The sequence below is a fragment of the Solenopsis invicta genome, unplaced genomic scaffold (genome assembly GCF_016802725.1).
Source record: "Solenopsis invicta isolate M01_SB unplaced genomic scaffold, UNIL_Sinv_3.0 scaffold_117, whole genome shotgun sequence".
Lineage (NCBI taxonomy): Eukaryota > Metazoa > Arthropoda > Insecta > Hymenoptera > Formicidae > Solenopsis > Solenopsis invicta.
Window position 1 is genome coordinate 9,999 of NW_024105245.1, and position 107,110 is coordinate 117,108.

The 107,110-nt window shown below is 30.5% G+C and overlaps 1 protein-coding gene across 2 annotated transcripts; it reads right to left on the reverse strand.

Moving 5' to 3' along the window:
- Positions 1-2,164: 2,164 nt before the first annotated feature.
- LOC120359854 (mitogen-activated protein kinase kinase kinase kinase 4-like) lies at positions 2,165-94,461 on the reverse strand. Of its 2 annotated transcripts, XM_039459251.1 has the most exons (10): positions 94,141-94,461; positions 77,606-77,671; positions 45,708-45,764; positions 27,983-28,027; positions 23,385-23,667; positions 22,893-23,104; positions 16,082-16,310; positions 15,744-16,004; positions 4,535-4,704; positions 2,165-2,481 (listed from the first exon to the last, which is right to left on the reverse strand). In XM_039459251.1, the coding sequence occupies exons 1-10, from the start codon at positions 94,204-94,206 to the stop codon at positions 2,452-2,454; spliced, it is 1,419 nt and encodes a 472-aa protein (XP_039315185.1). In that variant the 5' UTR covers positions 94,207-94,461; the 3' UTR covers positions 2,165-2,451. The 2 variants fall into 2 exon arrangements, with proteins under 2 accessions (XP_039315185.1, XP_039315184.1); XM_039459250.1 differs by lacking the exon at positions 2,165-2,481 and having other exon boundaries at positions 3,365-4,704.
- Between the last annotated feature and the right edge of the window lie 12,649 nt (positions 94,462-107,110).

Below are 107,110 nucleotides of genomic sequence, written 5' to 3' on the forward strand. Positions count from 1 at the left end.
CGAGGTATCAAGTACCAAAGTTGACGACTATTGAAGTTAGGATACATCTGTCATCGACGAGATGTAGCGACTTGAGAATGCGCTGTGATTATCATGTACGTGACCTTTAGCTTTAATAGCATGTCCCACTTCGCAACACAAAAAATGTCCCATTTCACCCCAAATCCAATGTTTCAAAATTATGACGTATCATCAAAAATATGTTAGCTTCGTATAAAAACTCTTTGCAACCAGAAAACTAAACAACAAACGAGAACTTTGCATATATTTACCTTCTTCAAATTGTAGGAAAGACTATTGGAAATAAAAACTTCATAAATGTCGGAAAAAACTTTTTCACAATAAAAATTGTAATTGTTATGAGAGCAGCAAAATATGCGTGCATGTTCACCAAAGACTAATCTAAAGTGGTTTGGCTTGACGCACAATAAATAACAGCTATTAGTTGCTCTCAAATTTCACTACGTATATCCTATAGTAGCATTGTCCCACTTCACCCCATGTGTCACTTCACCCCACATTCCCCTATACAATTAGTCATCAATATTATCAATGTTTATAGTTTAACGACATACGATAATAGAATCAATGACATCTCGAAACACCAACAAACGTGTTGTGTATGTAGATTCAAATATGTACAATCTAACAAAGAAAATACACTTAGACGATCAGAGTAAAAGCTTAATATAGTACAAGGCAAATGCTCAGGCAGAAGAACATTAAGAGGACATGTATTTATTACTAAAACAGCCAAACTTAAGAATGAATCAGTGCATTCTAGAATACAATCAATATTTATTTCTTTATTTAAGATTAACTAAATAACAAATTGCTCTACAAGATAGATGTTACAGTACACATCTATCACACGTTATTTATAAAATCAGCTTTTTCTATTACAATTCCCTTGATTAGTTTAATTTTGCTAATATTTATTTTAAAAGCTGTAAATTTATAAAATCGAACAATCATTATTCTTCATAAAATTATTAATAAACAAAATCACATCCTTATTTAAGATTCTCTAGGTTAAAAAAGTGTAGGAAAATCATCTGACTTTTTTATTCATATATTTTAACAAAAGAGCTTTTACCATCTTTAAAATAATCTGTAATAAACAAAATTTACGCAATAAAAACAATTTGTTATTTTAAAATATTTTCTTTACAACATTTATAAATAAAATGTAAAAAAAAATATAAAAAATCGTTATAATAATGATTTAAATATAACAACAAATGAAATTGTCACATTTTCATCACTAAAGTGACATCATATTTTTTTAAATAATATAATTTCCGAACATTTTATACTTTGATACAAAAATAATATAGTAAAACTTGATTTAATTCCAACAAAATTGTCTTTAAACTCCACGCATACATACAATCATGCAAATGTTATTTTTATTTATGTTTATATTTTGTTTGCGATTAAGTTAGTTAAGTCTCCTTTCTATGAAACTCAATGCTTTTGAAAAATTATATTTTAAGTTTAAAAAATATTCAAAACAACTTTTTAAACTCAGGAATGCATATACAGGGTGTCCGGGAACTAGGGAACTTACTGCTTTGACAACTTAAAGGAGATAAAAAGGGACAAAAAAGTCTTATACCATTTTGCGATATTCGTTATAACTATCGAATTATAAAATAAAACGTATGAGCCAATGTGCGGTGACGCCGCGCCATCGCGCCTAGCTCGTAGGCAAGAGCGCGCGGCGGGACAGATGACGCGTCGTTGTTTGAATTTGCACGGCGCGACGATTTGAATTTGCCGCAGCGCGTGTACATACGTTGCAAAAATCAAATGTGTTATTTATCAAATGTGTAAAAAGACGTTTTAGCTAAAATAACACATTTGTTTTTTGCAGTGTATGTACACGCGGTGCGGCAAATTCAGACCGTCGTGCCGTGCAAATTCAAACAACGACGCGTCATCTGTCCCGCCGCGCGCTCTTGCCTACGAGCTAGGCGCGGTGGCGCGGCGTCACCGCACATTGGCTCATACGTTTTATTTTATAATTCGATAATTATAGCGAATATCGCAAAATGGTATAAAACTTTTTTGTCCCTTTTTATCTCCTTTAAGTTGTCAAAGCAGTAAGTTCCCTAGTTCCCGGACACCCTGTATATTGATCATAAACTTTTTACATAAGTTTATTCTCAAAAAATTATTAAGTTCTTATATTATATAAAAATACTGGTGTACCTCTTTAACTTTCCTAATCTTTATTTTACAAAAAGTTATTAAAACAATCATTATTATTTGTTGCAAAATTATCAATAAGATTCAAGACCATGGCCTCGTGTGAATAAATCACAGTGAAACCAACATGATTTTTGCACTGATCGTCATTATTAAATCATCTGACCTACGCAAGCGTTAGCAGACAAGCAATTTGTTAATATACATATAAGAGAAAGAGAGCAATATAAAGTGTGCGTGTTATCTTACCTCTGGCTTCTTCGGTGGCAGCTACGGTAGGTGTGAACATAGAAAAAAAACAAAAACCGAATACATTCAAAGTTCGAGTGCTAGGAGCTTTTCTGTATACACGTTTGTCTATACGTAGAATGTATCAGTGTGTATATGCAACTGCGACAAAGACCGCGTGCAATGGATATGATAAAAATATATAATATATCGCAAGTGTATAAAAGAAAGAGAGAAAAAGAGAGAGAAATATAACAAAGTGAACCATGTGTTACATATACTTTAAAATATATGTATACTTGGATTGATAAGTACAAAATTTATAGGCAAAACTGCAACAAAAAGAAACTACAGCGTACGCCTTACTACAAATCTGGTCATCTATGCTTTGTTTATGTCTATTCATGATTGTCTTTATTAGCAAAATGTCATAGAGCGATTAAAGTAGGGTTGGCAAAATTTTATATTTTTTTAATAAAATCCATATCAGTGGTAAAAATCGGTATTTTCTGAAAAACCAGTAAAAACTGATCTTTTCTATTAAAAATAAAAAATTAGTAGAAAACAATTAGAATGTAGATTTATCGATTCAAAGAGATTTCCAATTTAAAATTTTATTCAAAATAAAATCCGTAATAGATTAGAAATCGTAATCGATTAGAAATCGATATAGCAAATAATTGAGTTCTTTGCAAATATAACACGAATTTATAAAATAAATGTTTCAGTGACCAGACATGTGCTTATATCCGAATACTTACAATAACAGAAAAACATTCAAAAATAATAATATGTTTTTGTGTAAAGATCAGAATATAAGTACTTGTCCGGTTACTAGGACATTTATATTATAGATAAAAATTTTTAATTCTATTATTATCGTTTTATTGATTAAAGTAAAAATTAATATAAAATTCAATAGAGGAGGTGGTATTATGGTGTTCGTTTACATTTTAATCAATAACACACTTTATTAATCATCAATATTTTATAAACTTAACGATTATATTCATCAAAATGTTTTTTAATATATTCTAGACTCAAAGTTATAAAATATTTATTACTTAGGACGTGATTTATGGAACAAAGAAGAACAAAAATAGTAATCACAAAAATAAATTTAAAACATTAATATTGTTTAAAAAGCACAATATTTTGTTACAAAATTATATATTTTTAGTTTTCCGTAATTTTTTCTACGTTCAGAAATATTAAAGATACCATTTTATAGTTGTTTAACGTTAAATAAGGATAAAATAATATCTCTAATGTTTCTGAACGCACCCTGTAGAATGGCAATCAATTTATTGAAGATTTATTTCGCTATAAAAATCTCGATAGTATCCATATTACCAGCACGTTTCTATGTTTACATAAACAAAGTGCTATTGAATAACCTTGCATAACTCGAAATGTATATAGCCAAATAAAAAATTAAATAAAAAAACACTTCAGCGTACATACATTCATGTGATAATGCGCTCAAATTTCAAAACAATAAAGAAGTATGTATAATTAAATGTAAATGTATCTGGAAAAAGTTCTAAAATACTAAAAATTAAAAATGTCCCATAACAATTGTAACTATTGTGTATTAGCATATTAGCGCTACATAATGATAGACGATGAACTACTAAACAAATGTTTTTATAAGAATTTATCACATAATAATAGAGATAATATGAATGTACATAATGCCACCTTCACCTCTAACATTGATATCTCTAAATGTTTTTGTTTAAAAGACATGTTTGAATTAAAATTAAAATTAATTAAAAATTTTTTTAAAATTATTATAAGATTCCATTATTATCGATTCATTATTATTAGTTAAATTTCTCTTTAAATTATAGTGTAATTTATTAATTAAAGCAAAAATATTTTTTTTACATAAAATTATATAAACTTATGTATTTTAGTGTTATAACTAGTCATTTCTATCGTTTTATCGCCAGTTTATTCCATTAAATAAAGTGCGGAACAGTAAAAACCAGAATTTTACCATAATTCTTTCCACCTACTAAACTTTACCAACCTTGTTCTAAACCTGGATTAAAGAGATACAAACAATGCAAGTCTGTTCGCAAAGACTCACCATAGGTTTGAAGACACTGTTTCTTTGAGACGCGGGCTGCCCGCCGGATCCTCCTCCTCCAGCAGGTGCCTGATGATTAGAAGGCGGTGTGGATACTTTGTGTGGTTGTCGAGGATCATCTCTGGGTGTCGGAGGTAATGGACGAGATGGTGGTTGCGGATCGGGCACCACTGTTTACATTTATTAATATTGTAGACATTTTCCAGTAAGCATAGTGTATAACACAATAAATCATTTTATCCTTGTTTGTCAATAATAAACAAAGATAAAATGGTTTACTGTGTTGCATTATATCCTTCCATGTCTCATGCTAGCAAACGCACAGTAGTGTGAAAACAATCGTAGAATATTTACTCAAATTTTAGAAAAATTACCTAAAAAATAATTCTCTAAGAATTTCTGAATTTTTCAAAAATTTTATTCAAAATTTCGGATAAAATTAGAGAATTTTTTAAGACTCCTAGCACCTTAGCCGACTCTGTTAAAAATTCCAGTAAGGATTCCAGTAAGAATCGTATCAGAGTTGAATGAAATCATATAAGAATACCAGATAAACCTGCATGACTATATAAGAATCTTATACAATTTGTACATAAATCTTACCAGCATATTAAGAGTCTAGCATGAATCGAATACAACGATTAATATCGCAATGAAAAAATCTTGTCTTAGCCTTGTAATAACTTATAAACCATGTATGATTACGGTGTGTTTCATCTAAGATCACATATAAGTCTTAAAAGACATAGTTATAAAATAATTTGTCTTGCAAAATAGTACAGGAATCTAGCATAAATCATATACGACGATTAATACCGCGAAGAAGAGATCAATCTTGTCACAATTAGCTTTGTAAAAAAAACTCCTAAGAAATAATAATTGTTTAAATTTACATCGCTTATATGATCAAGGTATTTGCAATCATATCCCAGTAAGCAAAATAGAATTATTAAATGAACATAAAAACGTGATTGGACATATAAAATCAAAAAGAATTAATTTTTAGCCAAAATAAATTTCTTTACGTCGTATTCAATTCCGTGTTTGTTCATTTAATTTCATTTCGTGAGATAAAATTTGTAAAATATGTATATTGTATGGCGCTCCAGAACTCATTTTTAACCGTAGGTTACGTAAACCTATACTCTATTTACTGAAAATCGGAACATATGTTTCTTTCTCCTTAAACGTAAATTGTAATTGGTTAGTTAAGATTTAAAAAAAAAAGCGTGTCGATAAAACTCACTCTATAAGCCGTAACATAAGGTCGATAAATATAGTTCTAATATATATGTAATTGTAAACAGGATTAGCAAAAACTGTTTTCTTTTTCATTTTAAGCAAAAACCATCGTTTTTATATTTAAAACAATTTATTTCTAGTTTATTTGTACTTTTTAAGTAACTAAAACAAAAAATATTAAAAAAAAACACGTTTCAAATAAGCGAAAACAATTTGGTACAGCAAAAACAATTAGGCATAGAAAACGCTTCAACATTGTAACAGTTTTGGAGGCACTTAACAAAAAAAGAGAAATTGATCTTTAACGTAAAACTGTATAATCTTATGTTTGAAAGTTTTGTTAAATAACAAAAAAAAGATACTATTCTTTATTAATAAAATTAATAGCTTTTTTATTTTAAGTTATTAAATTTGAAAGTAGATATTTAAAGAAAATACGCAATTACTACAATATAATGGCAATATGTTATTACTTATTTTTTTTTATAGCTTCATATTTTTAGTTAAAAGATTGACGCTATTTCACTCATTACGTGCAATTAATAATATCAGCAAAGTCTTCATCGTCTGATGATGATAATACGAGAGCGGCCTGATAAGTAACAGGATTTGAAATGGAAACGCAATATTTAGCGGAACCGGTTTTACCATCATATACTTCCATCTTTCTAACGCCTGTTAAAATTTCAGCCTATTCCGTCGATTAGTTTTATGTTGGCAGCCGATTAGAATCTTCGTCATTTTCGTAAATATGGAAAAAGAGCAATTTCTTCCCTGTGAGCCATTTTTTCATGTTGGAAAACATCGAAAAAGTCGCTGAGGGTCAAATTTGGAGAATACGGCAAATGGGGGAGCAGTTCGTACCCTAATTCGACCAAAAACTCCAGTTCGACTTGATTTTGTTTTTGGTCCATGGTGAACAACTGCGGCACCCAACAAACTTTCTCATGCCCAATAAATCATGTAAGATATATCCTGTGCGTTCTTTCAAGATATTTACCATGTCTGCTATCTCACGCACATTCACTCGATGGTCGGCCAATACAATATCGTGAACTTTTTCGACAAAGTCATCGGTAGTAACCTCTTTAGGTCGCCCGAGACGGCCATCATCAAAGACGGATATGCAACCACAACAAAACTCAGCATATCACCTATAAACGGTACTTTTCAAAGGAACAACATCCCCGTAAACGGCTTCCAATTTTTCTTGAACTTCTTCACACGTTTTCCCATCCAAATAAAGAAAACGAATAACCAAACAATATTGCTCTTTTCCCCTATTTATGAAAATGACGAGAACGGTCACTTTAATTGGCTGCCAACACAAAACAAATCGACGGAATAAGCTAAAATTTTAATTTAAGGCGTTGTTAGAAAGATGAAGGTATATGATGATGAAACCGGTTTCGCTAAATGTTGCGTTTTCATTTCAAGTCCTACTACTTATAAGGCCGCCTTCGTGCCTACATATGTGCATATATTGGATAAAAAATTTAAAATTTCAATAAATGAGAGTACTTTTAATTATATATACATATACAAGGTGTCAGGTAAATACCGCCCCTGGTTTTGTGGATTAATAAATCAAGTAAAACTGAACAGAAAAGTCCTCTACCATTTTTTAATACTCGCCATAGTTACCAAAATAAAAATTAATAAAGTCTGCGAATAAGCGCATATCACCGCGCGCAAAGACTGCCCGTCGATCGCCGAGACATAGACAGCCATGGTTGGCGGCGCGGCGCGGTAAGGAGAGAAAAGCAGCAGTAGCTACGGCCCGCAAGCGGCGCGGCAAGAAGGGAGAAGACTGCCCCGGCTGCCTACGTCTCGGCGACCGGTGGGCGGTTCTTGCGCGCGGTGATACGCGCTTATTCTCAAACTTTATTAATTCTTATCTCGTTAACTATGGCGAGTATTAAAAAATGGTAAAGGACTTTTCTGCTTAGTTTTACTTGATCTATCAATTCATAAAACCAGGGGCAGTATTTACCAGACACCCTGTACATACACACACACACACACGCACACGCGCACGCGCACGCGCACGCGCACACGCACACGCACACGCACGCGCGCGCGCACGCACGCACGCACGCACGCACGCACGCACGCACCACACACACACACACACACACACACACACACACACACACACACACACACACACACACACACACACATATGGTGTGCAAAAAGTGTGGAACCCCCTAAATATTTCCATTCCCTTGCATTTCACAAGAAAATGTTTGTAGTGTTTCAAAAAATCTATTTACTGATCTTATCAGTTTGACCTTAGATGACGTCGCCAAGGTCAGATCAAAATCACATTAACTTTTTTAAATAAAATACCCTATTTTTAATTCCAGAATTTAATAGCTGGTGTCAAGACCTTTCCAAAACACTACAAGAAAGTTGATTTTCGTTGAGTACTTTCCAAGTTGTGAGGCTTGAAAGCTATACTGTAACTTTCAAGCGTCACAACTCGGAAAGTATTTAACAAAAATAAACTTTCTTGTAGTGCTTTGGAAGTCTCGAAATAAACTACAAGAATATGCAATAAAAGATATAATATTAGAGTATCGATAGTTCCCTAATTAAAGAGTATTGGTAGTTCCCTAACATTGTATATTTCTTTATTGTATTTTCTTGTAGTCAATTTCAAGAAATTTCCAAAACACTATAAATAAGTTTATTTTCATTAAGAACTTTTCGAGTTATGACGCTTGAAAGTTGCAGTATATCGTAGCTTTCAAACCTCACAACTCGGCAAGTACTCAACAAAAATAAACTTTTTTGTAGTGTTTTGGAAAGATCTCAAAATAAGCTACAAGAATTTGTAATAAAAAGTGAACAGTCCCATTTAAAAAATTGAAGGATAGATCAACTGTAATATAAATTCTTTTACAAATACAATATTAAGGCTTCTGTCTACTCGCCGCGGCCATATTGAAGTTATAATGTCATAAGCATGAAATAACACGTAATTTTATCCGGCATGCCATTTGTAAATAAAGAGAATTTAAATAAAACAGACTAATGAAATGTCTTTAAAACAGTTGTAAAATTAGATAAAACAATAACAAAATCGCTTTAAAAACACTTGTAAAATTAGTGTTAACTATCCTTTTCTCCCCTAACAATCAGTAAACAGTCGTAAAATGCCCGTAAAATCAAGCCTATTCAGGCAAAAAAACAGTTAAGCAAAAGTTTCCAGTGTGCAATTTGTAAATAAATAAAATTTAGATAAAACAATAACAAAATCGCTTTAAAACACTTGGAAAATTGGGTGTCGACTATCCTTTTCTCCCCTAACAGTAAATAAATAGTCGTAGAAAGCACGTAAAGTGAAGCCTATTCAGACAGAAAAACATTAGGATTGCTACTAAAAAAAAGTGAAAAATGTGCTTTTATGTATAAAATTCAAAGAAACTTTACTTGCGGTCTATTCTTACAAATTCGGTAAATACGAAAAAAGTCACATTTTTTACAATAAAACACATAATAGCAAAATGACATGCACGACAACATTTCATCATCAATCTGTCAAGGTACACGCCTATTAGTCCTAATTTTGTCCGCAACGAAATGTCGCTACCGTCAATGCGGAGTTCTCAGCTAAGGCGCCAGAAGCCTTAAGGAAACAAAATGGGCAACAGAGAATCAACGCTATAATTAGTATTTAATTGTTTTACAATGGCCTGAAAATACGCTGAGAAAAGGATAAAGGAAAAGGATAAAGAACCTAATAAAACAAATATGGAAGGCAGGAACGATACCAAAAGATTGGAAGAAGAGCAGGCCAAAGGCGTGGTGCTTTTTGTACAAAAAAGAAGATAAGGAAAAAATAGGCAACTATAAAGAAATATCCTTACTGTGCACAGCATACAAAATATATGCAGAGGTAATTATAAGGTTGGAGATAGAGGTAGAAAAAAGAGGTATAGTGCCAACGAATCAAGCGGACTTCAGGAAAGAAAAATCAACAATGAATAATATATTCATGTTGAATCACGTGACACAAAGGGAAAGGAGAAAAGGAGAGAAAAGAAGGAAAAGTATATATGATATTCGCGGACTTGAAGGCGGCATTCGATAAAGTAGACAGAGAGACATTGTGGAGAATAATGAGAAAAAAAGGAATAAAAGAGCAGCTGGTGAAGAGAATAGCAAGAATATACCAGAAAACGGAAGTCATGGTGAGGACGGAGCAAAGATACACGGAAAGCTTTATCACAGAAAAAGGAGTAAGACAAGGCTGTGTGATAAGTCCACTTCTGTTCAATTTATGTTCAATATATAGCAAAATTGGGAGAAAGAATGGAAAATAGGAATATAGGCGGGATAGCAATAGGAAGGCTTAGGATATGGAACTCAGTGTATGCAAACGACATAGTTTTAATAGCGAATAATAGAGATGCGATGTTAGATATGATAGGTACGTTTAAACGTTTTCTGACAAAATTGGAGTTATGTCCAGAAAAAACGAAAATGCTAATAGTGAATAAAAAAAGAAAAGAAAACATCGAGAAATGGAAATGGGAAAATAAGATGATAGAAAAAGTAAAAAGTTTTAAATACTTAGGCTTTATGTTGAATGATAATAAAAATAGTAAGGAACATATTAAGGAATTATGCGGAAAAAAAATAGTTGCGAGAAAGGTATGGGGATTAGATAAGAGATACGTAGAAATTATTTTAAAAGGAGATGGATACTATTCAAGTATTTAGTACAAAGCGTAAAAGCATATGGAGTAGAATTATGAGAATGGGAAGAGACGAAAAATTTAGAAAAGGTAATGATGGACTATGTGAGATTTTTGGCTTGGATTTCTGCACACCAAGGTATATTATAAGAAGAGAATTAGTAATGGATAAGTTAAGAGTAGGATGGGGAATTAGAGCTAGAAGATACGAGAATAGGATCAAAGAAGGTAGGGCAGAGGATATAGTGAAAGAATGCTGATGGGAGAAAGAACAATACGGTTGGAAGGACAAATACGGCAAAGAAAAAAAGTTATAATAGAAATGGGTGGGGAATAAAAGCTAGGGACGTAAAAGAGATTAGAGAAAACGACTTAAAAGCAGGATTGATAAAAAGATAAAGAGAGGTGCAGAAACAATGGGAGGATGAAAAGATAGCTAAAGCAAGATATAATAAAAAGTACAGGAAAATAGACCTAAAGGGTAGAATGTCTAGGTATTTAGAAGTAAGGAATATCGCAAATACAAGTAGAGGTAACAAGGTAAGAGCGATGATAAAATTAAGGTGCGGAAACTTAGAGCAAGCAAACAAATATTAGATAGATAAGAGACAATGAACGTGTTTATTCTGTGATAAAAAAAGTAATGGCTTAGATCATTATGTGAAAGAATGCGAGGAAATTAGGGAATGGTTTGCAGACTTAGGAGGAGTTAGTGACAGAATTATAAAAGAAATATATAATGAAGATTTAGGTTGGTGTAAAGAAAAAATAATTCAGAAATTATGGAAAAAAAAGGGAAAACTAAAGAAAAAGAAAGAAGTAGAAGAGAGGGAGAGTAAAAAAGAGAGTAGGAATAAAGTGGATAAGAAATAGGAGATAGTAAATAAAGAGATAGGGAAGTAGATTGTAAGATAGTATCAGGTATTACAAGATAGCACGTAGGGTTATGTACTATAAAAACAAAGGTTGTGAATGGATGTGAATAGTGATATTATAGACAATAAGTAAGGAAATAAGATGTAAATGTAAAGGTAAAAAAAAATAAAAATGTAGGTGTGAGAAATAATAGAATGTTAAGGAGGAACATTAAATGATAGGAAACAAAAAGAAAATGTAAACGCATGATAGGGTACAGGTAAGGACAAGGGGAAGAGGCGGGGGAGGGCTGGTGTCCTTCTCCCCCGACCTTAGGCCGGCTTGGCCTCACGGCCCTGCCGGGGGACCCGCACCAGGGTGCCTCCCGGCGTGCTGAGTCGGCCTCGGCCGACCTGGTCCGGGGGGCTCCGGAAGCATGCTGTACGCGTTCCCGGAGTCCCCCCCAGTCAAGGACCTGAGCTGAACACCCGGAGAGGTTTTAGTGGGTATGTCCTCGCCGACACGTTGTCGGCGGGGAAGAGCCCCACATAACCGCCAGGCCTCCCCCGGGGCCTGGGGTATGCGGTAACGCATTTCCTCTCCGTAAAAAAAAAAAAAAAAAAAAAAAAAAAAAAAAAAAAAAAAGGTACAGGTAAGGAGAGCGTAGAACAGAAGATCAATATAGGGTATGGATAAACTAGTTAAAGAATTATTGTAAATCAAGTCCCCTTCTCAGCAATGTAAGCTGAAAGAGAAATAAATCATATATATATATATATATATATATATATATATATATATATATATATATGATTATAGTACACACAGTTTTACCGTGGCCGTATTACAACATATACTACTTGTATTGAAATCTATATATTTCATGTTAAATATACTATAATTTTCAGTGCTGGCATATCAGAACATAGCTTATATGATTTTTTTTTACCACTTGAATTTTGAGTTTTAATTCTTATTTCTATTTGTGGATTTTGTTTTTAAATTTTTACTTTTTAATTTTTAAATCATTTTTATAGAGGAAAAAAAGGTATTAAACTATTATAAGCATTATAGCTATCTCTATTATCTCCGTTATTAAGTGACAAATTCTAACAATTGCTTATGGAATCATTTGTTTAGTAGCTTGCTGGCATTATTACGCCAATACACAATAACGGATAATTATTACAAGCATTTTTATTTTTGAGTATTTCAAAACTTTTTCAAGATACATTTTAATAATTTCCTCATTGTTTTTAAACTTGAGCGCATTATCACACGAATGTACATATGTACAGTCAGTAGCAAAAAGTTGCAACACTTTTTTTCAATAAGTTTCGGAATTTAACCTAGCTCATAGATCAGATAAATATAACTAATTAGATCTATAAGTAAAAAGCAATTGCTCGGTGATTAAACTGCATTCCAAAACTCATCAAAAAAGTGTTGCAATCTTTTTGTTGTTGACCGTACACTCGAGTGTTTTTGTTATTTAATTCTATTCGGCTATATAAATTTCGAGTTACGCAAAATTATTCAATAGCATAGCATTTTATTTACGTACCAAGATTTTCATATCAAAATATTTTTTCAATAGATTGATTGTCACTTTAAAGGACTGCGTTCAGAAACAATGAAGATATCATTTTGTCCTTGTTGTTTAACCTTTAAGGGTAGAGATATCATTTTGCCCTTGTTGTTTAACGCTAATACCACCTTTAAAATTTGACCAATTTTTTTTTGCTTAAATCATTAGTTTATACTTATAAAAATATAAGTAGTTTTAGAAGTACGTAAGTAGTTTTAGAACAAAATTCCAACTGTTTTATAGTGTTTGAGCTGATTAAATAAATCGTCTCTATGCGCCTACCGAGCAGCTGCAAGCGATTTGAAGCGGCCCCGTCTTCTCCATGCTTCGTAGTTATTTGGGCCTTATTTATGTACCGAAAATAGACTAACACAATATAGATGTTATTACTTATACTATATCAGTAAATAGTTTTGAAAGCGTCGGTTTCTGTGTTTATGCGACGCCATTAGTTTTTCTGTGTTTATGCAACAAACTTGGCTGTTTATTATTATAATGATGGCTATAATAGTCTAATGAAAATTTTGCAAGTCTAAAACCTCATGGTGGGCACTACTTGTCATTATTATTGCCAAAAATTGAATGCGCGGTGCGTCGTACTTGCCAAACGCAGTCTCACCCAAAAAGCAAAAGAGACCAGAATATTATTAGCAACAAGAAAGGAATACAATGAAGCTGTTGAACTTGCGGAAGAATCGCTTTATGGGGCAGGCATCGCAGATTTGAGATAAATTAAAAATTTTCAACTTTATACACAAAAAATCAGTTACCAAAACTTTAAACGCGTTTTTCTCAAAACACAGTTTTTCAAATTTGCGTGCAACATTACTCTTACAATTTTTATCCAATTGACTTAAAATTTTAACACAATCTTCTTGTAACTATTCCACAGGGAAGTACGTACGCTTTTTGTAAAATGTTGAAAACTCTTTTTGTAATCAGCATTTTTTAAACAATTTTTTGGATAAAAAATCCACTTTTTTCTATAAATAGCTGCCATTTTGATAAAAATTACTATTTTTAAAATCCCTATGTACTTCCTTAGTTTTGAATATGTAGATAATGAAGATTTTTTTGTGTGGTTCCAACATAAACCATGTCGCAGAAAACTTGCACGCAAAAATTCATCTTTAAGAAAAGACGATTTCATAAATGGGCCAGTACGCCGCCATTTTGTGCATAAAAAAAAATTAAAAAATATTTTTTTACTCGTCAAGATATGTACAATAAAGCCCTCTAAGCTTTTTTTATATAAAGTTATTCATTTGCCGACAAACTTGCGTAAATTCCCAAATTTAGGTATCATTTTAGGGTCTCAAAGGTAGTGTTACCCCTTAAACACATTAGTGAGACTGGGAAACCACTTATAAAATTTCGATCGCTTGCTGTGTTAAAACAGAATGAGATAAGCTTGGACCAGGGTGTAAAAAAAGTTTGAAATCTCCCCTTAATATAATGAATCAACTTTTTTGGTCAATTAGACTTCGAAGGCACGGCAGCAAAGTGTTAGGTCAATGAAACCTATAAAGTGTCCGAGTGTAACGTTTTTGTAAGTAATCTCATATAAAAAAAAACCCGGACGAAACACGTTCGAAAAGATCCGTTTGTGTATGTTACTCGCATACTCTGTTTAAAGTTAAAATACTATTATAGTACTGTAAAGAAGGGGGTTTTTGCGCGAGATCTAAAATATATTATAAAACACATCAATTTTTAATTTGACTCCTCAAGTTAACCAAAAATACCTCATATTTGCCTTATTATACAATTATAGATTTTAATAAAAATGACAATGACATAATTTTTTTCAAAACTTATTGACTCTTTAGCTTTAAAACGTCGTATTTAAAAGTCCTTAAAAGTTCTTTTGTTGCAGAGATATAATTTCTTAAAGAAAAAGTAGACTTTTGATCAATTTTTCATTTTCGCTTAGTGGTTTTTCTTTTATAACTTCACAAATCATAAACTTCATAAATCATTTTTGGCAATACCGATTATACATTCACATCTCTGAGATTCTAAATTTTCATTTAAAAAAAAATTGTTGAAAAATATTAATTAGAACCGAAGTTATAGCTTCTCAAAGTGAAGTAGAGTCAACCAGGCGAGAAATGTGTTAACGTAATTCTCCGGATCAAATATGTTTAAGAGTTAATATTAAACAAGAATAAAATTCAAACAAAGATCTTTAATGATATCTCTACGATTCTGAAAGCAGGAAAATTCTAAATGAGGAAAATTATAAATGATGGAAAATTAAAAATATATATTTTCGTAAACAAAATACTGTGTTTTTCAAACAAAATCAATTTTTTAAATTTATTTTAAGATAGCAATATTACCACCTATTTTTCTCGTTGACTCATTAAGCAATGTCAATTTTTATAAATTACATCCTAAATAATATTTCATAACTTTAAGTGTAAAATTTGTTAAACAACATTTTGACGTATATAATTGTTCGCGTTTCAATATAAAATAGTAATTATTGACAAAATTATTCAATAAAATAAGCACTATATTATCATTTTTTTCCTCTATTCTTGTTTTTATTTTTGTTTCCTATTTTTTTTAATACTTTAATGATTTTTATTTTTTTAACTTTATCTTTGAAAAATATATAATCCTTTGTCACGTAATAATAATAAAAAAATTATTGAATTATTTTATATTAAAGAATTACATTCCTCATAAAATGGTAGACTAATTAAAGCACTGAAACCTAGTTGCCTTCTTAGTTTCCTTAATTTTTGAGTTTTTGTTAAATCCATATTAGTATCTTTTACTATTAGTATCTTTTACAAATCATTAAAAATACCGATGAGTCTGTGTGGTATAGCAGGTCTCGCAGGTGGTCCAGGTTCTGGCACCTCTCTCTGAGATCTGCTTCCCGGTTTTTCTTTAGCGGCGGGCGCTTGCGGGGGTACGTCCTGCATCAAAGTTCTGCCTTCTTGAATCTGTTGGAAATTACGACGCAATGTGTCACCTCCAGGTGCTTGAACTATAGACGATGGTTCGCCTGCTAATGCCGGTTCATCTTCTTCGTTCTCACTCCCGCTGTATCGATAATCATCTCTTTCTGTAATAAACATGTGCAGATAATAATATAACAAACGTAAAATAAGTTTCTAATAACTTTTGTCATTATCTTTGTACCTTTTTCCTGTTTGCGCTTTTTACAACGATCAATGTGATCCTTAAGTTGTATTCTGACTTGTCTCTCCGTAGGTTGGTCCCGTATAAACGGATGTTTAAGAAGCTGTTCCGTATAAGGTCTTTGATGATAATCCTTCACCAACACCGTTTCAATAAATCCGTGAAACTTTTTGGCCCACTTTTTAGACTTGAGCCGTGGCGGTGGATTACGCGGAATTAAAAACAAAGCCTGTTTGAACAAATAAAACAATATAAAAGAATTTCCTACAAAAATAAAACTTCCAAAAAATTAAATTTTCAGGAAACAAAAAGAACTTATTTTAAAATCGTCTCATAAATAAACATGACTATTTTTTTCGGACAATATTCTTCTGTTCAAAAAGTATCCGAAAGGCAATATTAACATTTTCTTTAATTGATAATATCACGGTGTATTCAAAATTCCTTGTGTATTCAAAATTCCTTCACAGCAGTCAATAAAAAATACTATTTAATTATGAGGCATTTGCATGAGGCAATCCACAAAAAAGCAGGTAAATTTATGGACAGATAATTCATTGATTTTGCACTACGGTACTATCTCACACATTGATATTGGTACGCAACAAAAAAACTCAACAAATATAATATTTCTTTTTACATTTAAAACAATTTAATTAAAGTAAATAAGGCCAATAAAAACGAGCAATGATTTGGATGTTAATATAAATAATATCACTTTAATTTAGAATTAAACACGCATAATTCAATTAATAAACACAAACTCGACTCTACGGAGTCTTATTCAATATGCGCATTATTATATTTACAGAGGGCTAAACACAACACAATATTCATTTTTTTATATAATACAATTTTAAAACGCAATAGAAGTCAACATTATAAAACAAGTGAATTTAAGTCATTAATCTAAAAATTTCTTGATTAATCCTTACATTTAATAATTCTTGTTACATAAATATGGTAATTTTTTTCCCGTATATAATAGGTATAAGAACAAAATTTTAAATTATGATTATTTTTTTTTTAAATCCACTTAAATAAAAAAACCCTCTAGATTTGATTCTTTCAGAAATATATTGAAAAAGTGTAAAAGTTCGTGTCCGATTTATTATTAAAACTTAAATAATAATTTGGTACAAAAATAAACGGGAGTCGTAAGACTATAATATAATATCTCTATTCTAAGAGCAACCATTAAAATTACATAGTTACAATTTAAACATTATAAAATGATTATGGGTCATTAGCGTTTATTGCGTTTTTATAAAAGCTAAACTTCCGTTTTGCAGGTAGCAGAGATTTTTATCGATGTATACTTTCTGTGTAATTTTAATAAGTATGTTAGATATTAATTTTTTAACTTTAGCTTGAAGGTCTTGAACTTTCAAATAATGTAATTGAATTTAATGTGCCGTAATGTGTGTATAAATTCGACATGTAAAAGTTACATCATGTAATAAACGGAATCGTAAAATAGAATTGAGCCATTTGCATTACGAGGATAAGATCGCTCTTGCAACTTTACAACCTTGTTGCATAATGCTTACTAGCTGTAAAAATATTTCAAAAAGTTATTTTTTAAAATAAAGAAATTATTTTAAAAAATTATTTCTTTTCCAATAAAAGATATTATATTTTATAAAATAGTCATAAAATCTTGTTTTGTGGCAAAAATTAGCAAGATCTATAAAGGATCATTAATTTGTAATTTTTTATAAAAGTGCCTTTTACATTAGTTGTTAGTTCGGACTTGGTTAAATGGCGCAATGGTGTATGGATGTGGATGGAGATAGAGTGAGGCTGAGTATAAGTGTTTGTAGTATATTAAGAAGTATTGGAAAGTAAAGAGGTACGAACTAGAGAAGTAAGAAGGTAGAAAAGACAGATAATTGAAGGCGAATGTAAGGGGAAAAGAATTGAGGAGATATTGTAAGACATAGGTGGAAGGAACAAGAATAAATTCGGGTGGACAATGAGGCGGGAAAATCCGGGAGGACCAGTAAGGTAGGAATTAAACATGGAAGGTAAGAAAAACAAAAAGGGCAAAGAAGAAGAGTGTTAGGAGAATAGGTTACAGGAATAAAATGGTAGAAATAAAGGCAGAAACAGCTATAGGAAAGAAAAGGCGAATAGGTAATACAAGAAATCAGGCAGAATGGTTTATGGAGAATGAGTGACATATTGTAAATGAGAGAAGGAATAAATGAAAGGAAAGGAGATTGGAAAGAATGTATAGAAGTACGGAGAAGGTGAGAAGAGTGATAGTATAAGAAAGAAAATTAGAAAGTAAGGTAGAAAATAAGACCAGGTATAGACATAAGTATAGATATAAATATTGTAAAAGTAAACGTAAAGAAAATAGAAATGTAAAGATATAGTTGAATGTGTAAGTGATTGATTAATTAAGAAACCTGGGTGGCTTAGTAAGGAAGAAGACCGAGGGAACTTAGTTCACCGGCCGTTGGAGATTGAGGTTATAAAGCATAAAGGATGGAGAAAGAGGTATAGGAGATTGAAGTTATGAAGCATAAAGAATGGAGGAAGAGGTACAAAAAAAAAAAAGAGAAATAGTATAAATGTACAGGACAAGGAGGCAACAGAAGTGTAAGCAGAAAAAAAAGAAGAACCGGAAGTAAGGTCTTACCTTTAGTAAGAATTGGAAGAAAAGGAGGCTGTTGCATTGCTAAAGAAAAAACAGAGCTAGGTCTTTTGCCTTTGGAGATTGTACTTACAGAGGTTGAAGAAAGATTGTATGAAACAAGAGGTGGATGCAAAAAGAACGGAAGTGCGCCATGGATTTCCTTTGCAGCAACAAGTTCACATTGTGGGTAATTCTTGTCACATTGTATTGGAACAATTCCATAAGATGCGTAATTTTTGCATTTCTGCGTGAGGATACTAAGTAATCTCTGGAAGGCTGGGTAAAAAGAAAGCTATAAGGGTTATTAAAGATAGTTGGAATAAGAAACAGAAAAGAAAAGAGAAAAAAGAAAAAAAAGATAAAAGAAAAATCGAGAAGGAAGAAAAGAACCTAGAAATAAAGGCACAAAGAAAGAAAGAAGAATGTGAAGATACGTGAAAAAAGAATGTAAATTAGGAGTTAAGCTGAAAAGAGAATTAGACATAGGCATAGGTATAGATATAGGCATGGATGTGATGTGGTACAGGGGTTTGTTCAGGTAGACAGACTTGCTGTATATGGTACAGTGTTTGTTTGACTGGGCGGACTGTTGCGCTATGCTGTACCAAGAATAAGTAAAAAAATAAGTGTAGGGAGATATAGTTAGCACCACAAGTGCGAGGAAAAAAGAGAGAAATGCGTATAAAGAGTAGGAACAGAGACAGGCTAATATGGAATAGAACAAGGTATGAATAGATGCGTGAGTTAAGGATAAAGTTTGTAAACCAAATCCCTTCATGGCTTCTTGTAAGCTGAAGTAAATAAATATCTATCTATCATTAGTTGTTAGTTCCTCTTTGTTATCTCACAAACACACTCTCTTTGCCCTCTTCAATCTTCTTTCTTCTTCAGTTAATTCTAAATTACGATCGTTCTATACCATATTCAGTAAGAGAAAACTCCACACGTCGGACAAAAACTCGTCTATTTCGCGCAAGCTCCACCCACAAAACGTTTGGGAAACCCTTTTCTCCATTGCTCATTCAGACCCGCATAGACTCGAAGTTATTAGCGAGTTCAAGTGGATCGCATCAAAACATTTCGTTATAATTATTGTTTCACTAAATAATACCATCAAATGATTTGGTTCAATATGATTAAAGAAAAAATGTAATTTAAATACATTACGATTTCGTTTTAATATCACATTGAAATGTAGAGATTATTTTATCTATTCAATTTTCTAACCTAGACCCAATCGTATTTACATATACGCTACGCGCTACACTCTCCTTACTATGCTAACCACAATCATGGAATTTTCTCGCAGTGAATAAGGTATATATACTCGATGAATCTATAAGATGATTGATAGAACTCTATTGCTAACAAATTGGTATTGATAAAAACTATATCGCGTTAATATTTTCAAAATTATTAAAAAAAAAAACAAATATCACACTCTTCTTTCCTCTGTGTAAAATTTTTTTAATAATCAATGATGTAACCGCCGTTTCCTACTATCTTTTCCTAACGTTCTGATAGCATAGTAATTTCAATCATAAAACGACCTCGGTTTGGCGTTGAAGAACAAAGAAACATGGTTTTTGATGGCTTCCAGAAATGCGAATTTTTTCCCATTTGAATCGTTTTACATTGATCAAAACAAACAATAATAATACGATATTTATATAATACGATGACATAATATCTCATTTAGGTTAGGTTAGGTTAGGTTAGGTTTCTTCAGTTTGCGCAAAATCTGTTTTGTAGTGTGTAGTTGTTATGGTAAAAAACTATTTCTTCTGATTGGTCAGAATTGGTCAGATACTTTTCATGGATCTTCCGCTATCTTTAAATTGTCTAATTATTGACAGTATTTATCAAAATTAATCGTTTAACCACTGTGCGCAACTAAAAATAAATTATTTCTTTGCAATCTTCCCAAACAAAAAATATTTCCTTTTCAGAATGTAAATTGGCTTTTGCCATGAATTCTACATACTCATTTATTAGTTTTTATGTGCTTATAAACATTATTGTAAAAGGCATTTCTTATTGCCAGTGACAAGTCGATCCAAAAACAACTCTTTATTTAGTTGACTAAGCAAAGAAATAGCTGCAAGAACTTGATTCAATTTGTTCACTTCTGTTAGCAAATACAGCACCCATATATAAAGCTTGAAAGTATTTAGTATATCTATCTTCTTTAAGTGCCGAAATGCGGTCGATCTGACAATGTTCAGTCCCAATAATTTTTTTCTGTTAAAGTTCGTGAACTATTTTACACTAAATTACGCACAATGTCAATCATCTATACCAGAAGAACAAAAAAACGCGTCTAGTCGTCAAAGTAAAACTTACAACATCTAAATGTTGTAAACTATTTCTTAACAGTTTAAATTACTGGTGTACAATCCTAATAAACGTCTTAAATAATTTTCAGCATTAAACAATCTATTAGCAATTTTCAACTGTTACACGTTTTCGAAACTCATAAAATCATAAATGCAACTTTATTCGCTCATTTTCAAAATTTATTCTCACAATATAAATTCAACCAAAACACATAAATCTTTCGCACAAATAAGAAAAAATTAAATATAACTTTTTTTATAGATGTGTAATAGATACACATAATAATCAATGGCGCTACCATACAACTCTCCTAATGACATCAATTGAAATTAAGCACAAATTTTTGCATTAATAATCTAATATATTTACTATTTATATTATAATACATTAGGTATACAAATAAATTCAACTTTTTTATTAACTTCAAGATTTATTTAAAAAATAAAATAAAATAATTTTAATCAAATTTGCCGTTACTTTTTATTACTTTAAGTCATCTTTCGAGCAGCTTATGGATTCCATATAAATTTTCATAAAAAATGCAATTATCTTTGAACGCAATAAAGTCGTCAAGCCTTTTTCGCATCTGTTGGATTGAAAATGCGCATTGGAAAATATTGCATTGACCAAAAAAAGTGATGTCCGGTAAATACGCCAGATGCTATAAGACGTTCCAGCCAAGATTCATCATGATATCTTTTACGTTAGTAACAACGTATGGTCTAGCATTATCATGCAGCAATTTCACAGAACGTTTTCCTTTACCAATAACTGGCATTTTCTAATTTCTGACAAGCAGATAGTTTAACTGATGTTAATATAAGTTCACAGTGTTTCATTCGCTTCTAACAGTTCATAATAAATAACGTTCTTGATATCCTACTAAATTCAGAACAGAACCTTCTTCCTAAAACGAGCAATGTTAATGATTCACCGAAATTTATTTATGACTTCTTACGTTTTGTTTGTCATAAGTATCCATTTTTTATCGCCCATAAGAATTTTGCGCAAAAAACATTTTTTACGTTGTTTATTGAGAAGAAAAAGACACGCAATCACGGCCAATTTTTGTTAGCATCAAAAATTTATGTCCCTGAATACATTTCCCTTCTTTTTTTAATTTTCCCAATTTCATGTATACATTTAGAAATAATTTGCGTTACCCTTAACTGCTTTACAAGCTCGTTTGTGCTGGCGAGCTGTTTAAATTATCATTGTCATATTTCTGTAAATCTTCAGGGCGTTGTTTGTCGTCCAAAAATTACCGCTTTTAAACTGCTTAAATAAAACGCGTACACATCGTACGATACAACAGCCAAGAAAAGAACAAATCAATCCGTACTTTTGCAGCATTTTTTCTTTGTTAGAATTCAAAGAAAATACCTACAGTATCAAATGTGTATCCTTACCTGTTGTCATTTTTACCGCTACTAAATTGATTACTTTTTAAGATTATGTTGAGCTTCTTGCCAAACTAAGTATCATTTTTAATAACTATATCAAGTATATGTACGCAATTACAACTGCAAAAAAGAGCAAAAATTAATTTTAAACTAATCTTTTAACTGGTTAAAAAATTTGGATTATTTATTTATACACCTAATGATTATATTTCCTATTTTCTATTTGATTCTTGCTGAAACAAAATTGTTCACAATGTAACGCTACTAATAAAAAATAATTCAATGCTATAACTAAGATTTTAAAAAAAGATGGACTTGTGTAGTTTTCATAGGAAACCGTTCAATTGTATAATAATATACAAGAACAAGAATATCACGTGTCATAAAAAGTACATATTAATCATCAAAATTATTGAAGAAGACTCACTCTCATGGGATGTAGATCACAGAGCGGTGGTTGTGATTCAGCCATTTCTAGAGCAGTAATTCCAAGCGACCAAAGATCGCTCCTATTGTCATAAGTAGCGTCGGGATTCTCGTCGCATGCAATAACTTCTGGTGCCATCCAGTAAGGTGTGCCGATAAAAGTGTTTCTTCTACCTATCGTCCTGTCTAGTTGTGCGCTAACACCGAAATCAACTGGGAATATCAACAAAATAATTAATACATAACAATTAATGCACAAAAATATATTGAAATAATAATGTATATTGTATAACTTGATGCAAAAATTAAAGCTCCAAATAAAGCTCCAAAATAAATCTATCAATTTCTATACAAAAAAAATAAGCAAATGATAAAATATTTATAAATATTGATGAATTATTTCAGAATAATATTATTTCAGAACTGTATAACATTTTGACAAATATATAACTATCGTTTTGTATTAAAGTAACAATATTTAAATTGACCTTACCAAGTTTGACTTCCGCGTTATCAGTCAATAAAACATTTTGTCCCTTGATATCCCTGTGGATAACTTTATTGCTATGAAGATAACTAAGTCCCCTCAGAATTTCTCGCGATATATAAGCTATCCACTCCTCTTTCAAGCTCTGGCCCTTGGTCGATTTGACAAGATCCGTGACGGAGCCAGCTCCGCAATATTCCATAACCAACCATAATTGATCGTCCTTGCCAGGTGATGACTTCTTTACGAAGGCACCGTAATACGTAGCTATATTCCTATGATTCGAGTACTAAAAGGCAAAAAAACAAATTGATTGCACACTGTTAATAGCCCAGCACTTTAAAATATTTATTCAATGTAAGAAAGTAACTCTAATCGCCACTGCTATTTTTAGTTGCCCTGCCACACCAGAGTGGAACACTTTTGTTATCTATATCTTTGAACACAATTTACCTACAATACATGTATAATACATGGAAAGTATATTTTTTAGCTCAAAATATGTGAAATCAAATAAGATATAAACAAAACCCAAATTTAAAAAAATATTATTTTCAAGTAATTACAATTGTTTGAAAAAATTATATTGTAAAAATTTGCTAAAATACTTTAAATAAAAAAATCTTAAATTTTTAAATTTAAACTTGAAGTAAAAAACAATGAGATTTCTCAGTTGTCCCTTTGGACTAATAAAAAAAATAATAGCGATATAAATTAAAAAGTTTATTTAAAGTATCGAAAATAGACATTTTTGAAAAAGCAACAAATCATAATTTTACTTCTAATAAGCAAAATTTTGTTATTTAAACAATCTAAAATGATAAATAAAAGTATAGTTAAAAAAAAACCGTTTGTTTTTTTCAAATTATTCGAAAAAAACAGAAAAATTCCATTTTTTTCTGAAAAATTACTTTTTTATGAAAAATTGCTGCTTTTACTATGTAATATGACAAGTTACCTAATTTTAAAGTATTATTAAAGTAAGGCACCTTGTATAAACGCAGGAATTAATATTGAGCTAATTTTTTTTTTCATATTTGGAATATTACATCACTTGAGGTTTAATAATTATTAATTATTAAACAAACTATTGTAAGAACAAATGTAATTAGAACAACTAGTTTAAAGACTAATTATAATTATTATTTATGTTAATTATTTTGTATTTTAAATACTATTAATTATCAAGAGGCATACGTTTATTTAATTTAAAAAATACATTAATTCTGTTTTTATTTATTTCTGTGGTTTGCTTCTTATTTCCCTCGTACTTACATTATCATAAATTAAAAGAAAAAACTTGACAAATAAAAACTTAAAGACAGGAGCTCACATTAATATAACTTTATACGAATCATTTTCTAGTTATTTCTCAATACAGATTTTTAACTCTAGTTCGCCATACCCTTCGGTGAACTCCTGAAGTGTAATCTCATTTTATAGTTTACTTTTTTCTGTATATTGTTATAAATTTAATTATTTCAAATCATTCTCTCGACCTACTATTATCTAATAAGCATGTTATTTAGACTATATATTTTTAATTTTTACAAGCTTTAAAATATTAATTAAAATGAAAGTGACAAGACAAAAAAATCAAGCTGTTTTACAAGTCAAAGTATGGCAAACTACGGACTTGAAAATGAGTGGCGAGCTAGTTGAAAAATCATATCGTAAAACAGGTAACTTTGATATTGAGGAGGTACCACCATAGTACAACACTTTTTAAACCTTTCCAATGAATTTTATTATCCCTTAGCAAAAAAAAAATCAAAAAAATCCGCAGAAAATTAAAAAAAAAACAATTTTTTCCCGAGCCTTTAAAACTATAGATACAGGTTCGTAATATATAAATATTATTATTGTTGTTGTTGTTATTATTTTATACATATATATATATATATATATATATATATATATATATATATATATATAAATATAAGGCATTCTACGTCCACCTAAAAATAAACTGTTTTAAATTTTAAATTTTTAAAATGATAATAAAAACATGTTAGTGGATGTATTGTATAAGGTTAATGATAAAAAAAAAGTAAGCATATGCCTTGCATCAAAAATATTAAAGGTTATCGTTTAAATTTAAAAAAAAATTTTTTCTTTTTTTGCTAAAATTAAAAAATTTTTAAAGACATGATTTTTTTAGGATTTTTTCTCGGATTTTTCCCGTACTTTCAGATAAAAATATTAATTTTAGTGACAAACATTTAATAGTATTAAAAAAAATAATTTTTTAATTTTAAATTTAAAAAATGAACAATTTTATCCATTTTTAAAAACCTGAAAAAATTCTCAAAAATACTTCAATACATGTAAAATATCGCACTATAAAGCAAATTTTGAGATCGCAATGGGATCCTCTCAAAAACAAATATTTTTTCTAATACAAAATTATAATTTCAGCCAAAAGCTAAATAATATCAATTTTTATTGGCCAATTATTTAGTACTACGTAAATAAAATATTTCTAACATATAAATATAAAATAAAAAATAGTTGTGACGTCTACATTATATATTATTTAGACGTATTTATTTTTTTCTTTATTTTTTTGGAAAAATCTCGTTGCTCATCAAAACTGAATTTTTTTTTAATTAAGACTCCTGAGTACTCACCGCGGCCATATTGAAGTCGTAACGTCAAAAGCGAAAAATTGCGTGAAATGACACGTAATTTTATCAAACATGCCATTTGTAAATAAAACCAATTTCGATAAAACAGACTACTATAAGCGGATGACTTTAAAATACTTCTAAATATCGGTCACGACTGCACTTTTTCCGCCTAACAGTCAGTAAATAGTCGTAAAAAGCATGTAAAGTGAAGCTATTGAAATAGGAAAACACACGGTCACATAATTTTGTTAAATTCAAAGAAACTTTACTCGTGGTCCATTTTTACGAATTTGATGAATACGAGACAAGTCATATTTTCACAATGAAACACATAATAACAAAATGATATGCACGACAACATCTCATTCTCAATCTGTCACGTTTCACGTGTATTAGTTCTAATTTTGTCCGCAACGGAATGTCGCTACCGTCAACGCGGAGTTCTCGAATAAAGAGTCAGGAGCCTTAATTGATCTTCTCTCGCAGGAATAATCGCATGATATTTTAATGTACCCGGAATCGTTTTCGCTAATGCAAATCTTGGTTCCAAAAACTTACTTAATTTGTCGTGATTTGTCTTCGAACTAAATATAATTATTGTCTCTTTCATATCAGTCTTAGCCAACGTGTACAATACCTCAACCTAAGAATTACACTTCCTTGCAAAGTAGCTTTCTTTCTAATCTTTTAAAATTTCTATCAATACCATAACAGAGAAGTTTCACAGTCCTTATGCACATTAGTATGCAAAAGGCAAAAGAATATTACAATGCACACACTAAAACATTTTTTTTAATTCTACAATTTAATGCACTTACTACTTATTACACTACCTGTAAACGTATTTAATAAAAAATAAAAGGGTATTCAGAACGTCAAAAACTTACTTTTGCAAACTAAAATGCCCCTGCAGGCTTATCGTATCTATAGATTACTCAAATATTTTGAACCATTATACAAATCTTGAAATTATATTATAAAAAAATTACTAAAAAACCGCATACAGTACGTCGTAGTGTACCCTGGTGTAGCAAACTAAGGGTTAAATAATAAACATGGCATAAAGAGTTGCGTATCTATTTTCTGTGGAAAAAATTTAGAATTTAAATCCTAAAACATTAGATTTTTAAAATTAATATAACAACCTCTCAAAAAAAGGCAATGGCGAACCGAAAATACCTTTGTCAAGATCACTTTACATATACACTACTTAACAAAAAATAGGGAACACTTTTTAAATGCTCAAAATTATACAATATTTAAGTCACTGTAACTCTATGAAAAATTATCGTAAAAAGAAAATTAAAACAGCATTTAAAACTTAAAAATTGTATGTGCTTGAGGCCGTTTTTAAAAATCTTTTCTCGTAGTTCTCTCTATATTAACAAAAAATTAAGTTATTTTGTTCCGTAAAAATTTGCACATTCAAGCTTCAAAATGCTTTTCTAGTTTTCTTTCTACGATAATTTTTCACAGAATTACAGCGGTCTTAATATTGTGTAATTTTTAACGTTTTAAAAGTGTTCCCTATTTTTTATTAAATAGTATATTTTTTGAAGGCTACATCAAAAAAACCTGGGACTATATCAAATTCAAGGAATTAAGATTATATTAAAATCTTAGAAGTTAATGCTATATAAGCTTGAAAATCAAGGATTATGTCGAGCCTAAAAGAATCCAAGGGCTGTGTTAAAGCCCGAACACAGACTCCTGAACATAATAGCGCATAAAAGAATCAATCAATCAGAATCTTCTATTTCTCTCCTCAGGATAGAAATAAAGAACACTGATTAATTAATTCTCTTATGTGTTATACATTATGTTCAGACCTTTAAGCTTAGAAACCAGAAAAAAAAGAGGTCTTAGCGGAAATCACAGAACTCTTTAGAAATCTAGGCGATTTAAAAATTAATACAGTCCCATCCGCTTCCATTATTACTACTATACTACTAAAAAAATAAATAAATCACTCACCCGCTTGAGTACATTTATTTCCAATTTGATTTCTTCCTCTTCATCCTGCAATAAGACAAACAGTTTATTAAAAAATATAATTTATCAAATGCTTAACAAATAAATAAATGTAGGTCAATAAAATAAAAAAATTCTACATATCAAATGTTTCTTTTAATTTCTTGTACTTATTTTCAATAAGTCCAGAAGTAACTAGATAAGCATTATTTATATAAAAATAAATAAAACTAAAGATAGAAATCTCAAAATCTATAGAAGAAAATCAATACTGGCATAGGCCTAAAGCGGTATCCCCTTATTTCTAGGATACCAGATATTAGACTGTATTAATACCGTAAATATACTCGCACGCACACACACACACACACACACACACACACACACACACACACACACACACACACACACACACACACACACACACACACACACACACACACACACACACACACACACACACACACACACACACACACACACACACACACACACACACACACACACACACACACACACACACACACACACACACACACACACACACACACACACACACACACACACACACACACACACACACACACACACACACACACACACACACACACACACACACACACACACACACACACACACACACACACACACACACACACACGACACACACACACGACACAGACACACAACACAGACACAACACACACACACACACACACACCACACACACACACACACACACACACACACACACACACACACACACACACACACACAATAGCTAATATATTTAATTTAGTATACCAATTTATAAATATATAAAATTTGTATACCAATGGCACCATGTTAAAGAAAAGGTGAAAAGTTATCATGTATGCTCATTAACTGTATTAATAGAAAAAGAAAAAGTACAGAGAAAAACTAAAATTATTTCTAGTAATTTGATAATTTAATTGTTTTTTAATTTGTTTATAGTAATTTATGTTATTAAAAATTCCTATGTTTAATTTGTGCTGAATACCGATATACACTAGCAGTACTAAAAATCTATAATTTACGTTACCCATATTATAGATTTTCAGTACTGGTAATAAATTTCGGGACACAACCTTGAAATAAAAATTTTGTGGTAAGGAATAATAGGACATCACCAATCCATTTAATATTTATATATCTGTGCTCCAACATGCATGCAGTTAATGCACATGCACAATAACTTTTCATCTAGGAATACTAGCTATCTATGATTAATAAGATCACCAGCTTCCTAGATATCTAATTAATATTGATAAAAATATGATTTGCTTAGATATCAAAGAAATAAAAACTCATATATTCGTTCATGACTTTTTTCTATACAAAATCAAAAACAAATTTTTTAAAAACGATAATAAAAGCAAAATAAAAATGATTTTCTTTTAAAAATTACATTTAAACAATAGTTGAGTATATCATTGACAATATCAAATCATTTTACATGTTTGTAGTTTCTTAAAACTGTTCCGTTTAAATTTTCTTTTATATTTTTCTCGTAATACAGTTTAAAACATAAAATCGCTGTGCAGTATAAACCGGTAAACTTCTGTCAACATTGTAGTTTTGTTATTATTGTTTATTTCTTCGTAGAAATAAACAATAATAACAAAACTACAATGTTGACAGAAGTTTATTGAATTTTCTCACATTTTCTTTAATATCTTAACCTTTTGCACAGTAGAGTTCTACGAGCTACACCTACCATCCAAATTTATTTTATTAATAAATTAATTGTTTCACGTATTTCTATAACCTGTTTGATATTGCTGGATAGCTAAGGATTTCGTCTAACTAATAAACTAAATTTTAGAATCTTATTTTAAATTAATAATTTATCGTTAATAAATATATAAAAATTATCGTTCTTAGAGATTAAATTTGTTTACATAAAATTTGATGCAATAGCCTATACTTCAAACGCACTATCTGGAGGTTATAGAGGTTGCTGATTACAAATCCCGTATCAAAAATTCAAAATTTAAAATAGCGGACAATATAGCAAACAAAATTATCAAATTCGATTAATTTGCTTGACATTTACTATTTAGGGGTTTTCGAGGTCGCTGATTACGAATCCAATGTCAAAAATTCAAAATGGTGAATTCAATTTGATGGACAAAATTATCAAAATTAACCGTATTCGCTTGAAACTTATTAATCAGATGTTTTCAAAATCTCTGATTACGAATCCGATGTCAAAAATACAAAATATGAAATGCCAGATATATAGTAATATGAGATATTTTTGGATGTCTAAAAATTCACTTTTCTTTAAAAAAAAACATATCTTTTGCAACAAAACACTTTTAAAGATTTTACAATACGACGTTTTAAAGCTAAAGAATCATATTTTCGAAAAAAATTATGTCATTGTAATTACTATTAAAAAATATAATTATGTAACAAAGCAAATGAGATATTTTTGATTAACTCAAGGTGTCTAAAATTGAAAATTGATGTGTTTCATAATATATTTCAGACCCTACGCAAAAGTCCTCTTTTTCACGGCACTATAGTATTTTAACTTTAGACAAAATAACATACGCAAACGGACCTATTAGAACATGTTTTGTCTAGTTCTTTTTTTTGTTTATATATATACATAAGATTACTCACAAAAATGTTTCACTCACACACTATATAGGTCGCATTGACCCTAACAAAACTTTGCTGCCATGTCGTTCAAATTCTAGTTGACCAAAAAAGTTAATCAACCATATCAATCGAAAAAAAAGATTTCAAACTTTTTTTACGTCCTGGTCCGAACCTCCTATCTCATTCTTCACACAGCAAGCGTTCAAAACTTCATAAGGGGTCTCTCAGACCCACTTATGTGTTTAAGGACTAAAATACCCCTTTGAAGAAAATCAGTATTTTTCTTTGGAAACAAATATCATCAAAACTATCAGAAATAGAAAAAAAATGTTCTAAATAAAAGTTGAATGGCTTGAAAAGTATTGTACAATAATAAAAAAATTTTTGACCCTTTTAAATTTTAAAACAAGTTTTAAAAAAAATTTGAAAAATTTTTATCACCGTTGTAAAATATTTTTCAAACTATTCAACTTTTATTTAGGACATTTTTTTCTCTCTTATAATGTCGACAATATTCGCTTAAAAAAAATACCGATTTTCTTCAAAGAAGTGTTTCCCTAAAAGTGAAAACAGATACGTATAAAAAAATACGTGTCCCTTATTTTGAAACGTACTACAGTATATTAAAGGCTCGTGAAAATCGGAGGACGACGCTTCCGTATCTTTCCTTGTTAATATAGTTTATCAATTTATTTTATAGTTAACTACTTCCCTAACGAGGCTGTGTCTAAATTCTGCTATTACTAGTGTACCAATTTTAGGGTCAAATTTCGTAGACGCTCTTTTTGAGTTATGTGAAAATATTAATTAATATAAAACATTAATTATACAATATTATAAAAACTGCTATACCATCTAATAAAAGATACTTTTTTGTTTATAAAGTTTTATATTTAATTACAAGACATTATGGAAAAACAAAATAATATATCAATACTGGTGACTTTTCTTTAGAAAAACTCGAGATTTCTATTTACAACTTCAATTTCATTTATTTTTAAATAAATATTGATACAGAAAAATTAATTAAAGTGTCTAATAACTTTGGACATCATTGTGTATTGTAAAATTCTGCAAGTAAATCATTGTCAAAAATTCGTAACTTTAATTAGCTATCTTAGAGGTAACATTAATAATTATTAAAAATATGTAAACTTGTTACATACGTGATATAATTGTGCAAAAATAAATTCTTATTAATACTACCGCTAAGGCAAACGGATCAGATATTTCACTACAAGTAAAATGTGAAAATTTCTTTTTCACATTTTACTTGTCTAGAAAAACAATCTGGCGCGTACGTTAAGTAGGTAAGTAGAGTCGAGGCTTTATTTGCGAGTTACATGAGAAAGAAAAGAAAAGAAAACACTCACAAAAAAAGATACAAAGAAAAAAACAGAAACGGAGAAATATAAAAAAAGAGAAAAAAAGATGCGCAATCATAATCGTAACGCTGAATTCCAATACATCTCTCGCTGATTTGGTTGATTTGGACGTGAGAAGAAACGGTTAAAAGTGCAGAATAACGGTAATATTAATGCCATGATCGCAGCTTTAAATATAAATGGAGAAATAAACGCATGAGGAAAATTTGTTTAGACCGGGAATATTCCATTAGATAAGTATCATCACAAGATGATTCATATCTGTGTAACTGTAAAATCGCTTCTTTATGAGCTAAACGTAACGATGATACAAAGAAAAAACGCTATTGCGCACATGTGCAAGTAATTTATTCCCAATGGCAATCTTCTAAGTACTTAAATAAAATATAAAAGTATTCAGTAACTATTAAGACTACACGGAGAAAATTTTCTCTTAAAATGTATTCGTTTAAAATCATGGTAACTAAAAGATAACATCAAAGAATTTTGCTATTATTTTAGTAAATTTTAGTAAAATATTTTGAGTAAAATTATAAAAAAATTTTACTATTTGAGTAAAATTATAATAAAATTATAATAAAATTCTTTGATGTTCATGTTGTCCTCCATAATTTTGAGAATAAATTCTAAAAGAAAATTCTCTGTGTACACTCAGAGAAAAATGCATAGTGGTGGCAACTATAAAAGTGACAACTATATATAATAAATTTTATATGTAAAATTACACAAATGTAAATTGCGTTTAATAAACTATCTTACAGTTATTGCAACTAAAAATACCTAAAGTTTTAGTTACAACTGTAAAATAGTTTGTACCTCCATGGTAACAATATTTATACAATTATTATTAATTTATAATAAAATAGCTCCTCAATTATAATTACATAGTTACATAAATTTTACTACAATTACATACTTCCAGTTTATGTACGGCCAATTATGATAAGAGTGGATAAAAATAGAAAACAAATTTATACAATCGCTGATACAAATTTTTTCTCTGAGTGTAATGTCAGCAGTCGCAATCAAAAACATTGATTTATAAATCAAACCGAATTTTCGCGATCATCTAACAAATTGAGAAAAGCACATCCATTATAAAAATATATGCCTTCCAATCCCACGACATTACTCATTCCGAATTCTAGAAGTCATCGAGTATCAAAAACGTATTACTCATAGATTCACAGAAACTCGTTCTTTGTCTTTTATTGGCGTCGATGATAATAAATTTAGACTCGCTTCATATGTCGCGTACACGTCTCTCGCTGATAAAAACTTATCTATCTGCAGTAACGGGAGAGGCATGTGTCATCTATTTTTTTCATATTCTATTCTAAAGAAAATTGTCTTTTCCCGGTGGCCATAAACCTCGTTCTACATAAAGCCGTACAAATAAGGCACCATATCTCATTATTTCACAAAATCTTTCGTACTTCCAAGAAAAAAGCCTCTAATCAGAGTGTTATCATATACTATCATGTGTTATCAATTATATTATTTTTTTTTAATTTAGTATTTATTTACCTATTTATTTAAAAGATAAAAAACGAGTAAATTAGAATGTATTCTTTAAAATAAAGATCCAAATATTAACCCTTACTAGCCAATGTAGAGTCACTTGCGTTCCAACAAAATTTCTTGCCTTGCGTACGACGATACAGTACATGCTACACGCGTTTATAGCCCACCTAAAAAAAAACTGTTGGAAAATATGGTGCCACAGTAGCACTTTATAATTGCTGTTATTTCAATAATTAGGTCGGTGTAAAAAATTCACAGTGCACGACTGACCCCAAGCTTGGCTGATGAAGGTACTAAAATTAAAAATTATTTATTTTTTATAATATTTTATTTTATCAATATATTTGCACAATATTTGTAGTTTTAACTTTTTATTAATAAAAGTATTCGATTTTTATGTTATTAAAAAAAATGTTGCATCATACATGTATCCATATATTGTATAGTTTAAAAAATATATATAAATATAAAGATGTAATTTTTACTTTTCAACATTAAATTCATATTAAAATTCATAGAACGCACAAAACTACAGCTATAATTACTGAAAATCCCACAGTATTCACTAATTTTATATCATAAAAATAAGTAGGGGAGTTTAGGGAGTTGTGAGCCAGCACTCAAAGTCGGCCATATTTAAAATTTTAACATGTTCCAACTACGATAAAATGTTTCTTTCCGTTCAATCTTACTTTTTGACTAGCACTCGTCGCGTCAACACAAAATCTAAGTGTCTCTCCAGATTTTGATTTTTAATTTTCTTCAAAAAGTTTTTTCGACCATTTGTATTTGTAATCTTGCTTATTTTTTCGAGCTGATTGCAAAAATAAATATATTACAAAATTATTACTGGTAAACTACCGTTTTGATGCACAACAGAAATTTTGTATAACATTCGATGTGTTAATTATTATGCAGCCATTTTAATAATGTAACATTTGGGGAATTGTGAGCCACCACTTTTGGGGAGTTGTAAGCCACTACATTTTTGCCATTTTTTCCAACTTAAGTTGGCATCTTTCGTGCGTATTTCGCAATATTCATGCATAATTTAGATGTTTCATGCAATTTTATAGTAAATTTAGCAGTTTTCGTGATTTTTTCGTCTTTTAATTGTAGATATAGTCATCATGCCGCGTTATAAGTATACAAGTAAATCTAGTAAGCCAGCAATCGATATTAATGCCACAGTGGCTGCCATCAAAGAGATGACAATTGAAAAGAAAGTGATGCGGTTCGTTGGTCGAGCATATAACATCGATAGGTGCAAATTGATTCGCTACATTTCAAAACTAAATGAGGCAAACGTAGATCCTTCAACTACTTCAAATAAAAAATTAGGCGATTTTGTTTCAGAAAAATTCTGCATCATCTGCAAAGGTACTATGCTGAAAAAATTGAACAAAAACAATTCCATATATTGCATATATTCCATAAATGCGATCGAGCTGTGCACTTGAAATGTGCCAATTTAAAAACCGGCTATTATACCAGTGCTCACTGCAAATCGGACTAATCAAATTATACGGACTTTATTTTTTTATCAGAATTATCTTAATTTTCTTTTTTCTACAACTTAAATAAAGAATAATCACTAAAATATGTCATTATCTTCCATTTTAAGTCGTGACTCACAACTTCCCAAAATTTTAAAAAATTTTAAAAATACACTTTTTTCAAGCATATCAAAATTTTACAACCGTTATACCTGAACTTCTTAAGCCAGTAGTTGCCTTTTAAAATATATTAGAGAATCCAACCTTTCAGATGCGTAAAATATCAATTTTTGTGGTAGTTATTGTTCAAAAACAAAACCCGACTCACAACTCCCCAAACTCTCCTATTATTCATGTTGTAAAATTAACATTAAATTATAAATCCAAACCAATAAAACATTTTATTAAATAAAGATATAATTTTTTACCTTTAATTTCTTTTTTGAATTAATTCTCTACGATAATTTTTAAGAATGTTATGATTTTTCAAAAATTACTCTACATTTGTCGTAACTTTGTTCACATATTTGCCAAAATTACATAGTTTCACAAAATATTATTGCCATTTCATTTTTTAATCACATATCAGAAGATTGAAACTAAGTAAAATTACGATTGAAAACCATCGCATTACGACGTACCTTTTAATAGAAGCATAAAACGCGAGTGACCCCACGAGGACTAGTGAGGAACAAAAAATTACAATAGCTAGTAAATGTTAAGTTAAAATACCAGTATCAATTTATTTATTTATAATTATATTTAATTTAACAATATTCTTGTCCTTAGTTATTTATTAATATTATTTATTACGGCTAAGCAAGATTAAGTAAGTCAAAACGTACCGTCAGTTTAACTTAATGTTTGATTTAAAATAAATTTACTTTTTAAAAGTATATCTTAATCTGCTCGATTCTTGACCTATTATTTCATTTATTACTTTGCAAATAGCTGCTACGCCTTATTGTTTTAGTATTTATATTAAAAAATGCTCAAATTAGAAAAATGATAAAAAATGAAAAAATGAGAATAAATCTTGTATATAAAATAATGTTAATTGTTCCACATTGTTTTATTTGCATTATATTTAAAGCGTAATTATTTTATCTAAAAAAAATTATAATTATCATAGATTTACAATATTTGCGATTGTAATAAAAGAATTATATAAACTAATATTACACATCCAACCATATTTCCATACAATAACTGTTTCATAATATATTTACATTAGCAATGGTAATGTAAACATATTGTATTAATTGAACATATTGTATATTGAAAAGTTAACCACATGTTCAATATGGCCGATAAGGACACTGTAATATAATCTATGTTTACACGTTTTGTAATTTCTAAGTATTATACTTGAAAAATGCATTTAATCATTAGACATTTTTATAGAATCTTCATCTTCGATATGTAACTTTATTGAAGGTAAAATATATTAAATTGTGATTATTTATTGGTATGTGATACAGCAAAACAAATCAAAAATTTTTTTAGTTTACTTATATTAGTTCTCCAAATTTCTAACATGAGACGCAACACATTAAATAAAAATTAATTTAAGTTCATACAAGAAAATATTATAAATATAGCCAAACGTACATGTATCCAATTAACTTCATTTTTGGCAAGAATATTCTTAGGAAGATTATCTATCATATAGCGTACGGATTTTTTTTTTCTTGAAAATTGTAGAAGAGATCGATTTGAAAAAAAGCAGTTTATTTTTCGCTTTAAAATGTCAAATTTCAAAAATTTATTAAAAACAAATCGATTAACATATCGAAAAATCCATAAGTTACACAATAGATAATCTTCCTAAGAATATTCCTGCCAAAAATGAAGTCAATCGGACTAGTAGTTTCTGAAAAAATTTATATCCGTAGCTGCAAAAGAGCTTTGTAAAAATTATTTGTGTAGCCTTTATTTTAAGTTCAATCACTTTGAAAATTTATAATTTTGCAGTATATATTGTATCTGTAAAATATCACTTAATTATATGTAGTAGTTAATTTTTTTTTTAATCTTGAATTTATATTTATTTTAGACCCGGTCAGAGTGATCTGACTGTTTAAACTTTAAATCACACACACATACACGCACGCATGCGGGCGCACGCACACACACATGTGAGGGACAAAAATTCCGAAACGACAAATTATCTCAGAAAGTATTGATTTAGTTGAAAAATGTTTCAAACAAAATTGTAGGGTTTAAAAAATCTATCACCTGGTGATATTTATTTGACCTTTAAATAAATAATGCACCTTATAATACTAATGCTAATGACGGCGATACTGTAACTTCCAAGTCTTATAAATCAAAAAATACTTAATGAAAAAATTCTTTGTTAATGTTTTGAAAAGGTCTCGAAAGATTAGCTAGAATAATGTGTAATTAAAAATAGTAGTTTCTATTTAAGATTTTTATATTGATCTTAATCGAGCTTTTATGATGTTGAAGCTAGCAGCGGATTCGCAGCAGCAGATTCGTCAAAGCAGGGATTCTCATTCAAAATAAAATACATAAGAAACTTTGACATATAAAGGCAAACTAGCAAGTAACTGCACAAAATACACTTATACGCTTCTAAATAGATCAGACTATCCAGAACAATTAACAAAAATGCGTAGGTCTACTAAATTGTTTAAATTATATAACGAGTTATTGCAGAAACAAGGGAAGGAAGCCTCGGTCGGGGCTGCAAATTTTTTTAGAACATCTTTATAGCCTTCTAAATCAATCTCGACTAGTAAGAAAAATTAAAAAAAATGCGCACGCTTACGAAAAATTATTTAAACAATATAAAATTTATTGCAAAAACAGGAAAACGAAGTCTCGGTCGGGGCTGCAAATTTTTTTAGAACATTATTGTAGGCTTCTAAATCAATCCCGACTAGCAAGAAAAATTAAAAAAAATGCGCACGCCTACGAAAAATTATTTAAACAATATAAAGTTTATTGCAAAAACAGGAAAACGAAGTCGCGGTCGGGGCTGCAAATTTTTTTAGAACATTATTGTAGGCTTCTAAATCAATCCCGACTAGCAAGAAAAATTAAAAAAAATGCGCACGCCACCGAAAAATTATTTAAACAATATAAAGTTTATTGCAAAAACAGGAAAACGAAGTCGCGGTCGGGACTGCAAATTTTTTTAGAACATTATTGTAGGCTTCTAAATCAATCCCGACTAGCAAGAAAAATTAAAAAAAATGCGCACGCCTACGAAAAATTATTTAAACAATATAAAGTTTATTGCAAAAACAGGAAAACGAAGTCGCGGTCGGGGCTGCAAATTTTTTTAGAACATTATTGTAGGCTTCTAAATCAATCCCGACTAGCAAGAAAAATTAAAAAAAATGCGCACGCCTACGAAAAATTATTTAAACAATATAAAGTTTATTGCAAAAACAGGAAAACGAAGTCGCGGTCGGGGATGCAAATTTTTTTAGAACATTATTGTAGGCTTCTAAATAAATCCCGACTAGCAAGAAAAATTAAAAAAAATGCGCACGCCTACGAAAAATTATTTAAACAATATAAAGTTTATTGCAAAAACAGGAAAACGAAGTCGCGGTCGGGGCTGCAAATTTTTTTAGAACATTATTGTAGGCTTCTAAATCAATCCCAACTAGCAAGAAAAATTAAAAAAAATGCGCACGCCTACGAAAAATTATTTAAACAATATAAAGTTTATTGCAAAAACAGGAAAACGAAGTCGCGGTCGGGGCTGCAATTTTTTTTAGAACATCATTATAACCTTCTAAATCAATCCCGACTAGCAAGAAAAATTAAAAAAAATGCGCACGCCTACGAAAAATTATTTAAACAATATAAAGTTTATTGCAAAAACAGGAAAACGAAGTCGCGGTCGGGGCTGCAAATTTTTTTAGAACATTATTGTAGGCTTCTAAATAAATCCCGACTAGCAAGAAAAATTAAAAAAAATGCGCACGCCTACGAAAAATTATTTAAACAATATAAAGTTTATTGCAAAAACAGGAAAACGAAGTCGCGGTCGGGGCTGCAAATTTTTTTAGAACATTATTGTAGGCTTCTAAATCAATCCCAACTAGCAAGAAAAATTAAAAAAAATGCGCACGCCTACGAAAAATTATTTAAACAATATAAAGTTTATTGCAAAAACAGGAAAACGAAGTCGCGGTCGGGGCTGCAATTTTTTTTAGAACATCATTATAACCTTCTAAATCAATCCCGACTAGCAAGAAAAATTAAAAAAAATGCGCACGCCTACGAAAAATTATTTAAACAATATAAAGTTTATTGCAAAAACAGGAAAACGAAGTCGCGGTCGGGGATGCAAATTTTTTTAGAACATTATTGTAGGCTTCTAAATAAATCCCGACTAGCAAGAAAAATTAAAAAAAATGCGCACGCCTACGAAAAATTATTTAAACAATATAAAGTTTATTGCAAAAACAGGAAAACGAAGTCGCGGTCGGGGCTGCAATTTTTTTTAGAACATCATTATAACCTTCTAAATCAATCCCGACTAGCAAGAAAAATTAAAAAAAATGCGCACGCCTACGAAAAATTATTTAAACAATATAAAGTTTATTGCAAAAACAGGAAAACGAAGTCGCGGTCGGGGATGCAAATTTTTTTAGAACATTATTGTAGGCTTCTAAATAAATCCCGACTAGCAAGAAAAATTAAAAAAAATGCGCACGCCTACGAAAAATTATTTAAACAATATAAAGTTTATTGCAAAAACAGGAAAACGAAGTCGCGGTCGGGGCTGCAAATTTTTTTAGAACATTATTGTAGGCTTCTAAATCAATCCCAACTAGCAAGAAAAATTAAAAAAAATGCGCACGCCTACGAAAAATTATTTAAACAATATAAAGTTTATTGCAAAAACAGGAAAACGAAGTCGCGGTCGGGGCTGCAAATTTTTTTAGAACATTATTGTAGGCTTCTAAATCAATCCCAACTAGCAAGAAAAATTAAAAAAAATGCGCACGCCTACGAAAAATTATTTAAACAATATAAAGTTTATTGCAAAAACAGGAAAACGAAGTCGCGGTCGGGGCTGCAATTTTTTTTAGAACATCATTATAACCTTCTAAATCAATCCCGACTAGCAAGAAAAATTAAAAAAAATGCGCACGCCTACGAAAAATTATTTAAACAATATAAAGTTTATTGCAAAAACAGGAAAACGAAGTCGCGGTCGGGGATGCAAATTTTTTTAGAACATTATTGTAGGCTTCTAAATAAATCCCGACTAGCAAGAAAAATTAAAAAAAATGCGCACGCCTACGAAAAATTATTTAAACAATATAAAGTTTATTGCAAAAACAGGAAAACGAAGTCGCGGTCGGGGCTGCAATTTTTTTTAGAACATCATTTAAGCTTCTAAATCAATCCCGACTAGCAAGAAAAATTAAAAAAAATGCGCACGCCTACGAAAAATTATTTAAACAATATAAAGTTTATTGCAAAAACAGGAAAACGAAGTCGCGGTCGGGGATGCAAATTTTTTTAGAACATTATTGTAGGCTTCTAAATAAATCCCGACTAGCAAGAAAAATTAAAAAAAATGCGCACGCCTACGAAAAATTATTTAAACAATATAAAGTTTATTGCAAAAACAGGAAAACGAAGTCGCGGTCGGGGCTGCAAATTTTTTTAGAACATTATTGTAGGCTTCTAAATCAATCCCAACTAGCAAGAAAAATTAAAAAAAATGCGCACGCCTACGAAAAATTATTTAAACAATATAAAGTTTATTGCAAAAACAGGAAAACGAAGTCGCGGTCGGGGCTGCAAATTTTTTTAGAACATTATTGTAGGCTTCTAAATCAATCCCAACTAGCAAGAAAAATTAAAAAAAATGCGCACGCCTACGAAAAATTATTTAAACAATATAAAGTTTATTGCAAAAACAGGAAAACGAAGTCGCGGTCGGGGCTGCAATTTTTTTTAGAACATCATTATAACCTTCTAAATCAATCCCGACTAGCAAGAAAAATTAAAAAAAATGCGCACGCCTAATAATTGTTTTAATTATATAACGAGTTATTGCAGAAACAAGGGCTTGGTCGGCGCTGGAAATTTATTAGCAATCATATTAAGGTTGCTTGCTTGCGCCGTATAGGAATATAATATTGTCATTATAGAAAAGAAATAATATGATTTCCCAATTTTCTACTTGAATGTAAATTATAGATCAGAAATATAATTTGACTGCTAAACATACATATTGTTCTCTCTCTTTGCGCTACCCAAGACCAACCAACGAGGGGGTGGCGAGAATATGGTCTCTTTTATTGTTTTGTTTTTACTGTTTGTAAATGTTAAAATTTTTTTGACTTTTTTATATTAAAATTTATTTGCGTTTTTGGTATTAGAATTTTTTTTCTTTTTTAGTTTTTGCAATAAATTTTATATTGTTTAAATAATTTTTCGTAGCCGTGCGCATTTTTTTTAATTTTTCTTGTTAGTCGGGACTGATTTAGAAGGTTATAATGATGTTCTAAAAAAATTTGCAGCCCCGACCGCGACTTCGTTTTCCTGTTTTTGCAATAAACTTTATATTGTTTAAATAATTTTTCGTAGGCGTGCGCATTTTTTTTAATTTTTCTTGCTAGTCGGGATTTATTTAGAAGCCTACAATAATGTTCTAAAAAAATTTGCAGCCCCGACCGCGACTTCGTTTTCCTGTTTTTGCAATAAACTTTATATTGTTTAAATAATTTTTCGTAGGCGTGCGCATTTTTTTTAATTTTTCTTGCTAGTCGGGATTGATTTAGAAGGTTATAATGATGTTCTAAAAAAATTTGCAGCCCCGACCGCGACTTCGTTTTCCTGTTTTTGCAATAAACTTTATATTGTTTAAATAATTTTTCGTAGGCGTGCGCATTTTTTTTAATTTTTCTTGCTGGTCGGCATTGATTTAGAAGCCTACAATAATGTTCTAAAAAAATTTGCTGTCCCGACCGCGACTTCGTTTTCCTGTTTTTGCAATAAACTTTATATTGTTTAAATAATTTTTCGTAGCGTGCGCATTTTTTTTAATTTTTCTTGCTAGTCGGGATTGATTTAGAAGGTTATAATGATGTTCTAAAAAAATTTGCAGCCCGACCGCGACTTCGTTTTCCTGTTTTTGCAATAAACTTTATATTGTTTAAATAATTTTTCGTAGGCGTGCGCATTTTTTTTTATTTTTCTTGCTAGTCGGATTTATTTAGAAGCCTACAATAATGTTCTAAAAAAATTTGCAGCCCCGACCGCGACTTCGTTTTCCTGTTTTTGCAATAAACTTTATATTGTTTAAATAATTTTTCGTAGGAGTGCGCATTTTTTTTAATTTTTCTTGCTAGTCGGGATTGATTTAGAAGGTTATAATGATGTTCTAAAAAAATTTGCAGCCCCGACCGCGACTTCGTTTTCCTGTTTTTGCAATAAACTTTATATTGTTTAAATAATTTTTCGTAGGCGTGCGCATTTTTTTTAATTTTTCTTGCTAGTCGGGATTGATTTAGAAGGTTATAATGATGTTCTAAAAAAATTTGCAGCCCCGACCGCGACTTCGTTTTCCTGTTTTTGCAATAAACTTTATATTGTTTAAATAATTTTTCGTAGGCGTGCGCATTTTTTTTAATTTTTCTTGCTAGTCGGGATTTATTTAGAAGCCTACAATAATGTTCTAAAAAAATTTGCAGCCCCGACCGCGACTTCGTTTTCCTGTTTTTGCAATAAACTTTATATTGTTTAAATAATTTTTCGTAGGAGTGCGCATTTTTTTTAATTTTTCTTGCTAGTCGGGATTGATTTAGAAGGCTATAAAGATGTTCTAAAAAAATTTGCAGCCCCGACCGAGGCTTCCTTCCCTTGTTTCTGCAATAACTCGTTATATAATTTAAACAATTTAGTAGACCTGCGCATTTTTGTTAATTGTTCTGGATAGTCTGATCTGTTTAGAAGCGTATAAGTGTATTTTGTGCAGTTACTTGCTAGTTTGCCTTTATATGTCAAAGTTTCTTATGTATTTTATTTTGAATGAGAATCCCTGCTTTGACGAATCTGCTGCTGCGAATCCGCTGCTAGCTTCAACATCATCGAGCTTTTCTGATTTATAAGAAGTTCAAATAAATATCACAGATAATAAATATCTTTAAACCCTATAACTTTTGCCTCTTACTGTATATATGCTTAAATAATTAAATACATACATATATAAAATATTTGATATAATTACTTATTCATTTAAATTTTATAAATTATATATGGATGGTACATAAATAATTATAATACATACATACATATATGTATATTGCTTACTAATCACAAAACAAGTACGTAGTACAATTATGTACTAGAGACCTTCTAATAAAAGTCGCGACACAAGGAAACCACTTTTGATTTGGTCTAAAATATTTGATCGAGAGATGTAAATATAGATAGAGATGTGTATATTAACAGAAAAATACAATATATTTCCCTCCTGGAGATCGACCATACTACCAAACCTACAAAAATCGGCTCGTGTCGCGACTCTTATTAGAAGGTCTCTATTATGTACACTACAATATACACTTACATCAACAATTAAGTCACTTTGTATATAGGGTGTCCCAAAATTAGCGGAGATCTTTTTATAAGCAGATTCTTCGAAGTATTCTAAATCAAAAATTCTAATACAAGAATACAGAGACTATAATACTTTTCAAATTATAAATTATTAAAATCATCCAATTGTAGCGCCTAGAATTTGCGCTCAGACATGGCACATAGCGCAGTAGTAAAGATACCCTTATAAATTGACTGATTTTCTACATATTAACTTAATTTTTCATATAATACATAATGGAGTCACTTTTAAATCTTGTCTTATTCATTAGCAATTATTTAATTTAAATTATTCATAAAAATTAATGTCAACCTAATGTTGCGAAATGTCAAGCCATACATAAATCGAATTATCAAAATTATCAAATAAAGTACGTCAACATACAGTCTGTTAAATAAGAGCGTGGTCAGCCTTATTCACAACTAGTAAAAGTATCGCTCTCAATTTTTTATAAGCCAAGTAGAAGAAACCTATGTCTTCGATGCACTTTGAGGAAAGATTAAGTTGCTGTTGGTCTTTTATAAGAAAAACAAATTAAGCGCCATGAGTACCAAATATACGACGCGCTACGAGCTGTGTTTCTGTGCAGCCATCCAAAAGGTCCAAAAATGTTGCAATCAGCGATTACTAAATATATGGGGAAGTCGAAACAATTCGTGCAAAAGTGAGTTCAGCGACATAAGGTGACAAAAATTGTTAACGATTTACCGGAACGTGGATCGATAGAAAAATTTAAAAAAAACAATAAAATAATCGCAAATTTGTTTTCACGGAATCCTGACTTAATGCGTCAAGAATAAGGAAAATTGAAGCAAAAAGGTTTAAATATATGGTATGTAACTATTCAAACTCATATCCGTACTCATGGCACAAAATGCCGCAGTACAATAAAGAAACATGTAAAAAAGTGACTCGGTTGGACACACAAACTAGAACATCAATCAAAATTTTAGTGACGTAATTTTTACTGACACATGTTCTATACGAGTATATAGTAGCTTCAAACAAATTTAGTCAATCTCAACAAGCATATAATATCTCGAGACATTTTCGGACTTTTCGAATGGCTGCACAGAAACAAAGCCTCGTAGCGCGTCGCATATTTGGCACTCATGGCGCTTGTGTTTTTCTTACAAAAGATCAACAACGAATTAAAATGCATCGAAAACAAAGGTTTCCATCGACTCACAAAAAATTGAGAGCGATACTTTTACCAGTTGTTAATAAGGCTGACCACGCTCTTATTTAACAGACTGTACCTCATTTGACAGATCATTACGGTGCTATGTGCCATCCTTAAGCGCGCGAATTCTAAACGCTTCCAATTGGACGACTTTAATCATTTATTATTTGAAAAGTAATATAGCCTCGACATTTTTGTATTAGGATATTGGACTTAAAATATTCCAAAGAATCTGCTATAAAGACCTCCGCTAACTTAGGATATCCCAACAAATAAGATGACATTAAATGATGTTTTAATAACATCTTATTGACGATAGACACGTCATTAAAATATTATTAAGATGTCATTTAACATCACCTTTGATGTTTGATGGTGTATAACTTCAACTAAATTTATTTCCCCGGTCACACTTAAATCTTTACTTGACTTGATGCAATAAATCTCTCATGTTAGATATTTGCAAACAGAAATCAAACAAATTAAAAAAAGCTTTTCTATTCTGTTACGTCACAAGAAATAATCACAATTTAATACATTTCCACTTTCAGTAATGCACAAAAATATTTTTAATGTTTAAATTTTAAACGCATTTACAAATATGTCTAATTATGGTCATCTCGATAAGAACATTGTAATATAAACCTATTGTGTTTACAAATATTAAATAATATTTGTAAACACAATAGGTTTATATTACAATGTCCTTGTTGAGATGACCATAATTAGACACGTGACGTCATAAATTTCCCAATAGTATATATTGATTTTCTTTAATTCAAAAGATCGACTACGATTTGTGCATAGTAAAACGAAGTAAAGCAAGGGCCCATATCATTGAACTCTCAAAACAAAGAGCGAATCAAACTATAACAGAACATCACCACTACAATTAAATACTTGCCTCCGTGACGTCCATAACCTTGATGGCTGCCAGCTGACCGGTCTTAGTGTGTCGACCCTGCGGAGTAAAAAAAAGCGCATTGTCATATCACTTTATTTAAACGTATAAACATTGAAAGAAACATCAAAATAATAACGGAATGATTGTCAATGGTTGCATTCAGCAGAAAAAGAATGTTTTAACATTGTAAGATTCTTTAATATAATTAGTTTATACATTCAGATCCAGTAGAAGCTAAAGCCAATTGTATTAAGGAATCTTACAACAATTGCAAAGCTGTTTTTTCTGTTGAACGCAATCATTTATTATCGTGTGCCATCTTATCTCCTAACGTTATTTTCTGCGATCTCGTTTATTAGCTTTTGAAGTTATCCTTTTTTTATTATCGTGGTTTGCCTAGACTTGCCTAAATTCGTCACAAGTTCAAATCATTAAGCCACGGTCCCACGGCGCATACAAACTCATCAACAAGCCATAACAGATCATGCTCGGTTCGCTGTAAAAATAGGATGGTTCGCTATCGCTTGCAATTCATAACTCGTCGTTTTTGCAGACTATAAATTAGTCTCAACTCAAAAGACTCACACCTTGACTAAACAAAACAATAAAGACTGCCGCGTTCAACTTTCCAAATAGCAAGCTGACATTATTAATGTCAAAATATCGTCAAAGACGTTATTTTGATATCAGTTTACTACCTGGGTTAGATCATGAAAGATCGTCACAAGTTCAATTCGCAAATTGATAATAATCCAACGAAGCAAAGTAACTTATCAGTTCACAGCTCCTTTATAGCTCCTAACAGCAATATCAACACTCTTTGAAAACGCTACGAGCCGCAAACTGCAAGCAATATAGTAACTAGTCCTGATTCTACAATGTTATCAAGACTCACCATAACCACGACAGGTTTCACAGTGTGTAGAAGCCCACCAATAATTCACTGTAACGAGCCATGCGTCATGGAATTCCGACTTAATATAACAACGTTCCTCGCGTAAGTAGAACTCTTGCCGCCCACTCTCGCCATTTACCCTTTCCATAAAATGTCCTCAACCATCCAATTTCTACTGTAGCGTGACCAGGTGTGAATCATTAAATAAATTATTAAAAGAACGTGCATACACATAGCTTAGCAAACCAAAGCTAAATATCCCGGTTCTCTCGTAGAAAAAAAATATTCACGTATTAAAAATATTCTTTATTTTCAAAATGTTAATATTGAAACAAGATTATATAACGTTAAACAGAGATAACTTATTCACGTAAAGAAATTTTGTATAGTTTATCAAGAAAAAATATTACTATTAAACAATAATGTGCAAGAGTTGAGACAAAAAATATTGGATAGAAAATAACATCTTTAAATAAAGAATTAGAACTTGATACTAATCTTACTTTACTATCATCATTATAATCATATTGTACTTTTTAGACTATTATAACATTGAAATATATTTCAAAAATATTTTGTTAAAAAATTTAAGATTATTATTTATTGCCATTATTTTCCATATAAAATTATATATAATTTCTTACACTAAATAAAATAATACATTATTAAATTAATACGTCAGTTTTAATTTAATATAAATATTTATTCTGCACTGTTTAAAAAATCTCATTTTTTTCGCAGTTGCATCAAAAGATGGCTGCAACAAGAAAAATGTTGTTCATTAATCAATTTCTAAGTACAGCAAGTACAAGAGCCAATTAAGTAACTCACATAAAAAAAAAAATTTGTATCAAATCAACAATTTATTATTTCATATATAAGCAAGAATATAAAATTTTAAAAAAATTTATAATCTTATAAAACAAACATATGCTTACATAAAAAAAAATTTTCTTCATGTAAATAAATTATGTCTGTTTAAGATTATAAATTCTTCCAAAATATATTCTTGCTTATATATAAAACAATGAATTGTTAATTTAATACTAATTTTTTTCTGTGCACTAAACCGATGGCAACGTCTGATTGGCTAAGATTGTTGTAATTCCTACATCTCCGAAGGACCAATTAATGAACAACAGTGTACTTAATGGAAAAAGCATCACCGAACGCATTTTTATATATTCTGCCTTTCTCAAGCGCATGCAGCAGACATTGTCTATGGATACACGTCGTCTCGATCATTCACATTTAACGTTCGATAATGATTCCTGCATTCAAATCTCGCGATATAAAAGATATTCCGTGACTCCGTCTTACCTCACTGCCCTGTCTTGCCTCACTTATAAAGGTTTTTGCTGATTACGAATATTACTATTTTTCAAACTTTACTATTTTGTGCTCAAACAGCACAAAATAGTAAAAGCACACTAAAAGATGTCTTTTTTTTTAATCTTAAAATTTCTTAAAAACAATGAAAAGGTATTTTTAAGTTGTTTTTTCGACAAAACAAAAAATGTGTGAAGTCTTAATTTTAAAAAACATTGAAATTATAACATAATTTCAATGTTTTTTAAAATTAAGACTTCATTTGAATTAGATTAAGATAAGAATTCACTAATACTAATGTAACACAAATGCTTATAACAATGGTTGCAAGCAAATTATCTTCACTTCTTTTATTTTTTCTAACTTCTAACGCATAAATTCTCGTACAGTAAATACCGAAATTAGCCTAATGCTTTTTTGAAATTTTCTTTACCACATTTCTTTTCACTTTTATCCTTTTTTTGTTAATCACATGAGAAGAATATTTGTTTTTTTAAATAAATTGGAAAAACACATTAATTGCGAAGAACTTCCTACAAAGAGAAAGGAGCTACAATCGAAAAATAACCTGATCCAACCCAATTTTATAGCGAACTCGATTACTTGAATTATACCATAGTACATATCATGAATGGAATCTATCCAAAATTCAAAATAATGAATAGATCAGTCCATATTTCAATTTATTTAAATCTAAAAATAATATAATTGAGACATGAAATCATCCGAATTCAAAATGATGAATAGCGCATTTTGTATTTCAATCCATTTGAGTCTATTTGAATCTCAAAATATTCTAAAGCAAGCAAAAATGTTCTAAAACTCATATAAATTAAAAGAAACTAAAATTTTTAATTTATTTAAATTTATTTTGGGTAGTAATTCAGTGCAAGTGACCAAATTTATCATCAGTTTGAAATCAGAAATCGCAACTTAATCAATCGATGCTTAAGATCAACATGGTTAATTGAGAGGATTCATTGAAAACAATTGAAAACCCATGTGGAACAGTACAATTATATACCTCGTTTCGCTCCGTAAGCAGGGGGAAAAGGTAAACCTCGCTTCGCGTAGAAAGTCGAAAACTCATGGAATAGTACAATTAGAGACCTCGTTTCGCCCCGTAAGCAGGGAGGAATGTGGGGTAAACCTCGCTTTGCACAGAAAGTCAAAACTTACATTCTATTTATGAAAATTGTTTTGTTAAACTTTTTTGTTTAACTCTTTAATAAACCAGCACCGAAGAAAATCAATGATCTTGATCTCCTTAAAGGTCAAGGTTAACGTCAAGATAAATCAGAAAAGTTATTTTTGACCGACTATATTAAGATAAATATTTACTATTTTTATTGTAATCATTTTCACAAGCTAAAGAAATAAAAATACCAAATAGAAAATATCTTCAAAGAATTAGAATTTTTTAATCCTATTATTATAAAAACAATTGTGTCCTTTAAATGACGAGAAAAAGAGAGAGAGAAAAAGAGATTATAATATTAAAATAAAAATATTATATATTTTTTAAATTAAAATTCTTTAAAAAAATTATATACGTTATTATATTTTTATTATAACTTATTATACAAATTAGTTATCAAGTTGGCTAAGACACCCGTATTAGAGATTCGAGAGGTCCCAGGTTCGAAGTCTGGCTCGGGTGTAATTTTTCGCAACAAATTTTTTACAGTTTTTTCAGAGGGAAAAGAGTTTTAATATTTAAATGCAAGTTAGCATCATGTATTATCAAATTAATTTCCATTTAATAAATGTGATATTAATAATTCTTATTCAAGTTAAAGCTGTATTATGACCAAAAAAATAATTCGGCGCGCAGTATAGTAAATTTGAAGTATATAAAATCATATAAATAAATATAAGTACTAAGATCTAATTACCACCGTAGGCGTTCTCGTTTAATTTGTGTTTTCACATTATCGGTCGAACATTAGTCTATTTTATTATACAAGTTAGTTTTATAATTTTTTCATCAATTACATATTTTTCCTATTTCTTTTTGTATACAAATTTATAATCAGTTATCAACATATATACTTTTCGCTTGTTTCTCCATTTCAACGACATCCATTTATCTGTATGAGCAATTTGTTGCTCTTCATGGTCCAGTTTAGCATCCAATAAAGGAATACATGTTTAATATTTATTTTTATTGTACCACAGACTCTTGTGCCTTAATTATATAAAAAAATTGCTATTTATGAAAGCACATATATATACACATACACAAATACCAATTATTCAAAAAAATTATATGATCTTTGTTGAAACATGGTTGTATAAAATGTATTATAGTACAGTTATTTCGAGATTTGTAAAATTGTGTTATAATAATACTTACTACACTCACATTTTCATCAATACATAGTTTTATCAAACTTAATGCAATTTAAAAATTCCTGTTTCAAGTTATCTATAATTGGTTTTATTTTCATCAAAAAGAGCATTTCATTTTTTCGAAACAAGACGAGATTTTGGTTAATCTCGATCTCGTCTCGGAAAAGTCTCGATAATCAAATCTCAGTCTCGTTTGAATTGAGCTCAATCTCGTCTCGTCACGTGATTTTAATGCATCAAACGATACCGGTAGGAGGGGAGCTGTGGGAGCAAGCTTTAACTTGTCACTCGCCAGAATGCCATTTTTTCATTTGTTTATTTCGTCATTTGTTTGTGTTAAGAAAATGTTTAAGATCGACTACCCCAAGTCACGATGTATAATATGACAATTGTGTAAGACTCAGACACTACAGTGACTTTTAACGGAATGAGAGCAAGAAGGCTTTCCGCCTGTCTCATTTATAGACTTCGGCTTTCTGGGGGTCGATCGTAATTTTTTCCCTACGACAAAAACATGAAAACAAAAAATTTTTCTATTAACTTTATTGTAAATAATATAAAAATTTTCACTTTTCACGTTTCTGCACTAAGGAAAAAGTTATATGATCAATTCCCTGAGCATGTGTCCCGCATCTTGATTTTCAAAATCCTTGTCTCTATTGGACAATATGGATTCTTCAGATCCCAAACGTGGCAAATAAATTCCAGGCAACTAAGACTAACGGTTGCTACGAGCTCATGATTAAAGACACCAATATTCTTTTAATAATAGCCGTTTACAACTTACAAGTGTTGGTGTTTTGTTGGTGTTTTTTTGACAATTGCGACATCGGCGCCACAGTGTCCAAATAATGTGCTTAAGAGAATGTGTCAAGAGGAAATGAGTGTCCAATGCCTTTCCAATGTCTGAGATTTCCCTTTTTTTTATGTGTTTGCTCTTGACCGTACTGTGCCATCCAATTGCATTCTATTCTTTTATATAAATGCATATGTGAATGCATGTGTGTCGTGCACGACTATCGTATGTACGGACCGTGTGTATAACAATTTGTGCTACATTATTGGTTAGTGTCACTCTCTGCTTCCTACGTGATTTCTCGGATTTTCAATTTGATGCAAAAAGTTATGTAATTTTCGGTGATTCAATAATAGATTATTGATAATATTTTCTCTTGTAAACATTTACATATTGACACATGAGAAGTCATATATAGCAAGAAATCATAAATAAATAGAGACAAGAGTCTCAATTCGAAACCGAGAATCTCAATGCCTTCATCTCGATCTCGGTCTCGCCATCGAAACTTAGTCTCAATCTCGGTCTCGTCTCGTAAAATGAGACAAGAGTCTCGATTTTCGAAAGTCTCGGTGAAACAGTAAGCATTATGTTTTCATTACTAGCAAAATATATATCAACGCATTTATAAATATCGGTTTCAAATAAATGTTATAAAATAAATAAAAATAAAATAAAATAAATAATAAAGAATCAATACTCCAGTAATCCTTTGTCATTTTTTCGTAAACTAAATAACATAAGTACTATGATTCCAAACAATAAATAAAATTCATTGGTTATCACATTTTTTTCAATTTTTTTTGTGAAAGCTTACATGTAATAGACTTTGAAATGGTACGATTCGTTTCATTTACAATCCGTTGTATAAGCATTTGGTTAAAAAATATTTGAAAAACTTCTAATCAAATATTTCTTCCCAAAATTATCTTTTTCATTCTAATTTCACTTATAAAATTTTAAATAGCGTAAAATCTGCCTCATAATATATAAAGAAGATATTATGAGCACCCATTTATATTTTAATAACTTTGTTAATAATCAATTTTATATAAAAATTAACTATTACATTCATTAAAATTGTTTAACATTGTAGATTCTAGATTCAAAGTCATGATATATTTATTATTTAGGACGTGATTTATAAAAATGTGACATTGCGTAATTGGTAGAAGAGGAACAAGGATGGTAATATGGTTACAACAAAAACAAATATAAAAAAAATTGGTTTTCTTTAAAAAAAACAGTACTTTACAAAATTGTAAATTTTTAAAATAAATTGTTAGAAACAGCTACAATATAAACGTAAAGTTTTGAGATAAATAGGACTAAAAAAGTCATCACGACATCAAAATAGCATTACTACATAGTACATAACGTCAGACTGCTAAAAATGTGTGCGCGCGTTAAATGCTAAAATGTACCTTAAAAAAAAAGTTTTAAAATACTAAAAAGTAAAAATGCATTATAACCGATGGAGAAACCACTGACCAAAATCGTGTACACCAATGCCTACTAATGGCCAATTATTGAGTATTACTGTTGAATTTTGTATGTAATGCCTACTAATGTCCTAATAATGGCCACTAATGTCCTAGTAATGCCCACTAATGTTCTAGTAATGTACATTAATGCCTTAGAAATGTTCACTAGTTCCTAATTCTAGTAATGCTCTATAATACCCCAGTACTGCCTCATACCGTTTTTTATTATATAATAAAAGCTATAAAAAATAAATTAAATTAAAGAAAAAACATTAGGTTATCAAAAATATAACACATCTCTTTATTATATATGTTTTATAAACAATATATTAATAATATTATAATTATAATTAGAAAAAGATAAACTAAAATAAAAATATTGGAATTTTATGAAGAGGCAAAAAGATATGAAATTACTATTGCAGATTTATCAGCTAATGGCAAAAGTCGTTTATTAAAAGCAATGTGTCTTAATAATTCTTTACTAATTACGAGCAATAAAATATTTTCATGAAGTTCAACATTGCCTTAGTTTCAAATAAATATGAATAAAGTAAACAAATGTCACATATAAGATACAATACATATCATAACTAAAATGCGGACAAGATTTTTAAAAAAAGAAATAACACTTCCAATACGAGATTATTTTACTACAACTGTTGACCAACTTCATTATTTATTAATAAAAAAATGTTTCAAAAAATAAACATCTTCTTACATCTCTCTTCTAACTTAAAAAGAAAGAATAAAATAAATTATCTAGCAGAAGCAAAAATGTATTCTTCATCTATAATCAGTCATTTAAAACAAGTTATCAATAGTAATGGCACAACTGCATATTTAAATGTAATGAATTTTATAATATTATTTCTCTTGTTTTAGATATAAATCAACAGTTTTAAGTGCTCGAATTTATTACATACAGTAATCGTTTTTTTTCCTAAGATTATGGAAAGCATGGATTAAACAAAATAAGTCTTATACAATAAAATATAACTTTTTAACTAACAACTGTTATCTATGTAGAACTAAATTTACACCACAATTTGATAATTAGTTTTATGAAACAATTAATTTTAATAACGTTTCAAGATCAAAATAGATTTTAATAACGTTTCAAGATCAAAATAGATTTCATTCTATAAATTTTAGTAGACGGCGGCTATTGTCACCGAGCCGCCACCTTCAGCAAGGCCACGACACCGACTCGTAAACAGGGATTCCGAATTCCGAGAAACTCGGCTCGGAATCCCTCGCGTGTATATAGTCCGCAATTCTTAAATACCGTCCGTCTGAGCGCGATAATTTCTGTTCCTGTCCGTCCACGCGTTATATCTCCGTTGGTCCGTCCCCGAGTAGAATTAAGTTTCTCATTACGTCCGTCCGAGCGTCACTGTCATTTGTCCGTCCGCGCGCTGCGTCACGAACGCTATTCTGTATATTTCTTCACACACTTAATAAACGGCATTACTTTGTTCACCAGCCAACGCACGTCTAGTTCTCTTGGCGACCTATCCGCGTCCTCGCCCGCCAAAGTCACGCCGCCCCGTGCGCAGAAGTCAGGTCGTTACAACTTTCTAATATTCCAGTCTTGAGGCTTTCGTGGCCGTTGATATAATTAGCCGAAAGAGTTTCCGGATGGATGCCACATGCGTGTTGGGCACTTTGCCGACATTTCGCAAACATTGAAGCTTGCATTATCAGGACTGAGAGCTCCGATACTGAGCTTCAGTTGTAGTGGTCCTTATATATCCTCGTTGCGCCCGGTGGGGGCGGGAGAGAGTTGATTAACCAATCAAAGCGTTTTGATTGACCGGCCGCTCAATTAAAAAACCCGGAAAGACGGTATGCCAAATAAGATTTACTTAAAGACCTTTGTTGCGGTTGAGGTTGTCAGGATGTTTCAAGATTTCCAGATCTTCCCGATATTTTCTGGCGAAGTAGCCTTGTGACGGGGCCAATATAGTAGACTTATCATACTGCACGGCATGTCCCGTCTCCATCCAATGTTCCGCCAAGGCTGATTGCAAAAAATGGCTGTATTTGGCACACCTCTAGTGTTCCTTAATCCATGTACTGATCTTCCTCCCGGTTTTCTCCTATGTACACTTTTCCGCAGACGCAAGGTATCTTGTACACACCTGGTGTTTCCAGGCTTGATCTTTGATCCTTGAGATTAAAGAATAATTGAGCAATTTTCTTCTGGGGTTTGAAAATTACTCTGATGTGCCTAGTCAAAATTCTGCCTGTGCGCTCTGTTGTACCTTGAAGATACGGCCGTCATTATCCTTACTCTTTCTTCATCCAGAGTTTTGGTGTCGTTGGGACTGGAGATCTTATTCTTCAATCTCTTGATTATCAAATCAATGTTCTTGCTGTTATACCCATTCCTAATCAAAGTCTAATTAAGATGTTCTAGCTTCTCATCCAGGAACGTTGGTTCAGAAGGGAGGATCCCGATAGCACACGGGACCGATAGCACACCACCATTCACAGCGGTCGATGCCTAGAGTTTTTCCGTTGGTTGGGTTAGATAAGTAAAGATAATTGGTTAGTGGGCTATCGCACCGTGCGCTATCGGATCCCGTCCAATTCAGAAACTATGAGGGCTCTGAATACCAATGAGCTGATAACTGAATTCTTTTGTGACGGATGGTGAAGGAAGGTTGCGTGAAGATACCGGTCAGTGTGGGTTGGTTTTCGGTAAACCCGATGGCCTAAAATACCATCTCCGTTTCTTCAAACCAACATGTCTAAGAAGGGAATTTGGTTCTCCTGTTCTACTTCTATTGTGAACTTAATGTTTGGGTGTTGGGCGTTGAGAAAAGCGAGGAAGGATGTGAGAGTTTCTTTGCCGTGGCTCCATATAACAAATGTGTTATCTACGTATCGGAACCACGTGGAAGGTTTGAAAGGTGCGTTCTTCAGAATTTTGTTTTCAAGATGTTCCATGAAGATATTCGCAATAATGGGTGAAACAGGGGATCCTATTGCTGCTCCAGAAGTTTGTTCAAAGAACTCTCCATAAAACTGGAAGTAAGTCGAGGTTAGGCAATGTTCTATTAGTGGGAAGAGGTTAGCCAAAAGTTTGTAAAACTTTTTGATAATGTCCAATGTATCTTAGACCGGGACATTTGTGAACAATGAAACCACATCAAAACTCAATAAGAGGATATCATTAGGTTTCGTTTTGATCTTTGTAATTTTGTTCACAAAATCAATAGAATTCTTGATGTGAGATCCATTGAGGGCAGTGAGTTTTTGAAATGGTTTGGTGAGGTTAGGTTAGGTTAGGAACGGGCCAACTAGTAAGAAGGTCGATATTGCTGACGATAGGGCGAAGGGGGACCGATTCGTTATGAATCTTGGGGAGGCCGTAGAATCTGGGAGCCAATAATTCCCAGGGGGTAAGGTATTTAGTAGTTTCGAGAGGAAGGCCTGCACTCTTGAGCAGAACGGATGTTTTTCTCTCTATGGTGGATGTCAGGTTTCGTTTCAGTTTTCTATAAATGCTGCAATCCGAGAGCATAGCATTGACCTTATTACAGTAGTCTTCTTTGTCTATTACCACTGTGACATTTCCTTTATCCGCCGGTAGAATTAAAATGTTAAATTATTATTCTGTCTCAAATTCCGGCCAAACGTTCTTCTCTGCTGATGTTTTGGCTGGATGATTTAACCTTCGGGAGGATATTGGCTCGTTGTCTAATGTCGTTGCTTGCTTAGGGTGGAAGGTGGAAGATAGGGAAAGTCTGAAAATCTTGAAACATCCTCAACCAGACAACCTCAACCGCGACAAAGGCCTTCAAGTAAATACTATTTAGCATACCGTCTTCCCGGGTTTTTGAATTGACCAGTCGGTCAATCAAAACGCTCTGATTGGCTGACCAATCAACCTTCCCCCACCTCCACCGGGCGCAACGAGGATATATAAAGATCACAACCGAAGGGAGTTCAATATCAGAGCTCTCAGTCCTGATGATGCAAGCTGCAATGTTCGCGAAACGTCGGCAAAGTGCCCAATACGCACGTGGCATCCATCCGGAAACCCTCTCGGTTAACTTTCTAATATTCTGAAAATACGAACCTTTTCGTGCGACAGCAATGCGACCAATATGCAAATAATAGTAGAACCAAAAGTATAAAATCGGAATCAAAAATCTAGTAATGCGTAAAGTCTGATGATTGCATCAGCAATTCTGCACAAATTTTTGTAACAAACAAATACATCCAAACACGACAAGAATTGTAGAGTTCGCCCAAACTCTATAATAGTCTAAATGTAAATCTTGTATCCGTGTAACAGAATGTAATCTAACCGCAACAGGCAACTGAAAAGACAGTTAAAAACATAATCGCAAATAGAAGTTTTTAAAATTATGCGTGTTGAACCTCCTTTTTAGGAACTAGGTTATGTGACAACATGATCGCAAATAGCGTAATTTAGGTTAAGACTCGGTACGTTCAATCGGTATTTCAGTTGATTTTCAGACAATATTTGGCGCGCGGTATAATAAAATAAAGAAAAAATATCATTATAAACTGAAATTTGTATGTTCAATTTCTTTAAAAATAATAATATTAATTAATAACTAATAAAACTCAATAATATATCAAGAAACGCGGTAGCGGCTCGCAGTAAGTATATTTTCTTCCTCGTGCCATGTAAAAACACGCTACCGCGTATCATTTACAGGAAAAAACAGTTTTTTTACAAATAAATGGTTATTTTTCTTAAACAAATTAATGCTATTAAAACGTGAATATAGTGGAGGAAAGTATCGATTTTTCCGAGTACATAATGTCCGTGCATTTGATGCTGAGATATAAATTAAGAATGTATTTTTCAGACAAATTTGTCATAAAAAATTTTAGATACGTCGTTATCATCGTAATTATCATCGTCGTCGTCGTCTGTCTTCATCATCGCAAAATTTCGATTTGTACCAATTGGTCCAAATATACACAACCGGAATGGGGAACTGTAATGAATCCAACGGGGGGATGAATCCAACGGGGGTGAATAGTGTTCTTCGCGTACTCTGACATTGATCTTTGGTACCAACCCTCTATCACCAACTATAAAGTTATTCGATGATATCTTCGTAAAATTTCAGATTTGTTCCCTTTGGCGGTAATTTTGAAAAGATATAGGAAAAGATATATAAAAAAATATTTCAAAGATTTTGTCTCCCTCAGTCTCTCTTTCTCCCTCTCTCCCTCCCCCCCCCCTCTCTCACGCTCTCTATCGCTCTTCCTCGCTCTCTATCGCTCTTCCTCGTTCTCTACCACTGTCTCTCACTCTTTACCGCTGTCTCTCATTCCTCTGCTCTCCCTCGCTCTTTACCGCACTCTTACGCTTTCTTCCTTTCTCTCTCTTTGTGTCCAAATATTTACTTTCGTGACTATAAAACATACAGTTTCTTGTGTGTCTATATAACCTTACTGTGTCTATGATATATATTATTACTGCACCAAAATACTTAGCAAAAATACATAAAATCCGCCTAAAAAGACATTTAAAAAATGCGCCAAATATATTTTTTCGTTATGGCAAAACAGCATTGAATAAAGTAATCCGCCTAAAAAAAAAAAACACTAGAAATGTAAAAAAAGCGCCTAGTATATTTCTTTTGTAATATATTATTAATGTAACAAAATACTTAGCAAAAATTCGTGAAATCTGCTTAAAAAAACATTAAAAATGTTAAGAAATGCATCAAATATATTTTTAAGTATAGAATCAAACCAAACCAAAATTACAATGAATAAAACCAAATATAATATCTTCAAAAAAAAGTAAAATCAAAAATGTTTCAAGTATATTTATTATCGATGGGGTAGAAATTTTATAACCAGGTTGCAATTGAGCACCAGCCACTTACAGTGTTAAACAGTCAAAAAACTCTAGGCAACAGCCGCTTTAAATGGCTATAATCAATCGCAACGTGGTCAAACGTGTCACTCCCGCAGCGATGAGCAACAAATTATGTGACAGATAAAATCAAAAAGTGGCAAAATCTCTAACAGCAGCGTACTTGTCGCGTTCATTTTTTTATATATAATTCTTACAGCAGTCCTATTGTTCACACTTCTACTTAAATCACTGACAAATCTCAAATATTTTATTCACCTGCTTATAAGTTTACAAATATACTTACACAGCCAAGAGAAGGCTTGCCATCAAAATAACTAATTTTATTTGAAAATATAATATTGAATCTTGTTACACATTATTACAATATATAAAAATTCTGAAACTATTATACTTATAGACTTATTTACCATTAGAATGACTCATCCCTTCGTTCAAATTTCATTACAAAATTTTTATTTTCAAAGAATGATCTTCTTTTCATTCTCAATATTTAAGAATAAAAAGAAGATCGATAAACGAATCTTCGGTAATTTATATCAATATTGTAAACTTTTAATATTTTCGTTATCATAAATATAATAACAATCTTCACTGAAATTATCAGTGCAAAAAATGTCATATATAATTTATTTTTAATGCATTAGCAAATTTATTAATTATTTATTCAAACTAAGATATTGTAAGTCTCAAATTTATTTAACAAAATCTTTTTGAAATATTATGTTTACAGTTGTAATAAAATTTATTTTATAAAAAAAGAAATTTTATAATAAGCAAATTGTTCACACATTGTTTCTTTAAGCTTTATTATATAAAATCTATATTATTAAACTTTGTAATCAATATCAAATTTTATATTCTGTATAAATCAATATAATCCAATTAAAAAATAAAAATGTTATATCAAATAATAACTTTTGTTACCATAATAAAATTTGGAAGTGAATATCTTTTCAATTTAGACATGAAATAGTGGTCGTTCTATTTTTTTTTTTTTGTTATTTAAAGAGTAACAAGTACAGTATAGTAAAACAAGTATAGTACAATGTATGAGCTGTGTGTATGTATGTTAACTTACTTCAACGCATACACACACACGCGCGCGCGCACACAAACACGCGCGCGCGCGCGCACGCACGCACAATATAGTCCTAATCATGACATTAATATTTGACACAATAAATCCAAATTTCGGTAAAAATGATAGTATAAAATACAGTAGGCTAAAAAATAAAGAATTAATAAAATTATTAGATAAGTTTAACATAAAGATAAGATTGTTAAATGTACAGAATAGCTTAGTTTAAATTTTTACAATATTTGTTATTACATTTAATATTAATCATCAAATAATGTAATTTTAAAATCTCATTATTTACTATAGCATTATAAAAATTAATAAAAAAGTACTCGTTAATTTCTAAGTAATTATTATTATAAAAAATTATAACGTTATTACTAATCATTATAAAAAATTATGTTACCGGTATCACTTATATAAAAAAAACCGGGCGCGCCAAATATGCTGCTGCTAGAAATTTAGACCATCTTTGATTTTATCTGTCACATAATTTGTTGCTCATCGGTATGAGAGTGACCCGTTTAACTACATTGCGATTGATCACAACCATTAAGAGTGGCTGGTGCCTAGTTCTTCAACTGTTTAACACTGTAAGTGGTCAATTGCAACGTGGTCATAAGACTCCCACCCCATCGGTAATAAATATACTTGCAATATTTTTGCGTTCACTTCTTTTTGAAAATATTATATTTGGTTTCATTGTAGTTTTGGTTTAGCTTGTTTCTATATACAAAAAATATACTTGGCGCATTTTTTACATTTTTAATGTTTTTTTAGGCAGTATAAACAACAATAATGATATCTTATTCTTATATCTGTATTTAAACCTGCATTTTTTTAGTAAAACATAATACCTTTCAAATCAGTTGTATAGTACAATGATTGAGCTCTATAGAGTTCAATTGAATTGTTTTTCAATTTTCCAATTATTGTAAATCTAAATTTTCCAGTAACAATACAACTAATACAATACAATGCACCGGATTTAAAAATAATTATGTTTTCAACGTTGTCTTGTTAGTTGGGTTGATTAGTTTGTATATCATTGTGATAACAAACCTTATGTAACTTGATGAATAATAAATGAATAATAAGATATTTGCTAGTATTATATTAAAATGGTTATATAAAGTTTTGTTATTTCACATGTGAATGAATTGTTGAATAAAATGTGTTCAAGTGGGGGTGCGCACGATTGGACCACTCATGGCGGCCGATGCCTAGAGTTTTTCCACTGGTCAAGCGGTGTGAGTGGTGGTGTCCAATCGTGCTGTGTCCAAAAGGGTGTCACCCGTTCAAGTGATAAGAATCGTAATTATATATACATAACTTTTTTCAAAAATGTATTAAAAACAACTTATGACAAAATAAAATAATAGGAGCTACAAAAAATCTTAACACTACTTATTGTTAGCACTATTGAAAACTACTACACTCCTCTGCACTACAGTAGCAATAGTGTAGTAATGTTGCAGTGCAGTAGTGTAGTGGTGCAATAGTGCCTCAAAATACTACTGCGCACTAGTAGTGCTCAATATTATTTTTTTACAAAGAAAGTTTGCACACCAAATGCCCTCAGCGGTTTTCCCCTCGATTATAACAAATATCAGCTATTACATATGCCGGCATATTAGAGCTACAAACTAAACAAATAATTTCGTAAATAATCTTTCGTTATCACCTAATAACGAAAATATTACGAGTGGCCATTGTACCTACAAAATATTGTAATATGTAATGTACCACCTTAGAGGAAAGTTATCAATATTGGCATATCACCTTTGTTTTTAAATATTTCTTAAATAAAGGCTAAAAACAAAGCTTTATAAATACAAATTAAAAAGTGTCTTCTATCAGATAGTATAACAAGTTTTATAATATTGTACTATTTCATATTTCGTAATAATTAAGCGTAATAATTTTTTATAACATAACTCAAAAAAAAAGCGTTTGAGAAACTAGACCCCAAAATTAGTATAGGCAATAACAGAATTCAAACACGGCCCCAGAGGTGTTCAAAATAAAATAAACTGATAAGTAATAAAATGTTTTTATGTATTAAATTATAAAAGAAATTGATAACTTAAGTAATAAAATATATTTTTATGTATTAAATAACAAAGTTGTTTAAAATTAAAATTAAAATTAAAAGGATAAAATTGAAAGCTATTTTATACGTTTTTTTGTACACCTTGGTATACATTATACGATGTGTGTAGTGGTGAGATAAATTATACAAAATACAATGGTATCTCGTATAATTTGTGTTGAATTCTAAGAGCAACCGTTAAAACTACTTTATTACAATTTAAACATTATAGAATGGTTAATGGTCATTAATGTTCATTGCGTTTTTAGAAAAATTAAATTTTAGTTTTGCAAGTAGCAATAATTCTTGGATATATACTATCTACATAATTTTAAGAAGTATGTTAAATATATATAAAATAAGAAAATATATTTAAATTATTTAAAATAAATATTAATTGTTTAACTTTAGTCTAACTTGAAGATCTTGAATGTAGCTTTCAAATAATATAATTAAATTTAATGTGTCGTAATATATGTATAAATTCGGCAAATAAAAGTCATACAGTGAAAAGGGTCGTAAGATGGTACTGCACCATTTGCATTACGAACGTAAGACCACTCTTATGACTTTACAACCTTATAGTAAACGTTGCATAATACTTACTAGCAGCAAAGAAATTATTAAAAAAAATTATTTCCAAACAAAATAAGATAAAATCGCCTATGGAATAGGTTCCTAATATGAGAGTAAGGTTTCTGCTGCATTAATAAACGCATGTAGTTGGTATCATAAACTTATTACTCTTTGGGTGAAATCTATTTAGTAAAATTTATTATTAGATCATGTATGCAGTCGTTGAAAAAAAAATTTTTGAAATTGAATGTTTTTAAGATTTATTGAGATGTCTTTAAATCTTTTGCTTATTATAAAATAAACAAATAATTGATAATAAATTCTGCATGTAGTGGTAGAGTAAAGTCCTATTAATAGAAAAATACAGGATGTGGTGATTTGCTCAATTATAAATATTAGATTTGATGATCGTGAAACTGCAAAGCGTGAAACTCGTAATATGAGACACTAAAAATCCCCATTTACATATTCTAACTTTGAGAGCTTTCCAAAATGCTATAATAGAATAGATTTTGGAGAAAACTATTATGTACAAAAGTTTTTGAGTATCGAAAGAATTATTTGATTGGTCAACTAGATTTTGAGTCTGGAGCCTAATTTATATACAAAACCTAATTGCTACTATCTCTTTATTGTCATTGAAAACAGGTCTACAAAATTGGGGGGGGGGAGTCTTTTTTCGAACTTGACTTTTTTATGAATTTTTTCTGGTTAAAGAAAAAATGATAGCGAGGTCAGCTTTACGGCATGTTACGCAGAAATGTTCCCATAATACAGAAAATATTTTTTCGAATATAAAAATATTTTATGCAAACTGTAAACAAAAAACTTTGAAAAAATCGTAAAAAATCGTAAAAAAATGATAAATTTCGAAATATAAAACCAAATAATTAAAAAACAAAAAATCTTATAAAATATTTAACTTGTTAAGCAAATTAGCTCTATGTTTCTAGTTTAATTCTTTTTTTAAAAAATTAAGTTTCGACTATTTGTTAAAAAGTTATTGTATTGAAACCATAAATGCATTCTGCAAACGTTACCTACGGTGCGCGACATTCTCTCGCGAACTGCTATCGAATAAAGTTCAAGAAGTTATAAAATTATATGAGATCATGTTGGGTATAGTTTTTTTGGTCACTAATTTCAAAACAAATCAAAATGGCGGATTCAATATGAAAGACAAGAATGCGTATAAATAACATGAACATCGATATTCTGATGGTTTTGTAAGTCTCTGATTACTGCTGTATAATTACAATTGTTCAATTAAAAATAGCGGATCTAATATGGCGACACATAAGTTTCAAAAATTCCTCGCAATAATTTAAAATTGTATTATTTATACTGTATGACAAAACAAAGAAAAGTATATTATGCTTCCTTTAATAACTTTAGTGTAGTTTTTTTGCTGTTCCAAAATCTTTACTTACTTTTTGTGACAATAGAAAATCTATATACAGAAAGGTAATTTTGCGTTACCCATCCTGTACCACGTGGAGGTACACCTTATTACAGGACATGGCCCTTTACGTCAGATACATATTTACACTATGTGCAATGCTTTTTCTTCACTATTTACAACATTACTATTTACATTATTATAATATTTACATTATACTACATAACGAACAAACTAAATTTACATTTAATTGCATATTTAAATGTGAAATATAATGTTCCAATTTAATAAAAGCAAGCTCTTTTATTTTCAAAGTCCCGAGTCATTGACATCCTTTTGTACTTTGCTTTCTAGAATTAATCTTTTATTAAATAATAAATGTAAATTTAGCATTAAAATTAATCATTATGTAGTATAATGTAAATATTATAATAATGTAAATAGTAATGTTGTAAATAGTGAAGAAAAAGGATTGCTCATAGTGTAAATATGTTTCTAACGTAGAGGGCCATGTGCCCTGTAATAAGGTGATACCTTCACATAGTACAGAATGAGTAACGCAAAATTACCTTTTTGTATATACATTTTCTATTGTTACAAAAAATTCATAAAAAGTCAAGTTCAAAAAAGCTGTTTTCGCGATTATTTAAAAAATGGAGAATGATGAAAAAAAACAAACAACGTAGTCGTTTTTAACGCATCAAAATCCTATAAAAACGTCATTCAAAGTTCAAAGCACAAGGCCCCCCAATTTTGTAGACCTGTGAAATCTTCCAACCCAAGTGGTATTTAATTGAAAATAAATAATATATTAAAATTTTGTAATATAATTCAACCTAAATAATTTATATTTAAATTATTTATATTTTAACAAAAATGAGAAAGTTTTATTAAAATAAATAATTTTTAATAATCTTTATTTTTTTAATAAAAACCAAGTGGTGGTATCTTTTTAACTTACGATGTTACTTAAATGTTAAAGAAACTAAAGCTTATTTCGCAAATTGCTTTTATAACGCATATTTTACAAGTGTTACATTTATTGCATTCTTTCTTATGTCTTTTCTGCTTTTCCTGATTTTCGATAATAGAGACATATTATCAAAAATCTATATTTCGTTTTTAGTCTTATACATTAACTCACTACTATTAAATAATTGTAGCTCATTTTCCATCTTCTGTAATAGGTTGCCAATGTCAAATAATTAAAATTCATTTTTTACGTCCAACAATAGTTAACAACATTCTAAAAACAAATTTTAGCAAATGTGCACTATAAAAAAAAATTTTTTTTAACAAATCTTATTCTTATATTGTCTTATATTCTTATATTATAGCTTATATTGTCTGTGTTCACTGTTTCGCATATAAGATTCTTTTACTAATTACAATTACGCACTATTTTACAATTTTTAAAAACGCATTGTGGTACGGCGGGATTCGAACCTAAGATCTCCAGAACAATAACCTAATACGCTAACACTGAGCTAATCGTACGCTTGTAATAATATTGTTATATGAAAAGTTATATTTAAAATAAAGTTGATTTGAATAGAAAAAAACTTGCGTCTTGAATACTGCACAAACACTCTCACTAGCACTTTGATTTAGCCTTATTATTAGATATTTTTAATATAAATTAGGTAATTATTCAGAAGACCCCCATTACCTTCGATTTTAACGAAATTAGGTTCATTCGGCGCGTTTTCACACAAAATGAACGAATCTGGCAGAAAAAAGTGTTGCTCTGCCCTGCAAATTAAGATATCAAGTGTTAAAGTTGGCAACTATTTAGGTTAGAATACCTGGCATCTCGGCGTAATGCAGAGACTGGAGCATGCGAGTAAGAAATAAGCATGCTACATTCGTCCAACAATATTTTAAAGTATAATCAATGTCTCCAACAATATCACAAAAGTATAGTCACAGTTAAAGTTTACAGTAGTTGTACATTTTTCAAAATTATGAATGCTGCTAAATGATCATCTACTAATTACATCATATATTAGAAAATAAATGGAGTTGTAATATCAAATAAAAAGATATATTTTTCAAACAATATCATTCTAAAATATAACCGAAAAATAACCAACCATAGTTAAAAGTAAAGTATTAGTAGTAGTCTACTATAGTGACTAATTTTTTATCCTAAAGAAACAGAAATCTATTTCCTTATAAAATAATTTAGTAAACAACTTTTTACATAAAATGCAAAAAAATATACTTTTAGTTAACGCATACTCTTAATATATAATTAATTGCTCTACCTTTTTATTAATATGTTCGCATTAAGTTGGACACTATTCTACCGGTATCTCTAACCAATGTTATCTGGATCTCATATAAAAAAAATCTTTGTCTTATATTAAGAACCCTTTTTTTGAATTAGCAATTTTGATATACAAAATTTCATATACAACAATGTATAACTATTATGCTAAAATAAAACTTAAATACATATATTTACTATAATTTGGATATGAAAATAGAAATTATAATGGTATAAATTAAATAAATTAAAAACCTTTAAAAAAATATCTTATAATAGACGACTTTATTTTATAAAATGTTCATAAAACTTTATTTTGTAACCCTTATTAGTAAGATCTGCAAAGAATCATTAATTTGTAACTTTTTATAAAAATGCCTTTTACAACATTAGTTATTAGTATTTCTATGATCCTCTTTGTTATCTCACAAACGCGTCCTTTTCATCTTCTTCAATAAATTGTAAATTACATTCGTTCTGTATACCCGATAAACTTCTACCTATAAAGTAATTGATAAAACTCTATGATTGACAAACTGATGTTGATAAGAATTGTGTCGCGTTAATATTTATAGAGTTAGTTTAAAAAAACAAAATGATATTCCACCATCCCCTTCCGTCTTCTAACGGTTTACGCTACACAGAGAATTTATGGTTCAAACCACTATAAGATAAATATGAAAAATATAAACAAAGCAGTTTTAAAAGGCTGTAAACACGTAAAATAATCCAATATTTATTATCAATAATATACACATTTATTTAAACTGTGCAATTTGCAAAGAAATTACACAAATTTTATTCTCGTTTTTCAAAAATTCGTATTTAGCAAATTTTATATAGATAAAAGCCATAAATGTATGTACTGTAGGTTCTTATCTAAGCAAACCATGTTCTTATCAGTAAATATTAGTACAACACAATGTTTAGTTTCCAAAAAATGAGGAAGTACCGCTTTAGGTGGCCTATGCCAGTACTGACGATTTTTCTCTCTTGTTTTTTTTTTCTTACACAGATTGAATCTTTATAGGCTTCTGCAATTTTAACATATATGCTGTTTATATCGCGCTCGTGCTCTTTTCCAGTAAATTTCACTCTGTGCATATTTGCAATTGCACATTCATTTCGTTTCGTTTCTTCCTTAACTTTTACATTTTGCGTAGCAAGATTTGCTTTTCGTTGACAAAAGCGTTGGCTCAATTAATTTTCACAAAAGAGCAATGCAGGTTTCAATTTAAAAAACCTATTTCACGTTTCATTACGATTAATATAAAGCAGATGTTTCGATTACAATCTATTCTAATCTCTTTCTCAAAAATAAGCAACGGCGATGACATCAAAAGCAAATTAATCACATCGAATTTCTCTTAAATATCATGGAGTTTTATCACATCGATTCTGATAAACTGTAAAACAATATAAATCGGATTGTGAGATAGTGCATTCGTTGTCGCACTTAAGTTTTCACGCATACGCGTGTTCGGCCCATTCTGTGCCATCATCGGCAGAGCGGGTCATCGTCCTCTTTCTCCGCTCACCCCTCGCCCTCCGTTCACTCCGTGTGGCACAAAAGTAGTGTTCAAAGAGTACGAGCGTGCCAGCGTGCCATACACACACGAGGAAAGCAGCCGTTATCACGCGCGCGAGCGCAATAGAAATGCATCTTTCCGACGACGGTAGCACGCAAAATTTGCGCATACAAATCTTCTCTGATGCATTCCGGCTAACATTCTTAATTTTCCGAAAAAATAAAATTTAAGAAAAAACCGATTTTCTTCCATTTTTTCGAAAAATATTAAAAAAGTACAACCGTAATAATGATAGCAGACTTTATCGATGAATTGCTTAACAAAGCTCTTAAATGTGAAAGAAATCTTTAAACTATTGATATAGAGAACACACACACACGCGCACACGCACACACACACAAAATAAAGATGGCATATTAAAAAGACAAAAATAAAGAAACTGTAAAAAAAACCAGGAAAAAACCGTCTTTCTCCAAAATTGTCAAAAATCTTTTCAGGTTAAGAACACTAATGCCGGTTGTGCACAGCCCTATGCACAAGAATCTCTCTTCCGCTGCGATTCATTCATCGCGAATAAGTGCACCGATCTTTACAATAGAGGCGCAAACAAGCGCATTAAACGTGTAGCCGTATCATCTGGGCGCGGACGCAACGTGAAAATTAATTGTGCCACACAAAACAACTTTCATTTTAATATCGTTTACGAGAGAGAGAAAACTCATGTACCACTCTGGCTCTCGAATATCTCTCTCACAATTTATCGTATGCGATGTATAATACAATGGAATAGAAATTGTTTCCTGCTCGCAGCTTATCTAAACTAATTAATGACACAAAAGAGAAAGAGCTTACGAGATGCTCGTCTCTTCGATTCACGTCAATGATAGCTCGACGATTCCCTGTCAAAATTCCGAAATGCAACACAGTGAAAACATTTGCAAAAACTCATTCTCTTTCATATGTTATTTTCATAAACTACATAGTACATACATACAGAGAAAAAAAAACTTTCTTGTTTAAAAAAAAATATTTTTATTTACAAATTATTAAATATTAAAATCATATTTTATAGCGTTAAATAGACATAATTTGATTACATAAGGACATTTTATATTCTAGTTTCACTAAGAAAAAAATATTTTTTTTTATTCAATAATAATTTTTATAAGTTAAAAAAATATCGAATAAAAAATAATAATATATTTAAACTAAAAATTAGAATTTTTCAATATTATTGTTATATTATCAAAATATTTATGATACTCTTTAAATAACTAGTATAATATTAAAATAAAAATCAATAATATTTTGATAACATTAAGATTATCAAATTTACCAAAATATTAAAAGTCAATAAACAAGCAAAAAATTTTTTAGACAGAAGCAATAACAATTTTATTCAAATTTGAAATTTTTATGTGAAACGACTTTTCGACTGCACCAAGTCATTCTCCACCAAATTGTTGTTAAAATTAAAGTGCATAATCAATAATCAAAAACAAGCAAAAACAGTGTTTATAAAAAACCGTTGAATGTGACACTTCGATAAGTGATAATCCAATCTTATTTTTTAAATATAGTGGCAAGCCATCCAATGATAATAATTCTAATAACCTTCGATATCACAATCGTTCATTTTTCTTCTTCAAGGAACAACGATGAACAAGTTTCTCCAACCTCAATCACAAGATATACATATATCGTTATAAAGTAAGATGTTCTTTGTCCTCAAATTTTTTAAGATACAGAAACAAAGGCTGCCCATTATGTAAAACAACAATTTTTCAGATAAAATAAAGATTAATAAATATTATGTAAAGATATTTTTCTATAAAATTAATAACTCACTTTATCAAATTTTTTAAGAAAAATTAAATTATATATAAGCAAGATTATACCATATTATTTCGAATATAAACAAAAATATAATTTCTTGAGTATATATAAAATGATTGTCAAATAGAATATATTTTATTATAATTTTATTATAGTTTTAACTTAACTTTCAGTGTAAACACCTCAAAAATGTCCCTCTATATATATCTTTGGATATTTTTAACTCGGCGTTTTCTGTTGCTTATTCTGTCTCGGGTAGTAATGCATCAATTTTAATTATTTTTCTTTAAATTAATCATTTAAAAATTAAAAAAAAAGAATTTTTCTGTACAAAGATCAAAAAAGTCGTAACATAAGAGATATTTTGCAATAAACAGTGATAGAGAAAACGTGGATAAAAAGGATTTTTTCAAAGTCATTTTTGTTAAAAATAAATATAAGATTTTATTAATTTTAAATTGATAATTAATAAGTTAAACTTTAAGAAAGTAAAGACGGTTTTCCGTTCCAAAATAATTTTTGTTAAATAAAAATAAATAATTTTTTAATTTAACTGAAACTAAATACAGCTGACATTCTTTGAATTTTAACAAAAATAAAAAGAAAAAATAATTCTATTGTATTCTACATAAATATTAACAATTTACAATAATTATTATAATCTTGGTATTAATTAAAAATGGCAAAAATTGTGTTATATATCTTCTCATACATATATATCCGGCATAGACATTGAAAACATCTTGATTATTATGGAGACTAATCGTATAATTTGGAGATAAAAGAAAACCCCAATGTATGCGATCAAACTAAAATTTTTTAAAGACTTGCATGCCTTGGCCCCTTGAATTTAGGAAACCTAAATCGCACTATATGAAGACTTCTTAAAAATCATTAAAAAAATTATGACAATACATAAATCTCTAAAAAAAAATAAATATAAAAAGAGAATGTTGTATTTTATTATAAAAAAAATTAAAAATATTCCTCATAATTTCTTAGTTATAAGTCATTATGTCAAAAGTGGTGCGATTTCGACAACCTTACTCCATTCTACTCACTGAATGAATGAGATAATAAGACATTTTATACAATACTTACTTTTAATACAGCAATTGTAAAAACTAAATAAGTTTGTAGTTCTTCAAAAATGAGAATTTTTTACTCATATTGTTTATAAAATTCATACCGATTTATATATGTAATCAACAAAAATATACAGACATTCCTTTATGATAAAGAAATTCTGTTAATTCTTATTTCAATTGAATCTCATCTATTCAATTTTAGTTGTGCACAATCACCATTTTCATATTTTACAGCGATAAATTTTCTCAAATTTAATCGTCATAATAACTATTTCTTACAATTTTTAATTCCATTAAAATAAAAGTTCATTCTGTTAGTCACGTTAATGACGCGCGTTACACAATTTTTTGCGGTCGTGTGTTCCCTTTTCTCTGTCTTTCTTCCTCACAACTCTTTTTTTACATCAAGATATACTCCTAAGAATGACTTCGCCCAGAAGAATTTTTTCAAAGTGAATCATCGTCTTCTTCGTTCTTTGTTAACAGGTGAGAATAAAGATCTTCTCCGTGCAACTCGGCCACTGTAACATTTATTTCTTTACATCCCGATAGATGTGGGATACCTCCTATTGCTAATATTAATTCTCCAAAAAAAACATTAAATTCTTCAAAATTATCATATTCTCGTAATCTTTCCTTTATATTTAATTAGATAAAATCTAACACATGTAACGCGGTCACATAAAATCTTTCAATTTCGCTTCTCTTCTTTAACACATTCTTTTACATCTAAATTAAAGGCTTATGTAAACTACGATCCATTTACACTTAAGGTCAAATTACACTAGTAAATAGATTGCGATTATGATTGGCAATTATTTTTAATCAATCAGAGCAAAGCAGCCACCTACTGAAATTAGTAACTCTTTAAAAAATGCTCTATTTAAAATTATTGATCACAGTACAGTCAGCAACCAATCGTAATCAATGAAGTGTTGTAATTTAATCACATTACAGATGCTACCAAATTTCCCTGTTTATCCTTATAACTTCTCACTGTATTCTAGAAGCACAACAAACAGCCGACAATGTTCGTCTCTACAAACGTTGCTAATGTTAATTAATTTTCCGCAAACAAGGTGAAAAAAATCAACATGGCAAATCGTATGGGGTATCTCATACTCCATAATACTTCATAAGTATAATAATTTAATACGATAATAATTCCACTGTCATAACATCGATTTTTAAAGTATAAAAATAAAACAAAATAATAAAAACAAAATGAACTCTTTAATTTTTTAAAGTAAAAAAAACAAAATATAAAAAGCTACAGAAATTTAAATCTTGCAAAGGTATACGTCGTTACATCGCCCTAAGAGTAATATTGCTGACATTTTGCTGGATATCTTTTGTTTCAAACAAGAAATATACAGATCACAATTATAGCGATCACAATTGCTAATCAATAGTAAATGTGCTTGAGTAATGGTAATTAATAATCGCTAACCACCAATCGCAATTGCAATCCAATCAACAATCACTAATGTAATTTGATTTTTAAGGGACATAAAAAAGCGAGATAGAAAAGTAAATTATTTATATCACTTTATATCTTTCACTTTATATCTTTCACTTTTTAACTTTTTATTTAATATAATTTTATAAATCTATTTCTCAAATACGTAAATAAGATATAAAGGTAAAAAAATGCTTATTTCCTATTTCAATGGAAATTATTTTTATGTAAAAGAAATTGGTTGTAAAAAAAATTTGTAGTTTATTTCTAAAATTTGGTTTTAATTTCTACTATTATGATTATACTAAAAAATTTTTCGTGACCAATACTTTGGAATTTGTAATCTAAACATTTCATTATTTCTTCTCCTTAATTCTTTGTTGCTTTTAACCTATTTTTTTTTCTTGTCATATATTATTCACCTCCTCTCTATATCCAACGTCTTGTAACCAAAACCTGTAGCATGAAAAATAAAAGAATTGTGAACTCAGAATGACATCTGCCATGAAGGAACAAAGAGCTTGACGAGCTTGAAGAACGATGTAAGAGCATCAGTCGTCTCAATGTTCTCATATTAAGCATTGAATCCGACAAGAGCAAGAACAACTTGATTTAAACGGAGAAAGGCGGTTTTTTTATTTCCTACAAACATTCCTGCTACGTGACTCACGCCGCTTCTGAGCTCACTAATTCAATCGCGGGTCCGTTTATCGATACAAAGGGGAAAATCATTATCTTTCCGTCTTTTTTTTACGCAGCAACAAGAGGAACGCTCGTCGTGAGATGTTCTTAAGGCGAAGAGCCGACGCTTGCCTTGTGCGATTCAAAGACGTGAAACGACAAGAGAGATCACAAGAATGCAACGCCACACTGCGTATTACATCAAACACGAAAGTTGCCCACGTGTGTAACGCAAGTACGGGTTTAGATTTCTATGAAGCGGAACGGGGACAGAGGATGGAACGGATATGAGACTCGCGATAACACGCTTAAACGGAAAACATAGATGTGGTGTGAGCAGTGTAAGTCCTGATAGATAAGAGTTACGGATTACTAACGGAAAGCATAATAAAACTGAAGTACACACAAAAATTAGACGCGCAATTCATATACGAAGTACAGTTCTAAAATATCTTAAGCAATACATTGAAATATGTTAAACAACACCTATACGGAAAGAATTTTTTGTTAGATTTTAAAAATCATATGAGTGACTAATCGCTTTCAATAATCTTTCTAAAATCTCCCGGAATTATCAAAAAATTCTAAAGTAAATAAACAAAAAACTACAGATTATAGTTGATGATATACACTGAAAAAAGTATTTGATATTTATAACTATAATTACGTGATAAAAGAATTATGGTAACAAGCATTTTCATAGTTACCGCTATAACATTAATAATAATGTTATGTTTATGGTTTCAACAATAAAAAAATTTTGACATAATTTATAATAATTTCAAATATTAATATCAAGAAACATCAATCAAGATAATATAGCTGGTAAAAATAAAAATTTTCATATAATAAATGCAATCATAATTATAGTAAAAATAACTATTTTTTAAACATTCGCTTACTATTCACGTAATAACAATTAATAATTATAATTTGCACGGTTAAAAATATAAATATATAGTTGGCATCAAAAATGACTACATATAAATTTATAGTTAAAATATAGTAATTTTCTTCTCCTACAAAGTGTACGTACGATAATTTCATACAACATTTTCAATATAAATGCAGAAAAAATAATTGTAACTGTCCAAAAGCAAAGTTGCAGTACTTTTTATCGTTGCATCACGTCTCGACAGGAAGTAAATAAACAACTTTATTGATCCCTTCTTTATTTTGTTTATTTATAATCAATGTTACAAGAACTTCCGTTTACGTTAATGTTACAATACAAAATAAAACAAATATGTATATTAAATTAATTTTAGTACAGTATGTCAAAATGAATATTGTTTTAAAATTTATTCTCAAAACTATAGTCGTGGGACAATATAAACTTTGAAAAATTTTACTATAGCTTCAGCATTATGACTTTAAGAAAAACGCGACATAATGATAAAAAGCATTACAACCTCGCTTTCAGACAGTTAAAGTTATTTTTTCGCGAGTTTATATTGATAGTAATTTGTACAAAACTATTAAAATATCGTCTATAATTTGCATTAGAGTTTTTCGATAACTCCGCAGATTATTGAAAACGATGGTATTCAAGGCATTGTCATCGTGAAACCAATATATCTACAAAAAAAAAAACAAAATCGATTCGACAAATTTTAATGTTATATTAAAAATAAATTTTAAACGTACATAGGAGTCTCAGATACGCAGTATCCTTCTCTCACAGAAATATCGCATGTAAAATTTTCTTTATTTTACGTCGTTTTGACGTGTACTCGTTAATTTAAAATATCACAGAAAAGGTCGTCATGCCACTGTGAAATCGATAATTAACCAATCGCGCATCCAGCCAATTACACCGATGATGTTGAAACTATTACAATATAATAAAAAAAGAATAACTCTAAGAAAATCAAAACACAATTAAATAAAGAAACATCTTAAAACAATCAAACCTGGATCTTAGTGCTTAATAACATTTCTGGAGTGAATACATTAACTACTGTTTCCAGTTTGTTTATATTTATGTTATGTTTTCTAGTTCTTCCAACTGCGCAAATAATTTTATCTTACAGAATTAAATATATATAAAAACAAATATTAACTTTTAGAAAGCCGGCAAGTACAACTAGAATTCGGAAATTGAACGAGATTTCTTCGCCGATTGAAAAGCACCGCTGCGTGCAAGTGCAAGTGCGCGCATGAGTATGCGTGCGTGTGCGTGACAATTGTCAATTCTCTGGCCGTCTGCTAACACAAAAACACACATACGCGCACAAACACAACTCGCACGCAATAGAGATTTTTTTCATATATAGAAACTAAACTTTATTTATAAACTTTATTTATAAACTAAACTTTATTTATAAACTAAACTTTATTTATTTTAATTCTTTTACCAAAATTATTTAATTCTCAAAATTTTTTTTTAATTTTTATTTTTTTTTATATGTAGAAATTAAACTTTATTTATAAACTAAATTTTATTTATTTTTTTCTTTTTTTTTAATATTTTTTTATTAAAATATAGTCGGTGAATCGATAGGGGTGTATTTCACTTGCACACTGTTCACTTGCCCACAGATCACTCACACGCTTGGCCAATGGAAAATCTCTATGCATCGGCCGCTGTGAGTGGTGGTGGACAATGAACGATGTGCAAATGAACCATCGGGAGTCGAGTAGAGTTAGCCAATCGTTTAACTTTAAATATTTGGCAATATTAATTTCATAACAATTTAAATTTACCTGTTTCCAAACGTTTTGCTTCCTCTGAAGTCACTAAAATAGAGAAAACTTCATTGTTTTCTGCATCTTGTAAAAAAAATTTTACTTTATCATAAGTCATATTTTCACATGTACCACAGAATTGCCCCACAGAAGTTTCCTCATAGTTCAAAGACTAAAAATGAAATCGAAATATAAAAAAGAAATCTTAACAAAAGTGGAATAACACAAATTTATAAGTAATTGCATCAACAATCTTGCAAAAATTTTGTAATGGACAAACAAGTACCTGGTCCCAAACAAACTCACAAGTAAATATATAAGCCACAAATAGCGGTAAACTAATATTAATTTCGAATCAGAAAAATCTTCTTTTTTAATTTCAACAAAGTTAAAGAAAGTCATAAGCGTAAACGCTCACGTTTCATTTGAAACATTTGAAACATGAACGCTCGCGCTTTTGCTGTCTTACCTCAATGGAAAAAGCGTATGTGAGCGGGAATAATGACGTCAATGATAATGTCATTAAACAATCTGTTAGCGCTTGTAGCGCCAAATAGAACAATGAAAGCGCCGCTTATAAGCGCTTAAAGCGTGTAAGCGTCCAAATGGAACGCACCCTTTGTATTAAAGTTTGATGAGCAATTTTGGCAAAACAAAAAAGAGATAATATATATTGTTGTCTCCCTCTATATCTACTGTTTCACTCCATAACCTCATAACTGACGTACACTCTGACATTCAAACAGTAGCAATGTCATGAAGAAAAAAAATGTTCTATCATCTAAAAGATAGGACAGAAAGCCCATACACAATAAATGTTAAAAATACAAAAATATTCTAAAGTTTATCATGTATTCGTTCTTCCTACCTAAATTCATAAAATTATCAAAATTTAAATTTGAGCACAAGTTGTTAAAAACAATGGACCAATCAAAAATTGTCTATCTTGTGGCCAGAATCTCTAAAGATTCTCTAGCACACTGAGAGAAAAAAGTGATTACAATTATCATAATTTTACATATTTAAATCACAAAAATGGCTATACTGGTCAAAAGTGGATTTTGATGCTTAATAATAATTTTCTATGTAAATGTATATACATTTACAAATTTCCCTCAAACTTCCCTGCGCCGCATATTTGCTAGACGTTAAAACGCAGCTATTAAGTAACTAGAAATGTAATATCACAAATTAAATTGCTAATCAATTTAATAATTTTGATGCCTACAAACATCTATAGCATCAAATTATTTCATTATTTATTTTTTCTTTTACTCGTTTTTGAATTATTATTATCTAATAAATAATAAGTATGTCAAGAAAATAATTATATTTACTATAATTACAATTGTATTTAACAGAATGTTTATTTTATTTATAATTCACTTTTTGATATTTTATTATATTAATGTTTGAAATTATCACAATTTATTGTAATATTTATTCATATTTGTGTATAAATATATGAGATTATTATTACTAACATTACAGTAATACCTATAACTGCTGTACTACTTTTAACGAATAAAATGCAAGTAATAGTACATTTATTTTTTAAGTAAAACCTAAGTAGCGGTATCTTTAATTCCTTTTTAAATAAAATTCAAGTAATACTGTCTGTGTATTTTTATTGAAACATTTTTCTGTTCTAACCTAAGTTGATGTACTTAATTTAAAAAAGTTTTGTTGAAGTATGTAACATTTAATCTCAAAGAATTAAAGAGGAAACAGAAATAAGAATGTTTTATTAAAATAAAAAATTTTTAAACTACAAAAAATTAGCGCTGCTAGATGTCTAAATATAATTTAAATAAAATGTAAAACAGCAACGCCAATTTTTTGTAGTTTAAAATTTTTTTATTTTAATAAAACATTCTCATTTCTGTTTCCTCTTTAATTCTTTGAGATTAAATGTTACATATTTCATTGAAACTTTTGTAAATTAAGTACCTCCACTTAGATTAGAACAGGAAAATGTTTCAATAAAAATACACAGACAGTATCACTTAAATTTTAGACTACTCAGAACTTGATCGGTTCAGCCGTTACTGAGATTTGATAATCTCGTTATGCTTGAACTCGCTGACTCGCGTAAAAGAGGCTCGGTCTTTCTCGCTTTGCGTTTTTTATATATTTTTTTTTTTTTTTAAATTGGCACAAGACGCGACCGCGTCTCTTAAAATAGAAATCTTAAGTTATTTTCATAATTATTTTATCAAACAATTACAGTCACAAATGTCACTTCTCTCGCAGTGTACAACAGGAATAAAATTTTATTTTTATTTTACCTTCTAAAGTGGTATGGCGTTTTATTTCGTTAATGATTATCAATTATATACATATTTATAAATTTTCATTTATGATAAATTCTGCGTAATTTAAAACAACCCTGCGGCCTTCTAAGATTAAAAATATCACAGTTGTTTGGATAGCATCGTAACTTTACGCAAATTGCAGAGTACTCACTTTATAAACTTGACCGTACGTTCCATTGCCGACTACTTCGATCAGCTCAAAGATTCCAGCAGGCTCCTGAAATACAAACAACCAGTTAATTCTCGAAACATAAAACAATTTTTATCATTAAAGAATAAACTTCTCTGATTTTCGCCAGCAAAAAAAGAAACAGTAATTAAAAATTTCCTGAAATCTCAAAAAAGGAATAAATAAAAATAAAATAAAATCAAAGAATAAAAAGAAAAAGAAATAGTTTACAAAGAAATTATTTGGCAAAAAAAATAAAATAAGAAAAATAACGTATTTCAAACTTTTCAAATAAGGTAGACTACAAATCAATATTAAATATAAGTAGAAAACAAAAACAGTTTCCGGTTATATAGGTATGTATACTAGGTTTGTTTTTGTATCCGCTATGTGTTATTCTTTTTACACTTAGAATAAACAGAATACATAACTAAACATTAAAAAAAAAAAATAAAAAGAAAAAATCACAAACAAATTTATCCTCTTGCCGTTGCTTATCACTAAAAAAAAAAAAATAATTGCTATTATCATAATTTATCTATAATTTATAGTTATTTTCAGTGCTAAATATATTTTTTATAGTTATTTTACCCGTAAAAATTATATGTAACTATTAATTATTTATTATTACATAAATAGTAAACAAAAATATTCAAAAAATAATTACATTCACTACAATTATAATAACAATATTGCATTTACTGCATAAAAATACTTTTCTTATTTTTATTCTCCACTCCTTGATATTTTACTATTAATACTAATATTAAAAATTATAATATTAATTTAAGATTATAATCATAAAAATTTTTAATTTCTTCAAAATTGGTAGAACGATAAATACAAAAAATAGTTACACTCGCTAGATTGTAAATACACATATTTTGCTACATATTTATTTTATTTTTACCATCTTGATATTTTACTAAATTAATATTTAAAATTTTCGTAATGTATAGAAAATATTTAATAAATGATCAAATTATAAAACATAAGGTTACTATTACTAATATAAAAATAACAGTATAGCAGTAATTTAAAAAATAGAGTTCGTAATCATTATTATTTTAAATATGCAATTGTAAACACAAATATCAACACTTCTCTCAATGATCTTTTAACAATTAAATACAATTTAATCTGTACTGTAAATAAATTACATGTAAGTTTGGGGTCCCCACTATTAAAAGTGTATATTTACACATAAAAATAAAAAAAAATTAAATAAGTGATAAAAATTTTTTATAATTAAAAACTTTGCAAAAATAAATTTACAATTAAAAGTAAGTCCATAGAAATATTTATATGTATAGTATATGTACAATACGTAATAATTAGGGTCCGGAAGTTCGTGCGAGATATATGTATATGACGATCGTTAATCTTCGTCTAGCGCGCAATCTGCTAAACCTAAAATACATACGCGCGCGCGCACGCACACACACACGCACGCACGCACGCACGCACACACTTAAGAATTAAAGATATTACTACTTGACCTTTTAGTATAATTTCTTCATTGAAAAACACATACACTTGACAAATTTTCTTTTTTTTTAGTAACTTTGTTTAGATAATATAGTGTTAAGCACTTTATAAACAGCATGTATATTTTTTTGCTGCGTAAAGCATGATTGCAAGGAGCATGATTCAAAACAATGCTAAACAGATCAGTATAAATTATAATTTATAATAATAAAATATCAAATCAATGGCCTTTTAATCATTACTTGTTCCTTATTCTCCTGTAACAATAAAAACAGCATACAATCTAATCAGTAACAAAATTTTCAGGGATGTATAAAATATTTCAACTGAAAAGTGGAATATTTCATAAAAAGTTACAAAATATATCTACAACATTTCTGAAACAACTCTGAAATAACTAAATGTTTGCGATTCTCACAATTAAAATCATATAAAAAAATCGTTAAAAAATTACAGAAAAATGCCTACAACCTTTTAAAAAAATACTAGAAAGTTACTAAAAAATCGTTTTGAACTATCGTTGACCATAATCATCCAAATAAATTTAACCCTTAAACACGTAAGTGGGTTTGTGAGACCCAATATAAAGTTTTAAACGCTTGCTATGTGAAGACTATAATAAGGAATAAGATAAGAGGTTTACCAAGACGTAAAAAAAGTTTGAAATCTCCTCTTTCGATTGATATGGTTAATCAACTTTTTTTAATCAACTAAAATTCGAACGGCACGGTAGCAAAGTTTTGTTAGGGTTAATGCAACCCATATAGTGTGTAAGTAAAACTTTTTTGTGAGTATTTTACATAAAAAACTGGACAAAATACGTTCGAACAGGTCGGTTTGCGGATGTTACTCGCATATACTCTGTCTAAAGTTGGAATACTATAAAATGTTGTAGAAAAAGAGTTTCTACAACATTTTATAGTATTCGAAATATATCATGAAACACATTAATTTTCAATTTTAGACACAATTTAATCAAAAATACCTCATATTCGCCTTGTTACATAACTACATTTTTTAACCCTTAAACACACCGATTCTGTAAAATACGGAAACACATTTTTAGGTCTGGGAGACTTTTTCAACTTTGAGAAGCTATATCTTTGATTACAATCAATATTTTTCTACGATTTTTTTTTTTAAACGAAAGTTCAAAATCTCAGGTGTGTGACTTCACAATCGGCATTGCCGAAAAATAATTTAGTGTGAAGTTATAAAAGAAAAACCATTAAACAAAAAGGAGAAATTGGTCAAAAATCCACTTTTCCTTCAAAAAATCATATTTTCGCAACAAAAAACATTTAAGGATTTTTATATACGGCGTTTTAAAGCTAAAGAGTCACACTTTCAAAATAAAATTTGGCAAAGTCATTTCTTTTAAAAAGTATAATTATGTAACATGGAGAATATGAGGTATTTTTGGGCATCTAAAAATCTACTTTTAAAAAAAATTATATCTTTGCAACAAAAAACTTTGAAGAACTTTACAATACGGCGTTTTCAAGCTAAAGATTCATACTTTCAAAAAAAATTATATTATTGTCATTTCTTTTACAAAATGTACTTATGTAACAAGGCAAATATGAGGTATTTTTGATTAAATCGTGTCTAAAATTGAAAATTGATGTGTTTCATGATATACTTCGGAAAAACTCTCTTTTCTACAGCATTTTATAGTATTCCAACTTTAGACAAAGTACATGCAAGTAACATTCGCAAACCGACCTGTTCGAACGTATTTTGTCCAGTTTTTTTATGTAAAATACTCACAAAAAAATTTTCACTTACACGCTATATGGGTCGCATTGACCCTAACAAAACTTTGCTACCGTGTCGTTCGACTTCTAGTTGACCAAAGAAGTTAATCAACCATTTCAATCGAAAGAGGATTTTTTAAATTTTTTTTACGTCTTGGTCCAAACCTCCTATCTCATTCCGTCTTCACATAGCAAGCGTTCAAAACTTCATATGGGGTCTCTCAGACCCACTTACGTGTTTAAGGGTTAATAGAAATGACAAGAATATAATTTCTTTTTGAAAGTATAAATCTTTAGCTTTAAAACGCCGTATTGTAAAGTTCTTCAAAGTTTTTTGTTGCAAAGATATAATTTTTTTTTTAATGTGTATTTTTAGATGCCCAAAAATACCTCATTCATCATGTTACATAATTATATATTTTTTTTTTTAAATGACTTTGCCAAATTTTATTTTGAAAGTGTGACTCTTTAGCTTTCAAACGCCGTATTTGAAAGTCCTTAAACGTTTTTTGTTGCGAAGATGATTTAAAAAAAAAAAGTGGATTTTTGACCAATTTCTCATTTTTGCTTAATGGTTTTGCTTTTATAACTTCACAATAAATTATTTTTCGCCAATGCCGATTGTGCAGTCACACTCCTGAGATTTTAAACTTTTGTTTAAAAAAAAATCGTTGAAAAATATTGATTGTAATCAAAGTTATAGCTTCTCAAAGTTGAAAAAGTCTCCCAGCCCAAAAATGTGTTTCCGTATTTTACAGGATCGGTGTATTTAAAGGTTAAATATCTAAAGTACTATAACTTCATTTCTTAATAAATTTAAAGTATTCCAAAAATAATGTTTAAATTTATTATATTTAAAACTTTTTGTAAAAACTAAAAAGTTACAATAAAAATTATATAAAATATACTTAATATATAAAAAATATTTCAAAGGTTTTGTCTCTCTCTCTCTCTCTTTCTCCTCCCCTCTTTTTTCAATTTTGTTCATCGTCGTTTCAAACATTTGATCTTTCATCAACGATTGAATCTGAGGACCATCAAAAATTCCTTCTTTTATTTTCCCTTCAGACAATTGTGAAAATTTGGTGCAAATATTTGAAGCAATTGTTATTTTTATTTAGCGCTTTCACAAATTGTTTCATTAAATTTCCATTTTTAGGGATAGTCGTGCACGAAATGAGCATTGGGTAAAGAAGAAATAGCCACCTAGAACAAATTTAATACCCGGATCAAAAAATGTGATATATAATAGTCTGGTCAATCCAAAAAAGATTTTGTAAGATTACCGCCATTACATATTAAACTGGGATTAATAAAGCAATTTGTAAAACCGCTAAATAAAAATAACAATTGCTTCAAATATTTGCAGACCAAATTTCCACAATTGTCTGAAGGGAAAATAAAAGAAGAAATTTTTGATGGTCCTCAGATTCGATCGTTGATGAAAGATCAAATGTTTGAAACGACGATGAACAAAATTGAAAAAAAGCTTGGATCAGTTTCAAAAGTGTCGTGGAAAACTTTCTTGGGAATACAAAAACCGCAGATTATGAAATAATCGTTCAAAAGATGCTAAATGATTTTCAAACTTTGAGATGCAATTTGAGTTTAAAAGTTCTTTTTTTGTATTCTTATCTGGATTATTTTCCCGATAATCTTGGTGATTTTAGCGAAGAACAAGGTGAACGATTTCATCAGAATATTAAAGAAATGGAAAGGTGGTACCAGGGTAGATATAATATAAATATGATGGCAGATTACTGTTGATCGCTTAAAAGAGATCAATCCTAGAAAGCAAACTACAAAAGAATGTCAATGACTCGGGACTTTGAAAATAAAAGAGCTCGCTTTTATTAAATTAGAAAATTATATTCCAAATTATATTTAAATGTGCAATTAAAAATAAATTTAGCATTAAGATAATGTAAATATATTCCTGGCGTAGAGGCCATATTCTGTAATAAGATGATACCTCCACGTGGTACAGGATGGATAACGCAAAATCACCTTTCTGTATGTACATTTTCTATTGTCACAAAAAGTAGTAAAGATTTTGAAACAGCAAGAAAACTACACTAAAATCATTTAAGGAAGCATGTTTTTTTTTGTTTTGTCTTACAGTATAAATAATACAATTTTAAGTTATTGCGATAAATTTTTGTGATAAAACTTATGTGTCGTCATATTAAATCCGCTATTTTTAATTAAACAATTGTAATTACACAGCAGTAATCAAAGGCAAAACCATCAGATATCGATTTTTGTGTTATTTATACGCATTTTAAAAATTTTTGTCTTCCATATTGAATTCGCCATTTTAATTTGTTTATTTTTGACATCAGTGACCAGAAAAATTATACATAACATGATCTCGTATAATTTTATAACTTCTTGAACTTTATTCAATGTCCGTCAGACGCGAGAGGATGTCGCGCACCGTAGGTAACGCTCGCGGGATGCATTTATGGTTTAAATTCAATAACTTTTTAACAAATGGTCGGAAATTAGTTTTCCAAAAAAAGATTTAAACTAGAAACAGAGAGTTATAATACCCATAAAGTCAAATAATTTGTAAAATTTTTTGTTTTTTAATTATTTGGTTTTATATTTCAAAATTTATCATTATTTTATAATTTTTCACGATTTTTTCAAAGGTTTTTGTATACGGTTTGCATAAAACGTTTTTATAAGTTACAAAAAAATATTTTTTTTATTGTGGGAACATTTCTGCGTAAAATGCCGTAAAGCTGACCTCGCTATCATTTTTTCTTTAGTCAAAAAAAAATCATAAAAAAGTCAAGTTCGAAAAACATTGTTTTTGCGATTATTTAAAAAATGGAGTGATGAAAAAAACGGATAACGTAATTGTTTTCAGCGCATCAAAATCGTATAGAAACGTGATTCAAAGTTCAAAGCACAAGACCCCCCCCCCCTCCCCAATTTTGCAGACCTGTGTAATTATCGCAACGAGAAAAATGTCTACTTTAACATTGTGCTCTTTTCATTAGTGAAATATTAAATATTTTATTTGTGCTTATCTTCAATAAAATATCTGTCGTCACAAACACTCCGTTGTTGACTATATCCTTTCGCTTATTCATTATTACCTGTAAATAAGGAGAACAGCTCACAAAATATATTTTCTTATTGACCAATAATAATTTTACTTTCTCAAAATAATACTTATCTAACATCCATCTACCAATCCACTTTCTCTTAATTAAATTTAAAGTAATTATTTAGTAAGCCTTACTTTATTATCAAATATTCTTTTGGGATATTTCAGAGATGTGACTGATCAAACTGAGCTTACAGAGGCTAACTGTTAAAATACTACTAACACTACGATACATTCGTGATCGTCGACGCAGCATCCGGTCATGAACGTAAAAATAACTAAGAAAAAAAACGTAGTGCCTAAAAATCAAACCCCAGACATCAATGCAACGCACTGTAACTGTCAGATTAAACTGACATTGTCATGGCTTAACAGCTTTACGGTGTAGATGAGTGCAGATGTGAGTGATTATTACTGTACTTTTTATTTTTTGTGTTGTTATTATCATGAAATTAATCTTGCCACCCAAAATTAACATGTATATTTTAACATATAAATTTTGTGTAAAAGCTTTTTCAATTCTGTAAACTCAATTCAAAAAAATTGTTTGCAAAAAAAATGTCAGGAATTGCATCAATTCAGCATCCCCATAATATGATTATTGTCATCACATAATCCAATTATACAGAACATATAATCGTAACAATCTGTTATTATCGTAAGCCATATTTAAGTAGAACTAGTCAATCTTAATAACATTGAAATAACAAAAATGAATCATAACTTATCAAAAAGTGACTTTTAACAATCATTTTAGAATAAACATTTTGATATCATAATTTTTTGTTTTGCTTCTGAATATATAAATTTACTGTCTGATAGATTAGATAATTTAGACATTTTGTTGCAACATTTTATATATTTGCAGAATTCTTTCAGAATTATCGCACATAAAATATAAAAGATTAAAACGTTTATAAAAACTTTCTGTAACAATCGATATTGTACATGGTAGAATCTCGATGTTTAGTATTTTTATTCATTCATAATAATGTATGTGTGAAGCTGGCATATCATTTCGTGAAACCACATTAATTGAGAATTCTACTTTTATCTTCAATATTCAGTTCTGATAAATAAAACATTTAATCGTGATAGATAAAACAGTTCTGGCAATTACAGCAAAAAAAGTGTCAAAAAATCATGTAGCGTCTCACTATGTCCCGAAAGTTTCCTCATAGTTCTTGTTGGATTTTTTAAAAATCTACAATTTTACATGAGTTTTAGAAAGAATTCTGCTAATAAACGTTTTTTTTATTTTTAAATAATTTTTACTATTAAAAAATCGTTATGTAAATAAAAGTGAAATGCAAATCGGTATAATGCACAGAAGTTCTGTGCATTATAATAGTACAAATGTTTACTAAAAATTTGTAAATCCATTCCCTGAAAATTTCAGAAGTTTCCAGTTTTTATCAAAATTCCAGGTAAAAGAATTTTCGAATGTAGCTTTAAAATAAATTTATTTTATTACACATACGCCTTTTAACATTCTTTAAAAGCATAATCACAAGATTACAGTAAAACGTTATTTAAACATTAAACGTAACAGAAATGTATACAAAAATAAAATAAAAATTTTTATTATCATTAAGAAAAGATAAAGCAGATAATAAACAATCTTTAATACATTTTAGAATCATCTTGGGTGTTTACGATAACCCAAGTTAAGTTGGTTTCCACTAAGACCAAAAAATGTTAGGCGTAACTCTCTCTAGTACCTTTATGATTCATGACAACTCAACGCTGTATCGTATTGCCTGAGTTAAGTTAAACCTTGTGCTCAGCCGATGTACTGCATAGAAATTTCATAATAGCTATTTGTATAAGTTTCTCATAAACCTCACACATAAATATTGCATCTTTTAAAGAAAATAATAAGCCTCTTATTTTTTGTGGAAATCAAATCATGGACGTAAGAATTTAAGTGGAGTTCTGTTAAAACGTCGACACATTGTTCACAATTTCTTTTATTAAAAAACGTACTGCAAAGCCTAATATGTATGATATAATACTGCGGGAGCATCTCGTAATTAACTGCGAGTTATTTTTATTACAATACAAAGCAATATCATATATTTCTAAGTTTTTATTATCACAATTTGATTCATTAGTTAATAATCTATTTTCCATTACTGGCAGTTTTATTTATCGTCGTAATTGAATTTAATGAAAAGGTAAAATATATTAATATTTGATAATAAAATACAGTTTCCAAATAAATCTTCTTTCAATTCCATATAAAGTAAAATCTTTTTCATTGCACTTTGAAATTGCTTGAACTAGGGTAATTATTGCATCTAAATTGCTGTCTTATAATACTAAACATAAGTTCTAAATAATCTTGACTTAATTTGTAAGTGCAAATATATTATAACAAAGAATTTGGTTTTTCGCAAAGCATATATAATTCCATTGAACATTTAATTGAAATACAAGAACCTAAAAATCTAGCGTTTCTACGAGAATTAATGAGCATGTTTCCATATGAACTTTCTTTTAAACTGTAAATATATTCAAAAGACTTATTTAATTTTACATACATGATGTTTCTATTCTTAAAATTGATTCGTGCCTTATAATCGTACTGTTTCATATTTCGACTATTCTACGCAGTCCACCGGCTGAGTACGAGGTCTAACTTAACTCAGGCAATACGATACAGCATTGTCATGAATCATAAAGGTACTAGAGAGTTACGTCTAACATTTTTCAGCCCTAGTGGAAACCAACTCAACTGGGGTTATCATAAACAGCCTTTATAACCTTTACACATTAGCTCAATTTTGTCTTGTAGTACACTTACAAATTTTTTAAAACGACAAGAATTACTTTCTAAGCTACTACACAATTTTTTCAGCTATCTTATAGAGCAAATATATCCGTTAACACGTTTACTCCGCTTTCCATCATTAAATATTTAAAAAATGTAAAAAATAATTTTGTCAGAAACATATAAAATTTAAATTTTGAAGTAAAACTTTTAAAATTTCCGGGCAATAAAATTTTCAAAAAAATTCCTTATTTCAGAGAGTACAGTCTCAAATCCCTGATTTTCCAGATTTTCCAGATAGCGGACACCTTATAGTATTATAAAATATTTCTCGTATTCGTATTGTTTTAAACGTATTTAAGCATTTTTCAAAGAGTTCTGACTGTGAACATTATTAATTAATTATTAAATAATCCTTATCGTTAAGAAAAGAGTATCTACGGAAATATAAATAAGATGCTGAAAAAATATATTATAATAAAGAAAACTCTCAAACTCTCTTCTTTAATTTTTTATGATTGAATTTTATATTCCATTAAAATATACCAATGAGAGATTGAAATAAAAAGAATTTTAAATAAGAGTACAAAAATACATACCATTAGATATAGTAATATATTTTATTTACAAAGTAAATTTCAAAACAAAATTATTCAATAATCAAGAAAAATATTTTAGCTACATTATTAATAAAACACCGTATAAAAAGCATATATATGAAATACAGATTAATTATATTTCTAAGTATTTTATACATAATACAGCTAAGATATTGCTAAGATCATTCCTACATTATAATAATGTAAAAATATTGCAATATGAAATATACGCATGACAAAAAGAATAAAGAATCAAATTGTTTTTTAAATAATTATAACATATTTATATCTCAAACTTGGATTTGTCCAACTTTTGACAAATATTATTTTATTTTATTCCAACAAAATTGTTGCGTATACCATCTTACAGGGTTGAATAAAAACCTGGTCTTTTTTTTTTAACTTAACAAACCTGGTTTAAAAAAAAAACTAAAAAATCAGGTTTTTTGTTTAAACCAGATTTCTTTGTTTAAACCTGGTTTTTAGGGTTTTTTAAATTTAAAACTTGTTTTATATGTTAATGCAATTTTAATATTTATAATTACAATATATAATATTTAGCATTTTTAATATTTAATATTAAAGCTATTTTAATATTTACGTAAGAATGTTAAAACATGTTTTTGCTACACACACAATTAATAATATTCTAAAAATATATATGTACATTTTCATTTAGACTGTAAGAGATCCCTGCATTTGTCTGTTTTTTAATTATTTATTTTATTTTTTATCTTTTATCTTTTCGACATTGAAATAAAATGGAATGAAACAATATTGTACATTATTTTAAATTGCTAAATAAATAGATTCAAGCATTAAATAGAGTAAACTCGGGCAAGATGGCCATAGTTTTTTAAAATGCAAAAAACGCATTTTTATTTTTGTTATTTTTTAATAATATTTGATCACTTCACTGAATCTTAAAGTTAATAATACTATTGAATTTAAAAAGAAAACACTTATTAGAAATCAAATATTAACAAAATATTATAACATAAACATTGGCCATCTTATCAAAATTTTAAGGAAAAAGTGACCACAGTATGGAACAGTTGGCTATACACGTTTCATGTTAAAAATGAATGTAATATTTTGTAAAGTAATAAATAATAAAACTTATAATTTTATATATTTAGTATAAACACATATATACAGCTTTTATATGTATATACATATATATATGTATATATATATATATATATATATATATATATGTATATGTATATATATATATATAATTATATGTGACTTACAAGGAAACACAGGGAAGTGTCCGCCTCAGATTAAAACGAGTTTTTAATATGTTGTAGTACAGATAAAAATAAGGGACACGTATTTTTTTATACGTGCCCATACGCACTTTAAGGGGGTGGTGAAACACCCCTTTGAAGAAAATTGGTTTTTTTTCTTTCGAAGCGTATGCCGTCGAAACTATAAGAGATAGAAAAAAATGTTTTAAATGAAAGTTGAATGCATATTTTTCTCGCATAAGATGACAAAAACATTTCAAGGACAGTCTGTGTCTAACATGAAAACGCAGACATTGAGAAAAACATTTACTACAAAATAAAACGACACTACACTAAAGAATAACAATAATTACGGTGTTGTAAGACATTAATTTCTTGTTTAGAAAATAATATGTAATTAATATAAGTTAAACATTTATTCACTGGTCTACATGATTCGACTAGAATATTTGTTCTCTTCAACATTTTATAAATAAGGAGACTTGGATTACAAAAAATTATTACTCACACATTCCATACCTTCACTATCTAATGCCAGCTCATCAACTAACAACAAGAGAACTAACATAAAACTAATTTAAAAATTAGTTAGAAATTTCATCTTTTATACTGCATTTATACAATTCAATTAATGTGTTTATTAAATTCGATTAGTGTAAAAATATGCATAACCACGCTACTGGTGCATGCACTTAGGGTCATTTCCTATCTTGAAATAGAATGTTTACGTCTCAGAAATATTGACATGTATAGATTCAAGAGTTACGTATGTAAGGAAATGACCCAAAGTGCACGCGCCAGTAGCGTGGTTATGCATATTTCTACACTAATCGAATTTAATAAACACATTAATTGAATTGTATAAATGCAGTATAAAAGATGAAATTTCTAACTAATTTTTTAATTAGTTTTATGTTACTTCTCTTGTTGTTAGTTGATGAGCGTTAGATAGTGAAGGTATGGAATGTGTGAGTAATAATTTTTTGTAATCCCAGTCTCCTTATTTATAAAATGTTGAAGAAAACAAATATTCTAGTCGAATCATGTAGACCAGTAAATAAATGTTTAACTTATATTAATTACATATTATTTTCTAAACAAAAAATTAATGTCTTACAACACCGTAATTATTGTTATTCTTTAGTGTAGTGTCGTTTTATTTTGTAGTAAATGTTTTTCTCAATGTCTGCGTTTTCATGTTAGACACAGACTGTCCTCGAAATGTTTTTGTCATTTTATGCGAAAAAAACATGCATTCAACTTTCATTGAGAACATTTTTCTTTATCTCTTATAGTTTCGACGATACACGCTTCGAAAGAAAAAACCCGATTTTCTTCAAAGGGGTGTTTCACCCTTAAAAGTGTATTAGGACACGTGTAAAAAATACGTGTCCCTTATTTTTAATCTGTACAACATATTAAAGACACGTCGAAATCGGAGGGAGTCACTTCCGTAGCGCACAAACGCGCGGACGGGTGCGCGTACCGTGCGTATAGAGAGGTTTTTAATTATTTTTGGAAAATGGGAATGTTGAATCGTAACTTTATCATATATCGTTGAATTCGTAATAAAATAAGCTTTATTTTGCTTATAAAAAAATAAAAATTTTGAAAAAAAAAGTAAGTGGTGGGGGAAAGTATTAAAAAGAATTTAAAAAAATTTTTTTTTCGCTGTTATAAATTACTCTTCGAGCCATTCAACTTTCATTTAAAACATTTTTTTCTATCTCTTATAGTGTCGACCGCATACGCTTCGAAAGAAAAAAACCGATTTTCTTCAAAGGGGTGTTTCACCCCCTTAAAGTGCGTATGGGCACGTATAAAAAAATACGTGTCCCTTATTTTTATCTGTACTACAACATATTAAAAACTCGTTTTAATCTGAAGCGGACACTTCCCTGTGTTTCCTTGTTAGTTAAAATTATAATATTGCAATAATAACATGAAAATAATAATCTTGAATTAAATCATTTCATTTAGCTCGTTAATCTGACCGATTATTATACTTTGTGTTTAATCACAAACGAGCATTTCCCTAAGTTTTTGTTATTCAATAACATAAAAATTTTAAAATTTGATATTGCAATAATAACATAATTATAATTATTTTAAAGTAAGAAAAAAAACAGATTTCTATAATTTAAAAAAAAATGTATGAAAAAACAAAGTGGACCATCTTGGCCGAATTGTAAGAAAAAGATGATCATAGTGCATTTAAATAAATAGTGAAGATAAAAGCACAAATTATAAGTCATGTTACAATTTAGGTTCCTTTATTATATACATAACGTTGATTATTATAGCTTAACAGTAATTTATTCGACGTTATAATTATTTTAAAGCAGCTTTTAGAGGACACATGCAAAATTTTGTAGATAGTAAAAAGTAAAAGTATTATATAATATTCAGAATAAAATTGTTCCGAATAGTATACGCATATAAAATACTGTAAATATTGATTATCTTTCAAAATAATTATAAAAATTCATTATTTAACAATTACTGGAGAAATTAGACTATAGCCATCTTTTCTGTATGGCCATAATACCCCAATTTATCTTAGTAGGAACTAATAAAAATTTATTATTTGTAAATTGTAATTTTAATTATAAATAAAAAGTTTGCGTATCTGTTGTTATTGTATAATATTAAAATGTTTTTTTTTTACTTTTAGTTCAGGTAACTTTCATTAAAAAAGAAATTTAAGAAGACTGCAAAAGCTAGTAAGGTCGTTTTTTTATATAAATTACTAAACACTCATTAATTACAAAGATTATATAACTTTTATGTAATTAATATAATATTTATATATTAATATAATATCACGTAATACATGAATATAAAATTTTTTGTAATTGTATTTTTATAAATATTGTTCATGTAATAAAAAATTTTCTTCATTAAATTTAAAATTATTATTATTATAGAAATAAAAACTTCACACTACACTCATTTTGGGCACAGAACTTCTCTAGAAAATTTTATATATTTATTTAAAAATGCAATTTTAAAAAACCACGTGATTTAAACTGTGGTTTAAATCGTAGTTTAAACCATTTGGTTTAAACCAGGCCAACCCTGCATCTTACACTTATTCCGCAACTATTATGAAATTTTCGTCAATTTATTTGCACCAAGCCGATTAAGTAAAAACTAATAATTCCTTTAAAAAAATTTTTTTTTATACTGACATAAAACGAGATAATGTGCCCAAAGTATCTTGACAAGAAAAATTCAATAACAAAGTATGACAGTCAATCATCTTCAAAGCTGATTGTGACATTAAAATCGCATAGATGTAGAAAAATAACACAAGAAACACAAAGCGCGGTGATCGCGAGCAATAAATAAAAAAATTTCGGTGTTTATACGTAAACTATAATTGATGCATTTTTTTTTTTAGCAAATGTCCGCATAATCCTTCTCCCTTCTGGTCTTCGACTTATCTTTTTGTCTGACCGCAACACGTTACAGTTTTACTCGTGCATTCTTAATGAACGGACATCTCCGAATCGATTCTGTCACTTGTACTCGATTTTCAGGATGATGGGGAATAAGAAAACGGAAATCATAAAAAAAAAACGTCTGCTCGGCGAGGTCCAATCTCGCGTAACTCTCAGATTGTCAACAGTGTTGCCGGAGTGGAAACAGCGATCAAAGAGATACGTTTTGGACACATGCCGCGGTTTCAATCAAAAACACGATTTCGCTTGTGCGAAAATCCATGGGAAACCCTACTAGCGCAATTCATTAGCGATACATTGATTGAATACATTCATTGGCATTAGGGAATAATTTGACCAGTGTTGGCAGATTAGCAGGTTATAAATATTGTTAATTTAATAAATTAATGTATATTCTAAATCATGAACATCCATGCCAAATCGACCTCTTAAAATATCCGTTATGTATAATAGATTTTTTGTAAGTTTGCTTACAAAAAAATAAAAAATGTACTTTAACTATAATTAATATTTAAACGATAAAAATTAAAACAAAGATAAATTAAACAATTTAATTCTCTAAAAATCAAAAAAATTATTTTATCGTGTAAAAGTCTCAAAATATTTGTTAACTAAAATACAACATACATTAAATTCAATTACATTTATGAATCCTTTAATAATTTTATCCTATATTTCTTATTTTATTTGTAATATTAAATTATTCTGATTTGAAATCGAGAAAAATGGGGCTATTTGGAGTCAGCGCGATAAATGGAGCACGATTCACGGAACGCATTGAAAGCAACCACATTTTAGGAACACATTTTAGGAACCACATTTTAGGAACAGAGCACAATAAGTCACAAAAGTGAGATTCGGCATTGTAAAACGTAATAAGCCTATGGTACGTCAAACTTATTTAAAGTCTCGAAAGACGTTCATAATAACATAAAATTCGAAGTATTGAACTGAAGTAATCAATATGATGTCAACAAAGATTGAAAAATCTTTGACATTTCAATCCATGACAAATTTTATTGATTTTTTATGAGTTTTTGTAGGTAGATTTTTTTAATGAATCCAACCCAATAAAACCTATTGAGTTTTATTGAGTTGAATCTATTTTAACTTTTAAAAGGTAGGGAAATCTATATTAAAAAATCTTACAACTTCTTAAGATTCTTTCTTTCTTTTTTTTTTAAAGATATGACATCGTTTCTGCACCACTATAATGGCTTCCTATCCTGTAAAGGTTAAAAACCTGGGGCAATTCTGTATTGGGCCAATAATACGCCAATGAATTTTGATACTAGGGATTGCGTGTCACGGTACATTAGATATTAATGTATTTTCGCTTGAGGTTAACTACTTCGGATTTTCTATAATGCGCATATCCTACATACGGAACATAGAAAGCAACTAACTTGACATGTATGTCATTCGTACGACCGCAACCGGGAAGGTCGGCGATATCGGACTTGGCGACTTGTAAACGATGCGTGCGCGAATGCGTTGAACAGCGAATATCGTTCAATTTTGCCAAGTTCCTTGGAACACAACGATCGAATGGCGAGCGAAAGAGAGAGAAATGTTCTTTTTCCACACCTCAGGATTTCTTGCAAGATTCATTTTTCCTCTTTTTCTTTTCACACTGAAGGTACATTTCAAAACATCCTTTCCGAGGAAAATTTTACTTGATTAATACAGTATACGTTGCGTGTACCTACTATGTATTTCGAGTAATTTTCCTCGAAAAAAACGTTTTGGAATTTAACCTGAGTGTGGAAAAAGAACAAAACTTTCGAGAGAAAATTCAAGGAGAGCGTCCGTTCTTCCTTTTTCTCTTTTTCTTTTTCTTTCTCTTTCTCCTCCTCCACCTCCTCATCGTCGTTGGTTCTTGCGAGGTTAATCACCAATGATATGACGGGACACGCGCTCGTGACACCAGGCGGGTCCGGAAAATGACTGCCAAAGGCAGCGACTTTTTATGGCGACTCGGTATCGTGACTGTCGCTTCGCGCAATCAGAAAGAAAAGAAAACGAAGAGAACGCACGACGAATAATCTCTCATATTTATACATACCTTCAAAGCGTTCAGGTCAATGTCGTCGAGCGAGCAGTTGACGCTCGGTGCCAAATTATGCGCCATCTTGATACGCCACTTGCACTCCTCTCGTGTCTCTTCCTCTTCCTCGCTCGCTCGCTGGAGCTCACCAATTTCGCAGAGAACACCGTTTCAATGATTTCGCCGTACTAGAACTCGTCGCTGTTGCTTTCTTTTCCCCTGATAACTGTCTCCTTTCCTTTTTCCTCTTTCTTTCCCTTCCTCCCTCGCGATGTCTTCTCCGACAACTCGCACTGCTCGCGAATTGGACGAAAACACAAGGGCGGAGACAGGAAGGAGAGCGAAGATGCAGGTTCTCGTGATTCACTCGTCACACCAGCACTACGAAGGCACGAGAAGCGTCGAACACCGACAAGGGCAATGCATAGCTCGGGGCGGGAGCAGGGGAAGAGGGTCGGTCCTGACAAAATCAACTACGCGTTACGACTACTATACGACGAACCGCTTGTCGAACCGCAGCGGTAATACGCGCAATGATGACAAGCTGCAAGTCAGAGATGCACGCGGAGCGGCGACTACGATGCGGCACATGGCGCGCGCGGAACGTACTGAGAACCGGAGTAGCGTATCGAGCTGCGGATATGCAACGGAGGCCGTCTAGCGATTAAACCGGACAGCGTTGCGCCTTCGTCGCGTTTTGTTTCCTCTCTCTTTTTCTCACTCACACTCTCTCTCCCCTCTCGGCTTTTTTCTCGCACGCGACGCGACGTTGCGAACACGAAGGGTGCGCCTAGTTCGATATAACGCGTTTTCTTTCTCTTTCTCCTTCCTCACTCACTCACTCACTCACTCACGCACACACACACACACTACACACACACGCGCGCGCGCGTACGTACGCACCTCTCTCTTTCTCTCTCACACTCTTTCTCTCTCTCTCTCTCTCTCACTCTTTCCTTCTCTTTCGTCCCTATATCAAAGAGACGGAGTATCAGAATATGTACAGCGCTTAGTATCGCTGAATTACTTGCATCGTTATGATGAATATGGGAGAACTCGCAACTGTACGCGAACCTAATAGAGCTAAATCAAAAAATCACGTCTCATTTATCCTGCGTTGTCTATTACGTCCGTCGACAACGGCACCACCGTTCATTGGATCGCGCACGCCTATTTTCTTCCTCTCTCTTTCAGGCTTGCGCACTCTCAACACACGTCACGGTTTATTCATCTTTACCTACGTTCCGATATACACTGGTAGTACTGAAAATCTATAGTTCACGTAACGTATACTGTAGATTTTCAGTATTGACACTAATAGCGTTTTCGACTGCAGTAAGTTTTAACCTAGGTTTGTCGCCATTTGCCGGAATCGTCCAATTAGAACGGACAATCGTCCGTTCTAATTGGGCAATTCCGGCAAATGGCGACAAACCTACGTTAAAACTCACTACAGTCGAAAACGCTATAAGTGTTTGTTTTCTGGGGGTCGATCATGAAACTTTTTCCCTAGAGCGGAAACGTGAAAAGTGAAAATCTTTACCATTGAAGTTAATGGAGAAATTTTTCACTTTTCACGTTTCCGCCCTAGGGAAAAAGTTTCACGACTCTCTGTTCCTAAGCTCCCTGAATTACACGAATGAACACGACTGTGGCCTAAAGCCTGTTCTACAATAGCATAAACACAAGATCGTAAGGTTGTAAGGCGTGGTTTTAGGAGCTCGTAAGCAAATGAAAAATTTTCATTTCTTACGTTACAACCTTACGGTCTTGTGTTTACTGCTATTGTAGAACAGGCATAAGGCTTGTTTTCTATTCCTGCACTAGACTGCACTGGAACGTTCCTTCGTGCTTTCGCTAACTTTGAAACATCTATCTATTTCATTTTAAGTGTACACTTATTTAGAGAGTTCAGGAACAGAAAACAAATGGCTAGTTTACACCAAGTACTTGATACACGAACTAACTAGTAATTTTTTATTAAATTATCGTAATTTTGGCAATAAATTTAAAGAATACTATATTAAGCTGGTACAATATGAATCAAGATAATTAAATATATGTATCATGTATACACCCATTGTCGAAAGTAAGATAATTTAATAAAAAGTTACGAGTTAGTGTATATACGCGTATCAAGTGCTCGGTGTAAACTAGTGGGTGTATTCCGAAAGTTTTATAGAAAATAGTTTTTTTAATCATAAAGTTGGTAACACTGTAACTAACTACGCTGTGTTCCGTAATGTAAGTTGAATTTGTGATTATCGTTGGCTCGCAAAGATCAGCAGAGAGGTTAGTTTAATTTCTTTTATTTTAATTATTTATAAAATAATTGTAATCATGTATTATTGATTAAAATATTATTTACTAACAACAATTTTGATTTTAAAATAGGAATTAAAGAGCACAAGAACTTCCAAAAACTGAAAATTAACTGCAAAGTTTGTTTGTAGGATAAATTTTTTGATATTGCCAATATTGACAATATTTTTTAAAAATCTTATTTGATTTTGTATAAAATTATATTATAATAATATCTAATAAAAGTCTAACATTTATAAACATGGCAGCTAAGTTACTGTAACCTCTCCAACTACTTAAACAAAATAAATTTTATCATGCACTATCAGTGCACACAAACAGATATAATCTAATTTACTTACAATTAATAATTTAAAATTAATCAGAACTTGTGATTTTTAGCATCACAGATTTTTCGAAAATCCATCTTTTGCTTAATTTTTATTTCAAAATAAAATTTATTGTTAGTAAATATTATTTTAATATTACATGACTAGAATTATTTTAATAAATAATATGTCATTAAAATTATTTTATAAATAATTAAATTACAAGAAATTAAACTAACCTCTCTGCTGATCTTTGCAAGCCAACGATAATCACAAATTCAACTTACATTACGGAACACAGCGTAGTTAGTTACAGTGTTACCAACTTTATTATTAAAAGAGATATTTTCGATAAAACTTTCGGAATACATCCTGGGTGCTTTCCAGCTACGACACAAATCGACAATGTGTAACACAGTGTCCATTAGTGTAAGAGAGAAAATTTTAGTTGTTTCACTCACACTAATGGACACTGTGTTACACAGTGTCGACTTGTGTCGTAGCTGGAAAGCACCCCCTGTATAGTCGTGAGCTAAAAGGTTGCAACACATTTTCTTCGATGGTTTTTGGAATGTAGACTTGCTCATTGAACGGCAAACGTAATTGGTTCTTACCTATGGATTCAACCAATTACGTTTGCCAATTGAGGAGCAAGTCTACATTCAAAAAACCATTTAAGAAAATATGTTGCAACCTTTTAGCTCACGACTATACAGTCGTGAGCTAAAAGGTTGCAACACACTTTCTTCAATGGTTTTTGGAATGTAAATTTGCTCATTGATCGGTCGTGTTCATTGTAGTTGCGACACTTTTTCTTAGATGTGTTTCTGAACGGGCAACTATAACGAGAGCTAAGAACATGATTGGTCTTTACTTGTAAATCCAATCAATTACGTTCGTTGCTCGATGAGAAAGGCTACATTCCAAAAACCATCGAAGAAAAAGTGTCGCAACTATAAAGCCCGTATCAGACTACGCATTAAAGATTGAGATTAAAGATTAAAGATTGAAATTTGACCAATCAAAACAAGGAAATTTTAACTCCTTTTATTTTGATTGGCCAAAGCTCAATCTTTAATCTTCAATCTTCAATTTTCAATGCATACGGGCTTAAAGATGCCTACTGTACAGTCGTGTTCATTATAGTTGCGACACTTTTTCTTAAATGCGTCTCTGAACACGCAACTATAACAAGAACTGAGAATATGATTGGTTCTTACTTGTGGATCCAACCAATTACGTTTACACTTAAAATGAGGTAGATAGATGTTTAAAAGTTAACGAAAGCAAGAAGGAACGTTCCAAAGCAGTCTAGTGTAGAAATAGAAAACAAGCCTTAAATGGTCTAGTTTCCACCGAGGCATTAATCCGCATCCACTTAGGTATAGAACCAAATTGAAGTTGATGGAAACATGTCGGATTCATAGACTTATGCAGAGAGAAACCTGATAGCGGTCACGCCGGCCTTTTTCTTATAACGCTAAAATTCCCGGCGCACTAACGACGCACATTCATTCTGGTCAAAATATGAACTAAAATTGCATCCATTTTGCGACTCTGTCGATAAAAATGGTTCATGTCTGTGCTAAAATCATATGGTGTGGGTACTCCTACTATATGATTTTAGCACAGACTTGAACCATTTTTATCGACAGAGTCGCAAAATGAATATAATTTTAGTTCACATTCCGACCAGAATAGATGTGCGTCGTTAATGCGCCGGGAATTTTAGCGTTATAAGAAAAAAGCCGGCGTGGCTGCTCCAGGGGGTCTATCATGTAACATTTTCTCTAGGGCGGAAACGTGAAAAGTGAAAAGTTTCACGTGAACTGCACGATCATGTACGATTCCACGGAATCATATAATGCCTCGTGCCCACAGGACGCGGCAAGGCTTGCCGCGCGGCGGAAGTTGGCATGGTAGCCAATCATGAAGTTGAACTCGATCCAACTTTTGCCGCGAGGTGGAAATTACATCCAGGCGAACGAGACGTTGATTGGCTATCAAAATATTCCTCAGCCAACTTCTGCCGCGCGGCAAGCCTTGCCGCGTCCTGTGGGCACGAGGCATAACTCACTCATGAGCGGAAATATGAACTTTTTCACGCGAACTTTTTCGCCATCAGCCGTGATGGCGAAAAGGTGAAAATTTAGGGAATTAATAAATTGTATGTATTTTGAAATAAGAATGAAAGTGTGGTAACAGTGTGGTAACAGTTTGAAGAGATATTATTGAAGAGGTTAACCTTTTTGGTATTGCATTGCGTTGATAGGATAAAGTAATACATACATAAATAAAAATAATGCTTTTGTGATGTAATTAGGTTTGAAATTTATATTTGTCAAATTGATATTTTGATAATTATATAGAATGAGGTTTCATCAAATGCAAATTTAGATAAAAATATACTTTAAACACGTTTTGATACACAATGATATAAGAAAGGTGCGTCTTGTGAAATAGAATATTAATCAATCATGTAAGTGTTTATAACTTATAAATTTGGAAAATATATGTGTGAGCGGAGAATTCAGTTTTGATCAAGGTCCGTATTCTAAATTATCCAATATTTTTTAATTAAACAAAGTTAAATTTAATGACTAATGAAATTAATTTACTTTAAAATTTGCACACATAAAAAACTAATTAAAATTAATTTTAAAAAACAATGTTTGAATTAAATTACAATGTAATTTTGAGTATTAGATTACTACATAAGAAAATAGTTGTTACAATATATGGATCATTAAAAATAAATGTAATATATATTATATTTGTAAATTAAGTTTATGCAATATAACTAAGGAATATTGCTATTTATTTATGAATATTTTTTTTACAATTTTTTTTATATAATAACATTTTTACAGTAAAAATTATACTATAAAAGCAGGTAGAATCCTTTTTCACAATCGCTTGATAGTTGCAATGACAGAGCCTCTAATGGTGAATTTCGGAACGCAAACTAAACTTCTGCGAATTATTCATACATAATCGCTGTGCGTGAAAAGATTCACGTGAACTCTCTATTAGTGAAAAATGAAAAATGAAAACTGAAAAGTGAAACGTGAAAAGTGAAAAGTGAAACGTGAAAAGTTCCACGTGAAATTACATGATTGACCCCCAGGTTCCTCTCTGACTTAAGAAACTATACACTAGAGTCCTATATAAAGAGAGAAGCGACATTGATGTCTAAAGCTTTGATTGGTAATCTGATTGATACTTGATTGACTAAGCGAGCAGCCATATTGTGACCACAGCTGTTTGCAGAATGATACAAATGGTGTTTGATGACGTTGGAGCGGTCCCAAATTGGCGGTTGAGGACTCAATTGGATACTGAAGGTTGTGGTGGGGATTCGATGTCGCTTCTCTCTTTATATAGGACTCTACTATACACCAAGCTATCTTAGACAAAAGAGGGTGTGATAATCGAAGTAAGGAGAAAAGGGCGGATCCCGATAGCGCACGGGACCGATAGCACACCACCAATCACAGCGGCCGATGCCTAGAGTTTTTCCGTTGGTTGGGTTAGATAAGTCAAAATGATTGGTTGGGCTATCGCACCGTGCGCTATCGGATCCCGTCCAGGGGAAAAACGCACATAGTATATGGGCCATAGGACAAATCTTTGACTATATACCTCTGGACTGCTCCAGAATACCTCCACTTTTCCATAAGATAAAAGGAGAGGTCCAAAAATTTAAGATCTCAGCGCGTCCGAAAATTGGCCAAATCGAGAACTACTTAGCTATATTTCAAGTAAAAATCGCTACAATCGGTACGAATAACTCAGAATAAATAATTAAGGGATCCAGAAATATTACTAAATAAAAAAATGATTCTTCCTTGTTTTGCTAAATTATACGAGATAAAAAGTTGTAAGAGTAATTAAATGTAATCCGTAAAAAATACAAATTGATTTAAAATTAATTCCAAAAAAATTAACAAATTTAATAATCGTCAATTAATAATAAAATAAAGTATGTACATAGTAAATAAGACAATAAAATAAAATATATGTAAAAAGAAACATGGTAGTAATAAATGTAACTAATAATAAATAATTCTTTAAATTATTATTACTTAAACAAAAAAAAGTAAAGTGTTTGAGATGTGAGGTTCACATCTCATAAAATCTAATTTATCTGTAAAATAACACATTTTTAAATTTTGTTGAAGCTCGTGTTGAAGCTGCTCCTGCAAGATTGTATTTCATGTTTTTATTATTGCACATTTCCGCAGAACAACAACGAACCATTTTTATATTTTATATTTTTGTTCGTAACATAAATTAGGTCAAATAATAATAACCTCAACACGCATCTTGGTTATACCTTTGACTATACAGTCTCAAAGAGTCAAAGGATTGTACCGATTATTACTTGAAATACAGCTAAGTAATTCTCAATTTGACCAATTTCTGAACCCGGGGGCGCTGAGATCTTAGATACCATGGCTGCCGTCAGCAGTCCAGAAATATATTGTCAAAGGGACACATAGAGGACAACTTTAGTTAGACTCGGAAATATTTGGCACGTTTACGCATACGTGAAGCCGAGTTTGTCCTCTATTTTCCCTTACCACGTTTATCACCACCCCGCAAGCGTACGCTCGAGGTGTGATCGGATTGAGCTCAGTTCACTCTCACTTTGGCTGTATTCCGATATTAACTGCCAGTACTGAAAATGTATAGTATATGTGACGTGAACTATAAATTTTCAGTACTGCCAGTAAAAACGGAACACAGCCTTTGATGAGAGGGTTCCGATAGCGCACATCCCGATAGCCCACCAACCAATCATCTTGACTTATCTAACCCAACCTATGGAAAATCTCTAGGCATCTGCCATTGTGAGTGGTTTGTGTGCTATCGGGATGTGCGCTATCGGGACCCGCCGAGAATCTGGAATATTCATATTCTATTATTTTGTAAGCTGTTCTTGCAACACGGAAATAACTTTAAACTGTAATAATTTAATTTAAAATTAAATTAATTGGTAAATTACACCCAAGGACTTTGATTTTGTCCATGGGGAAATTTTCCAAACTAAAAAGTCGCTATCTTTTTACATACTTACAGTTCATGATTAACGTAACGACTAGAGCTTATTGGTCGTTACGTTAATCATGAACAGTAAGTATGTAGAAAGATAGCGACTTCTCAGTTTGGAAAATTTCCCCATGGACAGAATCAAAGTCCTTGGGTGTACCACAGACTTCATCAGATTAAAAATAATTAATACTAATAATGTACAGTCGTGAGCTAAAAGGTTGCAACACATTTTCTTCGATTGTTTTTGAAATGTAGACTTGCTCATCGAACGGCGAACGTCATTGGTTCTTACCTGTGGATCCAACCAATTACGTTCGCCTACCGATGAGCAAGTTTACATTCCAAAAACCATCGAAGAAAATGTGTTGCAACCTTTTAGCTCACGACTATACACCCATGAAATTTGATTCTGTCCATGGGGAAATTTTTCAAATTGAGAAGTCACCACTTTCTACATAATCGCAGTTTATGATTAATAAAACGACTAGAGCTTATTGGTCGTTACGTTAATCATAAACTGTAAGTATGTAGAAAGATAGCGACTTCTCAGTTTGAAAAAGAGAATGTCCCGGTTGCGCACAGACCTGATTGGACACCATCAATCATAGCGGCTGATGCCTAGAGTATTTCCGTTGGTTGCGTTAGATAAATCAAGATGATTGGTGGTGTCCGATCGGGTCTGTGTGCAACTGGGCCTCACCCTTGAAAAATTTCTCCATGGATAGAATCAAAATTCTTTGGTGTACTATAATGATAATACTATTACTAATAATATAATATAATTACTAATAATATAATTAATATTACAATTATTAATAATTGTTTTGTGTTATAATAATTATTTGTAGTATTGATACTATATTTATACAATATATATTATTCCTTCACGTGTAATACAATATAATGTGCAGAAACAATAAAAACAAATGTACTCACATCTTTATCTGTTAGATTATGCTCATCGGAACAAAATTTTCGTTTTTTGGAATTTTCCGCAAATTTTCTAATAATTCTTTTTCATTACTGCTAAGGTTCATTACTGCTTGAGGTTACATCGGCCGGCTGTCAAAACAAAATTTACTAACACTACGATACATTCATGATTGCTGACGCAGCATCCGCTTATAATAGTCATGAACGTAAAAACAACTAAGAACAAAACGTGGACCCTAGAATAGGACCCCAGGCATACCTGGCACGAACTGTACACCCAAGGACTTTGATTCTGTCCATGGGGAAATTTTTCAAACTGAAAAGTCGCTATCTTTCTACATACTTACAGTTCATGATTAACGTAACAACCAATAAGCTCTAGTTGTTTCATTAATCATGAATTGCGAGTATGTAGAAAGTGGTGACTTCTCAGTTTGAAAAATTTCCCCATGGACAGAATCAAAGTCCTTGGGTGTACGAAAGATTAAAAATTTGGCACTAGGCTTTCCAGTGAAACAGCGCGCACCGGTTTCGTGTGCACCAAAATGTTTAGTGAAACACGTTGCCCGTGGCGAGAGCGCACTCAGTGCGCACCAGTTCTCCCAGTGAAAAATGCTATAAGTCAACTCCGACCATTGAACTATACTCTAACTGGAATGGGCACTGCCATATAATGTCCGTAAGCGGAAAACGTGATAGAAATAGCATGATGCGAGGGGCCACCTCTCTTTTTCCAAGCTTTCTCTGCGCATGCGTCAGCATTCATCTTACATTCCTACTCAAAAGTTAAATTTCTTCTTTGTTTTCATGTTGATACAGCATGTAACGGAATTTGTGGAAACAAGGAAGAAATTAACTTTTACTTAAAAGGTTACTTAAATACTTAAAAAAATATAATACAATTTTGCTTTTGTTTTATTTATGTATGTCACTCAAGTCACTCGTTTATCTATTCTCATGTGCCGGTACTGCAAAACTTTCTAACGTGACTGTACTGACAAAGAGAGGTGGCCCTTCGAAATGGCTCTCTCTCGTCACGTTTTTTGACGGCTAGTGCCCATTCCAGTTAGAGTATAGTTCAATGACTCCGACCAAAATCTGCGAAATGGTTGTCACTCGTGCACATGGTGGAAGGGATAGCATGGTGTGCTCAATTTGCAGCCTTCTTTCTCTAAAATCTGCGCTCTCCGTCGTTTTTCTGCTTCTTATTCCAGAGGGCTGCCAACTGTGAAAAGTTGAAGTATTTCACTTTCTAAAGTCTGTACACCTGATATAACTGTCTTTGTCGGACGTTTTCTATTTTCACTCTATCTCTTTTCTTGCAGATAGTTACCGCTGTAAATAAATGTTATTAAATACAACACGACACAAAAGACTAATTGCGCTCATTGTAAAAAATTAATAAAAATTAAACAGTTTGTGTAAAATATAAAGATTAATAGTATTGAATAATAAAATAATATTTGAAATAACACTACAAATATAAATATCGTAATAAATTTTACGGTAATTTTAATAATAAAAAATAAAGTTCTTAAAAATTTAAAAAACAACTATTGATATACAAGAATTTTTTCCAAAACAAGAAATAAATAGAATTATTAAGTCCACAAATCATTACAGAATATTAATTTTTTGTAAATAAAAAATTATTGAAATTTGAAGATATTTTTTCATTAAAAATGAAAAGAAAAAAATAGTTAAGATAGTTAAATTGAATTAAATAATATTCATTGATTTTATGCTTGAGCCACGTGTTGGTGTTTTTGAATGAACTGACTAAGACAATCTCTACCGACAAAATGTGAAGAAATAAGTCATTATTTTTTATGCAAGTTTCATGATAAATATAATAATTTATTATACACAATTCTTATATTATACAGTTTTTAGATACACATAATTATTTATTATTTTATACATTTCAAAGTTAAAAAACTAAGAGCTAAAAATTCTATTTGATTTTTTTCATTTTTTTCTTGTTTTTGGTGGCGTTCAACACATTGCATATGTTTCCTCCAGCCTTCGATTACTGTAATAATAAAACAAAACATCATTGTTTATTGTATATACCAAGAATTTTGTGGCAAATTAAGATAACAAATTACTATCATCAGTAATCGTTCAATGTTGTTCTTACCTTCTAAATCGACCCTTCGGTGATTCTGCATCTATCATACATTCCTGTATATTCGATGGATCATCAGGGCTGACGAGTAACTCGGAAGACTACATGTACATTTTCGTGGATGACGGGAAGCGGAAAATCTTCGGCTATGACTTTGAAGTCCATATTACTTTCATTGTTACTAAAATAGAAAATATAAATGTTACTTTGATAATGTTATGCAAAAAAAGGAATGTATTTTTCAGTAATTAATACATCAATTATTATTTATTCATTTTTACCTATTTTCCGTTTTTGGTAACAATAATGTTGGAACTGCACTCGGCAAAAGCGACTGTCTTCGAATGTCCATAGGAGGTCGAATCTTTTTACTTCTCACAAACAAATCTTCTGTGAAGTGTGCTAAGCATATATTTGCTGAAAATTCAAATAACAGAATAATAGTTAAGTTAACTAACAATTAATAAGTTAACAATTGTCTTAGTTTACATCAAGCACTTGATGTGTGCTATGTAACTTCCTATTAAATTATTTTAATTTCGACAATACGTATAAATGTATACATGATACGTACATTTAATTATCTTGAAACATATTGTATCAGTTTAATATACTATTCTTTAAATTTATTGCAAAAGTTAAGACAATTAAATAGAAAGTTGTTGGTTAGTATATATATCAAGTAATTGGTGTTAGGTTAGGTTGCTCTATTAAGATACGAATATTTACAATATTTTCTTTTGGAACAGTATTGGAATGTTGTGTGTGTGCCTGTATGTGTAATACAAATTGCAATGGAAATAATGTCATTACAAAAAATTGGCTAATAATATTTAATAAGACTTACCATTCTTAATATTTTTCGGCATAAAACTCTCTCCGATTCTCTGAATTCAGCCTTCACGCATTACTGCATTTTCCGGAAATCGGAAAAAGCTTACTTGCGCCGGCAAGTACGTTTCGTTGCAATTTTTACACGATTTCACTACACAACGTACCATTTTCACTTTATTTTACAATAAAGTTTAAAAAATAACCTCAAAGCACGTGTTGTTACTATGGACGCTATGAAGCAAAGACATGGCAAAGACACTGAAATTGGAGCAATGACGCTGGCGGCGCTGGTATGACAGAAAAAGACGCAATGCACGCACTCGTATGTGTGACAAAGATGCGACCATCTAGGTTCAGCAACTTTCCGACATTAAATATTTCATTTTTTCACAGTTGGCAGCCTTCAGGAATAAGAGACACTTTGCCGTGAAAAGGGGCGTGGTTTAGCCAAATTGAGCACACCATGTTATACTTCCACCATGCTCGTGCATGACGGAAATGCACACCCAGCGCGTTTGATTCTGTCCATGGGGAAATTTTCCAAACTTAAGAGCCTCGCACATGAAATGCATAACAGAGCATAAGCGTAGCATAAAGGGCCTCGCACATAAAATGCATAACATAACATAAGCATAACATAAAACCGATGGGCCAATGAGCATCCAGCATAAAATCGCCATATTGATTTACAAAACATTTTCATTGGTCCGTCGGTCTTATGTTGTGCTTATGTTATGTTATGCATTTCATGTGCGAGGCCCTTAAAACTTCTGGACTAATGGGAATCTTATGTAAATCAATATGGCGACTTTATGTTGGATGCTCATTGGTCCATCGGTTTTATGTTGTGCTTATGTTAAGCATTTCATGTGCAAAGCCTTTTACTCACACTAAAGCCTGTTCTACAATAGCATAAACACAAGACCGTAAGGTTGTAAGGCGTAGTTTTAAGAGCTCGTAAGCGAATGAAAAATTTTCATTTCTTACGTTACAACCTTACGCTCTTGTGTTTACTGCTATTGTAGAACAGGCATAATGGACATTGTGTTAAGGACCTTGCACATGAAATACATAATATAACATAAGCACAACGTAAGACCGATAGACCAATGAAAATGTTATGTAAATCAATATGGCGACTTTATGCTGGATGCTCATCGGTCTTATGTTGTGCTTATGTTACGTTATACATTTTATGTGCGAGGCCCTTTATACAATGGCTTTGGTCTAGTTTACACCGAGTACTTAATACACGTACTAACTAGTAATTTTCTATTAAATTATCTTAATTTCGGCAATATATTTAAAGAATAGTATACTAAGCTGGTACAATATGAATCGAGATAATTAAATATATGTATCATGTATACCCGCATCGTCGAAAGTAAGATAATTTAATAAAAAGTTA

Coding starts and splice junctions, on each gene's coding strand:
- LOC120359854 (XM_039459250.1), bottom strand. CDS start 94,206: ATGGCGCATAATTTGGCACCGAGCGTCAACTGCTCGCTCGACGACATT. Junction 77,672..94,140: donor TTGACCTGAACGCTTTGAAG/GTATGTATAAAT, acceptor TTTGTATTTCAG/GAGCCTGCTGGAATCTTTGA. Junction 16,311..22,892: donor GTGATCTACATCCCATGAGA/GTGAGTCTTCTT, acceptor TTGTTCAAACAG/GCTTTGTTTTTAATTCCGCG.